This window comes from Sphaerodactylus townsendi, linkage group LG16, assembly GCF_021028975.2.
Source record: "Sphaerodactylus townsendi isolate TG3544 linkage group LG16, MPM_Stown_v2.3, whole genome shotgun sequence".
Classification (NCBI taxonomy): Eukaryota; Metazoa; Chordata; class Lepidosauria; order Squamata; family Sphaerodactylidae; genus Sphaerodactylus; species Sphaerodactylus townsendi.
Window position 1 is genome coordinate 26,792,968 of NC_059440.1, and position 141,438 is coordinate 26,934,405.

General features: G+C 46.8%; 5 protein-coding genes across 8 annotated transcripts; 3 read left to right on the top strand and 2 right to left on the bottom strand.

Moving 5' to 3' along the window:
• Positions 1-10,198: 10,198 nt before the first annotated feature.
• NADK (NAD kinase) lies at positions 10,199-58,308 on the top strand. 2 transcript variants are annotated; one of them, XM_048519227.1, is made up of 12 exons: positions 10,199-10,377; positions 21,487-21,688; positions 30,994-31,077; positions 44,091-44,220; positions 46,290-46,398; positions 47,222-47,307; positions 48,562-48,664; positions 48,922-49,076; positions 50,256-50,355; positions 51,719-51,876; positions 53,485-53,567; positions 54,279-58,308. In XM_048519227.1, exons 2-12 carry the CDS (start codon positions 21,513-21,515, stop codon positions 54,427-54,429), a joined length of 1,335 nt encoding a protein of 444 aa, XP_048375184.1. In that variant the 5' UTR covers positions 10,199-10,377; positions 21,487-21,512; the 3' UTR covers positions 54,430-58,308. The 2 variants fall into 2 exon arrangements, with proteins under 2 accessions (XP_048375184.1, XP_048375185.1); XM_048519228.1 differs by lacking the exons at positions 10,199-10,377; positions 21,487-21,688; positions 30,994-31,077 and adding an exon at positions 39,735-40,409.
• Positions 58,309-60,384: 2,076 nt separating this feature from the next.
• On the bottom strand, positions 60,385-72,882 carry LOC125445435. 3 transcript variants are annotated; one of them, XM_048518447.1, is made up of 9 exons: positions 72,746-72,882; positions 70,627-70,747; positions 70,152-70,305; positions 67,752-67,897; positions 67,086-67,262; positions 66,453-66,569; positions 66,073-66,159; positions 64,292-64,439; positions 60,385-62,220 (listed from the first exon to the last, which is right to left on the bottom strand). In XM_048518447.1, exons 1-9 carry the CDS (start codon positions 72,763-72,765, stop codon positions 62,189-62,191), a joined length of 1,002 nt encoding a protein of 333 aa, XP_048374404.1. In that variant the 5' UTR covers positions 72,766-72,882; the 3' UTR covers positions 60,385-62,188. The 3 variants fall into 3 exon arrangements, with proteins under 3 accessions (XP_048374404.1, XP_048374403.1, XP_048374406.1); XM_048518446.1 differs by having other exon boundaries at positions 66,453-66,599; XM_048518449.1 differs by lacking the exon at positions 66,453-66,569.
• Positions 72,883-73,880: 998 nt separating this feature from the next.
• Positions 73,881-89,021, top strand: SLC35E2B (solute carrier family 35 member E2B). The gene is made up of 9 exons (XM_048519307.1): positions 73,881-74,017; positions 78,883-79,352; positions 79,770-79,905; positions 80,860-80,987; positions 81,403-81,523; positions 82,009-82,062; positions 82,671-82,743; positions 84,013-84,158; positions 85,474-89,021. The coding sequence occupies exons 2-9, from the start codon at positions 79,031-79,033 to the stop codon at positions 85,715-85,717; spliced, it is 1,224 nt and encodes a 407-aa protein (XP_048375264.1). The 5' UTR covers positions 73,881-74,017; positions 78,883-79,030; the 3' UTR covers positions 85,718-89,021.
• A 1,916-nt stretch (positions 89,022-90,937) lies between these two features.
• Positions 90,938-111,074, top strand: LOC125445685 (cyclin-dependent kinase 11B-like). The gene is given in 21 exon segments (XM_048518915.1): positions 90,938-91,010; positions 92,679-92,806; positions 94,249-94,364; positions 94,984-95,108; positions 97,607-97,745; positions 99,330-99,505; positions 100,555-100,671; positions 101,951-102,046; positions 102,133-102,288; positions 102,454-102,519; positions 103,221-103,299; positions 103,301-103,400; positions 104,414-104,504; positions 104,714-104,835; positions 105,357-105,462; positions 106,357-106,478; positions 107,266-107,373; positions 107,910-108,026; positions 108,205-108,353; positions 110,009-110,198; positions 110,764-111,074. Coding segments are annotated over 20 exon segments (2,379 nt in total). The 5' UTR covers positions 90,938-91,010; positions 92,679-92,695; the 3' UTR covers positions 110,857-111,074.
• A 3,641-nt stretch (positions 111,075-114,715) lies between these two features.
• MMP23B (matrix metallopeptidase 23B) lies at positions 114,716-138,077 on the bottom strand. The gene is made up of 8 exons (XM_048518507.1): positions 137,678-138,077; positions 134,109-134,254; positions 130,605-130,744; positions 128,621-128,788; positions 123,040-123,204; positions 121,575-121,685; positions 116,345-116,471; positions 114,716-115,209 (listed from the first exon to the last, which is right to left on the bottom strand). Exons 1-8 carry the CDS (start codon positions 137,846-137,848, stop codon positions 115,035-115,037), a joined length of 1,203 nt encoding a protein of 400 aa, XP_048374464.1. The 5' UTR covers positions 137,849-138,077; the 3' UTR covers positions 114,716-115,034.
• Between the last annotated feature and the right edge of the window lie 3,361 nt (positions 138,078-141,438).

Sequence of the window (141,438 nt, forward strand, 5' to 3'; positions counted from 1 at the left end):
TTGCAAATTCTTTTTTAAAATACTTTATTTAAATGATTACATTAAATATGATCATAATAATAGTGCATCATATAGAACCAGGTACAAAGTAGAGAAATCAGGAGGAGTTGCCACCTTCTGCTAAGTTATTAACATTTAGAATAGATACAAATGAGAAAAAAAGTTCTGAATTTTGCCTTGAACCTTCCAAATATATATGTTTTTAAAGTTTCTAATAGTTTGACACAGGAGTTCTCATCCTGCATCATTCTTCTCTTAACATCTCTGAGAAGAAAAGAAAAAGAGTTGTTTTTTATATCCTGCTTTTCCCTACCAAAAGAAGACTCAAGAGGGCCCTACAAACTCATTTTCCCTTCCCCTCCCCACAACAGACACCTTGTGAAGGAGAGTTCCGAGAGAACTGTGACTGGCCCAAGATCACCCACCAGGCTTCATGTGAAGGGGTGGGGAATCAAACCCGTTTCCCCAGATTATAGAGCTGTCTGATTTTAACCACTGTGACATGCTACAAGAATGATACAGAACTTCCATATACAGCAGCAGTATCAGCTTCACCTCGATACGCAGTAATTCAACAGGAAATATCATGCTTAAGTGAGCCGCCTTTGGAGGGTTAGTCATTAGCCTGGCTAGCTGCCAAGAAAAGGATGCGACATTCACTGAGTTTTTTCAGTCTAGCTCTTTCAAAAGACGGTTTTGGCTAAAATTTGCCCACTCAGCTGAACTCACCACCTGTCCCCTCTTGCAAACGGTACCCTGTTCCACTACTTGATGTCACCGGCAAAGGCGCTGGGCCTGATAGATTAGCCTCTATCAGGGATGTCGAACTCATTTATTACCAGGGCCAGATATGACATAAATGTGACTTGGTGGGGCCGGGGCCGTGGAGGGGGCTTTGCCCTCAGCTGTCAAGCCTCGGGTGAATGGCTCACCACCCCAGGAATCGGCATCTGGGGGGAGGTGGTCAGCACTGGGGGGCGGGTGGCAGGCTCAGCTGCTGAGCCTGCAGTGACCTTGCTAGCCCAGATTGGCAGCTCGCCAGGACAGTTCTAGCCCCCAGGTGGCATGTTTGACACCTCTGCTCTATCAGAATCTTGGCTTGGAGAGCCAGTGTTCGTGGACTCTCCCCTGTATGCAGCAAGGAGGTCTGCCCTGCGTAGGAGAACTCTAAATTGTGCTGCAGGGGTCCAGCTTGAGCAAAGTGTATGCTGACATCTACTGTAAATAGCAAAACTGCAGAATTCATGTCAGTCTCTCAGTACCCTTTGATGGATGGAGATCAAAGGCAAACTGACCGCCTTTTCTGCCACCTGCTGCCCAGATGGGGTATGGCGGCCACAGGCCTACACGAACCCAATAAAGTGGGCTTGAGCGCTTGGAATCTGAAGTCACAAAAAATCCCACTTTTTAAGAGGCCACACGACTCTCGGGGTTTTTTTGACGCAGCAGATTTACTTGGCTGCCCTTCTTGGATCTATATGAGCAAAAACTTAAAGGGCAGCTATCATATGTTCTGTTTTTGGATAAAGTGCTGATCAAGAGAGAGGAAGAGTTTGGATTTATGTCCTGCCTTTCTCTCCTGTAAGGAGACTCAAGGTGGCTTACAAGCTCCTTTCCCTTCCTCTCCCCACAACAGACACCTTTTGAGGGAGGTAGGGCTGAGAGAGTTCTAAGAGAACTGTGACTAGCCCAAGATCACCCAGCAGTGGAGGAATGGGGAAAACAAATCCAAATTCAACAGATAAGAATCCGCCACTCAAGCGGAGGAGAGGGGAATCAATCTCGGTTCTCCAGACTAGAATCCACCTGCTCCTAACCACTACACCCTGCTCCCCCTCTCTCCCTCTCAATATCAATAGTTGCAAAAATTTTAAAACAAAAATACTTAAGAGTCTTATTTGGGGCTTCAGAGGGTTCACTCCAAAGCATTTTGTACACACATTTTGGTAATTCTTACAAGTAAACTGAAAGGTCAGTGGTATTCCATTATACCCTTATGAAATCTTTGTGGGGCTCAGGGGGAGGAGCTGTTATTCAAGGAAGAGGCACTAAATTTTCAGGGCTGCTATGTAATTTTGGTATTGGTGTCAGTCTGTGGGAGCCTTCCAGACTGTTATGGACTACAGCCTTATCATCCCCTGCCAGCATGATGCTGGCAGGGGATGGTGGGAACTATAGTCCATAACACATGATTCTGAGGGCCGCAAGTTTGAAACCTGTGGTAAGGCATCATGTTAAGACTTATGCTTTGCTTCAAGCCTGTTTGCAGATTTCTGGCTGGACAACCTTAGTACTATTGTATTGTTTATTGAATATCCTACCCCGTGGATTGCATTGACTCATTCTTTGTAATCCAGTGGAGAAAGGTGGACTATAAGTGATGTAAATAGAATAATAAAAATAAATAATGCTTGTTCTCAGAGGCACCTAATGTAGTTGATGGACAACGGAGTGAGGATAAACCAAAAGGTGTGCTTCTTCACACAAGTGCGCTCTCTCTCTCCCCCCCCCTCTCTCTCACACTCACACACCAGTTATAGCACATCTGTGAAGCTGAGCTCTCTTTGGCCCCTTCCGCACATGCAGAATAATCCACTTTCAATCCACTTTGCAGCTGTGTGGAATATCAAAATCCAATTGCAAACAGTTGTGAAGGTGGATTAAAAGCACATTATTCTGCATGTGTGGAAGGGGCCTTTCTTTCTTTAAAAAACTCTTTGTTGCTAAAAGCTCAAGGGCAACAGATCATGCCTGGAACTATAACCAGTTAAAAGGATTTCAGAAGCAAAGCAGATAGATGTTGCATGAGATAAATCATTTTTGTGCACTAGAGGGCGCCATAGCAACAGCATTTCTCTGTGTTGGTCCAGGTATAGTTTTGGGTCTTTGCTGGACTGCAAATGTCAAAACTGACAAAGACTTCAGCAGCACAAGAAGAGAAGAAAAGGAGTTTGGATTTATACCCCACCTTTCCTCCTGTCAGGAGTCTCAAGGTGGTTTACAAACTCCAATATCTCACCAATCCTCCGAGCGTGTCAAGAGGCGCAGGCGCTGAGGCACCCTAGTTCTCTCTACATGAGCACAAGCAGCATGCCCCCTACCCAAAGAGCAGCAAAACAAAATGGCACCCCTCTAGGGCCTCAGGATCTCCACCGGGTAGGGATTCTTTGTGGAAGACCATTGATCTACTCTGACTAGCAGCAGCCGGAAGAGAGCTTCAAAATGAAACCCTGAGGCTTTGAAGGCACTAGAGCCGCTGGAGGTGCATCCTTATAATTTCCAGATGCTAGGACTGCATCCCATCAGCCCCTGCCAGCATGGCAAATTGTAGGGGCTGATGGGAATTGTAGTCCATAACATCTGGAGTGCCAAAGGTTCGCCACCACTGCACTAGAGCAGTGATGGTGAACCTTTTCGAGACCGAGTGCCCAAATTGCAACCCAAAACCAACTTATTTATTGCAAAGTGCCATCACGGCAGTTTAACCTGAATACTGAGGTTTTAGTTTTTAAAAAACGGTTGGCACCGAGGCGTGCGTTACTCAGAAGTAAGCTTGGTGGTAGTCAGTGGCTTTGCTTTGAAGCAACCGTGCAACTCTTCCACAGGGTGAATCACGACCCTAGAAGGGTTTACTCAGAAGCAAGCCCATTGCCAGCAACTGAGCTTACTCTCAGGTAAAGGATCGCACTTTAGTTCTTCCTATCAAAATCAGTGAGGTTTAACAGTGCTTCCCCCCCCCCCCCACGATGCACTCTGTGTGCAGGTGCCCACAGAGAGGGCTCTGCGTGCCACCTCTGGCACCCGTGCCATAAGTTCGCCACCACTGCACTAGAGACCCCCGCCCATCCACTAAATGAAGGGGATATAATGGGGTCAATTAACAATAAACAAAAAACACCCCCACTCCTGCTGCTTAAGAACACAAACGCACCAACGTCAATACTTACTACTAATTTACTAAGTGAATTGAAAAGTGAAAATAAGCACACTATTGTCTAAAACAGCTATGAACATACATAAATACAAAGAGTTACAAAAATTACAAACCACTAACAGTACACATGTACAGAAAATACAATTGTATACATAGGAACAATCATGATCTATGAATCCTTTTTGTTTTGCTGTGTAATGAAACACAGACAATCCTTTGCTGTCAGCATACGTGAAGGACTTCGTTAGTGGTTACAGTAGCTGTACACCTTCTTTAGGAGTGCAAAAATATCCAGAATAAGGCATTCTAGGCTCCATGCTCAAAATCAAGAAGACCACCTATTGCCAACATTGGTTGGAGAAGGTTAACTAATCTTATACTGACATGAGCATTACACAGCAGTGGAGGTTTTGGCAAAGTCAGGGGGGTATGAAAGAAACAAAAATGTTTATGCAGAAACATGAGGACTAGTCACCCGGGGTGGTAATTTTACCCCGAGGATTCTAAATGGATGGGCTACGTCACAGCGCCTAATCATTTCTTGTGAGACTTACCGTACTTAACAAGAGGGATTAATCCAATGAACTGGACGAAGCCGGTTTGCTTCTTTTAGAAACCAGGCGGCTGGCGTTTTGACAAGATAAGGCTTAAACCTTATATGTGTTTGAGGAGTTTCTTTCCGATGTTTTTCAGAGCTCCTTCAAACCAGAGAAAAGCTGTTTTCTATTGGGTAGGATTTCAAATGCATCTGTTATCTTGACCATCTGGGGCCGACAGGTATAAAAATAGGTCTCAATGAAAAGAATATGAATGGGTTGGGAAGAGAAAGCGAGGCTGTCCATGTTTGATGTTGCGTTCATTTGCACCCTTTCAATTGTCTGGTGGAGAAGAAGGGCGGTCCTTAGCGTAAACACAGAGTTGGACTCTCATGGGTCTTTCACACTCAGCTGCAGACAGCACCTGAAATCCTGTCTAAAGCATTTGTTTCTAGTCTGTATTTATTGTGATCATAGAATCATAGAGTTGGAACAAAGGGTCATCAAGTCCAACCTCCTGCAATGCAGGAACACACAATCAAAGCACTCCTGACATACGTTCATCCAGCTTCTCTTTAAAAACCTCCAAAGGAGACTCCACCACACTCCGAGGTAGTACATTCCACTGTCGAACAGCCCTCACTGTCCGGAAGTTTTTCCTCATGTTTAGGTGGAATCTCTCTTCACCTTGAACCCATCACTCCTGGTCCCAGTCTCTGGAGCCACAGAAAACAAGCTTGCTTCCTCACCAACAGGACATCCAACGATCTCAACAGGGCTATCATGTCACCTCTTAACCTTCTCTTCACCAAAGTAAACATCCCCAGCTCCCTAAGTCTCTCCTCGTAGGGCATGGACTCCAGTTGGAATGATGTCGGCATGGATTCGATAAATTTTTTGTTACTGTTTGTTGTAGTTTGCAATAAAAATTTTCTGACACTCCAAAAAAAATTTAATGGCTTATAAACTCCTTTCCCTTCCTCTCCTCACAACAGACCCCTTGTGAGGTAGTTGGGACTGAGAGAGTTCTGAGAAAATCTGAGAAAACAAGGGCTCAGGCTTGATTTGATCTACAACCCACTGATTTGTATTTTTGGTGGTCCATAGTGTTGGTTAGACTCTCTTCCAACACCATACTTCAAAGGAATCTACTTTCTTCCTGTCGGCTTTCTTCATTATCCACCTTTCACACTCATACATAGTAATGGGGAATACTAGCGCATGGATTCACTTAATTAACTGACTTCAAACTCTTATACAGCTTCCTGGGTCACTCCAAAGCTTACTTAGAGTGGGACTCCCCCACCTAGCTTCTGCACTCTAACACCAAGGGCGAAATTATACCTTACATATGGTTTTGTGATACTTTTTGCAAGCTTTACCCATGTTGGGGGACAAATCGTGAACAGATCTTGGCATGAGCGAATCGTTAAGACAAAAGATGCTCCCCGGGCTCCTTCCACAACTTTTCCTTCTTGTAGATAATTGCTGGGAACAGACACAAAAAGGATGGCTAGACAATCAAATGATTAATGCCCTTGATTTGCATAATTAGCAAACAATTTGCATTAAATGCAGATTAAGCCTGAACGTAGCAACTGACCCTCGCTTTAGTTTGTCATCTTAATTACTGGCAGGCAGTCAAAACAGCACGTGAATTCCACGGGAGAGTTTGGAGATTTATGGTTCTCCCAGACAGGAGGAACCCGACTATGGCAGAATTGGGCCTATGCTCCTTTTGCCAGCTTGGGGAACTGGATCGGCAGACTTGAGGCAAAAACCCCTTACGCCATGAAGAGGGCGCGATGAGGGATTCTTCATAGATTATAGAACCACAGTGTTGGAAGAAACCTCAAAGGCCATCAAGTCCAACCCCTTCACTGCAGGAATGCACAATCAAAGCACTCCTGACCAGTGGTGGGATCCAAAAATTTTAGTAACAGGTTCCCTCGCCAGCCTCCCCTCAGCAAAGGGGGCAGAGGCGTACCTAGGTAAATCTGAGCCCTGGGCAAAACCTGAGTTGGATGCCCCCCCCCCCCATGGGCAGCCACCCCACCATGACCCCACAAAAATATTTTTGTACCAGGTCATTTCTAAATCATCATCACATTATAGAAAATGCCCCAACTCACAAATCTGAACACAGCAATGGTGAAACACACATGTTCTTTGATAGAGACTGGTGAGATAAAAGGTACAAAAGGCTGAGAATCAATGAATTGCAGGACCTGGAAGGGATTAACCCAGTTCAGGGAGTTACATTATTAGTCGCAATTGCTATATGGAACCTTCACGTTCAAAGGCAGGATTCCTCTCGGGGAGGCGAGGGCGTGGAGATGGGAAAGCGGACCCAATTAGTAACCCCCTCTCGGCACACACAAATAATTAGTAACCCACTCTCGGGAACTGGTGAGAACCTGCTGGATCCCACCTCTGCTCCTGACAGATGGCCATCCAGCCTCTCTTGAAAAACCTCCAAAGAAGGAGACTCCACCACACCCCGAGGTAGTGCGTTCCACTGTCGAGCAGCCCTTCCTGTCAGGAAGTTCTTCCCAATGTTTAGGTAGAATTTTTTTTCCTGCAGTTTTTCCTGATGTTTAGGTGGACTCTCTTTTCCTTCACCTTGAACCCCTTACTCCTGGTCCTAGTCTCTGGAGCCGCAAAAAACAAGCTTGCTCCCTCACCAACATGACATCCCTTCAAATATCTAAACATGGTTTTCCAGATCCTAGTCCTCCTTAGCTCTAACCACTACATATATCATGCAGAATGTTGACTTACTGACATACAAGTTACATTGAATTGTGCATGCATTTGAGGGAGGGGAACAGAAAATATCACAAAGTCTGACATTTTTTATTTGCACCCAGGAGAAGCAAAATGGAAGTGTGAAAGCATCTGGAGTGGCTCTTCTCTGGAGTGGCTAACAGACCAGGTGCTCGGGAGCAACAGCCGCAGAAGGCCATTGCTTTCACATCCTGCATGTGAGCTCCCAAAGGCACCTGGTGGGCCACTGCGAGTAGCAGAGAGCTGGACTAGATGGACTCTGGTCTGATCCAGCTGGCTTGTTCTTATGTTCTTATGTTCTTGCTCCAATCCAGGGGTGGCCCGTCACCATCCCATCCTACAAAACAAGGCTTTCCAAAGTTTATTCCCAAGGTCACCTGACTGGATGGGGCCACCAAAGCTAAAAATAGGAACCCACCGGCAGCTCCAGCTGTTGCACCTAAACGCCATCAATTAATCAGGCCGTGCATTCATGAAGACTAGAGTTCGGGAGTCTTAAGGAGACATCTGGTGGCCCCTCAAGGGTAATAAATGCATTCATTAGAAAAAAACATCTCTCCTGTCCTTAGAAATCAATGAATAGCAGACAGGGAGCAGCTGCTTAAAAGCACTGCCTCTTAGTCTCTTTGATGTCGTCCCTTGCTGGAGAAGGGGAGAGAGAAAGAGACAAAATCTCAATCATTCCTTCAAAGATGGAAATAGGACATTTGGGTAGGGCAGTATGTGAGGGGTGATGGGATGTGAGATGAAAATCATGTTTTGTGCAAAGCTGGAATGAGATAATTTGAAACGCAGATAGTTTTACCCTGGTTAATTCCATGGGTTTGAGTGTGATTGATTATATTTTAATGTCACCCTATTTATATCAGTTCGTTACTTCTTTTAGTATTGGGGACCTATTACTCAGTGATCATCTACCACTAACTCTAACCTTTTCAAATAAGGTTGGGGCTGGCGAGGACCCTTCTTTGACACCCAAGCACTATAAGTTAACATGGTCACCACAGGTAGCAGCCGCCTCAGAGGCTCTGCTTGGCTCTCCTATGATAACCAAACGAGATAATTTCAAGTCTCGAGGAAATCCAAATGACAACATTCCCACATTCACTGGCGAAGATGGGCACAATCCACAAAAGAGTTCTTTTGCACAAGTCTTGGTGGAAGGCATGGGAGAAAAAGGTCTGGAATCCATGCCCGACGAAGAGAGACTTAGGGAGCTGGGGATGTTTAGCCTGGAGAAGCGAAGGTTAAGGGGGGACATGATAGCCATGTTTGGATATTTGAAGGGATGCCATGTTGAGGAGGGAGCAAGCTTGTTTTCTGCTGCCTCAGAGACTAGGACATGGAGTAATGGACTCCAAGTGCAGGAAAAGAGATTCCACCTAAACATTAGGAAGAACTTTGTGTCAGGGCTGTTTGACAGTGGAATTAACTGCCTCGGAGCGTGGTGGAGTCTCCCTCTTTGGAGGTTTGTAAACAGAGGCTGGATGAACATATGCCAGGAGTTCTTTGATTGTTTGTTCCTGCTTGGCAGGAGGTTGGACTTGATGGCCCTTGTGGTCTCTTCCAACTTTATGATTCTATGAGCGCATAGCTTGCATCAGCATTCTTTAAAGAGTGGCAGCTGCCGAGTCTTGAGGTTCCGGCAGGGTCTACTGATGCCAGGATCCCATACTTGATAGTGGTGCACGCCCCCTACCACCCACACTGATTGGTGCCACTGGGCAAAGGTCTGCAGGCAGTTATGAGAATGGGCTATGGGAAAGCTTATCAGCAGAGCACATCTGGCGGCAGGGAGTTCCACAAGTGAATTATGTGTGGCATGAAGACGAACTTGTTTTTGGTCAGTCCTGGATTCAAGTGTTACGGGACAGGGAAAAACGTTTCCCCATGTCTACTTTCTCCACACAATGCTTATTTTGAGAAATTTCTGTCATGCTTTCCCCATTCATTTCCTGCCAAGTTGTAAATATTTTTGCATTGTCAGTCTTTCATGACCAGAATCAACTGGCTGTTGTGGATTCTTTGGTCTGTGTGACCACAGCCTGGTAGTTTTTGCTCCTAATGTTTCACCCACATCTAGGTCTGGCTTCTTCAGAGGCATGTCAGTGAGACAAGAAACAGCAATATTTTTCTTAGGGTTACACAAGCCTCTGAAGGAAATGCAGCACACATTGGTCTTTGGTGCTAAGTGCATATTTGACATTCTGATTGCATCAGAGTGTTTCAATATTTTATTCAGTGGAACTATCCCTGATTTTATCTCCCTATCTCTTCAAACTATTTGCACAGCACATGATAAGAAAAGCTGGATTAGAGTTTGATGAAAGTGGAATGAAAATTGGTGGAAGGAGCATTAGCCATTTGAGATATGCAGATGATACATGTTTGCACACTATCATTTTTATTCTGTACATATTCCATGGCCCAGTCCTACAGGGACAGACAGAACTTGTGAAGATTTGTTCCAAAGTGGTGCAGAGCACAGCTCCTTCTTCACTAATACTCAGTTGCAGCTTAGAAAGTAGGTTCTACGACAAATGTGGAAAGCACAGTGTCTCTGAGGTTGTGCAAAGTGCAGCTATCACACCTGAGCTGCCATAACGGGCGCAAGGAAAAATAAGACGCGTACAATAACGCTCCTGGGCATTTTTATCTCACGTATGCGCAATAGCTCCAACAGCCCCCCCCCCCCCGAACACGTGCATTGGGACGGCGATTTCCAACTATGGGTTCACAGCCCGAGCGCACGCGCACCCACAGCTTGCACATGCGCATTAATACGAGACGAGGCATAGAAACCAGGGAGGCCAGCTTCCCTCAGCGCCGTCCCGTCCGGCTCACCATTCGCCCAGCGCGCATGCGCCCTGCTTGCGAGCCCGCCTTCCTCTCACTCGTGTCTGCCTCGAAGGGTGGAGGAGGGGAAGGAAAAGGCGGAGGGAGGAGGAGGAGGATGGAAGAGGAGGCGGCGCGTAGCGGAGGAAGGCGCCGCTGGCCGCGCTTGCTGGGCCGGAGGAGTCGCCGGGGGGCGGCGGGCCTCTGAGGGAAGCAGCGGGCGGGGAGAGGAAAGAGCTCGCGCCCCTGAGAGGGGAGGAGGGAGAGGCGGCGCGTGGTGCGCAGGTGAGTGACGTGAGGCGGAGGGGCGGGGGCGGGGCCAAAGAGTTTCTCTGAGGGGGAGGGGTCCAGGTACCTGCCTGAGGGCATGTGCAGGGGGGAGGGGGGAGTTGCATGAGGGACTTGGGGAGGGGTGGGGAGAAGGGGTCTGGGGGAGAGAAGAAGAAAAGATGGGAGGGAGAAGACATCTGGGGGGAGGGGTCTGAAACACCTGGCAGGTGAAAAGAGCAAATTTATCTCTCCTTCTCTTGTCCTTGCGATGCAAGGTATTATTATTATTATTATTATTATTATTATTATTATTATTGTTGTTGTTATTGTTATTGTTATTGTTATTGTTATTGTTATTGTTATTGTTATTGTTATTGTTATTATTATTATTTAGTCTCTACAGACCCATTTTTGAACTTTTGCTTTGTATGGGGTATGAGCGAAGGAGAAGGGCATCAACTAGGGATGTCAGCCTCCAGGTGGGGCCTGGAGATCTCCGAGAATTCTCTCTGATCTCCAGACCACAGAGATCAGTTCCCCTGGAGAAAACGGCTGCTTTGGAAGGTGGACTCTATGGGATTGTACACCGCTGAAGTCTCTCCCCAAACTCCACCTCTTCAGGCTTCTCCCCCAAATGTCCAGGAATTTCCCAACATGGATCTGGCAACCCTATGTCCCTCCATCCACCACAGGTGGCCAGGAGGATATGGCAGCCCTGTTTGCAACAGATACATAAGGGGGGTTGAGGTTTTGAATAATGGATGAGAGGTAGGAGGAGAAAAGTGTGGGGATGGATGAGAGGAAGTATGGGGGCAGGAGGTATGAGTTGCATACAATAGTGATCATGCAGTAGGAGACCACGGTTGGACCCCCAAGGCTCTTCCCAGACTCTCAGGATTGGCTTGGGGATTAAAAGTATTAAAGTTCTGCCTACTTGTAACTTTGGTCATAAATGGGCAGATTTCTCCGGCTTACATAAATCAAGGAAAGTGGGGAAAGAGTCATTCAGCTCCACTAGACTTTTGGCTTGTGCCAAAAGAGAGAATGTCTTTAAGAGGAAATGTTCTATTTCTGCCATGGTACATTTACACAAAGCCGGCTCTAACTTTCTGGACTTTCATTAGCTGTAGCCCCTGCCCTGTTCATCCTTGTAAATTTGGGGTAACTCACTTTTAGTGGTAAATACAGTCTTGGTTCCTTGAATTATCTGAATTTGAGGTTTATAGGAAGTCAAAAGCTTTTACTGCACTTTAAAAAGGGTGCCTTAGTGTTACTGAAGTGATAGTTGTACGGACTAACAAAGCTGTCCTGAAGCCTTTTCCTGCCTGCATATTTTGAGGTATATTTCTGACAGTTTGGTAATTTATTTATTTGATTGTTTGTTTATTGGCCTCAATATACCACCCACTCCCGAAGGGCTCTGGACGGTGTACAATATAAGTTACCATAAAATACTATAAATACCAATTTATAAATTAAAACATAACAATCAACACAGCCAATTAAAACAGTAGATAAAACAACAGATGATAACCCGTAACTAGTACAGCCTCTTCCATTCATTCTTGGGAAGGGATTGGGCTATGATGGCAGTAACCAGATGGTAAGCATACAGGTGTCAAAAGCATGCAGGGAATGGCACTGTCAACGGCCAGCCTCCCCAAAAACCCAGCAGAACAACTCTGTTTTGCAGGCCCTGTGGAACAGCTCCAGGTCCCGCAGGACCCTGATAGCTGGAGGCAGAGCGTTCCACCAGGTGGGGGCCAAAGCGGTAAAGGCCTTGGCCTGGGGCGAGGCAATTTTTATTATTTTATTACTCTGTTTTCATTGTGGGGGAAAAATAGAAATTCTTCAAGTCACTTGTATCAGTCTTTAGATAATAAAGCAAGATTTTTTGCCACATTTGCTTCTTGTGTAGATCCTGTTTCTTCTTTGTGTTTCTTTGTGAAGGCATGGGTGTATGTATTCGTAACATTAAATGCATTATATTACATTTGCATTCTACCTTTAAGGAATTCGATGTGGCATTTGTAGGTGTTCTCCATTGTATCCTCAGGGTTATTGCTGTAAGGTAGACTGGAAGAAAACAACTCAGTTCAGACACACAGCCAAACCTAAGGAAAAGTAATGATGGTTTTGACTTCATATCTGAATTGGCAAACCATGCTTTGTAAGAACTCAGTGCAGTGGAATTAGAAGCTGGATTGAGGTGCATTTCCTTACCTGTGTGCTAACAGCCATTATTGCATGATGTCTAAACTGAGAAATCATAGTTACTACTGCTGCGTCTAAGAGACGTAGAATGCTGAGCTGATGGAAAATGGACGGCAGAGATGTAAACCAGGATTTGCTTACAGCTTAACCGTGGTTTGGTGTGATGTCTGAACTGAGCCAGTGACGTGCCTAAAGAACTGAATGGAAATTTGAGTTTAGACCTTCCTATGCAAATCCAGCATTCTGTCCGTTACGCCACTCTAGTGTCTGAAGTTTATAAAGTTTCAGGAGTTTTGCAAACATGGAAGTTTTGTTCTAACAACTTCTCTTTCAGAATAGTTCGAGCGATGTACGTTTTAAAAATAGCTATGCAGGAATGTTGCTCTGGCCTACAAATTAGTAACTTGTCTCATTTGGCGCAAGCAGAGGTTGAAACTTCTCTGTTGTGTATTTTGTGCGGGGTTTTTTCCAACAACACTTCTGCTTTTTCATTTCTCTGTAAATGATGGTAATAATTAAGTAACCTGTAGTGGGAAGAGGAAGCTTCCAGTACTTTTAGCCGACCAACTTCTGCACTTTGTGCAGACCTGAGTGTTGTCCTGCATACAACCGCAACTGAATTTGAAGTTTTGAGGTGGGAGTTCAAGTTCTGCCTTTGTTTTGCTGTTACTAGGTAACCTTGACGAGATCTGTCTGTCAGCTTGAAATCCTTAATGTGAAATGGGGCTAACAGTGATGGGACTGCTGTGAAGATCTTAAAACTAATTTATTTGTAACAGGAACTCATACTGAATTTTTTCTGTCTTTCTCACAATACTAGAACTAGGGGGTATACATTGAAAATGCTGGGGGGAAGAATTAGGACTCATAAAAGGAAACATTTCTTCATGCGACGCGTGATTGGTGTTTGGAATATGCTGCCACAGGAGGTGGTGATGGCCACTAACCTGGATAGCTTTAAAAAGGGCTTGGACAGATTTATGGAGGAGAGGTCGATCTATGGAGGAGATCCTCCTTGATCTGAGACTGCAAATGCCTTAGCAGACCAGGTGCTCAGGAGCAGCAGCAGCAGCAGAAGGCCATTGCTTTCACATCCTGCATGTGAGCTCCCAAAGGCACCTGGTGGGCCACTGCGAGTAGCAGAGTGCTGGACTCGATGGACTCTGGTCTGATCCAGCAGGCTCTTTCTTGTGTTCTTATGAAAAAAGCAAAACTTTGTCTTTTAGCTAAAATTCATGTTGACTTGTGTGTACTGAAGGGAAAAATACGTGGGGCAGGGAGAATGCATGTGTGTGTGACTTCATTATGAAACACTGAATAAGAGAGAGGCTTAAATGTAAATGAGAGGGCAGAATAAGGTCGGGATCAAGTGCTCGCTTGTTCTGGATCCTGAATGTACCACTGTCTTCTTGCATTACCAGTATTACAGTGAGGTCTAATCTGCACATAGTAGGCTGACATCTTACGGGGTCATCTAGCATGTCTGTTCCATTAATGACGATGTGAACAAATACTAGTTGGAAACTGTGCATGTCCCACATGGGTTGCTGCATATTGTATGATGTCGACTGTGAGTTCTCCAGTCCGAGAAACTGCCACATTTAGTAGACAGTGAAAGGCTGGAATTATATATTATGCAGCACCAAGAGATTTGTGTGCATATTTTAACTTGAATATGAGGGGGGCAGGCTAATTGAGGAAGGAGAGCTGCACCCACTTTTTGAAACTTTAATCATGCATGTTTGTATTCTCCTATTTTCTCTTGTTTACTTACTGTTGTAATTTTGGCTTCTGCTACTCAGTGGCCTTTTCGAAATAAGATAGTAAAACTTTATGTAAATAATAGCACACAACAGAATTGTTCACGTTATACAGGAAGGAAGTCTTCTGCCATTGTTGCAACCTTGTGAAGCAGCAAAACTGGCAGATGAATGGAGATAGATCTTCAAAAACTGCAGCCGTCCAAGAATTGTCAGCTCCAAAATATCTAGGATGGGAAGTTTCTTTGTTTTTGCTTAACTTGGTAACTTGTAGCACTCTGCCTCTGCTTTGTTAGCGGTGTGCCATATAACATGGGTGACAGGGACATTTCTGAGCATGGCAAGACTGTGTTGTGTTGGAGCTGTGCCCACGTTTAAGTAACATGCAGCCGAACTGAAATATTTGTGTAATCCTTCCTTTGAACTTGTCACTCCATTTTAAGTAGCGGAGCATGCTGGATTTTTGAGGCTGCAACTTGCAAGCCGCTTGCAAATAAATCCTGATGGACATGCTCTTGGACAGGGGTAGGGAACCTTTAACACTCAAAGAGCCATTTGGACCCGTTTTCCACGGGAAAAGAAAACACTTGGAGCCGCAAATAATTTTTGACATTTGAAATAAAGATACTATATATATGAGGGTTTTTTTTACCTTCTATTCCACTCATTCTGAGAAGCGCATGGATGCGCCTGCCTGCCTTCCAGCAGGCAGGCAAGTGATAGCTCGCGTGGTTTCGGCCTTGCCGTCACCGAAAGCCCAGTCACTGCGGTGGCAGTTGAGCGCCTGCCCTGCTGCCCGTAGGGCGGCGTGCGATGGCCGCTGCCCGCCTCGTGGAGCCACAGTTCATGGGCAGATGCGATGCTGCCTCGAGTCAGCATGTCTACTCTTGAGACGGGGTAGGGGAACCTTTAACACTCAAAGAGCCATTTGGACCCGTTTTCCACGGGAAAAGAAAACACTTGGAGCCGCAAATAATTTTTGACATTTGAAATAAAGATACTATATATATGAGGTTTTTTTTACCTTCTATTCACTCATTCTGAGAAGCATGGATCTTTCCCTGTGCCTGCAGGACGGGCAAGAGATGAAAGCAGTGGCTCGACGCGCGGCCATGGCCCAGTGGAGCTGTAGGTTGGTGGCACATACTGCTGCAGGGATGAGCAGCCCGGCTCGGCTCGTGGAGCCACAGTTCAAGGGCAGAAGAGCCGCATGCGGCTCTCGAGCCGCAGGTTCCCTACCCCCGCTCTTGGAGAACAAATGCATAAGTTCGCAGTTGGGTAGAATTTGGCAAGGAGAGTTGTGAGACTGCCTGTTTTAGTGTGAAGTCACTTTTATTAAATCGCCATGAAAAAAAATTACTATCACGCTGTTCTCATGACTGGCACGTATCTCTTATGTGTTTGATGTACATTTCTTTGTCATGCAAGCTGCTTGCATTAAAAAAAAAACACCAAGTCCTTTTCTTTTACCCTCTCCCGATGTATTAACTCCTTATTGGTTGTGGTGGGTTTTCCGGGCTGTGTGGCGGTGGTCTGGTGGATCTAGTTCCTAATGTTTCACCTGCATCTTCAGAAGTGTATCACAGAAGGAAGATGCCAGCCACAGATGCAGGCGAAATGTTAGGAACAAGATCCACCAGACCATGGCCACACAGCCTGGAAAACCCACCATAGCCAGTTGAATCCGGCCGTGAAAGCCTTCAACAACTCCTTATTGCTCTACCAGAGAGGTACTTGGTTGATGATTGGGGATGTGCTGTCTTGCTTGCTCAGGTGTACAGCGTACCACACCAATTTACCTGGCATGATAGCCAGCTCTAAGGGGACTGAAGTTAGCCCCTGAGGTGCTGGTGGCATTGCTGCGTCTTCAACTTCCTCCTAGCATGTCTGATGGAGCTTTCTCTCTCTCTCTCCTCCTTCCTTTTCACCTACATTTGTTTGCTTGCCAGTAAACAGGTAGATGTTTTGGAGGGGTTGGCATTCAGCTCAAAAAGACTGCCTCTCCAATGGACTGGATGCTATGCAGAGGTGCTGTTTTAATAAACGATAGAGCAAGCGTATGGTTTGGCTAACCCCCGCAAAGAGTCTTAACCTATAGAAGTAGCTTAACATTATTTGGATTTGCACTCAGAGCATTTAAATTGAGTAATTTTGCTTTTTCCACTGAAATGGTTTTATTTAAACGATGTCCGATAACTTCAGTTTCCGTGGAAGGTCTGCTTATCATTTGAACGAACCCGTAATAATTCTTTTGCATGTGAATTCATGTGGGGTGAAATGGTAAATTACAGAATTGCTGCCATAAACTGGAAGGAAATGGTATTACTTAATGTTTGCGCCTTGTTTGGGATGGGGGAAGGAAACATTGCGAGAGTATTTTTCTTCCACTTCTGACGTGATTTGGTATATTCCTCCCACTTCAGAAGCAATATGGAGGGCACTTCTTCTTTATAGCATTGCTTGTTTGAAGTATTCATAAAGCCATGCCTCTCATTCTGTACTGGAGAGGGGTTTATGTAGAAATGCAGTTTTTCTGCTGTCAAATCACAACCATTCAGAGGTGGTAAACATTTGCCTACCTTGCGTAGAAACCCTTGGTTTGCTTGTGGTCTTCCATCCAAATACTGAACTTCTGATATCTCACCAGATTTTCTAGCCTGGTCTATCCAGGGTAGAACAGAAAAACCATCAGATAGTCAAAATTGCCACCAGAAACAAGAGATCCTTTAAAACTTAACTTGGCTCCAACTGGAACGCATTCATTTGCTGTCAGGCGCTTTCCAAGTGCTGGTAGCGAAGGCCCAAATCTACAAACTGCTGTTGTGAAATTTTGCAAGTCCGGCGTGCCCTGCCTCTGAGAATGAAAACCCAAAATGTGGCAACTTGTCCCAAGTGTGCGTATGAGGCGGGGAGGGAGGTTATTCAGTTAGTTGTTTCAGAGAAGTATTGCAGGGTACTAGCAAGAGTCTTGAGCACTTTCCAAAATCTTGTTTATAAAAGTTAATGTTTGCCTTCTGGGCTGCGTCAGCCAGGCATGGAAACAGGCTCCCTTTTCTCCTTGATTACAGGAGTATAGGATGGAACCTGGAACGACTGTCTTAGCAGACCTTAAGAACATCAGAAGACACATAATATTGGGTCGCTACAAAAGCTAATCAGGCATTGGAGATTGATTGGGAAATACAAGTAAAACCGTTTAAAGCTTATCAGAGGAAGGGGCAGGTATAGCTATCATCAGGTTGTCCTAAGTATGCTGGAATATGCTGCCACAGGAGGTGGTGATGGCCACTAACCTGGGTAGCTTTAAAAGGGGCTTGGACAGATTTATGGAAGAGAAGTCGCTCTCTGGCTACCAATCTTGATCCTCCTTGATCTGAGATTGCAAATGCCTTAGCAGACCAGGTGCTCAGGAGCAGCTGCAGCAACAGAAGGCCATTGCTTTCACACCCTGCATGTGAGCTCCCAAAGGCCACTGCGAGTAGCAGAGTGCTGGACTAGATCAGGGGTAGGGAACCTGCGGCTCTCCAGATGTTCAGGAACTACAATTCCCATCAGCCTCTGTCAGCATGGCCAATTGGTTCCTGGAGAGCCGCAGGTTCCCTACCCCTGGACTAGATGGACTCTAGTCTGATCCAGCAGGCTCGTTCTTATGTTCTTACTATTCCTAGCTGGATGAATGTAGTCTTCTGCTTTCTTGTATCTCTTTTGGAAACAACTGAGGAATTCATAAGGGATTTTTTTTTTCTCCTCTGAAAGGGCCAAAACTAAATGTCATGAAATAGGCATGTTTGTTGCCTTTTTGTGGTTTCTGTGCTGTGGATTTTTACTGGTTTTTAAAATGTTATTGTTGGTCACAGTGTCAATTTAGAGTGAAAGGTTGGATTAGAACACTGTTATTTGCTTCCTGTTACTGAAGGAAGCAATCCAGTGGGGCAGTTGTGTTAGTCTAGTGCAGGGGTAGGGAACCTGCGGCTCTCCAGATGTTCAGGAACTACAATTCCCATCAGCCCCTACCAGCATGGCCAATTGGCCATGCTGACAGAGGCTGATGGGAATTGTAGTTCCTGAACATCTGGAGAGCCGCAGGTTCCCTACCCCTGGTCTAGTGCAAAAACAAAAGTCTTGTGATGTCTTTGGATTTCATAGCCTTGAGTGCACTTTGTCAGTTGAAGAGTCGTAAAGGGAGAAGCTTATAAACACTTGGCTGTTGTGAGTTTTCTGGGCTGCTTGATCACCATTTGGTAGTTTTTTACTCGCGACACTTCGACTGCATGTATTGCTGGCATCTTCAGAGGTATGTCATGGTTCCGTGACGTACCACTGAAGATGCTAGCCATAGATGCAGGCAAAACATTGGAAGCAAAAATTACCAGACTACGCCCATTCAACCCGGGAAAGACACAACAACCCATTGATTCTGTCCATGAAAGCCTTCAACAATACATCTACAAACATCTTTCAGCAATTTACAGTCATCTCCTAGCAACCAGAGAGGGAAATGGGCTCTAAATTTAATTATTAAATGTTGACTCTCTGTTTTCCTTGGCTGCGGTCAGCGTATCATGGATGATTTAATACCAGTCTGTATAGACTGGCAAGCTAGCATAATTTGTGGACTTAATTTGCCGGGCTTCATTTCCTCCTTGTTCCTAATCTTCTTTTTCGGTTGATGATGCCTGCTTGTCTCCTGCGTATCCTGATGCAGCCTACCTAGAGTGAAGAAGCCAGAAATCTTAAAATACTTTCATGTTCTCTGTTTTTTTCATCTTCAAAGAGCCTGGGTGAGCAGTTTACAAGCCACTAGAACACCTTGTACCTTTCTAATAAACTGTTTAAAAACAACAGTCTGAGCCTGGTACAAACAAGGGATGAAATGGATATGTATTTCTAATTAAATCAGGGGTGTCCAACTCTGGTGCTTCATATGTTCATGGACTACAATTCCCATCAGCCCCTTCTGGCATGGCCAATTGGATTTCAATTGGCGCTCCGAAGAACTGTGACTAGCCCAAGGTCATCCAGCTGGCATGTGTTGGAGTGCACAAGCTAATCTGGTTCACCAGATACGCCTCCCCAGCTCAAGTGACAGAAGCGGGGAATCACACCTGGTTCTCCAGATTAGAGTGCACCTGCTCTTAACCACTTCACCACGCTGTCTGAAATGGGTTGGGTTGTAGAATCAACCAGTGAGATTGAAGCAAAGCATAAGCATTAATGTGACACATTAAATGATGCAAGATTACATAGTAGGGTCCATCTTCCAGCAAATAACACACAAAGTATAGACCATAGTCCTTAATTACTGAGACCAAGTAACTTTGTGAATCATTTTTACAGAGCTACCCTGTTGCCCATGTTGAAAAGAACTCTGTGATCATTACGTTTTGCATAGTTTGCAGAAAGCTGAGAGAGTGGGACCCTTCCTGACCTCCTCGGGCGGACCATTCCACAAGGCGGGGGCTGCGTGTATGGGCAGTTGTGCATGAAAATTATATGTTATTACACACCAAACATTTAGGTCCCTGTGTGAGTTAAAGGTAAAGTGTACTTTAGAAGAGGGCCCGATGTGAAAAGGACTTTAGAATCACTGTATTAATACCAATAAACAAATTTTAAAATGTGTTTGCCTAGTCATAATAATTAGCATGCAAACTTAGGCCCTGTGGAATCTTTGAGAGACATACCTTTCTTGGAAATGTGAGTTTTCTCAGGGCAGGTCTCAGGCAGGTACTGTGATTGCATTGATTTTAATTGATTTTTTTAAACATTCTGATGGTGTGGCACAGTGACTACGAGAATGAAGAGAAATTTCTGCATTCCAAGCACATTATGATCCATTCATGATAAGAATAAGCCAGGAATTCCTCCGCCTCAAGAGGCTTGTTAGAATCCTGGTTTGTAAGCAGCAAACAAGTAGCAGACTGTTTAAATACTGGATTCATTTGCTGCACTAGATCTTGGTTCACAACGGGAATGAATGCCTGTGTCTGTGGAATCGCTGTCTTGTTCTTGTCAGTTTAATAGCAACAACTGAATATAGCCTTAATTCTGTACCAGCGCCATTAGTTTTAATCTAGCCTTTGCCATGGTCCCGTTTTGGCAAGTCACAGTTGTTGTGAGGATAAAACGAGGGAGGTAAGGAAATCCGCCTTCCAGGTCAAGCTCCTGAGAGGAGGGCACAGGTAGACAGATTCTTTATTTGATCACTTCACCATAATAAACAAATTTAAAAAGGGCTAACAACAGACAGTTGTAATTGACGAACAATTCCATTGGAGACCCTAAAACAGTGCTTCCCAAACTTTTTTCACTCGCATACCCCTTGGCAACCCATTTCCCTAAAATTGTACCCCAGTATCAGCATTACATAATTTTTTTTGTGTACCCCCAAACACTCTGGTGCATACCTCAGGTTGCCCCCCCCCCGAACATTATATTCTTCTTACAGTGTGAAGGAATTTTGCCACTGACTGTGAAATATTAGAAAATTTATCATAAAATCATAGAGTTGGAAGAGACCCCAAGGGCCATCAAGTCCATCCCCCTGCAATGCAGGAACACATTATCAAAGCATTCCTGACAGATGGCCATCCAGACTCTGTTTAAAAATCTCCGAAGAAGGAGACTCCACCACACTCTAGCACATTCCACTAGAACAGCCCTTACTGTCAGGAAGTTTTTCCTGATGTTTAGTGGAATCTCTTTTCCTTTACCTTGAACCCATCACTCCTGGTCCTAGTTTCTGGAGCAGCAGAAAGCAAGCTTGCTCCCTCACCAACATGACATCCCTTCAAATATCTAAACGTGGCTATCATGTCACCTGACCTTCCCTTCACCAAACTAAACATCCCCAGCTCCCTAAGCCTCTCCTCGTAGGGCATGGACTCCAGACCTTTTACCATTTTGGTTGCCCTCCTCTGGATCCATTCCAGCTTGTCAATGACCTTCTTGAATTGCAGTGTCCAGAACTACACAATATTCCGGGTGAGGTCTAACCTCAAGCAGAAAATTAACTCATGAGTTATTAAGGCAACAAAGGCAACAAAATGCCAGAACAACAGAGGCAATAGTAGACATTGCCTGACAACTCCATAACATTGACAATGCAGTAGATTATGTGAAATCAACTCTTATCTTGTTTGTATTACAGGGGTGATTTTTTTTTCCTGACTGGCGATGGATCCCGAGCAATTTGGCCCCTCTGAGGAGGAAATGAGCTCAGAATCAGCCTGCTACCAGTGCTCCACATGTCATGCTGATGAAGAATGGAACTGCACCAACTCCATGCGGGGTCGGGCAAAGACACGCAGCCTGTCGGCTTCCCCGGCCTTAGGCAGCACCAAAGAATTCAGGTACGAAATCAGCCGCTGCTTGAATGTCTGAGCTTGATGAAGGCTGTTGGTTCTGTTAATACTTCATTTATGCAAAGGCCCAAGAAGAAGTCTCTGATCTGGATACCTGTGGCGAGCCTGCGCTCATCAGACCTTGGAAGCTAAGCAAGGTTGGCTTTGGTTAGTATTTGGATAGGAAACCATCAAGGACTGCCAGGGTTGCTACGCAGAGGCAGGCAATGGCAAACCACCTCCCTCTGTTTGTCTCTTGCCTTGAAAACCAGACGAGGTTGCCCATAAATCGGCTATGACTTGAAGCCACTTTCTACCTCCCACTTGTATGAGAATCTGTCATGGGTTCACATTAACTGGCTGGCAGTAGGAAAAGTGACCCCCGTGGAGGTCTCTCTAGAAATAATTGAGAAGCAGTTTTTGTTTTAAGAAGAAGAACAGTTTGGATTTATATCCCCCTTTCTCTCCTGAAGGAGACTCAAAGGGGCTTACAATCTCCTCCCCCCCAACAAACACCCTGTAAGGTGGGTGGAGCTGAGAGAGCTCTGAAGAACTGTGACTAGCCCAAGGTCACCCAGCTGACATGTGTTGGAGTTCACAAGGTAATCAGGTTCCCCAGATAAGCCCCCACAGCTCAAGCAGCAGAGCAGGGAATCGAACCTGGTTGTTCAGATTAGAGTGCACCTGCTCTCAACCACTACACCACGCTGGCTGTCTTAAAGCAACCTGGTTTGCTGCTGACAGTTTGCCTTACCCTTTTCTGGTACAAAAGAACTGGTTTCCTTGTGGTTTTGTGCCAGCGCCCACAGTGTGGAACAGCAACGGACTTAACTTGTTTTCAGCTTTTTATTGTCCTTTTTAAAAAACAAACAACCCCATTTTGTAGAATTTGTGGTTCAAATGATATATTTGCAACCACTGGAACTTCTGTGATCTGTTCAGTTCTTTGTCCTTTCACTGGATGGTTCATTTTATTTTTTTTATTTTGCCCCTTATTCCACAGAGCTCAGAGTGGAGTATTCCCCACCACCATCAGTTCTGATGTGAAGTAGGTTATGCTGAGAATGGGAAAAGAATGGAAAAGAGAATGCCGCTCTGAGTTCTTTAGAGAAAATGAGTTTAGAATATACCACATGGGCTGTGGTGCAGGAAACTGCAGATCAGATAAAATTAAGAGAAATAGTGCAAAGTTCCTTAATAGTCATTTATAGACTGTATTGTCGAAGGCTTTCATGGCCGGAATCACTACATTGTTGTGGGTTTTCCGGGTTGTATGGCCGTGTTCCAGTAGCACTTTCTCCTGATGTTTCACCTGCATCTGTGGCTGGCATCCTCAGAAGAAGAGGCATCCTCAGAAGATTCCACACGGCCATGCAACCTGGAAAACCCACAACAATGTAGTCATTTATACAGTTGGCAGAATTTGGAAGGTTTCTTATTTTACACGTTCTGTATTTTGCAGTAAGGTTCCAAAAAAAAATACGAAAAAGGCTGCTTAGATCTGACTTGAGTCAGTTAAAAGAAGACCTGTGCTACTTACACGGCAGCAGGGCAGTCTTTCATGCACAGCTCTTTGCCTCGCCCCCGTAAACAAAACGAGGTGCGGTTTTTCGTAACAGTAGCTCTGTGGTGACTCAACGAGGTCTGTGCAAAGGTCGCCCTTTCATCAAAAGATGGCTTTGGAACACGCGGACTGGTGCGTGCCCACACCTGTGTGTGTTGGATTTGTTGCTTTTACTCTTCAGTAAGGAAAGAAGACCTTTCATTGTCGAGCCTGTCTTTGCACAGCTTGAGCTCATGGAACTATCTGACAGGTAGAGAACTCTCTCTGTCTCTTTTCTCCCCCCCCCCCCCCCTCTATCTCTGTGTCCCTCCCTCCCTCTCTCTCTCTCTCACAACCGGTGCTGCTAAACTGTAGCTGATGGCTCCTGTGTAGGACTTGGAAGCCAGGAGTATAAAGAGAATCAGCCTTCCACACTGAGACTCTGTATTCAGCCCAACCTGCAAAATATTCTGTACATTTTTTAACCTTTCCCTTCCTCCCTGTTGCCCTTCTCTTTGTTTTCTGTCACTCCTATTTTTCCTTTGGCCTCCTTTCCTTAAATATGCTTAAGAATGAAGAGGTGGTTAACAGGTAGAGAACAGGAGAACAGGTTGAGTATATTGACGAGTCCAAAAGAAGGTTTGGTCACGTGACTGATCAAATATTGACAAACTGTGGCCAAGTATTTTCATTGTATCGTCAAAGGCCGCCACAGCCTGAATCATGTGGGTGTTCCGGGTTGTGTGGCTGGGGTTAGGGTTAGTTCTGGTGATCTTTGCTCCTAACTTTGCGCTCCTGATAGTTTTTGCTCCTTACATTTCGCCCGCATCTATGGCTGGCATCTTCAGAGGCATATTATGGTAAGAGGTTTTCCTTGGAGAGAAACACATCTTTCCATGACCTACCTCTTGAGGTTCCAGCCATAGATGCAAGAGAAACATTAGGAGCAAAAACTACCAGACCACGGCCACACAGCCCAGAAAACCCACAACAGCCAGTATTTTTTAAGGCTTTCACGGCCGGATTCAACAGGTTGTGGTGGGTTTTCCAGGCTGTGTGGCCGTGGTCTGGTGGAACTTGTGCCTAACGTTTCGCCTGCATCTGTGGCTGACATCTTCAGAGGTGTATCACAGAGGGAAGTCTGTTACACACTGGGTCCAGTGAGAAGGGAATGTTTTAGTGGGGTATATATTGTACATGTCCCATGTTCCACCCAAACACTTACTGATTGGTTCCCCACACGGGGACATGACAATTTATACCCACTAAAACATTCCCTTCTCACTGAACACAGAATGTAACACCTCTGAAGATGCCAGCCACAGATGCAGGCGAAATGTTCGGAACAAGATCCACCAGACCACGGCCCCACAGCCCACCACAACCAGTCTGTATTTTCATTACATTATCTTTATTAAAACAGCAAACCACGAGGAGGTCTGAAATATATCGCAAAATTAATTTTAACTGTTATTGTGGAGCAAGGATCGTCCTCTTAACTCGCATGGCAGTGAATTTACTGCGGACAGGCCTATTCGGTGAGCTTTGCAGCTTGTGTAGAGACACTCGCCTCTATAGAGGACAACCGGCAGAGAGAAGCTTTGCTTCTTTGCTGGAACTTCTTTGCTGGGCCAGAGGGCAAGCAGCCCTTGCTGACTACATCGTGAATTATAGCGGGTGAGCTGTCTCCTGCCTTGGCATATTTGTGGCTTTGGAGAATGTTTTGACTACCGTCAAATACTGGACAGTCAGACGATAATATTTCAGTCGACTGAGGGACTGTCAGTCGAAAACCAGGGTGTGGGTGTGTTTTTATCCCTGGTCTGGGCAGCCTGTTTGGGATATCTTGTTGCACCTTGTTTAATTGGGTTGTCTAATGTCAAGATTTTTATCTGCCGCCTTCAATCTAAATCTAAATCCTGCCCATTCCACACTTGCTAGCTATCTTTTCCTCTCCCCCTCTCTCTGTGTGCTTCATGAAACTGACTGAAAGGGGGAAAGAGAGGATTGAGTGGTTGGGGGGATTTGGGGGGGGGTTGAATAGGTGAGAGGGGGTACTGAAACAGTTGACAGGAGCCAGGTTTTAGGAGAACAATAGACAGGGGAGCGTCATAATGGCCTCATGGAAACATGCTATGGAATGGCTGGGAGAGATAAGAGCCTCTCTTCATTCTCACATGATCTTCATTCTCACATGATCATTATAGACCCTCACTCTTTTTGTGATCTCCCTTGTCAAAGTGTAGTGGCAGGCCTTCCTACTTGGCAATTGATGTGTTTGATGCTGAAGGGAGAATTAGTGGGGAAATTTCGTATCAAAATGAAGAAGGAGAAGAGTTTGGATTTATACCCCACCTTTCTCTCCTGCAAGGAGACTCAAGGGGGTTTACAATCTCCTTTCTGCCCACAAGACACACCTTGTGAGGTACGTGGGGCTGAGAGAGTTCTCAAGAATTGTGACTAGCCCAAGGTCACCCAGCAGGAATGCAGGAGTGCGGAAATACATCTGGTTCACCAGATAATCGTCAACCACTCAGGTGGAGGAGTGGGGAATCAATCCCGGCTCTCCAGATTAGAATCCACCTGCTCTTAACCACTATACCACGCTGGCTCTCTAGTATCTCATATCTTTCCATCAACCACCCCACAGCATCTGGGATAGTTAAATATTGACGAACTCTTGCTAGTTGGCACTTGGCAAGTCCATGCCGCAGGTTCTTGTGAAGGGTAAACTCCCGTGACTCCTAGCCCAAATGGCAAGTTGCCTGAGTGTCCCATAGTTTTGGCATGAGTAAGCCCCCTTTTTCTTTGCAGTTCTTATCGGATCCCTTGGGGCAGGGATGTAGTTATACAGTCGCTTCTAGAGGCATGTGTTGACTTCTTAAGGCATGATGTGCTGCCTCGTGCCCATTTTTTTTTGCCAGAGGATGCATCTAAGGCTGGAAGTAACATCTTGTGGTGTCAACTTGTGTTTCCCCATCCCCACTGCTGATCAATGTGTGGTGTAGTGGTTCAGAGCAGGTAGAATCTAATCTGGAGAACCGGGTTTGATTCCCCACTCCTCCAGCTGAGTGGCAAAGGCTTGTCTGGTGAACCAGATGTGTTTCCACACTCCTATGTTCCTGCTGGGTGACCTTGGGCTAGTCATGGTTCTCTCAGAACTCAGATCTCGAACTGTACAAACTACCAGTTACTACAGTCTCTGTCCACAGTTAGAGCACATATTCTGGCTTTATTTGTGCACTTATTATTCCAGGCTTACAGATACATATGATGTGACAGAATTGCTTGGAAGCAGCCAGACTGGGAATTAAAAAGAGCAGCTTTCTTTTTCCTTTGAGGCAGTTCGTAAGCTGCCACCATGTGGAGTATTAAAAAAAGAGTTGGACAGAAAAGAGTTTATGGATTAGTAACTTGTGAGAACTTTAAGGCTAACTTGGTCATATGTGTGACCGCTTCCCGCATCTCTGCTGTATTTTGTTTTTATGAGGCCGCACAGCTTGCCTTAAAACAAGAGGACACCTCATGAGTGTTTCAATCTTTGGATGTTGCCTGCTTGCTTGACTGCTAAGCATTTGCCGAAGTGTGTATGGACATGAGTGTGTCCATCGGGTTCTTGGAATGAGTTTTGTCACCATGATCGCTGAAAGAATTCTTTATAGCTCAGGATCTTAGAACAATCTCAGGGCTGGCAGAGCCTGTGACTGTTGCCCAGATTTGAAGCCCCACGAATGTATATTCTTCCTTACCTCCATCTGGTTTGGCTGACTTGTTTGGCTCAGATTTTCAGCCATAAGTATCTTAAGGGGCCTCCCTTCTTGTCCTCTGTAAAATGCCATGGTCTTGGATGGTGTAGTGGTTGAGAGCAGGTGCACTCTAATCTGGAGAACCGGGTTTGATTCCCCGCTCTGCCACTTGAGCTGTGGAGGCTTATCTGGCGAACTAGATTAGCTTGTGCACTCCAACACATGCCAGCTGGGTGACCTTGGGCTAGTCACGGTTCTTTGGAGCTCTCTCAGCCCCACCCATCTCACAGGGTGTTTGTTGTGGTGGGGGGAGGAGGAGAGGGAAAGAAAGTTGTGAACCCCTTTGAGTCTCCTTACAGGAGAGAAGGGGGGGGGTACAAATCCAAACTCCTACTCCTACTCTTTTTCTTTCTTCTTCTTCTTTCCTCATAGACATCACCAGATGACATGATTCCGTCACATTGTGGAAATCATGCTGGAGGCAGAGAAATTCCACTATGTGATCGCATCAGGTCACATGTTTGCAGGCAGAGGGCAGGAAGAGAGAGACTATTGTTGATGGTAGCCATGCAGTTCTTCTACTGCCTACTTCTGTCTTGAGGCACTATCTTCCCAGCGCAGTCTGCCAGATCCGTGCAGCCCCTAGCGCTTTAGTGTATATTTTCTGCATTGCTTCTGTTCTCGTGCTTCGGTAAAAGGATGTTCGTGGTCTGAACAACCCACACAGTTTCCACCTAACATCCTACCAAAGAGGGTGTGTATTCTAAGATTCTGTGAGACTACAAAGAGTCCAGGTGCCTTTTCTGGCATCTCCAGTTAAAGGAGCTCAAGTATCATCTGTTGGAAAACACCCTGAATAAGACTTGTGAGAGTTTCTCCCAGACAGACTAGTCAATACTAGATGGGCCAATTCTCTGACTTTGTATAAGCAGCTGTAGAAGGGAGGGGACGAAGGACATATCTTGCATGCAGAAAGTTCCAGATTCAATTTCCAGCAATTACTTTTTTAGATCAGGTAACAGCATGAGACAGCTTCCTATGTAGTACCGGTAATTTAAATAGTCGTTGAATGCAGAACTCAGCTTTTTGAAATTTCCATTAAAAAAAAGAAAGTTTCTAGTCCTCATGAGACAGGGTGAGGGAAAACACGTCCTCTAACCTAGGAGCAGTAGTGGCGTAGTGGTTAAGAGCAGATGTACTCTAATCTGGAGGAACTGGGTTTGATTCCCTGCCCTGCCGCCTGAGCTGTGGAGGCTTATCTGAGGAATTCAGATTAGCCTGTACATTCCAACACACACCAGCTGGGTGACCTTGGGCTAGTCACAGTTCTTCTGAGCCCTTTCAGCCCCACCTACTTCACAGGGTGTTTGTTGTGAGGCAGGAAGGATAAGGCGTTTGTAAGCCCCTTTGAGTCTCCTACAGGAGAGAAAGGGGGGATATAAATCCAACTCTTCTACTTCTACTATTACTATTACTATTACTACTACTACTACTACTACTACTACTACTACTACTACTACTACTGCAGTGGTTCTCAACCTTCCTAATGCCGCAACCCCTTAATACAGTTCCTCATGTTGTGGTGACCCCCAACCATAAAATTATTCTTGTTGCTACTTCATAATTGTAATGAATATGTGTTTTCCGATGGTCTTCATAATTGTAATGAATATGTGTTTTCCGATGGTCTTCCGATGGACCCAAAGGGGTCGCGACCCATAGGTTGAGAGCCGCTGTTCTCAGGCATGGACTAGGAGTCCTTGTCAGGTTTTGCCTGATAGTTAGGGTTCAGGCGACAATTTATGACTGAATAAATTCTTTTTAAAAACCAAATTAGGGTTAGGGTTAAGCCAACAGCAGGGAATCGGATTCGGGTTAGGGTTGCATTGTGTTCTAGGGCATGGACTAGGAGTAGGCCTAGAGTCCGTGTCAGGTTTTGCCTGATAGTTAGGGTTTGGGGTGACAATTTATCACTAAATAAATTCTTTTTAAAAACCAGGTTAGGGTTAAGCCAACAGCAGGGAATTGCATTCGGGTTAGGGTTGCATTGTGTTCTAGGGCAGTGGTTCTCAACCTTCCTAATGCCGCAACCCCTTAATACAGTTCCTCATGTTGTGGTGACCCCCAACCATAAAATTATTTTCGTTGCTACTTCATTACTGTAATAAATATGTGTTTTCTGATGGTCTTAGGCAACCCCTGTGAAAGGGTTGTTCCACCCCCAAAGGGGTCGCGACCCACAGGTTGAGAACTGCTGTTCTAGTGGAACAGAAATGGGATAGACTGATGCAAAGACTTGGCAGTGCCTGCTGATAATCTTGGAAACCCGGTGGTTCGCCAAATAAGATTTCCAGAGGGAGGAGACTAAAGCTTCGGTGACTTATGGATCACCCTGCGATGAGTGAAACCTGAATTGTCATACCTTTTGCAAGTTTCAGAATTCAGTTTGCTATTGGCTTGGAGGTGGAGCTTGCGTGTGGTGTCGTGTTCACATATCAGAGTTGCCTGACATTCTGGTGAATTTCTAATGACATAATTGCTCTCTCAGCTGACCTCAGTACTTACTGTCGAGCGTTCCACTCACAAGCAATGTTTATTTCTTAATCATTAAAAATATGACTTGTGTGACATAACTCTTGTTTTCTTTCTGGCTGAATCACTTCTGAGGCTGTGTTATGGCCTATTCAACAGTACAGCAGGAGCTCCAAACCTCTTACTATTAATTAACTAGTCTGATCCTACGTACAATTGTTTTTGTGGTTTATTGTGGTGATTGTTAATAATACCGTTCTTGTTATTTGTTTCTGTATCGCATGGGCTCTTGACAGCACTCAAAGGTAAAAAGAGCACACATTCATTTCAGTTGTGTGTGGTATGTTCATGAGTGTGTGTGTGAAGGGTCAAGTCACAGCCGACTTATGGGAATCGCATTGGCTTTTAAGGCAAGAATCATTCAGAGGTGGTTTGCTTCTTGCCACTACATAGCGGGACTTCCTTGATGGTCTTCTATCCACCAGTCAAGGCTGACTCTACTTAGTTTCTGGGGAGAGTTGGGCTAGCCTATGGCATCCTGGTCAGAGCAGAGGTGGTTTGCCATTGTCTTCCTCTGCATAGCAACCCTGGACTTGGGGTGCTGAGTGGTTTCCGGGCTGTGTGGCTGTGTTCTAGCAGCATTCTCTCCTGACGTTTCACCTGCATCTGTGGCTGGCACCTTCAGAGGATCTGATAGTAGGAAAGCACCTCTGAAGATGCCAGCCACAGATGCAGGCGAAACGTCAGGAGAGAATGCTGCTAGAACACGGCCACACAGCCCAGAAACCAGACAGCACCCCAGTGATTCCGACTGTGAAAGCCTTCGACAATACATTAAACCCTGGACTTCCTTGGTGGTCTCCCATCCAACCAAGCCCAGTCTGACTCAGCTTCTGAGACCTGACAAGATTGGGCTAGCCTGGCATCTACTTCATTTCGGTAGGAAGGAGGATTGAAGCTTTAGGCCTAATACTCGATGGGAAACATGGACCTTGAGCGGGGAGGTGTAAAGGAAGTGAGAAATGCTATCCACCAGTGTTCTGAGAGAGGCAGTTCCAGTCATGAGCAGCAGCAAGGGAGAATGGGCGGAGTAATCTGAAGAGCCAGGCAACCCGTGGTCGGCAGCGCTCAGGAGTGAAGGGCACGTGCAGGGATGTTCTGGAATACGAGGTGTGTGGAGGAGACACAACCATGAAGATCAGGCCAGAGTTTTGCAGGGTTCAGGAGTATGTAGCAACCGAGTTAAGGACGTTGACCACATAGAATAGTGAGGCAGAGGCCTGGTTTTTGGCAGCAAAAAGCTAGACTGCCTTAAAGGGAATGCAGCTTTCTTGAGGAAAGGTGGGACCGGAAGGTATTTGATTTCTACCGTCTGAGCAGCTAATCTCATCGGTTCTTTTCATGTCAGAACGCTTTTCCACAAGCACTTCCAAGAAGCAAAGTGCTAAGACAGCAAAGAACTGAAAACTCTGTGTTTTTTTTCTCTCTTTCAGGAGGACACGCTCTTTGCATGGACCATGCCCAGTAACGACGTTTGGACCAAAAGCCTGCATGCTGCAGAATCCCAAAACCATCATGTGAGTGCCTCCGCATTCAGGAAAACTCCCGATTCTATTCATGTGGTTAATGAAAACGTCGTCTCGTTAAGCGTAATTGTTCACTTCCATCCGTATCCGTTTCCACGCTTCAACCAATTCAGTAATCCATCCGGGTGCCTTTGCCAGCTTTCTCTTGTCTGAACTGAAATGGATGCATTTTAAATGAGGAAAAAATAACGTCATGGTGTTTGAAGAACCCGTGACTTTGTTCATTAGAAAGTCAAGCTCTTATTCTGCCCGTATGTAGTTTTCGGTTATTTGCTTCTGACGTGTTCATTTGCTGCCTGTTGCCATCAGCAGGATATGGGTGTGAAGGAGAAGCGAGGAGGGTATTGCCCACTGTTAAAACCATTTGTACTGTCAAACCACAAAGCCAATTTAGTGAGAGAGTTTTAAAAGATGCGATATCAAAGCAGCTGGTTTCGTCTTCCAGAACTTTTCCTTGCAGGCCACAATTTAGGTTTCTCATAAGGGGTGCTTTTTTCTCTCCTTGTCTCTTTAAGCCAGGGGTGCAAACTGCAGCCTTCCCAATATTCATGGACTACGATTCCCATGGCAGTCGTAGTCCATGAACATATGGAAGGCCAAAGTTTGACATGCCACTTTTCAGCCACTTGAATATATTTGCTTAATTTTTAAATTAAATTTCTATACCCCCCCCCCTTTAGAGTTCGCCACCTTTGAAAAAGCTGAACGATGTCAAAATTCAGAGCCACAGTTCGACAATGAAATGAGCCCATTTGCAAGCCCGTAACTGCATAACCAAACATTATGGATAATTAACATGTGGATTATTAAGCTGTAAAGTTCCCACAGCCTGAACACAGCTTGTTGTGAGTCTTTGACTGAACATGGCGCCCAGGAGTTCTTGCAATAAATGATAAATAATGCACAGGAACATCTTGCAAGATCTTTGCACTGCACTGGTGTAAATTGATACAAGACTTGTCCTTGGTTTCCTGGCCACTGTTCACCTCTGTCGTTCCTTTTCTATGTAGCGTTTTTAAGCAAGGTCTTCAATCTCCTAGCGCCGTGGTTGCGAACCTTTGTCACTCCAGATGTTATGGACTACAATTCCCATCAGCCTCTGCCAGCATGGCCAATTGGCCATGCTGGCAGAGGCTGATGGGAATTGTAGTCCATAACATCTGGAGTGACAAAGGTTCGCCACCACTGCCCTAGCAGCCCTTGCCTATTATTGTCCTTCCATAACTGGTTACTCTAACATCTGCCTCTCCAATATGTCTTAAAAGATTCGGTTTTCTTTTCTAGAGCACCATTTGGCTCCTAGAGCCATATCTTGCAGTCCACTGCCCCTATATTTATTACCTTCACAAGGAGGGGATGCTAACATAGGTTATTTCCCCCTGTCCCTGAAGAAGCATTTCATTGTATTTCACAGAAAGGTTTCATGACATCATTTCCACTTGGATAGCTTTGTGATTAATACGTTGTGGGAGCCATCTCCTTTATCTTGGTGTTCCCAGACAATTGCAACCCGTTCCGCTGTGTGCCGTTTTGCCCCTGTACTAATGAAATAATCATTCCACAGAAATGGCTTGAAAGTAGAGATGAGCGAATATTGGCTTCTCTCCCTCCGCCCTTTTTATTAGTTTCTGCTTTTGTCAATTATTCTGGCTCTCCTCTTCTCACTGTTGGTTTTGTCGTTTTGTTCGGACACTGGATAGCCTTTGTATGCTGTTTTTTATGGAAATGATAAGTATAGTGCGAGCACTTCGAAGGTAAACTGTACAGTGCGTTGATGCACACCAGTAGTGTTAACATTATGTGTACATTTTGCATGGAAATATTTGGTGGTAGGAAACAACATGATGTGAAAATCGTCTCGGATCCGTTTTCCCAAGAGGGGCCTTTTGAGATGCAACAGCAGGGATGAAAACTTATTTATGTATTTATTTATTTTCTTACATTTATTTATTTACATTTATTGCCTGCCCCTTGCCTAGGCAGAAGATCAGTTTGGGCTTCCACAAGGAGCCTGCGAATGTGTTACTTACCATAGATATGTTGGAGGTGTGGAAAGAAAGCCAACTAGTTCTCTTGTTCATCAACAAAACTCCACTTGTGTTCCCCCAAGTGCAGCTTAAGAAACCTTTGAAAACCTGGACTCGTCCAGATGACATCCCAGCCCCACAGATTACTCTGATACCTGATCTTCTGGGAAGTCCTCTGAAATAATCTGTATTGAAGTGAACTAGAGCAATGCCAGATCACTATTGTGTTTTTGTCTTGTTTTGTTTGTATTGGCATGGCTTACCCAGAGGATCTTGGAGGACTGTGTCCTTATCATAGAATAGAATCATAGAGTTGGAAGAGACCCCAAGGGCCGTCAAGTCCAACCCCTGCAATGCAGGAACACACAATCAAAGCACTTTTACCATTTTGGCCGCCCTCCTCTGGACCCATTCCAGCTTGTTGATACCTTATGAATTATTTCAGTTCATCTCCTGTGCCCTCCTTTTCTGATGCCCGTGCTTAGCTTCTGTTCCCATCGGGAGCAATGGACTGCAAAAGGAAGAATTCCTCTGCCCAAAGACAGCCTGACGTTTCCGCCACATTCAGTGGCCATCCCTCTGCTGGTTCTCTAACTATAAAACAGACAACAGAATCAGTATAACACAAAAGTCAATTTTCAACCACCCAAAGACACCTATTTCCTAAATAGTTTGGTAGGACACACCTTGAACTCAAGGGCAAGTGGTTCCTTCCCAGGACAGCAAATAAAGGCCGCATTTGGGTTGTTTCCCCAGAGTACTTTGCAAGGATCCGCAGAGGTTCTGCTCATCACCAGGGCATAAACGCAGCCATGACCTGTTCATGAAGATGCAGCGTGCTTCCTTTTAAGAGACGGCTAGCTGCCTTCCCATTGGTTCAGAGCCCTGCAATATCCCAAGTCTTCCCTTTTGAGTGTCCAACTATGGCCGTGTTCTGAAATGTTTGAATTGTGTTTTAATTGTTTCGTAAAATTTCCTGATTGCTCAGAAATGTCAGGTTTGTTTTGCAGCTTCCTTATTGCTTTCTAAACACTATGGATATGTCAAGGGTGGACGGCCATTCCAATATAGCATGATTGCCTTAAATGGGCAAGCCAGTTGCAAGCTCTTGGGTGCTGTGGGGTTCTGAACCAATGGAGGGTGACTAACTTTTAAAAGGTTGGAGGGTGTGGCCTTTGGTGATCAGAGGAAGCGTGGCTGATAACCTAGCCCAAAGAGTTCTGGTTGGAGTTCTAACCCAGTGCATTCCCATCATTGGACAGTCACACACAGCTACCTTTGGACATCATGGGGTTTGTATCCAGTGGCAGCCAGCTGTCTCTCAAAAGGTGACGGGGTGTGGTCACATGAGTAGGTGCTTGCTGGCTATTTATAGTTTCTATCAGAGCCAGCTGAGTTGGTTTGGAAAGTGTTGAGGACATGTTACTCCAGCTGTGGCCTTCTCTTGCTGTCCAAGACAGGTAAGGCTGTGGTTTTTGGTCTTCGGTACAGGCTGTTTGATACATTTGATGTTGGGGATATCCTACGTACGCCATCTGCTCTACAGTTTCAGTTGGGTAGAAGAAGAAGCAGAAGAAGAATTTGGGTTTATACCCCACCTTTCTATCCTGGAAGGAGACTCAAGGTGGCTTATAAGCTCCTTTCCCCTCCTCTCCCCACAACAGACATCTTGGGGCCGAGAGAGTTCTGAGAGAACTGTGACTAGCTCAAGGTCACCCAGCAGGAATGTAGGAGTGCGGAAATGCATCTGGTTCACCAGATAAGCCTCCTCTCAGGTGGAGGAGAGGAGAATCCTCTCCACCTTGATTCTTCCTCTGAGGTGAAAGAGAGGGGAATCAAACCTGGTTCTCCAGATCCACCTGCTCTTAACCACTATACCATGCTGGCTCTCAAAATGTGGTGGTCTGCAGTAGAAAAGCAAAATTTGAATGCAGGAGCACCTTAAAGATCAACAAAGGACCAAAAAGGCATTTTGGGTGTTTGCACACATTTGGTCTCTTTAGGTCAAGCAGATGTTACCTTTGAGCCAGATTTTCAATTGCACACATCCTTTCAGAACTTACCATGCTGCAGATCAGATAAGCCCCGTTGTTTCCAGGAATTGGGAAATCACGATCTTTTCCCTGCCTACGCAGGGAAAGTGGGGCATGTCAGTGTATATTTTGCTCTGCTCGGCTTTTCCACTCTGACACGCCTTCCCCTGCCATGCAGGAGAAGTTCCCCCAGCATTTCCCAGGGATCGGTGGGGCCTCCTTTTTTCAATTTTAATGATTTGGTGCCCCTGCAATAGATCACTGAAATAGCACCTTTTTAAAAAGAGAGAGGCAATGAACAGTTTCCTGAATTGGAAACAGGAGTCAGGGTAAATGACAGTTTGGCTTGGAAGAAGCAGGGGGAACCTCCTCCCATGTAAACAAGGAAATGCAGGGAGACCCCACTGTGAAGGAGAGAACTGCGTGACAGAGGGTGAGTGCACAAAGAGCAAATTTATACCCCAGAAATCTTGGTCTCTAAGGTGCTTTGGGAGTCAAATCTATATTTCCTTGTACTTCTGGCTAGAAGTCCTTGATCGCATTTTAAGAATGTGACAAATAAACCGTAATGGCTGCCCATGCCAAGAAACCCCTTCTAGCTGTGGCTAGAATTGGCTACCCTTTTTTCCCTCATTTGTTTTGGCAGCGGGTGGCTTTGCCCAGTCTAGGGAAATGAATTGCTGCTGAATGAAACAAGGAACTGGTGCTTTCAGTTTGAGGCTCCACAGAGGCTGTGATGGATAGACTGATGTACAGTCACATTGGTGGCTCCAGTTCCTTTTATGTTCCTGGGTTGTCAAGGAGGTAGGGGTAAGCCCAATAGTCATGCTGCCACCATTTTAAATGGAGCTTTGAAGAAGTTGGGTATGTTTAGTTTGGTGAAGAGAAGGTTAAAGAGGTGACATGATAGCCATGTTTAGATATTTGAAGGGACGTCATGTTGATGAGGGAGCAAGCTTGTTTTCTGCTGCTCCAGAGACTAGGACCAGGAATAATGGGCTCAAGGTGAAGGAAAAGAGATTCACCTAAACATCAGTAAGGGCTGTTCGACAGTAGAATGCACTACCTCGGAGTGTGGTGAAATTTCCTTCTTTGGAGGTTTTTAAAGAGAGGCTCGATGGCCATCTGTCAAGACTGCTTTGATTATGTGTTCCTGCATTGCTGGGGGTTGGACTTGATGGCCCTTGAACATAAGAACATAAGAACGAGCCTGCTGGGTCAGACTAGAGTCCATCTAGTCCAGCACTCTGCTACTCGCAGTGGCCCACCAGGTGCCTTCGGGAGCTCACGTCCAGGATGTGAAAGCAATGGCCTGCTGCTGCTGCTGCTGCTCCTGAGCACCTGGTCTGCTAAGGCATTTGCAATCTGAGATCAGGGAGGATCAAGATTGGATCAAGAGATCCCTTGGGGTCTCTTTCAACTCTATGATTCTAAATCTTGGTTGTCATCAAGTGCGGCAGCGTGTTACCGCATAGCAAGCTTCATACCAAAAATAATTCGTCAAAATTGTATGTCTGAGTTGTTGGTAAGGATATTCAGTCTTGCTTTTCATTGGTCTTGGCTTACAACCTGGTGTTAACCTTTAAGGCCCTTCCACAGCTGACTTGGGACCCTCATACCTTCGGGACCGTCTCACCCCATATGTCCCTGGTAGGCCTCTGTGTTCTGCTGAGGCCAACTTGCTGATGATCCCTGGCCCCTCTGTGTGATGCGACTAGCAGCCTCTACCAGACCCAGGAGGCTTTTGTGGCTCCTGGCCCCTGCCTGGATGGAACACACACTTCCATCAGCCGGTGCAGGCCCTGCTGGGGATCTTAGTGAATTTCCACAGGAGCCTGTAAGGACCAGAATTGTTCCACCGGGCTTTTGGGGGAGGCCAGCCGCATGAATTGGATGTCCCTGTGTTGCGTGCATGTGTACCATCATTGGCACTACCGGTGTGACATCTTTTTGTATTGTCTGTCCCCTCCCGGCCTTGGGACTGGGAGCCATCATTAGTATTATTAATATTGTTTACTGGGTTTTAGAATGCTGCTTATTCTGAGTTATGTATTTTAACTATTTATCACTTATTTATTGTGCACATTGTTTTAGTTGTGATTTTGTTGTACACCGCCCAGAGCCCTTCAGGGGTGGGCGGTTTATCAAATTTAAATAATAATAATAATAATAATAATAATAATAATAATAATAATAATAATAATAATAATATCATCATCATCATCATCATCATCATCCTAGGTCCTTGGGAAGGACTCAATATTCAGAGATGAATTCCAGATGCTTGTGCTGTGTTGTTATGTGTATAATAATCATAATCATAATAATCATAATAATAAACCTCCATAAGCCAAGAGAGCCAGCATGGCGTAATGGTTAAGAACAGTGGATTCTAATCTGGAGAACTGGGTTTAATTTTGACAGTGCTATACACAAGTGTACAGATGGAGAGGAGAAAATTTTAAAAATACATTGGGGGAGAGCGGTGAGAAAGAAAATAAGACCAACATAGCCGCCAAAACAATGTTAATTTGCCCAGCCAATCAGAAGCTTTGCTGGCAGGAGTCCAACCTGGCCCCGCCTACTTCCTAAAACATTCTGAAAGTTACAGAATATTCAGAAATGGCGAAGCTGACCACACTATTAAGAGACAGTAGTTTGAATAATTTTTTTAAGAACTGGAAGTCTTTCATGAAATATCTTTTGAAAACCTATTCAGATAGAGAACTGGGTTTGAAATCTGAAGAAAACAGTAGACTGTAACCACTTAAGAAATAACTACTGAGTTAATGCCTTAATTATATATGCATGAACCTGGAGATAACTTTTAATCAAAGATGAGATAGCTGGAAGTCGAGATAAGACGGGTAATGGTTACAAGTTAAAATAATGTGCAGAAATCGCTCCCAGTTTTTCATTTAGGTGGCCAGGACCTGTGGGATAAGTTTGGGGAGGCACCACTTTCGTGTGGGCTGGAGGACCGGGAGCTCATATTTTGGGTTCAACTTGGACCTGTGCCCACCAGATGCCTTTGAAAACTAAACTTTAAATTTGTCTTGGAGCTGAGGCAGGGAAGGGGCTTGTAAGGATATGGATTAAGGGATTTGACTTCTGCTGCCTCAAATGTCTGGCTGAGAGGTTTTGTTAATGTTTGATTAACAAAGCACTCGCTGGACCGAGTGGGCTGTATTCTCAGCCTTCCTGGCCCAGTGGAATCTGCCACCACCCTCTTTTCTTTTCTTTGGCGTGGTTCAGCTTTCAAAAGGTGTGTGTGGGTGGAGGGGATGTAGAGAAGTGACTGGGCTGCTGCACTCTCTCTGAGCCTCTTTTTGCTGGTCCTTTCCCGTGTGGCGAAGGCAGTGCTTCTCAAACTTCCTCCAACCCTCCTTTTCCAAACCTTGTTTACCTTCTACTCCCCTCCCAGACATGTGCCAGCTCTCTGTTGTGTAGCTGACCGCAAAGTCAGTAGGCAGTAATACATTTGCAGCTGCGTGCAAAGATCTGTGGATTACCATGAGGGGATTTTAACATATTTTTTTTAAGCAGGGGTGTGCAGACACACCCTTCCTCCTCCGTTTCATCACCCCCTCTGTGTTGCCTGCCTCCAGTACTGCCAGTACGAGTTTGAATGAAATTAAGAGTAAAGCTGTCTCTTCCTGGAGAAGATTACAGGTGATCGGGTAGACCGAGTTGCCCTATCTGAACATCTGAGCTTCTGTGCGCCTTGTCAGGCCCGCTGACTCACTTGGAACAAACGGCAGGAACTGAGAAGCCTCCCATTTCCTGCTTGCCGAGATCTTGCTTATGGCGTCCTTCAAGCAGTCTCCCAACCCCCGAATAACAACAACAGAAGAGCACATCTGGATGAGACCATGAACATCCATCTTCCGCATCCTGTTTCCCAACCAGATGTAGGGATGCCAGCCCCTTCGGGGGGCGGGGGGGGGGGACCTGGGAATCCCCTGGAATTACAGCTCATCTTCACACTGTAGAGACCAGTTCCCTTTGAGCAGAGGTGTCCAACTCCGGTGCTTCAGATGTTCATGGATTACAATTCCCATCAGCCCCTGCCCATGCCAGCAGGGACTGGTGGGAATTGTAATCCATGAACATCTGAAGGGCCAGAGTTGGACACCCCTGCCTTTGAGGAAAAGGAAGCTTTGGATGGTGGGCTCTGTTTTCTTCCCCTCTTCAGCTTCCTCCCCTCCCCAGACTCCGCCTCCAGATCTCCAGGAGTATCCCAACCTGGATATGACAGTGCTGTCCCCGCCTCCCTCCCGCTGGCCAGGTGGGGATCTTGCAACCTAACCTGTGAGCTCAGACAGAGGGCCCCGCTCTGGCAACCTTTCAATCCCACGTTTTCTGCCTCTGGGTGTGGAAGTTCCATTTTTGCCCCGGCTGGCGTTCTGCAGCTTGGAAGCCCAGGGGTTAAGGGATGGTTGCAGCTTGATCAACTTTGGACTTACCTCATGTGTTTCATCACCCGGCTCCTCCAGCTGAGCGGCTGCCGCCACCGCTCCTCCCCCTTGGGTTGTACAATCTAATGACAGCGTGCCAGGCATTTGAGGAGACACTTGCGGCTTGCCCGTTGCTCAAAAAGACAGCCAGCCAGCCAGCCACCCAGGGTCCAGAGCAGCCAGCCGGAGGATGGGGAACTTCTGGACTGGGAAGGGAAGGAGGTTGCAGGTTTAAATTTCGTCGGGGAGCTGCAGCTTCTCTAAAAAAAACCGGCCGTGGTTTCGTTTTTAAACGCCTGTAGCTTTAAGAGTCTTTTTTTAATTAACAAGAAGATTTTAAGGAAGTCCCAGATTACTCTTGGAACACCAAGAGTACGTCTGGGGCTGATTTGAACGCTTGTATAAGCTGCTGTTATGCAAAACTGACCCAAGGGAGGAAAAAAAGGAATATTTAACAAATATGCTGCACGCACACTTTTTCCTAGGAGTTTCTGGATCGTTTTGTTAGAAACTTTTGACCTCTTTTTTTTTTTTTGCTTTGTTCGTTGAATGAGTGGATTTTTCCAGCGGAATGGCACAAGTCCCTTAATCAAGTCCCCTTAATCAAGACTGTTTGAAACAGCGACTGACTGATTCGGGGGCATGATGTTCCGTTTAAGGTAGCAGCCGCCTTGAAACGTGATTTCCCCCCCCCAAAAAAAACCTTTTCATGCCGTTCACTGTTTGTGAGCCGAAAAGAAGGGAGTCATGAAGATCACTCAGGATATTATGAGCAATCGCTCATTCGGTGGGGCAACTTGGAAGTGGTAAGTAGTCTGCGAGAAAAGAGGATTCACTCATGGGGCAACTTTTAAAAAGAAACTCACAGTGTGTTTTGAGTTTCTTAAAGAAACATCGCTGTGGTTGCACGCTCTCCAGTGCTTAAATCTGACAAGCTCGGGCTGCTGTTCTTCGAACTGTCTTTCCTGGCTCCATGTGTGAAGAAATGGTTTTCGCTTTTTAAACGTGCTTCACGGCAATGCCATAACTGCTTTGCTGGGCATGTTAATTTCTGAAGTTGGAATCTCCTTCTCCCTTGGCTGGTTTTCTTCCCCACCCGAGTGCTTAAAAAGTTAATCTCCAAAGGAATGTCTTCTTTTTTTTTAACTTTCTCTCTACTCCTCACATTTGAATTTTGGAAGGGTGTGTTTTTAAGGTGCTGGCATTTTTGGCAAAATCTGAAGCCCTTCCAATATGCTTGCACCTGTTGACTGCTCTGAGGATAGAGCTATTTAGCATTCTGTATGGATGTATACCTCGAACCTTGCAGGTATTTATATGGGAGACATCCAAGGAATACCAAGATCTGAGGCAGAGGCAGCCAACAGCAAACCACTTCCGAATGTCTCTTGCCTTGAAAACTCTACAGCACAGGTGTCAAACTCGCGGCCCTCCAGATGTTATGGACTACAGTTCCCATCATCCCCTGCCATCATCATGCTGACAGGGGATGATGGGAGCTGTAGTCCATAACATCTGGAGGGCCGCGAGTTTGACACCTAGGCTCTACAGGGTTACCCTAAGTCATCTGTTCCCCACAGTATAGAAAGGATGTTCCCCACAGTATAAAAACTAACATGTATGGAGAGAGAGAGAGAGAGAGAGAGAGAGAGAGAGAGAGAGAATTTGAGGAGAGGAAGAAGTCATTTATAGATAAGTGTTTAAAAAGAAAAATCAAGCCATCTATTCTCTGTGCTGTGCTAAGGTTTCAGGACAAGCCATTGAGTTTTATTTTCCGTATCTGCAAAATTTTTTGTATCCCTTGCTCTTCTGAGGGAGCCTGCATAAAAATGGCAAAATGTCTGGCCAAAATCCCCAGTCTGTGTATGTTTGGGGTGCGTGTGTGTGATAACATTGACCTACGTTACTCAGCTGTCATATGATCAGAATGGCATTCCCGAGGCCCACCTTATAAGATTCAAATTAGAAAGGGAGATATCTAGAGATTGGTCTGTCCTTCCATCCCCCCGCCCCTCCCTCGACTCAACTCATTCAGCAGAACTAAATTTCTCCCGTGTCTCAGCCCCAGATCTCTTTCCAGCATCAGAATCTCAGCCTCGCAAACTGTATGAGAAAGATGTGATCAAAGACACCCCCCCCTCAAAAAGTGTATGCCTTAACCACTGAGTAATTTCAAGGAGTCACTAAATATTAATGTTTAGTGAGAGCAATGCACTTGCAGAGCAAGCTGGTTTCCCAAACATAAGTCCTGGGAAAGAAACCTTGCAAAGTTTCAGATGTCCGCAACCCAGAGTTTGTTTTCTTCCCCTCTCTAATGACCTTGGCATTTTCCTCCTACCTTTCTGGGAGCAGGGATGATGGTGAGGTCTTCCAGAACTCAGTTGCTGGTTGGTGTGGAGGTTTAAGTTGTACCCTTCCCCGTTCCTAAATTGCACGAGCCAATTTCAGTCCGTGAAACAGAACCCAAAGTTGTGTCATCGTGAAAGGTAAAGAGAAAAGCAAAGAAGTGGCCGGTGAAACTTGGAAAGAACTCTTGTGCCAAATGCCCTTGTGAATTGAGTATCGTGCGGGAGGACAAAAACCATCTCAGCCATTGACTAGAGCCGCTAAATCCTGGTTGCAGTGAGAGAACCACCTGCTACCGTGTTTCCCCGAAAATAAGACAGGATCTTATATTAATTTTTGCTCCAAAAATGGAGCTGTAGTCCATAACATCTGGAGGGGCGCGAGTTTGACACCTGTGCACTATACCATGCTGGCTCTCTACGCTGGCTCTCTAGATAGAAGTAGACAAGACGATGGCAGAACCGACATGGAAGTATTGGGGGGGGGGGGCCCTTAAAGGGCAGGATGGGAGAAGGAGAAGAGGATTTGACCCCCCTTCATTTTAAGGCCTTTTTCACCCATCAGTTGCTTTGGGGAGGGAGCACGGAAGGTGGTTCTGCTCCTTCATCTCTACCATGTGTGTGTTCTGCACTTCAAATCCCCTCCCCAAAAAAAGAAAAAAGTAATTCCTGCCGGCATCCCACCTATTTTGGTCTTTGGAGTTTAGAAACTATCATGACGAGGTCAAAAATCTTGGGTTTCCCAGTTTAAAGATTTCCTGCTATTACTGAGTTTTCTCCCTCTTGCAACACACAGTCAAGAGAATAGTTGAGGCACCACCTAGACCTTGACCACATGTCCTAGTGTTTTTTTAAATTCCCACTTCATGTTGCTTGTGAATATGGGAAACTATGGTTGAGGATACAAATGGCCCAGATAATTCTAAACAAACAAGGCTGCAACCCCACCCACCCCCCTTTCATGTGAGTAATACGATAAATTTAGCTTGGTGCTTTTGGAACAGGTGGGTTGCCAACATAACGGAAGAGGAAATATAAAATAAGGCCTGGAACTTCCCACATTGCAACAAGACGAAGAAAGTTATAGACTTTATTGCATAATATTTGAAAGTTTCAGTGTATGCAGTAAGTCATATTTCTTAGGGCAAATAATTAACTTTCTGGGGTTAGCCTTCTGGCTTTTGAGCAGTGTCAGGTAGCTGAAGTTATTGCTGCAGGTGGACAACCACACTTTGAATGCTTCCTCCTGGACCAAACTCCTTGTGTATAGAAAATCAGCATGTCATGGGAAAAGAGGACAGATTGACTTTTCCCCCCCTAGTGAATAAATTCTCTATGTGCAGGGCAGGCATACAGTGAGCTACATGATAATGAACATAATACTAAGAATTTATACTGTGCTTTCATTCACAGCTATTTGGCATTATTTGAGGAGCTGAAACTAAATTGATGCAGTTCATGAGAACATTATTAATACTGCTGAATGTTTACACTGGCCCACGCACCTTTTTGAGAGGTGTTAGTGTTCATACTGGCACATGCATTTGCAGCAGTGAGCTTGCTGCAGAAGCACACCTGGTTCATTTGCGGCATATTTAAGATTTTCTCGGCAGGTCAGCTTGCTGGCAGGAGTGGAAGAGACACCTGTTTAGCGCACGGAAAAGAAGTCTGCTTCGCAAAGTGCTGATTGGTTTGTCTTTGAGTCAGTCACATCGCTACCTTCTCCCCTGCTTGTGGGAGCAGATTTCAAAGTGTAAAGGGAGGACTAGACTTTTAAAAAGTATAATGATGAGACAGTGTCAGGGAGGGTACAGGTTTGATCAGGATAACTTGATCACTTCAATTCCGTCCCTGGGTAAGAAAATTCAGATGACTTTGGAGTTTGCTCACAACGAGTCTGTGACTAGCCCAAGGTCACCCAGCTGGCATGTGTTGGAGTGTACAAGCTAATCTGGTTCCCCAGATAAGCCTCCACAGCTCAAGTGGCAGAGCGGGGAATCGCACCTGGTTCTCCAGATTAGAGCGCACCTGCTCTTAACAACTACGCCACGCAGGCTCTCAAAGCGACATACACGTACCTCCAATAATTACTCTTCTTTCTTTCCATGACTTAGTCCAGTCTTTTCTGATTGTTATTTGCAGGCACATACAAGACCCAGCAAGCCAGCGGTTGACATGGAACAAACCTCCCAAGAGCGTCCTCGTTATCAAAAAAATCCGCGATGCCAGCCTCCTGCAGCCCTTCAAAGATCTCTGCATATATCTCTCAGAGGTGGGTTAAGCTCCTTTGCCTTGACAAGCTAAAACCCCTTAGCTTTCTTTTGAAGTAATAACAACCAGGTTTGTGGCCTTATGAATGCAAAGCTGTCCTCAAATCTTGAAATCTCCGTCCCGTTCTGGTCCCGTTCTCCTTTGATGGCAACCAGGACAAGGTTTGGTGTTCTCTCTGTCTTTTCACCCGGACGAAATCTCTGTGAGATGGCGAAGGGGAAGACTGATGGGGATGATTAGAATTTCCCACTGTTGAAGCAAAATGAAAACCAACCTAATTAACAAGGGTGTTGTGGGTTTTCCGGGTTGCATGACCATATTCCAGTAGCATTTTCTCTTGACATTTCGCCTGCATCTGTGGCTGGCATCCTCTGAAGATGCCAGCCACAAATGCAGGCGAAACATTAGGAGAAAATACTACTGGAACACGACTATACAACCCGGAAAACCCGCAACCCCTAGTGATTCCGGCCGTGAAAGCCTTCGACAGTACATTAACCTAATTAACAGCTTGAAAATTGCGGAGGCGGCACATATCTATAGGCAGGTGTTTTTTTTTACTCTTCTAAGCCTTTCCATGCTGGCTATAGAGAGGAGGTGGAAGATGGATATTATATCTCCGCTCGTCTCCCTGTCCCAGTTTATTCTAGCTTCAAGGAGCTCAGTTAATTTGAATTGGAAAAATGCCAAGGGAAGAAAGGGTTAACAACACTCCCCCCTCCCCCCCCCCACACTTCCTTATTCTTTAAAGCAGCCATGTGCAGCTGCTAATTAGTTTTGTTTATTTATTTTTTAATCACTGCAGGAGATTCTGATCTGGGGTTTCATGTGCGCTGTCTCACTGAGTTCTCGGAAAACCCAGTTTATTGCTCCACATAGAACCACGCGGGGCTGGTTGAGCTGGTTTTACCTTTGCAGCTGGTCCTATGCTTCAGTGCCCTGGGAGAGCCAGGCAGATGGCCTGTTCTCCAGGAAGCTCTCTTTGTGGAACTCACTCTATTTTTTGATGCATGTATCTTGTCTTTTCTCCCCCACGGCATCATTCAGAAAATTCCCACCCAGACTGCCATCTAGGCCAGGGGTCTGCGACCTGCGGCTCTCCAGATGTGCATGGACTACAAATCCCATCAGCCCTTGCCAGCATGGCCAAATCCCATCAGCCCTTGCCAGCATGGCTGATGGGATTTGTAGTCCGTGAACATCTGGAAAGCCTCAGGTTGCAGACCCCAATCTAGGCACTCACCTGCTTCGTTTCAGAAAGCTTGCCCTACCAAACCATACCCAGAAGCCCCGTTTATTCCCCGTGGGGAGAGGCGATCTATTTTCTGGCACCCCTCCCTGTTTACGCCCTTTGGAGATGCCTTGTGAATGGACTGTTTGAGCAAGCACAAGATCTGTTGCCGCTTCCCCACGAGTCTTTAGAAATAACCCGCTCTATCCAAATGGCTGGGCACCTGGACATGGCGCTGCAGCCGCCCCGCCATTCCCAGAAGGACTTTCCAGTGGCCGGGGAGTGAATAAAGCAAAATAACCCCCACTCACACACCAGAAAGCCCTCCTTAGGACTCCCATGGACTTACACCACCAAAAAGCTGGCATAACTCCAGGAGCCAGAGTTTCCGACAGCAAAGCTATGGTGGACTAACGTTGACTCCGCCCTTGGCCATGCTTCTGGAACACCCGTGCAACACTGCCAGAGGCTTGGAGCAGTGACTTGACACGTGCAGCTGCATCTAGCCGTTTCTCCACCGGTGGATCCACCCTCCCTCTGGTTCAAGTGCCACAGAGAGGGCAAATCCACCAGTGTTTGATTTAATTTCAACCCAGTTTTGGGCCAGCCATGTCTGACCTTTTGGGGCAATAGATAACAACTCCCCACCAACCCACCTGTTGAGCAGTATCCATACCACGTCTTGATTAAAATTTGGGGAGGGGGTAGAAAGAGAAGGAAGGGCAGACCAAGTCCGGTTGTTCTGGGGAGGATGCATCAACGCTAGTTACGTTGCTGTGCCGTTTCTCATACGCTGAAGGATTTTTAACTAGTTCCTTCCCTGTTCGTCTCCTCCTTAGGTGAACAACATGATTGTTTACGTCGAGAAAAAAGTGCTGGAGGATCCGGCCATCACGAATGACGACAGTTTTGGACCAGTGAAGAAAAAGTTTTGCACTTTCAGAGAAGGTAGTGATCACCGTATTTGTCAGTAGAGCCTCGGGTCGGGACCCTAAGCCACGTGTGTTGGGATAGCACCTTCTTCCATAATTCTGGATATACAGGGACTGGTTGCTCAGTAGCGAGGGGACTGTGTTCTGTACATGCTTGCAAGCATCTGTCACAGCTAGTTGCTTAAGGGAAGTGCTTCCTTTCCTACAGCGCTAGAATTTGGGGACTCCCAGGGAAGTTGATGGGGAGTAGATTCAGGACAGGCCAAAAAAAAGGGGGGTTTCTCTACACCAGCAGTTCTCAACCTGTGGGTCGCGACCCCTTTGGGGGTCGAACAACCCTTTCACAGGGGTCGCCTAAGACTCTCTGCATCAGTGTTCTCCATTTGTAAAATGGATAAATGTTAGGGTTGGGGGTCATCACAACATGAGGAACTATATTAAAGGGTCACGGTATTAGGAAGGTTGAGAACCACTGCTCTACACTGTACGTGTTATTGGTGGAATCCCCCATCACAAGCTATAGCAGTGTGCATTAGCTTAGCTTCGAACCACATCTACATCTTCCATGCTATCACCATGGGGACTTCCAGTATTAAATTCTGTCTAGGAACTCAATTTAGAAGTGCCCCAGGGATCCAGTGCCAATTGGGACTGGGGGTGGGGTGGGGGGGGGTTCCCATTTATTCCACAAATGAGAGGAATGCCGTTGATTTTGCATGGCTTTCTGATAAGGTTAGACTGAAAGCTCACTCGTAGCTGAAAAGCGTCCCATTCTCCCGCCCGCAGTGCCGCATTTCTATCGGTGAGTGAAATAGTTTTTGTCAACATTCTTGTTCTAGATTACGATGATATCTCCAATCAGATAGATTTCATCATTTGCCTGGGAGGCGACGGGACCCTTCTGTACGCTTCTTCGCTCTTTCCGGTGAGAGCAGTCGCCCTTCCCTCTCCTGGGCTTGTTCCATTTGAGAAGAAGAGTTGGATTTATATCCCCCCCTTTCTCTCCTGTAAGGAGACTCAAAGGGGCTTACAAACTCCTTTCCCTTCCCTCCTCACAACAAACACCCTGCTGCGCCTTTCTATCTACTTGTGAACACCTCCCACTTTCTCTTCTGTTCTGTGCTTCGTATTGCTACAAAAAAGCCCCTGAAACGTACAAAAACATGATAAAATGACACCGTTATCGCCGCTTTGGCAGAGTCCGAACACCAGAGCAGGACAAAGACAATAGCTCATGCTCTGCTGTCCTCGGATACCCTCCCCTATAGCGGATCCGCCTGCCAAGTTTCAGCCTCCTGGGGAGCTTGCAGCAGATATCTGGAAACAATTTGTCTTGATAAAGTAGAACAGGATTAAAACAAGAACTTCTGGCAACCAATAAAAATCCAGGCAAAGGAAATCGTAGCCAGTAATCAGATCCAGATAGGGAAGTGAAAAACGTTTAATTAACACCTAGAAGGTAGCAGTGTAGGTGTCTGCATATGCTGGGGTAAGTGGGGTGGGGAGCTGTGTTGAGAGAAGGGTGTTACACAATTATGTTGCCACCATGAAGGAACACCCTGCTTCAAGTCGCCACCCACCTCCTCTCTGGAGGCAGGAACAATTACGTTCTATTATATGTGGAGTCAGCCTGTCAGGTTCTGGTAGCCGTTCTGTAGGCCTTCTGGCAAAAGGAGGGCTTTTGGCTGTTGAGAAGAAGTAGGAGTAGGAGTTTGGATTTATATCCCACCTTTCTCTTTTGAAAGGAGATTCAAGGTGGCTTACAAGCTCCTTTCCCTTCCTCTCCCCACAACAGACACCTTGGGAGGTAGGTGGGGCTGAGAGAGCTCCAAAGAACTGTGGCTAGCCAGCAGGAATGTAGGAGTGCAGAAACACATCTGGTTCACCAGATAAACCTCTGCCATTTGGGTGGGGGAGTGGGGAATCAAATCCAGTTCTCCAGATTAGAATCCACCTGCTCTTAACCACTGCACCGCGTTGGGTTTTTTGGGCTGGGTGGCTGTGGTCTAGTAATTTTTGTTCCTAACTTTTCACCTGCATTTTTTGGCTGATGCCTTCAGAGGCAAGTCACAGTGAAATGCGTTTCTTTCTGTGGCACTTTTTTTCTCTCCTTGCCACAAGCTACTTGTGTGGCATTTCTAGCATTTCTGACCTCTGTTTTCGTCTTCTTGCGGAACAGGGCAGCGTGCCTCCAGTTATGGCTTTCCACCTGGGGTCGCTTGGATTTCTTACCCCGTTCAATTTTGAGAACTTTCAATCTCAAGTCACTCAGGTTATAGAAGGTAAGAGCCTCGGTTGATCTCGCAGTGCCATCAGTTCATGTTGGCCCTTGATTTAAGGGGGCAGGGGTTGTTGCCAGGTGAATTCCACTCCTGATACTGTAATATCCTGAGCTGCAAAAGCAAAATTCAGCGTATCCACCTTGTCAGACCTGACAGAATCCTGCTGTCCTGGACAATCCAAGTCAGGGCAGGTTATTCTCAGGTTCCTTTTGCTTAAAAAGATGCCATTTCAGTAAATATCCTCTCTCCATTTCTAGGCAATGCAGCTCTTGTTCTCCGAAGCAGGCTTAAAGTGAAAGTTGTCAAGGAACACAGAGAGAAGAAAATGATGATCCAGAATGGGATCGAAGAAAACGGAGTCATGTCTCCAGGCCTAGAGAAGGAGATGTTCAAGGACATCATGCAATATCAGGTTAGTGGCTTGGATAAAGGAGGGCCAGGCTTCAGTTTGCTTCCTCTTTGAATAATGAAATGTAAAGCTAAATATGTGTGGGTTGGGGGAAGGGAACAGGGTGTTTTCAGTTTCAAAACTGAGAGCTGGTGGTATGGTTGGAATTCGGGATTTGGGGGGGAGATCCAGCTAGGGCTGATCAGTTGGTCTGTGTCACTGGTTATCTCTCGCATTTTTATCCTGTTGTTCCTCTCAGGAATTCAAAACAGAATGCATTTTATTCTCACAACAACCCTGGGAGTCAGCTTAGGCTGAGAGAGTGGGAAAAGGGCTAGCCTAAGGTTAAAAAATGAGCGGGGATGTGAACAAGGAATCTAACCTTCTTTCCACCGCACCTCCTGGGCTCCCTGGTGCTCTGCTCAGCTGCTAAACTTACTGGCTGACCTTTGACCTGTGACTCTAAGCTGAACCTACTCCACTGGGTTGTTGGGAAGCTAAAATGGCAGGGAAGGGTTCTGCCCCAAACTGGACAAAGGGTGGGGTGAAACTGAAATTAAAAATTAAACATTGGTTCTGTTCATCAGATTATATTCTCTTTGAGCTGCGTTTTGATTATTCTTTAGGAATGTGTATCATACCAATAACCTGTTTTCCTGTGGTGTTTTTCACTGATTTGGGCCTTTAAAAAAATCAGTCTATAGGTACAAAATGAAAAGAGAAAATTAGTATTAATTTAAAAGATGTTATTGGGATCAGCAGTGTCGTAGTGGTTAAGAGCAGGTACATTCTAATCTGGAGGAACTGGGTTTGATTCCCCGCTCTGCCGCTTGAGCTGTGGAGGTTTATGTGGGGAATTCAGATTAGCATGGGCACTCCAAACACATGCCAGCTGGGTACCCTTGGGCTAGTCACAGTTCTTCTGAGCCCCACCTACCTCACAGGGTGTTTGTTGTGAGGGGGGAAGGGAAAGGAGATTGTAAACCCCTTTGAGTCTCCTTACAGGACAGAAGGGGGATATAAATTCAACTCTTCTTCTTTTTCGTTACAAGCCATCTTGAGTGCTGACCATAAAAGAGCAATATTTTTTTGAAACCTGGCAATGCTGAAAGGCGTGTACAAATGAAGTCGACACCCAAAGCTCCAGGCAAAATGTTTTGCTCTTGTGTAAATTATCAACTGGAATATATTTGCTGTTGGCAGGTCCTGAATGAAGTTGTAGTGGATCGGGGCCCTTCGTCATATCTTTCCAATGTGGATGTCTTTCTAGATGGGCATCTTATCACCACAGTTCAAGGAGACGGTGAGTCTGTTTCTACTTGCCAAAGGAGTGGAGTGTTTAGATTATGAATGGATACCAAATACAAAGGGGAAGGTACAGTGAAGAACCGTTCCCAGCAATGCCCACCTGAGAAGCAGTGACTGGAGATGTCAGAGAATGAACTCGGCAGGTAGACCACCATGTTTTGGCTCAGCCCTCCTTGAATAACGCCTTTGAAGCTCACGTGTTCATTTCTGATTAGCAGATCCACCCAAATAAGGTTTCCCTCTCTCAGGCTTAGCACCACTGAAAATCAGGTCCTCAAAGGAGCAGCAGTGGCGCAGGAGGTTAAGAGCTCGTGTATCTAATCTGGAGGAACCGGGTTTGATTCCCAGCTCTGTCGCCTGAGCTGTGGAGGCTTATCTGGGGAATTCAGATTAGCCTGCACACTCCCACACACGCCAGCTGGGTGACCTTGGGCTAGTCACAGCTTCTCGGAGCTCTCTCAGCCCCACCTACCTCACAGGGTGTTTGTTGTGAGGGGGAAGGGCAAGGAGATTGTAAGCCCCTTTGAGTCTCCTGCAGGAGAGAAAGGGGGGATATAAATCCAAACTCTTCCTCCTCCTCCTCTTCCTCTTCCTCTTCTCCTTCTCCTTCTCCTTCTCCTTCTCCTTCTCCTTCTTCTTCTTCTTCTTCTCCTTCTCCTTCTCCTTCTCCTTCTTCTTCTTCTTCTTCTTCTTCTTCAATGCACACATCTGTATAATGGGCATAACAAGATCCCCACCTTACATCTGTGTAATGGGCGTAACAAGATCCCCACCTATTGTCAGGCAGGCCTGCATGGTACATTAAGAGCAATCTGGAGAATCAGATTTGATTCCCTGTCCCTCCCCATGAGTGGTGAACACTAGTCCAAAGAACCGGGTTTGATTCTCCGCTTCACCACACGGTGGACTCTAATCTGGTGTGTTTCCTTACTCCTACGCATGAAGCCTGCTGGGCGACCTTGGGCCAGTCACAGTTCTATTGTGGGAGAGAGGAAGGGAAGGAGTTTGTAAGCCACTTTGAGACTCCTTGCAGGAGAAAAAGGCGGGGTATGAATCCAGACTCTTCTTCAACCCACTAAACCAAATTGAACCCATCAAGTGTGAAGGGTGGGTTTGGCAGACACACAACTGGTTTCGTTGATCCTGGCAACAGCAGAAAAAAGGGATGGGGGCGGTCTGATTCGAAAGATGGCATATGAACATTTTAAATAAGTAAGCATACGATTCAGCGGGTGGGCTGCATTGGCTGGGTGGCATCGCCAGACCTATGGGAAAGCGAACGGCTGTATCTGCCCTGATCACGAAGAGGCTGCAAACTCAAACTGCTCTTTGTTTATTCCTCCTTTCCTTGGCATCAGGAGTCATCGTCTCCACCCCAACGGGTAGCACGGCATACGCAGCCGCCGCAGGAGCCTCGATGATCCACCCAAACGTTCCAGCGATCATGATCACTCCCATCTGCCCACATTCGCTCTCCTTCCGGCCCATCGTGGTTCCAGCCGGAGTTGAACTGAAGGTTTGTTCTTTCATTCTCATCCCTTGGTATAAAAAGGTACGCCCGTGCAAACCTCAGCTGTGCGTTACATAATCCAACAAAAGCACGTTACGTATTGTGCCCAAACATGTTTAAATCCCACACAAAGATTATGTTCTGTCAGCTCCGTCTGAAAAGGAGCAATTCAAGGCTTCTGGTTGCCCGGCCGGTTTTCTTGGAGATCTGTTTTGAAAACCCCTGGGGCTGGCAAGCTCTGCCATTGCTTTCCTCAGGCGGCATTTGCCTTCTAGGTTGGCAAGTGAGTTGCCAGGCGGCAGCTGCAGCTCCACCCCCATCCCTGAGGCCAGGTGTGAGTCTCAAAAGCTTCCAGGTGCTGATTATTAATTCTGATAGTTGCCATAGTCTCCATAGAACAGTGAGATTCAAATCCATTTGCCCCTTAAGAGACCAGCAAGCAGGGGTGTACCACCCAGGGGGACATATGGGGTCAAATGTGTCCGGGCTGCGGCCATTTAGTCACGTGGGGGCCGGAAAATCGCCCCTCACACCTCTCCTCCTTCTCTCGGGTCCATACACTGACTTCAAGACCTGGTGCAAAAAAACATTGTTTGGTCATGGTGGGGGAGCGTGATTTAATTAGAGCAGAGAGGAATTCTGTCCCTGAGCATTTCTGGCTGGAATAAAAAAGACTCAGATTCCCATTTCTACTGATGTCTGACCAAGGAGAGCTTTGACTCTTCATAGTTTATACCCTGGAACTCTGGTTGGTCTCTAAGCTGCTCCTGAACTCAAATCTTAATTTCTGGACTCTCGCCTTGTGGGTTTTGCCTGTCTAAGAAAGGGCTGGGGCAGAGCAAACCCTGGTTATCTTTATAGTTCACCTCATTATTTGAGTCTTGTATATTGCTTGCCAGCTCCAGGAGAGCCAGCGTGGTATAGTGCTTAAGAGCAGGTGATTCCCCAATCTTCCACCTGAGTGGCAGAGGCTTATCTGGTGAACCAGATGTATTTCCGCAATCCTACATTCTTGCTGGGTGACTTTGGGCTAGTCACAGTTCTCTCTGAACTCTCTCAGCCCCACCTACCTCACAAGGTGTCTGTTGCGGGGAGAGGAAGGGAAAAGAGCTTGTAAGCCACCTTGAGTCTCCTTACAGGAGAGAAAGGTGGGGTATAAATCCAAACTCTTCTTCGTCTTCTTCTTTGTACACCAGAGACAGTTTCTATTAAAACGCAAACTGCCTGAGTAGTTCCTCTCTTCACCATTCCGCAATACCCACCTTTTATATGCTAGGAGCCGCAGTGGTGTAGGAGGTTAAGAGCTTGTGTATCTAATCTGGAGGAACCGGGTTTGATTCCCAGCTCTGCCACCTGAGCTGTGGAGGCTTATCTGGGGAATTCAGGTTAGCCTGTACACTCCCACACAAGCCAGCTGGGTGACCTTGGGCTAGTCACAGCTTCTTGGAGCTCTCTCAGCCCCACCTACCTCACAGGGTGTTTGTTGTGAGGGGGGATGGGCAAGGAGATTGTAAGCCCCTTTGAGTCTCCTGCAGGAGAGACTCAAAAAATCCAAATGCTTCTTCTTCTTCTAAAAGTTTTCATAACGTGCCATTCATTTTTATCTTGCCTTAGATCATGCTGTCTCCTGATGCTAGGAACACTGCGTGGGTTTCGTTCGACGGGCGAAAGAGACAGGAAATCTGCCACGGTGACAGGTAAGGCCATGATTCTTCTCAGTTCTGGAAAGCATCTGGTTTTGACTGTCAATCCATTCATCCCTCATTCAGCAAAGACCCACAACAGCCAGTTCCTAATGTTCTGTCTTGCTCCACCAATGTTATGTCATGCTTTAGCACATGATGCTCAGTGGCTGAGGAGCCACACATTACCCTTGACGTGCCACTTGTGGCTCTTCTGGACACCATTCCTCCACGTGGCGCCTGCCACACGTTTGGGAAGAGCAGGCAAGGTGTTTGGAGTTGGCAATTGATTCCCACCTTAAAACAGCCACTCCCAGAGGAACAGGAAAGCTGTGCTGTCTCTGAGGTACAGGACTCATGCTAAGGCTCTCATGCTGAGAGCCAGCATGGTGTGGTGGTTAAGAGCAGGTGCAGGTGTAATCTGGAGAACCAGGTTTGATTCCCTGCTCTGCCGCTTGAGCTGTGGAGGCTTATCTGGTGAACTACATTAGCTTGTGCACTTCTCCACATAAAGCCTGCTGGGTGACCTCGGGCCAGTCACAGTTCTTTCAGAACTCTCTCAGCCCCACCTGCCTCACAAGGTACCTGTTGTGGGGAGAGGAAGGGAAGGAGATTGTAAGCCGCTTCGAGACTCCTTCAAGGTAGAGAAAAGCAGGGTATAAAAACGGACTCTTCTTCTCAGCCTGCATTGGAGACATGCTAACGGACGCCTTCTGTTTCTTTCAGCATCAACATCACTACCTCTTGCTACCCCCTTCCCTCGATCTGTTTCCAAGACCCCGTGAGTGACTGGTTTGAAAGCCTAGCAGAATGTTTGCACTGGAATGTCCGAAAGAAGCAAAATAACTTTGCCGTCGATGAGGAAGAAGAATTTTGAGCCTCAGCACTGGGGGGAAACTCACAGGGGAGCCATCTAATGGCTATCCTCCTCTCTGTACAAAGTGTATTTTTACGCTCGTAGCTACTTGGGAGTAGACCAATATATATACACATATATATATATATTTTCTAAGACAGCGATGTACCTCATATCAGTCTGTTCTGCTGATGACCAGATATCCTGTTTCTTGTCTATTGCGAGGGTGTGCTGCAAGAGTGAAAGGCAGGTAGAGCTCTTTGTTCGTAGACGTGCGGCGTGTGTTCCGAATAATGTGTTTTCTAAGCGAGGTCCTCGGAGGAAGCCTCGTTACAAACGAAAGGAAGTTCCTTAGGTGTTTATTTGCAAATCCACACATTTCTACGACGATGACAACTTTGCGGGTCGAGAAGATGTGCGACGAGGACGAAGTGGCACTTAAAAGAAAGTATTTCCTTTGGTTTGTCAAAACTGTCTTTTCTGTGTTCTTACTAGAAAACATCCCTATAGCAAAATGAGGAGGCTGGATAGCAATATGTTGTCTGCTTGGCGTTTTTTGTTTCCTTTCTTCGACTTAAATGTATTTTTACCGCTGCTTAGGAATGGTGCTTTTGGTTTGTTTTTGTGGCCGCTGTGATTCCCTGCTCGTTGTCTTCATAGTAATTCTCTCCTAGTTGTTAACACTACCTGTAGTTCATACCAGTTACCTCCTCAGTGATGATCAAAACAGGCAGGTCCATTAAAATTTTTGGCTTCACGGAGAGAACTATTGCGGTGAAAATTCCAGGGTTTGCCCTAGAAGTCACGGCACCATTCAAAGACTGTTCTCTGGAGTTTTTCCCATTACATTTGAAAGACACAAGGCCCTGTTGGGAGAGGCAGGCTGTACCCTGAAAGTGAGCATGAAAAATGCCTCCTGCAAAAGCCTGGGGAAATTTATACAAGAACATTTAAGCACTTTGAGTATGAGATTTGTTTCTGCTGGGCTTGCACAGTGCAAGATGTTCCTGGTGGATTGTGCAAAATACACGAAACTGGAATGGGATGACCTCGCAGGGGGAACAACATGCCTGAGAAATAATTACGATTAAACTTAAAAAAAAAAAATTCTTGTGCACGTGACAGCAAATTTCTGCAGTTTCCTGTTCTGACTGCAGGAGTTTTTGCTTGCAGTGATGGCTTCTCTGACGAGCTGCCCTCAACACGTTTGGAATGGTTTCAGAGGCACCATCCGGGAAGCAGAGGCAGGAGGGGCCCAGAAATGTCACTGTTTGTATAGGCCCTCCCTCTCTAGTCCTTCAGCTTTGAGTCTTGCCCCAGGTACCCCTGCATGAACTGGCACGGGATGGCGAATTCTTTGCCGGCTATTTGGCTTTCTACTTTTCCTCTGCCTCACAGTTATCCTAGAACCAACCTCAAGAGGCGTGGTCCGTGATTGCTGCTGCTGCATAAACAAGACTGCAGGTTTCACCTGTGTGTGTCTGGCAGTTCCAAAGCTTCTGTGTGCTTGGGAAGGGAGAGTTGTGTTGTTAAAACACAATGTGAGAAGCAATTCCGACATGCATCCCCAGTCCCCCAGACCCACAAGTCTCCCGGGATGCTCCTCTAAACTGTGGCGACTTTGTACATTGCCTGTGATGGGACCCCACAAAATGGCCCTCGCCTCTGTAACGAAAATTAAATGGACGCGCTTCCTTCTTTGCTAGAGCGATGGCCTTCAGGGTGACCAAGCATCTTGTACGCTAGCATCTGACAAGAAGAGCAGGGGACATTCCGAGCGGATTTGCTCCGGTGCCTTCAGCACACTTTTTATTTTCAGGTCGTCCTCCATATTTTGTTTGTGATGCACCTGTAGTGTGATGTGCATATTTTGGAAACAGTACATGGCTTTGATGAAGAGATGTAAAATGGGAAAGAATGCCAGAAGTACGTTCTGCAAACAGATTTCCCTCCTCAGCTCCGCATATCCAATCGGTTGCCACTGTGGGCTGGGATGCACATAAAGAGGATCGAACTGGTACATTGCCAAGATGGCAGAGTGGAGTTTCTACTTCAGGTTACTGCAGCAGGGGTGACACTGTTGAGCACCCCAGACACACAGGCACAAACACTTTTAAGGTCCTGCAAATAGAATCTGGCGCATTGGAGAGCAGGGTCAGCACACTGGGGCATCTACCACCAAGCAAATCTTGAGTTATCCACTAGGAAGCTAGGAGGGATGTCTTCCTACAGACACCGAAGGGGCCTCTGGCAAACTCTCCCATTTCATGCTTGGAAAGAGCCCCAGGGCAGAGGAGCTTGGCGCTCTTGTGTTCTTTTTAGCCTGTTGCAGAGGCGTACCAGGGGAAAATGGCACCCAAGGCAACACCTGCTCCGAGCGCCCTGCACTCCATCTACCTTAGCCGGTGGCGGCCCCAGGCAGCCAGGCCGGGCCAAGGGGCAACCTGTGACAGGCTCCCGGCCCTGCTGCTCAGTGGGCACGGGGGGGATGGGTATCCGGGGGGGGCGATTTTGTGCCCCCATGTGACTGACCAGCCTGCGCTCAGGGACATGTGACACCACATGTCCCCATGGCCGGTACGCCCCTGGCCTGTTGAGGTGTCAGTGAGCTTAATGTCAAAGAGGCAAACTCTGCCTCCCCCGAGGGCACATTTGGAGGAACTAATGGAGGGCTTCTGGCCCACTTGCTGCCACCCCCTCCCAATTCGGAGTTGGCCCAGTCAGTGAACAAGGTTGAAGTCCATTTTTCCTTTGCCTCTGGTGTTCATATTTGAAAAGGAGGGATTTTTTTTGTCCCTTTCAAAAACTTCTATCTCCTTCCCACGTTCGGAAGCAGCACAGTCCCACCCTTCCGCCCCAGGACTCTACTCCCGCATCCTGCTATGTTTGCAGAGCAGGCTGTCAAAAGTTTACATTTATGTTTGTGATGCATTCCTCTTGACACTGCCCACCCCCCATCCCTGGTCCAAACCTTAGGACGTGGCTGACCTCTTTGAAGTTCTCGAGAGGAACTAAACTTTGTCAGCGAGCCTCAAGATCCTGGGTGCAGATTGATTTGATCGAAAAGACGGGGGAGAGGAGAAAACAGCGCTGGCATTCCAGGCAGCCAAAAGTTTGCTCCATTTTTCACTCTCTGAACAAGAAGATAACAGGGCGACAAAGCTCACTTTCTTTTCCCCTGTCTAAATTGTTCTGTAAACGTTTCTCCTCGTTGTTTTCCTCTTTGGAGTTGTTTGTGTCAGCTTGACTTTTGCAAAGAACAACTCAGCAATAGCATCGATTGCACCTAAACAGCACTGGGATAGTAAAGCGAGGCTTCTAAATACCTTGAGAACTAGAAGGATGGTTCTGAGTTGTCCCTTGGAGTTGGCCAAGCAAAATGTGTCGAGCCTCCCCGCTTGGAAAGATGTTTGCTTTACTGTTCAGATCTCTTGTTTTCACTTGGATTTTGTGGTATGATTGTGGGCTGTCATCATTTGTGTGTGTGTGTTGTTGTTTTTTTAAGTCACATACGGGTTTCGTAGAGGGCAAAGTATTATCTCGTTTGGGAGAGCAGTCTTATTTCCTGAGCTGTAGAAATGGAGCTTTGCTTGATTAGAAAGACTTCTTTTCTTTTCTTAAATGCAATAATTTAAAAAAAGGAACAGGGTAAAAGCGTTCGAATTTTTAAAAAAATTCTCTGTATTAAGTACGCTGATGTGGAGGGAAGGATTAGTAGGAGAGGCAGAAGGGCAGAGAGAAGTGAAATAAAAATGTGTAGAGGTTTGGGTTGGGGGGGTTAGAAGTGAACAGCAGAAATTCATATTTTAAAAAACTGTAATTAATGGAATTTTTCAGGACGCGTGAAGAAAATACGGATTTTTTTTCCTAAATAAAAATTTTATATATTGCCTTCCCTAAGAGACCTTCCTTTATTGCTATTTTGCCAGATGAAGTCACTTTAATTGCAGGCATACCGATCGCACCGAACTTCCTTGCTGACCAAAACTTCAGTTCGTTTTTGTTTTGATCTGATCGCCAGATGCTGCAAGTGGAGTCCCGCTTGAAAAACAAATCTTTTCCAGTGTGTAACACAGTGTGTAACAGACTTCCCTCTGTGATACACCTCTGAAGATGGCAGCCACAGATGCAGGTGAAATGTTAGGAACAAGATACACCAGACCATAGCCACACAGCCCGGAAAACCCACCAGAACCAGTTGAATCTGATCATGAAGCCTTCGACAATACATTGAATCTTTTCCACCTCTCCTTTACTGCTAGAGCCCTGCGTGCCCCTCTGAAACTTGTGGGAAGGGAACAGCATGAGATGTGGTTATGGGGCAGCCTCCAGAAATCACAGCACTCCACACCAGGGTTTGGATTCAGGCCTACAAGGTTCCAAATCCTCAATTTTCTATATGAGAGCCAACGTGGTGTAGTGGTTAAGAGCAGGTGCAGTCTTTCAGCCCTACCTACCTCACAAGGTGTCTGTTGTGGGGAGAGGAAGGGAATAGAGTTTGTAAGCCACCTTGAAGAAAGGGGGGATATAAATCCAAACTCTTCTTCTTCTGCATAGGCGTTCAGGAGCCCAAGTGTGTTACACTGCCTGATCAGGCCTTTTTGGTTCTACAGGCAACAATTCCTGTAAAGCTGAGGCAATTGCTCAGATGAGGGTGTTGTAATTTTGGTAGCCAAATCCCTTACAAACCCAATCCTAAAACCATAAAACATTATAAAAATTCCTACCCCTAAAAATGGGAGGATAACCTGAAGGGGCCCCTCATCCCAGCTATGGAGTGGGGGTATTTACCAGGCACCAAAAGGAGGGTAGGCACCTGTTGAGAAGGCCCGGAGTGGGAGGGAGGGGCGGAAGCCAGGTAGGCCTCCCCCTCCGATCTCCGTGCCTGGGCAGAGATATATGGGTGGATGCGGTTTCTCAAGTACCCAAGACTGAAGCTGTTATTAATCAATATGTACACTGCTGGAGAAAGGCAATGATTAAGGTAACCAATACCTCAGAGTATTTTTTCCCTCAGTCGTGGAAATGGAAGCTGTGGAGTCACTTTTTACTACACCTGCATTAGAATTTGATAGAGGAGCAGATTTGATGTGGAGTGGGGGAAGGATGGATCCAGAACATGGATTGCATATTGGCCACCCTGCTTTAAAAAATTAAAAGTAAAATCCTATTCAGTTGCTCTAGTCTAAACTCATTGAAATCAATGGGTTTAGAATGGCAAAACTCGCCTTAGGGTTGCACCAGCGTTGTATAGTGGTTAAGAGCAGGTGGACTCTAATCTGGGGAACCGGATTTGATTCCCCACTCCTTCACATCAGCAGCAGACTCTTATCTGGTGAACTGGATTTGTTTCCCCTCTCTTGCACATGAACCTTGCTGGGTGACCTTGGGCTGGTCACAGTTCTGTTGTGGGGAGAGGAAGGGAAAGGAGTTTGTAAGCCCGTTTGAGACTCCTTACAGGAGAGGAAGGCAGGATATATACTGTTGATGAGGATGGAAATATTGCTGCCTGTAAAGGAGATCATTTCCCCCGGCTTAAATGTAAGAAATTAACATTCCTGGAAGCATAATATGATCGATCACAACACCACACTCTTGTTTGCTCTTCAGGATTTATAGTTCTGCAGAACTCGAGCAGTTCATTTCTGAGATATAATGTGGGTGGGGAGACCAGTCACGTTGACTAAGGTGAGGTCTAGAAAGATGGATATCGCTTCAAAATTAAATAGAGTATTTTTTTCAGCAGATCTAACGAGTACGTCTTGTTCTACGATTCAGCAATGATTTGTGAAAGGGAAGAGTATAAATTCCACTTCCCGCACATCACATCAGAGACTTTGGCAAAACGTTTGTGGCTGCAATCATCCTTTGGCGCTGCTTCTTTTGTACAATACCGCGTAGACCTTATTGGGAAAATCCCCTCTTGTCAATGTGAATTTCTTCACAGCCGTTGCAATCCAAAACCCAACAGCCACCTGTTGTTATTGACACTTTATTGAAAAAATACAAGGCTGGTAACAAACCCTTTTGATAAAATAACAAAGCTTTAAAATTTTAGTACTCAACACATTGGGTGGAAAAGAAAACTGTAAAATAGCATGTTGGTTGAGCGTGTGAGAAGGTGAGTCAGTCATTTTGCAAGAGCAGGAGAAAACTGCGGAGTGGGGGGGGAGAAGAAGGGTTAAAAGTCAGTTATTTAGATTCTGCAAGACGTAAGCCATGCTAACAAAGACACGAGCTCATTGCCGTTTCTGGAGGGAGCTGGAGAATTTTCTTATCTGGCCTGTGGTGAATTTGTATGAGCCATTCCGGGGCCAAAGCTGAAATGCACGGCTGCTGCGAGACTCCATAAAGAACACGCCGCTCCTAAGAGGTAAAATGTGGGCCGATTGTGCAGCGGCAGCTGTAAATATGCAGTGTGCGATCACACTGTGAGCACTACGGAGCGACGCAAACCTGGACTGTCAGGCAGCGTGTGAAACTTAGGAGTGGGGAATCAAGGCCACAGGGTCTGGAGAGCCCTGGAGCTGAGCCATCAGGAAGAGAAGAGCAGCTGTGTCTATCTTGCACTTCGAAGGAGCTCACTAGGAAGTTCCAGCCCTTGACCTTTTTGTCCCTGGATGAGTATGAGGAGGGGAATGATTAATGTGGCGTGCACACGTTCCATCTGCTGTTCAAGGTACCTTGCCAGTACGTCTTGCTCCCAACCTAGAGATGGCCCCAGCAGGCAACGTTCTCTGATTGTAATCACTATGTTGGTAAGTCAGCCACCTCTGGGGCGAGCGTATCACAGGACCAATTAAAAAAAATTGAACTTTGCCTCTTGAGTGTCTCTCTGAGGCCACCTGATGGAAGGGAATAAAAACAGGTGCAGAAATCCTGCAAGGTTTCAAGGTATGTCAAAGCAGTGAATTGCCTCCTTGTCAAATTTGCGTCCCACCTTCACTGAGGGAGCCCTGTAAGAATTCAGGTGTGCCAGGAAGGGCTGGGAAATGGCTGTTTTCTTTAGGTCGGGCCAGAGAGGTCTCAATCTCAGAGCAGCAGGGTTGCTGTTTGTGGTTGCAACCAGGTCGCAGTTCCTGCCAAGCAAACACCGCTTGCCTCATAATGATGTGGGGGAGTTTAAAAAAGGACGGTCCTTCTTTGTGTTCATGGTCCGCCTTCCCGCCCCCCCACGCTGGCAGTTGGGTACCTGAAGAGTGGGGCTGTGTGTCGGCTTGTAAATCTGGGGAGAAGCATCCGGCAGGGTCTCCAGATGATTGGGCCAGGTGAAGAAGGGGAAGAGAGGATTTCAGCTCCGGTTTGCAAGGAGTTTTGAAACGGTAGACGGGGAGCAAAAAGAGGGTGCGCTCCCCCAGCCATAACTGTGCCAAATCCCAATGCCCGCACCTACTTAAAAGGGTAGGCAAGGATGACAGGGAAGGAAGAATGCCCATGTTGGCTCTGAGCGACGCCAGGACCTTGCAGCAAGCCACACCGAACGGGTTATCACCGTGACTGGTTTGAAGCTGAGCATAGCAGCAAAGATGGAGCAGTGTGGAGAGATGGAGAGAGTGAACCACTTGGCTTGTGACCCCGAGGGATGGGTCAAGAGTCCCAGCTGTAAGGCAAGAGACGCCAGATGCCGCATGCTGCTAGGAAGCCCTTTCTTCTGCGATCTGCTCTGTGGGAGGGGTCTCACCTTTACAGGTCACTGGTGGGGGAGTACAGGGAATTTCCTGGGTGCAACGTTGCTCTATAAGAGCTCTGCGTCAAACCTCGTGAAGGTTGCCGCTCCTTCTCAGGAATCTATCCTTCCATAGGAAGAAAACACTGCGAGGGAGAGAGAGAGAGAGAGAAGAAAGTCAACTGTGTTTGAATGTGCTGATTGGCGGCCATGATTGTTTCGTGCACCTAAGAACACACAGTGGGATTTTACTTTGAAAAGAAGAAGAGTTTGGATTTATATTCCAGCTTTCTCTCCCATATGGAGACTTAAGGTGGCTTACAAGCTCCTTTCCTTTCCTTTCCCCACAACAGACACCTTGTGAGGAAGGTGGGGCTGAGAGAGTTCAGAGGGAACTGTGACTAGTCCAAGCCAATGTTGGAACTGATAGTGAACTGCATATTTTCAATCAGATCCACGAAAGACTGAGGGATCTGGAACATCATCGTTTCTATCCAACAAAGGCGGCTGTATGCTCTCCCCGCTCCCTCGGAATACAACCAAGTTACAGAGCAAGAGCTAAATATCTCTCATCTCTGTTATCCATTAACCAACGTCGTGCATTCATGCTAGCACGCCTCAATATTTTCCCATCAGCGTAACCTCAGGGAGATACCTCCAGATCCCTAAACATCAGAGACTATGCCGTTGCGGATGTGGATCTATAGAAACCATAACTCATATTCTTCTGGAATGCTGTCTTCACAGTAACCTGCGCATGATTTTAATTCACCCTCTGCTGCTTCCAAGACTTGAGCACTCCAAGTTCCAGACCACTCGCTTTCTGCTAAGTGACTGTAATCCATTGATCACCTTGGCAGTGGCTAAATTCTTGGAAAGCATTTTAAACACCCGTATTTAAATGTTTTTAAAGTTTTCTCTTTTAAATGGAAATATGCTAATAATTTATATGCCATTAAAGGTTAAAATGAAATGAAAATGAAATGACTAGTCCAAGGTCACCCAACAGGAATGTAGCAGTGTGGAAACACATCTGGTTCACCAGATAAGCCTCTGCCACTCAGGTGGAGGAGTGGGGAATCAAACCCAGTTCTCCAGATTAGAATCCACCTGCTCTTAACCACTACACCTCGCTGGCTGTCACACCAGAAGAGTTTAGAGGCCTATTGAAGAAAAGATGGCATGTATAATATCTAACTGTATTTTCATTGGGAGCTACTATTTAAAATAGATGCATACACGTACCTCCTGGCCTGAATAAGACATTTTAGTTTACGAATTTTGAAAGATACTTGTTTACTTAGGAGCAGCAGTGGCATAGGAGGTTAAGAGCTCGTGTATCTAATCTGGAGGAACTGGGTTTGATTCCCAGCTCTGCCGCCTGAGCTGTGGAGGCTTATCTGGGGAACTCAGATTAGCCTGTACACTCCCACACATGCCAGCTGGGTGACCTTGGGCTAGTCACAGGTTCTCGGAGCTCTCTCAGCCCCACCTACCTCACAGGGTGTTTGTTGTGAGGGGGGAAGGGCAAGGAGATTGTAAGCCCCTTTGAGTCTCCTGCAGGAGAGAGAGGGGGGATATAAATCCAAACTCCTCTTCTCTACATATGTGTATTTTACTGACCTCTGAAGAAGTCACTTTTTGGATCAAAACACATCTGGTCTTTTGTGGCAACTAGTGTTATACCCTGGAAGTGTATTGAGATAACACCTCATGAGGGTTTTGGTGTGGCTTGTTTTTAATTTTAGTCATTAGGCACTGTGCAGTGAAAGTTTTGTTATATTTTTAATTCCCCGCCCCCCACCCCCTATTCTCTCAGTCTTTTGGTTCCTTGCTGGCTGGTGGCCTCTCCGCCAATCCAGTCACCCTCTTCATCATTTGAGGCAACTGCCATACAATTCAGTGAATGCACCAGAAAAATCCACCAGCGTGGATCTGTCCCAAACGTGCAATGACTGGCTGAAGAACCTGGCTGTCGTTTTGGGCGGTACCTTCCTTTTGCATGGCAACTGCTGTCTTAATTCTAGCAAATGGAGATTTGCTAATAATAGGGCTGTAATCATATGTCTATGTTGCATTTATGTAGTGTTTGCTTCTGGGGGTCGGGGGGAAGCAAACTTTGAGGCTTTAGTTTTGGATCGGTTACAGAGGAAGATCATAAGTAGCGGCCCTGATCCAATATGAGTAGGATTGCAGAGTCAGTCAGCAAATACTTACTCCTTTCCCTCAACCCTTGCCCGAAGCTGTGGTAGACATGGAACAGCGCCCAAAACAGAACACTTTTAATTGCCACGGAGATGCAAGAGCAGGTGACGACGGCTGCTTCTAGAGCATAGGAAGTCCCTTGGCCCCACTCTCGGATAACCTGAAAAGACAACAGGGAGAGCAGGCATTGGCAATGGGGACCAGTTCATTTCCAAGGATGCTTCAGAATGAGAAGGTCACAAGAAGCGGTCCTCAATGCAGCTCCCACACATTCCATGCTGCCTGCTAATGCATTTTCTGGCACCTACCAAATTATCTTAGAAAGAAGAAGAGGAGGAGGAGGAATTTGGATTTATATCCCCCCTTTCTCTCCTGTAAGGAGACTCAAAGGGGCTTACAATCTCCTTTCCCTCCCCCCACTACAACAAACCCCCTGTGAGGTGGGTGGGGCTGAGAGAACTCCAAAGAACTGTGACTAGCCCAAGGTCATCCAGCTGGACTGTGTTGGGAGTGTACAAGCTAATCTAGTTCCCCAGATAAGCCTCCACAGCTCAAGTGGCAAAGCGGGGAATCAAACCTGGTTCTCCAGAATAGAGTGCAGCTGCTCTTAACCACTACACCAAGTCTAGCGTTCTGTTCCCTACAGCGGCTGACCAGCTGCCTCTAAGAAGCCCACAAGCAGGTTGAACTGCACCGGCGTCCCCTCCGCCACGCTTCCCACCCTCTGATACAAAGAGGTATACTGCCTCTGTTACTGGAAGTACTGTTTGCCTCTGGGTGGTGGGCTGGCCCTGCTCCCTTTGGACGGGTCAACGTTCTCTTAATATGTTCTGATTGCAAGATGTGAATTTTGGGAACATAAGAACAAGCCAGCTGGATCAGACCAGAGTCCATCTAGTCCAGCTCTCTGCTACTCGCAGTGGCCCACCAGGTGCCATTGGGAGCTCACATGCAGGATGTGAAAGCAATGGCCTTCTGCGGCTGTTGCTCCCGAGCACCTGGACTGTTAAGGCATTTGCAATCTCAGATCAAAGAGGATCAAGATTGGTAGCCATAAATCGACTTCTCCTCCATAAATCTGTCCAAGCCCCTTTTAAAGTTATCCAGGTTATGTGGGGGGAAGAATCCTTGCCTTCTTTTAAAGGATAGGGATTGTAAAGGGCTAAAAGCAAACAAGCAAGAGCCAGTTGGGACTGGGTTTGGGAGGTCTGGAAGGGGCCTAGAAGATCTTGGCATTCACAGACAGTATTTGTGGGAGAGAATATTCGTGTTTGTCTTTTCTGCTGGCAAGGGAACGAGCATCCCTGTCACGGCTCTCCGGCTCCCCTCCTGCCAACAGCTGCCTTAGAAAACATCTCTGCAAAGCTGTTAAAAGATGGGCTGTTGTGTCTGAATCCTGTTTGCCTTGACCAGCAGATAAAAACTCTGGGACTCTCTGACACTGTTCTGGGACACCATCTGGGATACATGATCCTTCCCTGCCAATCTACAGTATATAGCAGGACCATGATCTTGGAACAGTTCAAGACTGCTTTTAAAATGCTGCTCTTGAGACTGAACTCAAAGATAAAGAGCAAACCTCTGCTGTTGACAGCCATCTGTTAACATAAGTGAGTCTGTATGAAGACACCCTTGAGCATCTGTCGGCCTTCTTTCTGAGGTCTACCAAATGCCAGGCCCTGTCCAAAAACCCCCGCAAATGCAATTCCAGCAGAAGGTTGTGGACTATAGAAAGCCAAGGGGTTTTCTGGAGCCCTCCTTGTTAAATCAACAAATTGCCTGGCACGACTTACTGTATAAAGCAGGTAGGTGAGATAAGCCACTTCAGGTAAATTCTGACTCAGGAAAACCCAGGCTAAAGGTTTTAACTCTTTTAATATCTGTGGAAGGAAAAAGAAAATGCAGTTAGCGCCGAGTAACTGTATGCTGATGATCAGTGTGTTCTAGATGAAAAGGCATCTTGGATGTGTTTCAGCTCTATACATCTGGCTGTCTCTGTGTAAAGAAGTACAGCCCCACACAAGCACTCCTGTATCTGCGCTACAAAACATCACCTGGATTTTCCACCCCCCACATAACCCCAATAGCTTCTGCCCTGGGTGTCTGTCCCCACCCTGCTCCATGGTAGCTACGCCACTGGCTGTCGGAGTTGGTTTCTTAGGCAGATGCTCACAGCAATGATGCCGCAGGTGACTTTCAGGCAAGCCCAGAGAATCCCGACTGCCAGGAAGATGATGTGGAGAAGGGAGAGTTCCTGGAGGGTCGTGAGCAGCAGGACACACAAGCAGAGCTGGAAAGGAGAGGACAGAGATCCAAGAAGCTGCCGGCAGAGAAAGAGAGAGAGGCAGGCGCAAAGTTTGCCGCCCCTTAGCGGTACCACCATAGTTCATTTTCACTTTTGTTTTAAGCAAGTGGGTTTTCCCATTAATTATTCCAGGTCTTAAAATGAAGCAATCTGGGAAAGGCAATATCCAAAAGGGGAAATGAAATATGCCCAGTTTCAGGAAAGCTAAGCAAAAGCTGAAAGTTTTCCCACAGCCCAGCACTCGGCACTGCACCAGACATACACATTCATTAAAAATACATCATTTCAGGGGTATACTGCCTTCATACATGGAGGCTCCATTCCGCCAGCCTGACTAATATCCATTGATAGATGAACAGTGAGCCCTGTGCAGTCTCTCTACAGGCCTGCTTCCCTGTATTCACTCTAGAAATGCTGTTGCTGTTTGTTGCCCAGAGATGGACTGATACGCGCCAAGCGGCTGTACAGTCCGGGGAGCAAGGCTTTGAGAGCTGTGCTTACCTGAGCCTGGAGGTCAAAGGTCAGCATGGAAAAGCAGAGGTTCAGCATGAAGTACTGGGCTTGCAGACTCTCCAAAGCCCCGCCCACCCGGAAGGCCATCATGCTGTCGCTCTGAATGAGGACGACGGCGCAGATGATGTCAAAAGCCCCAACCAGGAGGATCAACACAAAACGAGCCTGGCAGTGAAGCGAAAGCAGACAGTTAAGCACAGTCCATCGGTCCTCCCCACGGCTGGCCTCCCCCACAATCAGTCCCTGGGGCACCTTGAATGACCTGAACTGGTCAACAGAGTCACACTGGCAGCCAGCAGGAAGCTGGAAGAGGTGGGTTCTTACTGCAGGGGCGGCAATCTTTGTTGGCATGTGATGATGTAACTTCCAGTGTAATCCAAAAATTGCACTGGGGCGATGCTCCAGCATTTGCCCCCAAACCTCTATGGCTTACACAGTGTTTCTGGGCGAGTACTAGAATGTCATCCCGGCGCAATGCGGATGCTTCCAGGTTGCAACAGAAGTAATGTCATCATGCAGCAACAATGATTGCCACTTCCATTTTGCTGGCCGGCTTCTGACCGCCAACCAGGTCAGCATTGGCAGACAGTGGAAAGAATGACCCACCTGGGATTTGGGTTCAGGGGAGGGCAACGGAGGACTCGCGACACTCACGATCAACTGTGGCTTTTGCTCCGAGGAGAGAACCATGAAGTTGATAACGGAACGCAGCATGACCAAGAAAATGGAGAGGATGAAGACAATCAGCTCTTGGCGGTTCTCCTGTAGGATTCCCCGGCTCATGTAGTAGATGCAGAAGACTGTCGAAAGAAGAAAATCATCCATCAGTGAGCAGCAGAGATGCAGGTGGGGTAAGAATCCTCCCCCAGAGCTGTGGGAGGTTTGCCACTCATGTCAGCTCTCCCCCAGAGCTGCGGGAAGTTTGCCATTTTCAGGATGCTTACGTTCATCTGGATTTATAGCATTTCTTTATCTTAAGGGCATGGGGAGTAGGTAACAGCTCTTCCTCAGACTTGGATGAGTCCGTGGAGGGAAGTGCTACTCTTGATCTAAAGCTAGGGAATGGAGTTTTTGGGGTCCCCAAATATTGGCTGTCTAGACCAGGGGTCCTCAACCTTTCTAAGCCTGTGGACACATTTGGAATTCTGATCAGCCCTGGATTAACCATAAAGCACGGAAACAAAAAGAGCAAGACTGACCAAGAAAAGGGATATTTTTAAAAGAGCAGCTCATGGGGGGGTGGGGGCGTGGAGAGAAGGACAAGGAATTTGATCTCTTCACTTGACTCCCACAAGCTCTTGGCCCTGGCTCAAGGAGCTCTGAAGAGTTACAGCCTGTTTATCAAGCCGATCTGCTCTTTCTCCTGTTCTGGACAACGGTTGTCCATCATCCAGAAAAACGACTCCTTGCTTCGGTGATGATAAGAACAAGAAATGTTTTTCTTCCAAGGCTGCTGCCAAAATCAAATTTGCGTCCAGATCTAATCGCTGTTGGCCTGATGAGAAGTAATTAATATTTAGCCTGGGTCATGTTGAAGAGGCAAGATGAGGGTCTCTGCGTTTTTTCTCACTGCAGTGATAGCAACTGCTCTTATGTAAGATCAGAACGGCCCTGTGTGTTTGGTGCTGATGTTTGTATTTCTGGTTAATTTCTGGGCTGTCTTTTGCTGTGGCCAGAGGCCATGTTCATCTCTAGCAATGCTGTGGAAGATCAGAAACATAAAGGAGAGAAAATGGCTGGGAGCGTTCACCTATCTGTGACTCCTGGCTTTCCGTTTAAGAAAGCAAAAGCAAGCGGCTAGTCCAGTGATGGCGAACCTTTTCGAGACCGAGTGCCCAAATTGCAACCCAAAACCCACTTATTTATCACAAAGTGCCAACATGGCAATTTAACCTGAATACGTAGGTTTTAGTTTAGAAAAAAACGGTTGGCTCCAAGGCGTGCGTTACTCGGAAGAAAGCTTGGTGGTAGTTGGTGGCTTTGCTTTGAAGCAACCGTGCAACTCTTCCAACGGGTGAATCACAACCCTAGGAGGGTTTACTCAGAAGCAAGCCCCATTGCCAGCAGCCAAGCTTACTCCCAGGTAAAGGATCGCACTGTAGTTCTTTGCATGAAAATCAGCGGGGTTTAACAGCACTTAACAGAGTTACCTACACTGCTTGCCCAAAACTAGGTCTTAGGTTTAATGCTAGTAATCGAGCTCAGCGGCCCAGGCCAGCCTAGATGAGTGGGGGGGGGGGCACTCTGTTTGCGTGTGCCCACAGAGAGGGCTCTGAGTGCCACCTCTGGCACCCCTGCCATAGGTTCGCCACCACTGGGCTAGTCCCTGTGGCCAGTTCCTTGGCACTGAGTGGCCCCAAACAGGCCTGCCAGGTAACTGCACCTTAAAAACAATTGTCATTGCCAGCTGAATCAGTGAGGCCGGAGGGAGAAGAGGCAGCTTCCTGAGCCCCTCCTCCATCATGAGAGGTAGTTGGGAGAAGTGGTTAGAGTATTAAACAAGGTTCTGGGAGGTCTAGGTTCAAATCCCCAGTTCGCCACGAAACTAGGTCAGTGACACCCTAACACACCTTGCAGGGTTGTTGTGAGGATAAGATGGAGGAAGAGAGAGCCAGGTGCCATTGGTAAAGCCCAAAGCAGCTGCCAGAAGCCCTTCTAGCAGGTCTGGATCCAGGTCTGTTGAAGAAGCCTCTACAAAACTGGAGCTGCCGTTGGCCCTATTTATTTGAATGTAACTATTTACAGTCCACCGATCTTACTGGGACTCAAGGTGAACTGCGCAGAAAAAAATCAATACAATCAGCAGAATGGGACACCCAGTAGACAATACAACAGGATTTGAATCGCCCTAACCTGGAACCAACTAGGGATCAGAAACAGGGGTGAAACAAAGCAAGTATTGACACTGCACATTAAACAAATGCAAAAACAAATGCAAATATTACATTGTATGTAGGAGCTTCCTTAAAAGCAAAGCAGAACAAACTATACACAGTGATATAATCTATGGCCCCTAACCCTTTACCCCCAGCTTCTGCCTGGACCGTTTCTTACCAACACCAATGAGCTGAATGAGAGAGATGGTGAAGTCTTCGTGAGTCTGCTGGACGAGGTTCTCCACAGTTAAGCCGATGACGCTCAGCAGAGAGAGGATGGTGACGCAGAAGTAGATCTTGACGGGAGAGGACAGCTCTGACCACGGCTTGATCTGCAACAGAAGGGCATAAGCACTCTTGAGGGCCAAACTTGCCTTGAATACACCACCAGAGGTCGCCATAGATCAGGTGTGACTTGATGGCAAAACCACAAAACAAAATATTTTGTTTTGGTCAACTGGAACAAGATCATCCTATTTGTTTCCAAGTTTTAGTAACAATCAAGGGCTCTTGGGCTAAACACACCCTCAATGCCAGATTTCCACCTGCTGGAGAAGTAACATAAAGACTTTGATGTGAATGGGCAAAGCCTACATATTCCTAACACAATGAATACAGCCGGCTTATAGCTAGCCAGAGACTTAAGTACTTACAGGACCACATGGCGTAGGGATAAGATCTTGATGTCTTGGCGTTAAGTTTGGCAAGGGAGGGTCTACAGTCTCATTTAGAAGTGAAGGAGCCAGAGTTTCTTCAGGTGGGGAAAGGAGAACTCTGAAAAGGGAAAAAAAGAATGGCTGGGGTTAAAAGACAATAAGATGTACACATATGGCTAGCGTGTCTATTTCTCCCTTATACTTTTTTAATGCATCATTACAGGTCAGGCAACAAGACTTTCTTGATGATACCACCTGTTCACCAAGAACAGATTAGAAATGCTCTTTTTCATCAAAGGGCATTTCACTGAAAATGTCAGTGCTTCTCTCTTAGGCTGCTTTGTTGTATATGGAGTGCACTTTTTCTATAAATCGAACTGCGAATGGCTTTGGGCCACTGGGAGAAATGAGATATAATTCTTTGAAATAAATGCTGCGCAGACAGACCCAGAAAACATGGATCATCAGCCTTGAAGTTTACTGGGTTGCCATGGGCAAAAAGAATCTTACTCTGTCCAAATTTACTGGTTTCACTTGTGTTTGATCCTCTGTTTCAGTGGCCCGCGTGGGAGGATGCAAAGCCAGGCAAAAAAAATCCAGTTGAGTCAGCTTTGCTATTAGTGAACAATTTAAGAGACATCGCAGGTGCTGTGTGATGTCCATTTCTACTTGTAGCTTTGGTTCTACCGGGAAGCCTTGTTTGATGCGACGGAAAAATATTTAGAATAAAATAATTCCCACTCACATACTGTGAATAAATCATCCTGCAGAGCTCTGATGACTGAGGGACGGGTTGGAGTTATTTTGCACGATTGAGATTGTGTTTAGTAAGACTCTATGTGTGTATGTAGGGGTGAACATACGTGGAGTACTCTTCCCGTTGGTATGCAAACAAATTGCCTGTACAATTAAACATCTGAAGTAGAATGGACCAGGAAAATCTGTTGACTTTAACCCTCTGCCACGAAAGTGAGAGCATATCAAAGTTCAGTAAACAAATACTGACTCATTGCAGATACCATTCTTGAGATCCTTTTACAAATGCAGCCAATACAGAATTGGGGCTTTGAGTTAGTGAAGCAAAGTATGTAACAACTGCATGCAGTATTGAGAAGATATCATGGGAGATGTTGGGGGGAAAGCATGTTCAACCTGATAACTTTGATGGTATCGTCCACTGAAAGAAACCTTAATCAGGTGTTTTACTATTCATATGAGCAAAGTGAATGTTTTGAGGAAGACAGTATGCGTTTTTAAAAAATCATACACCATGTGTTGTGTAAGTCCTGCTTCAGAAAAGCATTTTCTTCCAGTGAACATAAGAGAAAGCGGGAATATTTATTCTGAGCATTTTAACCTTGTAGTTCCCGAATGCTTTGTAGATTTATTGTGGCGCAAACATTCGTGGGTTATTGACGGCCCCCAATTAGTTTCCTGATGTGTGCCCACCATTGACAGGTTATTAGTAATATATATACACATACGCTTCAGGCAACTCATGAAGAGCACTATGGTGCATTGTGCGTGTGTGCACGCGCTGTAAACAGTGGTTTTCAAAGCCAACTCAGAGCGTACTGTCTTGACATTTGCATATAAAGTCCAAATTATAGAGGGCGGAAACAAGGATCCTCCACAAAAGCAGGCAGACATAATATCCCCTTGTTCTCTTAATGTCACACCTCCCATGTGAAAGGAAACCACAGTCATAGTCGATTCCTAACTGGACAATATCAACGTTCCTTTCGGATTCAGTAGTTTTGAACAATGACATCAGACTGCTGCACCTTGTAATATTGAATTTCTTTTTAAAAAAATTCTGGGGTGCATCTTAGGGTTTTTAAAAACTCGATTACAATCTTTTAAACGGATTAGACAACTCAAAAAAATTCAAATAATGATGCCATTTAATTCAAAACGATGCGGGCAAGAGGGGGAAAAAAGACTGAGCAATGACGTCACGACAAAGGGCGTGACGCCATCGTAACTTTGCACGCAGCCCAAAGCCGCCCGCGGACCTTTCGATGCGGACCAGAGGGAGAACTCGCCCTCCCAGACAACCAGATCCGCCCTCCACCCCCTGGCTACGGGTCCCCGCGAGGCCCAAGGCGGCGGCTACCTAGTATCAGGCGGCTCCATTGTGAAGAAAAGCGGTTACATGGCACAGTAGCTAGGTAAGCGGGCATCAGCTGCACTTCCGGGATGTGCCAACCACAGAGAACAGACCAGAGCGGCAAGTCCACGCCTGGCTTGAGAAAGCCGCCATTTTCATGGCTTTTCTGTGGGCGCTCTAGACGGCAGCATCTCTAGCATGGCACAGAATTGTAAAGCGGAAGCGAACGTTGCACAGGAAAATTTCGACGTTCAGGAAGTGTAGGCCGCGGGTGCCGCTCTAGCCATACTTCATTGGTGCTTCATTTCCTGATAGAGTGGGTTTGATTTTGTCCAGGGGTTTGGTCATCTCCTTTCGCCCCCGGACAGCCCAGGCAGGAAAGAGGGGATCCAAGTTCCCTTCTTGCCACAGTTCCAGTCATCCCTAGTGTGTGTGTGTGTGTGTGTGTATATATATATATAGCTTCCTGAAATACTATAGATATAATATATATAATTATTAATTAATAATTATTGCTATATTAATCCTATGGCTGGAGGAAGAAACGGGGAGGAATATTCTCCCTTCCTCTGGACTAGAAACTTGTTTCCTCCCCCCCTTAAATGGAGCTTGAATCCATCTCTTGGGGCCCTTCTGCACATGCAGAATAATGCACTTTCAATGCACTTTGCAGAAGTGCGGAATAGCAAAACTCACTTGCAAACAATTGTGAAAGTGGACTGAAAGTGCAGTATTCTGCATGTGCGGAAGTGGGCTTGGGCTACCCTATAATGTCTTCCTCTCTGCTTTTGTATTGCTTTACATGGGTGTGCCTCTCCCCATGTTTGGTTTCTTATTTGATTATGGGAGTTCTTTACTTACGAAGTAAACTTCCATAAAAACTCCCATAATCAAATAAGCCAAACAGGTCCTTTTCCCAGAAGCAGAGAAACGGCCCATCTAGTCCAGCATCCTCTTTCCCACGGTGTCCCCTAAATGCTCCTAAACACGGAGGTCCCATTGAGGCCTCCAAACTCATAGCCTCCAAGCGCGGGGGGAAGGGGGAGGTCTGTCGCTGAGAATGCGTCTCAAGCCAGCGGTCATCGGGCCGTCCAGTAGCGGGGAGTTCCGCAAGCGACCCGACCAGCGCACAGGGCGAAGAGGAGCTCAGCTGCGATCTCTCCTCCCCCTCCGTCGCGTTCCTGCTTTCGCTCCGCCCGGGCGAAGGAGGAGCCATGGGGTCCACGGTGGCCGCCGTCATGGCTGGGGAAGGAGAGACCCGCGCGGGGGATGAGGCAGGTGGGTGTGTCGGGGGCACCTGCAGGGGCTGGGGGGCATCCCGGGGCATTGCAAAGCAGTTGCAACAGCGGATGTTAACAAGAAATCGTGCATGCATTGCTGGGGGGGGGGGGGGGGGGGGATTCCTATAGAAACATTTGCAAGGCTCAGACTCGGCATCTGTTTCCAGCCGACCGCGAATATTTGCATTTGCAGGTTAGGATTTTGCAAGAGCCCGGGGGATCCATCGCCCCCGGACCCTATTTCCAGGGCAGCAAAGGAAGCCTTCCCGAACCGGGTGTGTAGCTTCGTTGTTGCAGGATCCGACCTTTGCGGGGGGTGGGGGGTGAGGGTGGAGGGTTATCCCAGAATTAACTGAAAACAGATGGGAGTTGTTAACCCGACGAGTTGGTCTCCTTCCCAGGATTTATCGTGCAATCTTACGCGGAGTCACTCCAGTCTGTAGAAATGAACGAGCTTAGACAGGAGTCGCTCTTTTCGGGATCACACTGTTATGGATGGCCCCAGGTATCCGCAGCCTCCCAAACCTGTTTTCCTCTAGCCCTGACAGGGATGCAGCTTTGCTTTCCTTCCTTTCCAAACGAATATCCCCTCTTCTGCCATAATCAAAGTGGCTGGCACAGCCTGTGGCCCCTTCCGCACATGCTGAATAATGTGCTTTCAATCCACTTTCAATGCACTTTGCAGCTGAATTTTAGTGTGCAGGGTAACAAAATCCACTTTCAAACAAATGGGAAAGTGGATTGAAAGTGCATTATTTTGCATGTGCGGGCCTATGATTTTTTAAAGAGTGCATTTGAGAAATCACCTGGACCTAGGAAAGTGGTTGTTAATGCTGTGATAGAGTTCTGGATATTTGGCATCAGACTAAGGAAAGAGACTTTTTTTGCTGTGGAAACTTTTTTTGCTGTGGAAATTGCTTTGCCGGATCCAAGTAAGGTCCCTCCAGGGCCACCATAACACATGGGCACGCTAGGCAGTGGCCTGGGGCCCCATGCTAATCTATGTATGTTGTGACTTGCTGTCAATAAATAAATACTATACTAAACTATAAATATTTGTGACTGGAACATGCATATTTCATATGTGTTTCACTAAAAATAATGAACAGCGTTAATTTTTACAACAAGCGACATTGACATTTGCCTCTGATTTAGTGTCACTGTCACCCCTGAAACCATGAGCATGTGTCTGTGTGTGTGAGCCCCAGTGCGCTGCTTTGCCCAGGGGCCAATGAGGTTCACTGCCTCCGAACATGGAAGATCTCTTCTTAACTGTTCTGGTTGCTAGATCTGCCCCATCACACACGTACCTGGTTGTTTACCTGTACGATAATTGCCTCTTTGTCTCTGATCTGGGGCAGCCAAATACTTCTGTAGAGGCCATAACAAGGCTTTGTGAGCAACTGCTTCTTCCCCTGTCTCCACCAGCCTAGTCCTGCATTTATAGATGAAGGTTCAGTTTAGCAATCTTAACTAATCGCAGCTGTACACCTTGAATTTCTCTTATTCGTGCACTATACCTGCTTTTGGGGGGGCTAAAATTAGCTACCAAACCAGCTTGCAGGCCTTACAGTGGACGCTAAAATTCAAGACCTGTGTTTCTTGGGAAGGATATTCTTAGCTGCCTGGGACTCAAGCCCAGTGGAAATGCATCTTTATTTCTTTAAAAGTCACGCAGTCTCGTGTACAAAGTATATACCTGAGAGACAGTATCGTGTAGCGGTCAGAGTTCATTGCCCGTCCCTGATGTTGTTGATAGATTCATCAGGTCAAACTTTTACTCCAAATGTATGCCTGAGAACTTTCTGATCTCTGCAACTGGAATTGTAGGCTGTATGTGTAGGACTCTAGATGCCAGTAAAAGAATGTTGATATTTGTCTTTGAGTCATCTGCTCTGGTTTTTGACTGAGATTGTTTACATGCTTTATGAGCTTGGGCTGGGCACCTATATGGCTTCAGAAGGGGCAGGATCCAATTTGGTGGCAGGAGAGACTCCTATGTGTCTGTTTGTGTCTGTTTCACGTGGCTTCTGGGATTCTCAGCGTAGCAATGGACTTCACACTGAGATTGCTGTCATATTTTTTTAGGAGACCAGTCTCTTGATTTGCAGTTGCAAATCTGTTGTTTGGTTAACCGGGGCAGGGTCAAGAGTGCTGTTCTGTCATAACTGCTTGGATCAGACTACTGGTATGGCTATGCCAGTTTCAATCTCTCTCTCTCTCTCTCTCTCTCTCTCTCTCTCTCTCTCTCTCTCTCTCTGTCCTTTGTGGTCTCCTATGTGCTGTTACTATATTTTATTTTCACAACAACCCTGTGAGGTAGGCAAGACTGAGAAAGAGCAGGAGAGCTCCTGGCCTCTCACATGACCCAGCCACAAGAATCCTGTTTGGGTCCTTTCCGAATGATTTTCCTCAGCAATTTCTTGCATCAAAGTAAACCCCGCCCTGAATACAGATATCACCAAACCCTCTTCTTCTTTGCTGTCTCTGAAATGATCCCATTTCCCCTTCTCACAATGCCCCTGCAAGATGGGTGCATGGTCCAAGTTTGCCCATTTAGCTTCACATCTCGAATGGGGAGTCACACCCATGTTTTCTTGCCACAGTGCTGAGGCTGGTTGACAGAGAACGAAGTCTGCTGGACTCAAAAACTATTTAGGCATCTGCTCTGTGCCCAAGGGATTTTTGCACTTGGGGAGACAAGTAAACCGTGTCTGTTGCTCAGCTCGGGCACCTGAGGCAGTTTTCAGGCTATGGTGGATTGGATCTGCTCTGTTATTTTGTGATCTCTTTCTCTCTCTGACTGTTTTTCCCCATCGCAATTATTTGGGGAAGCTCGGAGGGTGGGGTGAGAGCATGCTCTTTTAATTATCTGACTTCAGTTCTCCTCCATAGTAGACGCAAATGAGAATGCAGCCTTTTTCTCTCTCTGTGGTGAGACGAATCTTCTCCCAGCCCAGCGATCACACAATGTCCTTTTCATTGTTTTTTTTCCAAAACAGACGTAAACATATGATAGATATTTATTATTACGGCCTTTTGGCCAGCCAATAGTTTAAAATCAGAGTACATGTGAATACATAGCACTCCACTTATACAAAAATATAATATAAATTAAAATCCATTATAAAATCTATTAATAAACGTAAACATATGTGCATTCTGGCAGAGAGAGAGTGTTCCTAAGACGTGGCATAGAGACACTGGCTTGCATTCCGTGCTCTGTTTCAAGCCAGTTGAAAAGGTCAACAAAACTGATTAAAGCGTTTTAAGGCAGCGGGTGTAAAGCAGCCGATGTTAGGCATGAATATTTCATAACTTCATCACTTAATTCATTTGTCTGGAGGCTCCATTTTGAGCCGGCATGTTCTAGCCCGCCAGTGAGGAAGCTTATGTTCTGAATCGCCCTCATTTCATTCACGCATTTCACCCACTCAAGGAGGTTCGTGAATGAACAGGGGTTGGAACTCGGGTCTCCCAGACTGGTTGCTGTCTGGTATGGGTGTATGCATTTTGCAACTGGTAAACTTTATGTTTACCCTCTTTTATTGTTGAATGATGTTGCTAGTCCCGTTTGTTTGACAATATGCCATTTCTATGAAAGTGCCGTCTGATTTTACTGTCCCTTTGCTGTTCTAAATATTTCTGCTTTTTTTTTTTAAGTTTGGGTATTAAGCTTGAATTTTCATCGTTTTACCTGCTGGTTGTATTTATTGCAGCCTTTGGGAACCAGTTTGGCTGAGAGTTGCAGGATAGAATTGCCTGAAATAAAAGCGCCACAATAGCGGTGCAGAGGTGGTTAATAAGATCTAGTGTTTATAGAACTTGATTTTTGTTCAGTCTGTACAACAGGACTGTAAGGTAGGCCAGTCTTGGTGTTCCCATGTTACAAATCTCAGGAGGTGAGGCTAAGAAAATAGCTTGCCTGAGGGTCAGAGAAGAAGAAGAGGAGGAGGAGATTGGATTTGTACCCCGTCTTTCTTTCTTGTGTGGAGACTCAAAGTGGCTTATAAATTTCTTCTGTTCCTGTCCCCACAAAAGACACCTTGTGAGATAGGTGGGGCTGAGCCTCAGTTACCTCACAGATGTCTGCTGTGGGGAGAAGAAGAAGAAGAAGAAGAAGAAGAAGAAGAAGAAGAAGAAGAAGAAGAAGAAGAAGAAGAAGAAGAAGAAGAAGAAGAAGAAGAAGAAGAAGAAGAAGAAGAAGAAGAAGAAGAAGAAGAAGAAGAAGAGAGAGAAGGAGAGAAGAGAGAAGAAGAGGAAAGAAGAAGAGAGAAGAAGAAGAGAAGAGTTTGGTTATATCCCCCCTTTCTCTCCTGCAGGGGAGACTCCAAGGGGCTTACAAGAGTTCCTTTCCCTTCCCCCTCCACAACAAAGCACCAGCCAGAGGTGGAATTTGGGGCTTTAGAGAGAGCTCCGAGAAGCTGTGACTAGCCCAAGGTCACCCAGCTGATGTGTGTGGGAGAGTACAGGCTAATCTGAATTCCCCAGATAAGCCTCCACAGCTCAGGCGGCAGAGCTGGGAATCAAACCCGGTTCCTCCAGATTAGATACACGAGCTCTTAACTTCTTACGTCACTGCTGCTCCTGAGAAGAAAGGAAAGAAGTGTGTAAGCCAGTGGCGTAGCGCCAAGGGGGGGGGGTGTGATACACCAGGCGCACAGCAGTGTGGGAGCATGGCAGGGATGCAGGCCGCACACTTGCCCCGGGCACCGTTCCCCCTCACTCCGGCCCTGGTGTAAGCTGCTTTGAGACTCCTTACAGGAGAGAGAGATGGGGTATAAATCTAAATTCTTTGTCTTCTACTGTTTAACTTTCATTGCTTTCTTTCTCTGATTTTGCGGAATACCATTTTTTATATAGGAAATGAAACTCCTTTCTGGGATGAGGACCTACAGTTACCGGTGAGCCAGGGCACCCTCCAGGGGTCACCCTGCCAGAGCTGAAGAATTGTGCCCACGTCGCCTTTGGCCCATGGTCATTGCGTCAAGACTGATTTCCAGGCCTCAAGATGGCTGGTCAGACCCTGGAGGACGCTGCTGTTTCCATCTCCCCTCTTCTTGAGGAGAAACCCAAAAGCAAAGGTCTTTTCCAGCTGGGCTCCCTTTTCCACAACCGGAGCGAAAAGTTTGTCATCTCCAGGAGCGACAGCGTGCCGGACGAGAACGTGTTGAAGATCACCATTACGGAAACCACTGTCATCGAGTCGGACCTGGGCATCTGGAACTCCCACGCGCTCATCTACCTCACCTTGTGGTTCTTCTTCAGCTTTTGCACTCTTTTTCTTAACAAATATATTCTTTCGCTGCTGGAGGGTGAGCCGAGCATGCTGGGTAAGTATTGTTCTTCTGACGAAATTGTGGGCAACGTTTCAGGGCTGGGGTAGAATGGGGGTGGACCACGTCGGCCATTAAAAGAAATACCTGAACTCTGCCCTTCTTTGTATTGTCGAAGACTTTCACAGCTGGAATCGCTAGGGTGTTGTGGGTTTTCTGGGTTGTATGGCTGTGTTTCAGTAGCATTTTCTCCTGACATTTTGCCTGCATCTGTGGCTGGCATCTTCAGAGGATCCTCTGAAGATTCCTGCAGGCGAAATGTCAGGAGAAGATGCTACTGGAACACAGCCATACAACCCAGAAAACCCACAACACCCCAGTTATAAACACTGTGTACTGATGGGATTGCTGGCCAGTCGAGGCCCAGTTGAGGTCCTTTTCTAATGTAGCTGCTTTTTCAAAAACCTCTTTCAGGTGCTGTCCAAATGCTCTCCACCACCTTCATCGGCTGCGTGAAGATTTTCGTCCCCTGTTGTCTGTACCAGCACAAAACCCGGCTCACGTACCCTCCCAACTTTATAATGATCATGCTGTTTGTCGGGCTCATGAGGTAAGGGTTTGGATGCCTTTGTGGTGTAGTACTTAAGAGCAAGTGGCGATGCCAAGAATTGAACCAGGGACCTTTTGCACTGGAATGGGTGCTCTGCCACTGAACTACAGCCTTTCCTCATCTTCCACTTGAAGCAGAGGCGTAGCTAGAGGAAATGGAGCCAGGGACAAAATCTGAGTTTTGCGCCCTCCACCCCATATGGGCGGACACCCTCCCCCACCACGACTAGGGCTCTGGTCAGTTTTAGGTTTCGAGTTTTTGTTACAATTTTGGGAACAATTTTTGACTAAATAAATTAAATAAAACAAAAAGTTAGGGTTAGGGTTAACGCAAGGGCAGGGGCTCGGGCTTGCGTTACTGTTACGTTGAGTTCTAGGGCGCAGTCCAAGAATAGGGCTATGGTCAGTTTCAGGTTTCGGGTTTTTATAACAATTTTGGGAACAATTTATGACTGGATAAATTAAATAGAAATAATAAATTAGGGTTAGGGTTAAGGCAAGGGCAGGAGCTCAGGCTTGCCTTGGTGTTACATTGAGTTCTAGGGCGCAGTCCGAGAATAGGGCTATGGTCAGTTTTAGGTTTTGGGTTTTGATGACAGTTTTGGGAACAATTTATGGCCGAATAAATTAAATAAAAATAATAAATTAGGGTTAAGGCAAGGGCAGGGGCTCAGGCTTGCCTTAGTGTTACGTGGAGTTCTAGGGCGCAGTCCGAGAATAGGGCTATGGTCCGTTTTAGGTTTCGGGTTTTTGTTACAAATTTAGGAACAATTTATAACTGAATAAATTAAATAAAAATAAAAAGTTAGGGTTGTGGTTCAAGCAAGGGCAAGGGTTAAGGCAAAACTTGAGGTCCTTGAACTAGAGGGGCTGGGCATCCAGACAGGGACCAAGTAAGAAGATACTGTGTGTTGATCATTTGGCATTAATCTTTCTCCCCCTTGTCTCTCTTCAGGTTCGCAACTGTGGTTTTAGGCCTCGTCAGCCTGAAGAACGTTGCTATTTCTTTTGCCGAGACAGTGAAGAGCTCCGCCCCCATTTTTACTGTCATCATGTCCCGCATGATTTTAGGAGAATACACTGGTAAGTGCTGCGGACAGCAGCTGGCGTTTTTGCTCGGCAGCGTGAATAAAGCGGGGAGTCACAGCATGGTTGGCATATTGGACTTGTGTACAGGTCCCCTCTGGGTTTGTTTGGGTGACTTTGGGTTAGTCATTGTTGCTCGGCCTAGCCTACCTCACAGGATCGTTGTTGGGGGTGTAAAACAGGGAAGGGGAGAACCCTGCTCTTTGAAGGGAGACTGGGATATAAAATTGATAAGTTGGGGCTCGGTCTGGCCCAAGGTCACCCAGCAGGCTTTGTGTGTAGGAGCAGGGAAACAAGTTCAGTTCACCAGATTTGAATCGGCCACTCGTGTGGAGGAGCAGAAAATCAAACCGAGTTCTCCAGATGTGCCCTGGTTTTGAAAGGTCTCGCTTCTGTTCCTTTCTCCTCCCAGGATTACTAGTGAATCTTTCTCTCATTCCTGTAATGGGAGGACTCGCTTTGTGTACGGCCACTGAACTGAGTTTCAATATCCTTGGATTCTCCGCTGCTTTGTCCACAAACATTATGGACTGGTGAGTATCCCAAAGACTGGGGAGACAGACAAATGTATCACTCAGTTCCCGCATAACCCAAGGCTAAAAGGTGTCCTGATCAAAAGTTTCTGCTCGAAATGTTTTATTTTTATTTATTTATCTTTATTTTGTGGTTGCGCCCACCACACCTCCCCACCCCCATTTTCAGAATCCCAAATGTGCCCTCAGTCTCAAGACCCCTGAGTTGCACCCTGTCAGGACTGAGCCTTTTGAGTGCAATATTTTTTTAAAGTCAGCAAGTGTTCAGATGTCAGTTTGCTCTACAGAAGCAGCTGTCAATCACGGTAGGCGATTCAGAGCTAGGTGGCCCAATGGTCTGTCTCCGCGTAAGTCATGTACATTGCTAGGCTGGTGGGAAGAGGCAGCTAAAAATTGAACACTGGGAACTCAGCCAAGGGAAGCTTGCGATTTCCCCCGATTCTCAGCCGTTCTAAGAAATAAACTCTGATTTCCTTCCCTTGCAGCTTGCAAAATGTTTTCTCAAAAAAACTACTAAGTGGAGACAAATACCGATTCTCGTAAGTATTTGTGGCGCTGTCAATTGACTAGGTTGATAGCTATGAGGGACCAGCTAAGATGAGGGTTTTCACGTGGGTTTTCTGCGTGTAACTTGGGGATGAAACACGTCCCCCAGGGTCTATTTGTGGTCACATCTCTCAAGGTCTTTAACTTCGAAGCAGCCACCAGAGGTTAAAAAAATGGCTAAAAATTTCACCTGCCAGGGCTAACTTTCCTGTTTAATCCACTGAGCTTGGTGTGTGATCATACATACCTTCAGAATTCCAAATATCCTCCTCTCAGTTGTGCTTTCCGCCTTCTGCCTAAACAGTCGTTCAGTGGTAAAAGATTCCCTTATGACAGGCTTCTGGCTGATAGCAAACTTCTTTTAGGAAGAAAGAGAGTTGGCCATCTGGCATTAAGCACCGGGGAGTTCAATTCTGACTTTAACCAGTTGGCCAAACTAGTTGCTGAACCCTTTACCAGAATGTTGTAAACCTTTATCCACAACCCCTTTCGACAGCCCAGCTTTTAATTCCAGCAGTGCCTCAAAAACCAGTTATTTCTTTGACTTACCTTTGTAACCATGATTTTTAGCCTAATTTCCAAATGCTTTTTTTAAAAACAGAGCACCGGAACTTCAGTTCTACACCAGCACGGCTGCTGTGATCATGCTTATTCCGGCATGGATATTTTTTATGGTGAGATTTGTTCCCACCCTTCTCCCCCACACCTCCCTGTGGCTTACCAGTTACCCAGCAAGGCCGTTCATGTGTATTTACACATAAATGGAGCTTCCATGTGAAGAGGCAGTATACCTCCAAATATCAGAGGGGTCTTGGCTGCATGCTGTTCTTGTGGAACCACTGGGAGGTTGGCCACTGTGAAAAAGGAAACTGGACTAGAAGGGCATTTGGCAAGGCAGTTATTGTATGCTTAGGTCAGTGATGGCAAACCTTTTTGAGACCGAGTGCCCAAATTGCAAGCCAAACCCCACTTATTTATCGCAAAGTGCCAACCCGGCAATTTAACCTGAATGCTGAGGTTTTAGTTTAGAAAAAACCAGTTGGCTCCCTCTTCCTCCACCCCACCCGCTCGAGAAGGGGCCAGCCTGCTCTAGCCTCCAGCAAGTCCTGCGCGCACCGCTCTGTGCCTCTCAAGCATCTCTGCCTCCTCTGCACCACCCGCCCCCCTCAGGCAGCAACCACCCGGAGCACAGGCACCAGGCCCGCCAACCAAGTCCTCCCTGCTCACCGCAGTGCATGCACGTCATGCTCAGTTGCCCAGGCCAGCCTAGATATGTGTGTGTGTGGAGGGGTGATTTTCCACCCCCACATAACGAACTCTGTGTGCGCGTGCCCACAGAGAGGGCTCCAAGTGCCACCTCTGGCACCCGTGCCATAGGTTCGCCATCACTGCCTTAGGTAAATGGAGCTTCCATTTACCTACCTTCCGTTTCCATTGTCTACCTTTACATTTACTTACTTCCATTGTGAATACCGGAGGACTCTTGGCTGCCTTTGGTCCTTATGGAACTCCTTGAGGGTATCTGGTTGGTCACAGGATTTTGGACCATGAGAACTTTTGGTCTAATCCAGAAAGGCGTATACTGATGAATAAATGGAACCTTCGTGAACAGAAGCAGTATTCCTCTGAATACTAGATTCTGGGGACAAAAGAACAGGGAAGGGGTTTTTCTCCACATGCTGATTCAAGGACTTCTTAGCAGGGGCTAGTTGGCTACTTTGCGAAACAGGATGTTGGAATAGCTGGACCCTGGGAGTGATCTAGTAAAGGTGTGCTTTTCTTGATAAAGAGCCCATCGTAAGTCACCTGTCCTGTGGCAGCTGGAGGGAGAGACCCTTTTGGTTGGCCTGTGTATCTTCTTAAGTTCTTATGATATTTTCCCATACTGCAGACGCACTCCCCCTTTGCCACGAGCTTCTGTATGGATTTCCGTTTCTTTTTAGGATGTGCCCGTCATTGGGAAAAGCGGACAGAGCTTCCAATACAATCAAGATATCATCGTGCTGCTCCTGATAGACGGAGCCCTCTTTCACCTTCAGAGTGTTACGGCTTATGCCTTGATGGGCAAGATCTCCCCAGTGACTTTTAGGTAATATATATATATATATATATATATATAGAGAGAGAGAGAGAGAGAGAGAGAGAGAAAGTTGGTGTTATCATGAGATCTGGCTGGGCCATTGGCTGAGAAACCTCCCTTGAACAGTAAGAAACAATAAACCCTCCCTGATTTCTGAACTTACAAAAGAACCTCCCAAATAGTAAACGCAGATGTTGACCAGATGTTGGATTCCTTTCAGATTGACAGTTCTGTGATCACAGCAAGAAATAGATGCTCCCAATGATTCCCATTGTCCAATTTGATTACAGAAACTACGTTGAGTCTTTTGTTGTTGTTGTTGTTGAAGGAGGGAGTGAATTTTAGGAACTGGATGCTCCATTGAAGCTGACTTGTTGGCTCAGTCTGAGGTGGCCGACCTATGGTGCTCCAGATGTTCATGGACTACAATTCCCACCAGCCCCTGCCAGCATGGCCAGTTTCTGCCCTTCTTGCCTGGCGTCATGCCCTCCAGCCCACCACTGGGTGCCTCCTCCATCGCCAGCTCCTCCACGCCAGGAGGGGTCTGGCAGGGACTAATGGCCATGCTGGCAGGGACTAATGGGAATTGTAGTCCACGAACACCTGGAGCACCATAGGTCGGCCACCCCAACATGACCCAAATAAATAGGCCAACAGGTGTTTGTTTGTTTTTAATTTACCAAAAAATAACCCCTCAGATTTTTTAATTTACCAAAAAAATGCAGTCCACAGATTCCATCTTAGAAAATGTTCTCCCCTCAGGTAGGAAGAAATTCCTCTCCTAATACAAATCTAAATCCAAAAGCTTTCTCCAGAGAGAAAGGAATGCCTTTTCTGAGATGATTCTGTCACCTGCCTGCAGGCAACTTCTAGAAACACTTGTATGTACATTTAAATCCCTTTCAGAGAGGCATTCCTTCTTCCCCTTGTATTACACGCAAGGAGGAGTGGGGCTTCTTATAAGATGCGTCAAGTTGGTACACGTATGCCTGACCTATTTTTATTCGTATGAAAATGTGTGCAGATTTAAGTTCTTAAACTTGCATCTCCAATCTTACAGAGCAATCCAGAGCCCTTGGTGGCTGGGGCCAGTGCCGCCCCCTGGCGTGCCAAGGGCTTTTGGGGGGCCCAGAGAGGCAAGATCCACTGGCAAATTTGTCCATTTCCCCTGGCATAGGGCCAGGCCACCTCCCAACAACAATTCATCCCTCCCCTCCAGATTGGGCTGTTAAATTTGCACCTATAAGCGACTCCGGTTGTGCTGGTTGGGTGATAGTTGTCTTTAAAGCGAATGATTTGTATGAACCATTCTCTCGTTCTTCAGTGTCGCCAGCACAGTGAAGCACGCGCTGTCCATCTGGCTAAGTATTATTGTATTCGGCAACAGAATCACCAGCCTGTCAGCCATCGGGATGGTTCTGGTAACGGTTGGGGTTCTGCTCTACAACAAAGCCAAGCAATACCAGCAAGAAACTCTCCAGGGCCTCGCAGCTGCATCGACCCTCCAGGCTCCACAGGGCAAGAACGAAGACACCGAGCCCTTGATTGCTAAGGACTTACAGCCATAGGATTTAGATGGCCCTTGATTCACCTCGGTGGAACTCAAGCTTTGGAAAACCACTATCCCAGCAATTGGCTGTGCCTGGGGCCTGTTGTACTTGCCGCCCAGAAGTGTGATGGGGTCAGGGAAGGACATCTTGCATTCGAGTATAATGGAGGACAATCTAGGCAGGAGTTGTTTGACAAATGGACACAGAGCAGAAGAATTGTGGAGAAGCGAGCTTGACTCTTGCCTCTCTGACAGCAAAATGCAAACAGGTGGAGGTCTCTTGGTTTGCACCCTCCACCAGTGGTGTGAAATGCAGATTTCTCAGTCACACTGCGGGCCCATTGCAAGACAAGGGAGCAATCGGACTTTCTCCATTAAGTACGTGACCCAAAGTGGCAGCGTTTTGGAAGCACTAAGGCAGCGGTCAGCTGTGGTTTGCATGCTGGCCAGCGTCGACTGTTACTGAGGGTGCAAAATTCCAAGTTGATGTCCAGAGCACCTTCTGAAGTCAAACCAGCGAAAGGAATCCATTTGTGTGTGTGGGGAGGGGCAGGACACATTAACCACTAGCTCATTATGTGTCACATCTGCACCCCCTAACCCTGCCCCCCCCCGCACCCAAATACCCACTTTGATGGGCCAAAAATTCACTTTGATGGAACTGAGACCACTAATTCTCTGAGCAACGCCCACTGAAGACCTTTAACCCTACACAAGGGAACATCAGCAATTTTAATAGCAGATTCCCCCGCATTCCCTAGTTGACTTCAGTGGCCCCTTGAACTGAGGTTTATAATGTATTTTTTAATATGATTAGGCTGTGAGGTACATCAGAGAACGGGAGGGTGAATAACTTGAATTTTTAAAAAATATATAGCTATAATGTGTAGGTATTGCAATAAATAACTGACTCTTGGAGAGATGGGTTATGACACAGTGGCAGCAAAGTCTTTTCAGTGCTAAGTTTTTCAGTGCTTCCTGTCGTGACGTGAGCAACTGAGGCATTCTTCCGGGAGAAGATATTGCAAAGAGGACTGTGCGGGGCAGAGGTGTTGGTTTAGTTTGTTTTTTAAAATGGCAGCGGTGTCCTCGCTACCGCTTGGTTTTCAGTTAGCATGCAAGATTTTTTAAAGCACGGGAGATTACAGGTCTGATCTGGTGGGCCAAGATCTCTCTCTCATCCCTGTCTCTTCACCCTGCCCGCAAGGCTAATTCCCTGACAAATGGTAAAGCGTCTTAGGTCCCCAATTAAAAAAAGGTTCTTTTGGCAGTTTGCAGCGCTTGGGGGCTGTAATTTGCCCACTGCTGAGCTGCTGTGTCTTCAGGTGTTTTGGAGATCCCACTGAACTTTGCCCAGTTCTCCTTTAGGTGCTGATGCAAACTGCCAGGCGAGCGGATCAAGGTATGTAGAACTGATGTATTGAGGTGGAAAGGGGGGGTGGGATTTGAAGACAGCCCAGACTGGTCCAGTCCTCTGATTCTGTGGGCTGCTTTAGACACTGCTAGTTTCAATTTCTTTTTGTCCTTTGACATTCCATGAGTCTTTGCCTGATATTCCCTCTTCATGAAGACCAGGAGGCAGGGCTGTGCATTTGCTGGGTTGAAAATGAAATCAAAATTCTGGGCTGCAAAAAAAAAATGACTTTTGCAACTCCTGTAAACTGTCTGAATTGAGGTAATTTGCATGATTGTGCATATTAGGCTTTCAGTTCTCATTGTTTTTCTGTTCTATTTATACTCCTTTTGGAGAACAGCAAAGCTCTTTGTCAGACAAGGCGATCTGCCCTCTAATTTCAGCCTGGTGATTCTCCTCTGGCTCCTAAGCATTCCGCCAGGCTCTCAAACACCTGGGTGCAACCATAGGACTAGAAAACTAACTTTGTTTAGTTTAAGATAAAAGCTAATCTTCTCTGGAAGCTGGATTTTGCGACCCAGCTCAGATTCTTGTCACTTTTCTGCAGAATTGCAATCTTGCTTGTATGTCATTTTATTCGTTTGCTTTACTTATTTTGAGCAGTACACTATTTCACACTCTGACCATTCTGAAAACGTCCACTTGTGATCTCATGTTGTGTAAAGAAAGGGGGTTTCTGTGTCTGAGCTGGAGTACACAATACTGAGCTGCAGTCCGACTCAATCTGACTTCATATATTTTAGCAAGCTCTTCTTGCGTTGCATATCAAAGCACAAACTAATGCCATAGAATGTATATGTAGATCACATGATATATTTCAAGGTTGTAGAAGAGGCATTCCCTCCTTTGCGTGCCTCTTCCAAGATGGGAGTGCCTCTTCTCAGATGGCAATTTTTGGCAGGGGAAACTGTCTGGCTAAAGATCTGGGGGCAGCTATCTTCATAATTAATTAAAAGGGATTTTTAATATTGGGTAATCTGACTGACAGACTGATGAAAGGCGGCCGCTGTCTTGATCACAGGGACTCCTGTGGATGTGGTGACACACGCCTTCTGTAATAATTGCAGGCTTTGGTTGGCTGTAGCGATCGATAGTGATGTAACATTTGACTTGTTCAAAGAATCGCCTCCTCTGGTGTGACCTGTTACAGTCTTGGGAAATCCACTGGGATGTTCTTTTGCCAAGGTGGAAGGCAATGTAGCATTAGTCTTTCAGTTATTCCTTCTTTTCAGCGAATCCAGGCATCTAAGTTTGAGAGGCCATCCAAGGGACATCTCAGTATCTTCCTTTACCACTATTCTTTCAAGAGGAGAGGAGACCCTGCTAATTCAAACTGTAAATGACAATTAAATGTCAGCAGTAGCCACGCCATGGCCGTCTTTAATCAAAGGTCTCAAACTCACAACTGATTTCCCAGTGTAGGGAGAGCTCCTTAGCTTGGGAATGCCTCTTGCCCATTTTTCAATAATAACAAACCTTTATCTCTTTCTGAGGATACTTGAAGATATGCGAAACAGTTTTGCCAGTGGTTCTGTGACGGGGCCAAAACCATAAATGTATTAGGTGCCAATTTGAGACTGAGAATGATCATACCAATTTGTCACTCTTGTCTGTTCGTTATTCCAGTATTGACTAAACCTCAAATCTCTGTGAACTTTTGAAACTTATTTCCATTTTAATTGGCTCAATGCTACTGTGACATCTTGTTTCAAATTTCCATTTGAATGATCTTGTGGAGAATGGATTGTGTCCTACGTGTAATGAAAACACCTGAACTACAAACATACTCAATGCAATTTTTTTAATAAGGAGGGGGATCTATTGAGTAATCCTGTTTTTTTGTGTACTGTATCTTCTGAGAATCCTGTTTTGTTAAGAGCCAATAAATCAGGTTGAATGTGTACAGAAATAGTTCTCTAGGTGGTTATTTGGATGCTCTGAGTTTTGCCTTACTGGCAGAAAACGTCTCATCTTGCATTTCATGGGTTCTTCTCTAACCCCCCAGCCCCCCCACCCCACCCCCCGGCCTGTTCCCTTCTTGTTTTCATGCGACTATCAATGGAGGACAAATTTCATGCTTCTGGTCACATGCGCTCTAGTCCACGAACACGTATTTTATTTTTAAAGGATTTAAGTTGCCTTTTCAGACTAATATTTATATATTTTTCACTGTTCAAAACACTTCATGCATCTTATAGCCCTAGCATAATCCCTCCTCAGGTAGACATTAGTGTCCTATGGTGATGCAAACTCGGGGCCTTGGGAGTTCTCCCTACTAGCCGTAAACAGAAAACTGCGCATGCGCAACCGCCCTCGCCCTTATTGTTACACGACTGCTACCGCGGTCCCCCTTCGAAGTCATTGGAGGAGAGACAGCAGATATGAGGTGTGTCTGAAAATGTATTTAATTCCTGTCTGGTGACAAAACAATAAAGTTAAATGTATTGCCGAAGGTATTATTAAAAGTTAAATGTATTGTTGAAGGCAGTGTGTAACAGACTTCCCTCTGTGATACACCTCTGAAGATGCCAGCCACGGATGCAGGCGAAATGTTAGGAACAAGATCCACCAGACCATGGCCACACAGCCCGGAAAACCCACCAGAACCAATAAAGTTAAACATTTCATTTATTTTCCTCTTTTTTAAAAAAGAAAAAGCTTGTATTACAGGCACCAGTAGCCTTGAGGCAGGGGGAGAGAGAACAGATCCATCTTCATGTCTCCTTTGCATAATATTTTAGGACCTTTAACTAAGAAATGGACGTGTTCTAGCAACACAGTTTTGGTGGAAACAGTAGCTCTCTCATTTTATAACAAAAATCAAATAAATAAAAGTTAAGTTATGGGCAAGTAATGAACTAAAGGCCCTTACACCCTTTAAAATCCTGCTGCTTTGACTTTAAGAGTTCTGTAGGTCCTTTAGTAAAATGAGACCTCTCTCACTACTGGCTGAGCTCTTGAGCCCCTACAGAATATTCACAAACATTTCAACTACGCGGAACGGCTTTCTCTCAATGTAAACTTGCTTGCTTCCACCAATAAAACTATAAGACCCAGTCTCTTGCACGCCACAACATCTTCCTCTGGATCTCCACTGACAGGCAGCAGGTTGGTGCTTAGATAGGCAAGTGGTTTGTGTGTGTCGGCAGGGTGAGCCAACCAGCATGACTTTTTCTCTGCCACAACATTGTCGTGCAGCTAGCGGGCACAACGCAGCCTCCAGAGGCAAGTGAGCTGGGCGGGTAGCTAAGAGTCATCCTTGCTGTTGTGTGGTCCATCAAAAAAGCCCAAGCACCACCAAGGATCTTCCAGCTGGAGGGCATCTTTGAGGTCATTTAGTCTGACCCGCTCTTCCACGCAGGAAATCCAGCACCTGAGCGTGCACAGATGCCTGTGCAGCCTCTGCCTTGAAGACCTCTGGCAGCAATGTAACCTCTGGAGTTCCCACTGCAGTTTCTCTACCTGCCCTGTGTCTGTGGAAGACAGTTCCTGCCAATGTCCTCCCTGCAGTGTTGACCTGCAGCTTCTTTCTGGTGGTGGACTGTTACGATGGCCGTTACAACGATCAATATAATGATGGCAATGGCCGTTATAACGAGGGCAGGCCAAAATCAAAATGGCTGCTCTCCATTTTTTCTCCCCTATAGCGGACGTGTAGAAAATATGGGTCACCCCAGTTTCCTTTTTTTTTTCTTTCAAAAATCAACTTGACTTGACACGCGCTGTTAACGTACCGCCATCATGAAGCTCTTGTGCTTTCTTCTCCTCCCTTTCTTGTATGGTCAAACCGTGCGCGCCCTCCAGCGGAAGTGACGCGTCAAGTGGGCGCCGCGGTTCCGGGCGTTCAATTTCCACCCGTGGGGTTGTGGAGGCGGCGACGCGAGTGGCCGGGGGAACGGTGAGAGGCGCGAAGGCGGCCGGTCTGGTGTCCCCCTTGCCGCTCTGGGGGGCCTGTAGGGCGTGGGAAAGGGGTAGGAAATGGGGGGCGTTTGGGGGACCGGGGAGGCTCCTCGCGGGGAGGCAGGCAGTGGCCAGGCCGCCTGTGGGATGGTGAAGCGGTCAAGCCCCTTCTTATAGTTTTGTGGCGGGGTCCCATTGGGCAGGGGGTGGGGAGTGTGTGAAGTCACTTCCGTCTCATGGATGTATAATCTCCAAAACTACTTCTTCTTAGCAACCTTGCAAACTGAATCAGTTTATACTGATATTTGATTGCTGAGTGGTGTGCGTGTGTGTGTAAGTGCCCCTACGTCGCTTCCATCTCGTGGCAACCCTGTGATTATATCAGTGATGGCGAATCTTTTCGAGACCGAGTGCCCAAACTGCAACCCAAAACCCACTTATTTATCGCAAAGTGCCAACACGGCAATTTAACCTGAATACTGAGGTTTTAGTTTAGAAAAAACGGTTGGCTCCAAGGTGCGCGTTACTTGGGAGTAAGCTTGGTGGTAGTCGGTGGCTTTGCTTTGAAGCAACTGTGCAACACTTCCAACAGGTGAATCACTACCCTAGGAGGGTTGACTCAGAAGCAAGCCCCATTGCCAGCAACTAAGCTTACTCCCAGGTAAAGGATCGCGCTTTAGTTCTTTGCATGAAAATCAGTGGGGTTTAACAGCGCATAACAGGGTTACCTACACTGCTTCCTCAAAACTAGATCTTAGGTTTAATGCTAATAATCGAGCCTAGCGGCCCAGGCTAGATGTGTGTGGGGGGGGGGCGACTCTGTTTGCGCGTGCCCACAGAGAAGGCTCTGAGTGCCGCCTCTGGCACCCGTGCCATAGGTTCGCCACCACTGGATTATATAATCTCTTAGCCGCCTTGCAAACTGCATGGCATAACTGATAGCACTGTTGTGATTATAAAATCGAGAAGAGCAGAATGAGTCTCCACTTTGGGGAGAAAAGGGTACAAATGGAGTCAACACAAGAAATAATTTTATTGGAAGCTGATGGTTTTTCTGGGCACCGCAATTTAAGAAGGATATTGGCAAGCTGGAATGTGTCCAGAGGAGGGCAACCAAAATGGTAAAAATTCTGGAATCCATGCCCTACAAAGAGAGACTGAGGGAGCTGGGGATGTGTAGTCTTGAGAAGCGAAGGTTAAGGGACGACATGATAGCCATGTCTAAATATTTGAAGGGATGCCATGTTGAAGAGGTAGCAAGCTTGTTTTCTGTTGCCTCAGAGACTAGGACAGGGAATAGTGGATTCAAGGTGCAGGAAAAGAGATTCCACCTAAACATTAGGAAGAACTTTCTGTCAGGACTGTTCAACAGTGGAACGCTTCCTCGGAGTGTGGTGGAGTCTCCCTCTTTGGAGGTTTTTAAAGAGAGTCTCGATGGCCATCTCAGGAGTGCTTTGATTGTGTGTTCCTGAATTGCAGGGAGTTGGACTTGATGGCCCTTGGGGTCTCTTCCAACTCTATGATTCTATGTGATCTATGTGATGTAAAAGCAGTGTACAGGGGTAGGGCAGAAGGTGAACCAGAGCCATCAGATGGACCACTGAAAAGAGCGGAGACGTGGGATGACGCAATAGCAGCCTCACTGGGTGGTTGTGTTCCCTTCTAGTGCCTTGTCTGACGCAAATGGGTGATGAAAAGGAATCTTGGAAAGTGAAAACGTTAGATGAGATTCTACAAGAGAAGAAACGCCGAAAGGAGCAAGAGGAGAAAGCAGACATAAAGCGCCTAAAAAATGTAAGCTGGCCCCTGGTGGTTCGGAGTAACAACAGAAAGATTAATTTCTTTGCTTTTGCACCAGCCAGGGCTGCTTCTGGGATTCTCAGCAATGGTCTTTAGAGCTTCTGTGTACTAAGAGAGGAACAACTCCTGTTAAGGTTGCTGTTTTAGTATTGGGTTCACTGATTATCAGTTGCTACTACAGCACTTGTGATTCGTGTATGGCCTGATTTGCACACCTGCTGTATCTTATCCGTTTAAGCCCATCAACCCCCAACTTGTTTGCTTACTAGTCTCTTCATTTAGGCATTGTTTGCTCCTCTCCAGTTAGCTTGTATGTTAAATCAGTATGTGTAGTAATGACAGCCAGCAAGGTGTAGTGGTTAAGAGTGGCAGACCCTAAACTGGAGATCCGGGATTAATTCCTCATTCCTCCACATGAGCTGCAGATTCTTATGTGGTGAACCAGATTTGTTTCCCTACTCCTTCACATGAAGCCTACTGGGTGACCTTGGACTAGTCCCAGTTCTCTCAGAACTCTCTCAACCTCACCTACTGCACAAGGTATCTATAATGGAAAGAAGAAGGGAAGGAGTGTGTAAATCGCTTTGAATCTCCTTATAGGAGTGAAAGGCAGGGCATAAATCCAAGCTTTTCTTCTAATTTTCCGGCTCCAGAAGGTCAGTCATGTAGGCTTGAACATAAGAGAGCGTGTGACATAAAAGTCTAGTCAAGAAACAATACTCGGTTGGAAATCCAACCCATCACATTACTGTAGTCTGGTTGTTCGCCCCCAAGATAAGTATGTTTGAGGAGCAGAGCACACAGATGACATCTTGTTCCTCTCCTCCTTTTGCTTTGTCCAACCTGCCTCTTTTCCCAAAATAGTGCTCTTTAATAAAAGTGCCATCCTAAACTAGCATAAGCTGTGTTTTTCTGTTAAATGATTATAATTCTGCAGCTGAAGAGGTTTGTCCAGCTTACATTTCGCATGCGTCCTGTACAAGAAGAAGAAGAATTTAGGTTTATATCCTCCCTTTCTCTCCTGTAGGAGACTCAAAGGGGCTTACAATCTCCTTGCCCTTCCCCCCTCACAACAAACACCCTGTGAGGTGGGCGGGGCTGAGAGAGCTCAGAACTGTAACTAGCCCCAAGGTCACCCATCTGGCATGTGTGGGAGTTCACAGGCTAATCTGAATTCCCCAGATAAGCCTCCACAGCTCAAGCGGCAGAGCGGAAGTCGAACCCGGTTCCTCCAGATTAGAATGCACCTGTTCTGAACCACAACACCACTGCTGCTCCTCTGTCCTTGCTAACCTCTGTCCTACAATGGTGTAGTGAAAGAAAAATTGTGGCTGATATTCTTATTCCAGAACAAGATGGGAAAATAGCTGAACAATTTGGAAATGGTGAAGCAAGCACGTTTCTTTTTTTCCCCCTCCCCCTTCACCCCAATGTAGTCTGATGATCGGGATTCAAAGCGCGATTCCCTTGAAGAAGGAGAGCTGAGAGATCACCGCATGGAAATAACGATCAGGAATTCCCCCTATAGGAGGGAGGATTCTATGGAAGACCGGTAAGAAACCCACAGCAAGAATAGTCTAAATAGGTCTCAGGGAAAATAACTTAATGAGATGCCCACCTCTGATCTAACTCATGAGCTCCACCCCTGTTTTTACTGTCATCATGCCCTGCATGATTTTAGAATACACTGGTAAGTGTTGCAGACAGCAGCCGGTGTTTTTGCTTGGTGGCGTGAATAAAGCGAGGAGTCACAGGTCCCAAAGGTATTGGACTTGTGTCTGGAAGACATGAGTATAGACCCCATCTGCGCTTGCTTGGGTGCCCTTGGATAAGTCACTGTCACTCTGCCCAGGCTACCTCTTGGGATTGTTGTGAGGATAGAATGGGGGAGAGGAGAACCCTGTACATTTATCTTTGAAGGGAGGCTGGGATATAAAAGTGATAAGTTGGAGATCGAAAGAATTTTGACATCATTTGGATAATTTCTCGCTCGCTCCTTCCTGGTAGGGAAGTGCAGGTAAAGCAGCTGATGAAACTTATCGTGCCAGTTGAAAATAACACCAACAGCGGAACGTAGCTGGGGAAGGCCAGCTTGTTCTGCCAGATCTAAGATATAAGCAATAATTTTGTCCTGTTTCTTCTGTGTTTGGCTCTGCCCATGCGTACCACAGGGGAGAGGAAGACGACTCCCTCGCTATCAAACCACCCCAGCAAATGTCGCGGAAGGAGAAAGCCCACCACAGGAAAGACGAGAAGAGGAAAGAGAAGCGAAGGCATCGCAGCCACTCAGCAGAAGGTGCTTCAGTCATTTCTTAGCTTTCTCTTGTTCGTGTTTTAGAACTGCTCGGCTAGCACTTGGGAAGCGATGGATCTTTGCAAGTGGGGCAATCCCTATATCAGTGGTGGTGAACCTTTGGCACTCCAGATGTTATGGACTACAATTCCCATCAGCCCCTTTCAGCATGGCCAATTGGCCATGTTGGAAGGGGCTGATGGGAATTGTAGTCCATAACATCTGGAGTGCCAAAGGTTCACCACCACGGCCCTATATCCTGCTGTGCAAGATGGTGATTGGTTTGTGCTTGTCTACAACACCCTTGTGCTGTGGGTGGTGTTCTTATGTTGGGGGGGGGGGCATGGCACTGGTTTGCTGACGAGCTGCTCTCTCTTTGTGTTCCCTTCCACAAGGTGTCAGGCACCCACAGAGCACTTTCTCTGTTTATTTATCTGTTTCAGTCCTCACTGTAAATAAGATAAGGACAGCCATATTAGAAGAAGAAGAAGAGTTTGGATTTATATCCCCCCTTTCTCTCCTGCAGGAGACTCAAAGGGGCTGACAATCTCCTTGCCCTTCCCCCCTCACAACAAACACCCTGTGTGAGAGAGCAAGGTGGGAGCTGAGAGAGCTCCAGAAAAAAGCAGGTGACTAGCCCAAGGTCACCCAGCGCTGGTATGTGTGGGAGTGTACTTGGGTTAATCTGAATTCCCCAAGATAGAAGCCTCCAGCCAGCTCAAGCGGCAGGAGCTGGGAATCAAACCTGGTTCCTCCAGATCAGAGTGCACCTGCTCTTAGCCACTGCTCTTAGCCACTACGCCACTGCTGCTCCTATTAGACCATCAAGCTTAGTCCTGTGTACGAGGATGTCGTCCAGCTTGCCAGAATTTGAGGGCAGGGTTAGTAGAAAAAAATGTGTGCCATGTTGAATGTGGCACGTGAATTTGTGGGCTCCTCTGCAGAGGGCAATGGCTGGATTCTTACCAGTTGGCACATCAGGTTTTGATGCATCCAATGGGAGAGGCTCTCCCAAATGACAGGATAACCAGCTGGTATGAAAAACGAGTGAGTTAGGGCAGCTGAGTGACAAGAAACAAATCTCAGCCATGCTGCCTCTTTTGGAAGAGGGCTTTTGCCACATGGTAGGCGTTTGCAGTCTTGTTCCTTTGCCCAAATAGAAATTGACGAATGCCAAAAGCACAATGACGTTAAATCTTACAAGCATAGCTGGAGCAGAGTAATTTTCCCTGTGGCAGAACCGAATGCCTGAAGGTGAACAGAGGTGTGTGTGTGTGTGTGTGTGTGTGTGTGTGTGTGTGTGTGTGTGTGTGTGTGTGTGTGTGTAATCTTGTAAGCAGAATAACGAGCAGAATGTAGCTTGTGTGTTACAATTTGGTTGCCAATAACAAGCACAGTTTACAGTATTAAACTTTACTCGGAGACTTTTACATAGCTTTAGTTAACAGAACACTGAACAGCATCTTTCCTCAGCAGAGTCAGAGCGCTACAGTTTCCAACTGTCGCTTTTAGAATGTTCACTGAGCTCTCCCAGAATTCCATGCCTGCTGCGTGCAAGGCTGTCAAATCCAGCAATGGCCAGGATTGCTGTGAATCGTTATGCAAAGCCTCTACAAAATCCCATGCTTAACAGAAGTACAATGATGTAATCTCAGGAAATCTGCCAGGTATATCATGGCACAGGAGAGAAATTCTTCAAACTCATTCTGTTCAAACAGTCAGTTTTTCTAAGGGCAGAATGCAGAATGTCAATGCCTTTGGCTCCTGAGCTGGTTACCATGCTGTTAAATCCCCCATAGATTTCTAAAGGAGAAAGGTGGGTGGTTTGATATTCTGTTTCATTTGCTGCTACACCAGAATAAAAACCTAAAAATGTTTGTGGGCTTCTTGGCATCTGCCAGAGCCTATTCTATTTTAGAACTGACTCCTCATACCTTGTGGAATTAGGTCTGTGAATAGGCAAGGGGTCATAATCCTTGGAGGTTTTTAGGAAGCACACTGTATGTTTTATTCGCCATGGGTTTCGACGGCAGTTTGAGCTGCGGGCAGTTTTTTCCACATTGGGCGTGTTGATGAAGGTTTTATTTTTACTATGGATGGCTGTAATTTAGAATTAGAATCGTAGAGTTGGAAGAGACCACAAAGGTCTAAGGTACCAAACTGAGTTTGGTATTCTGTTTCAACAGTGGCCAGCTGGGTGCCTCTGGAAGTTGCCAAGCAGGGTACGCAAGCGGTGGCCGCTTCCTTTTGTTTCTTCCAACACCAGCCAGTAAGGTATACTTCCTCTGTACATTGAGGCTCTATTTAGCAGTGTTGGTTACTGACTGTACTCAGATACAGAGGCCGAGTCTCGTTCATTTTGAAAGTCTTAAGTAGCTAATCTCAGCCCTGGTGGTTGATTTTTCTTGCCTACCTGGGGAAATAAGTTTCTTCACATCTTCATTCTTTCTTTGTGGAGGGGTACAGGTAACAGTTTGGCCTTTTCTTTGTATCTTCATTAGGGAAGCATGCTAGGGTGAAAGAGAAGGAACGTGAGCACGAACGTAGGAAAAGGCATCGAGAGGAGCAGGATAAGGCCCGCCGTGAATGGGAAAGGCAGAAAAGGAGGGAGCTGGCTAGGGAACATTCCAGGAGAGAGAGGTAAACCCCTTTGCCAAATATATCCTTTCAGCAAACCATGGTTTATAAACTGATTTGATCAAACCCCGGTTAGCTATGACATCTGAATGCAGACTGTCCAACAAACCAAGGGGGAGTTTGCTTAGCACTGAACTGGGATTTCAAACTAGGGTTTGCCGCTGGCTTGCTGTCCATGGTTTTGTGCTAATTTCAGTTTGTTTGCATTGTCCAGACTCACAAACACCAGTCCTTTGATTTCAGAGTCAGCAGAACAGGGAAGTTTCCCTCCATGCTGAAAGTCTGGAAAGGGACCAAAATCAGACAAACCAGGGTTTACACACAAATGGGCTTGTTACTTAAAATTTGACTGGCCAGAGTTTGTTACAAATCATGGTTTGGCATGACATCTGAACCCAGCCTAGCTGTCTGGCAGCAGTAAAAATGCTCCTGAGATCTGCTGATGTGTGATAATTACCTAACAATGTAAACTAGCACTCCTCTGGGTTTTTTTAAACAATGTAAACAAAAGTTCAAGTATCATTTGAGCTGCATGGGCATTGTAATTCCCTGAAATGTTGGGGAAACTGCTGAATCGCTGTTGGCTGCAGAGGTCGGTTTGCTCAGAATTTTGGCTTTCAAAAAAGTTTCTAGTCCTGTATGCCTGGCGAACTCTCAGGCAGATAAGTTGCTGAATGAGGTTTACAGCGGCTGATGCGTTGAGCTTCAGTGATCAGGAGTAAATAGACTGAGGTCCTAGTAAGAAAAGTTTCATTCGGGTGTCACCTGTGCCATGAACTTCGAGTGTAGCCTGTCTCTCTCAGCCCCTGAGAGACCATCTGCTGTTACAACTTGGCAGAGTTCTACCTTGCCCACTATTGCTATAGGAATAAATTCATTACAGTTTTTTTAAGCAGTTAAACTCAATGGGGGTTAGCAGTTCCCTTCTGAGCCACTCTGCTGCTCCTGTGGGTGGAAGGAGGCTTTTAGATCCATTATCTCAAACTCAAATTAAATCTGGCTGTTTTTTACAAATAAAGATATTATACATATATTCTTCTATTTAAGATAACTTGGGTTCATTTGTAACCCCCCATGGACAACAAAAAAAGTTGAGAACGAGTGTTATATATGGGGTTGAAGCAAATATAATGTAAATAGAATGGTGTATGTACACATATATAAAAAATATCACAAATAGAAGAATATATGTATAATATCTTTATTTGTAAAAAACAGCCAGAGTGCAACAGATGTTATTGGAGTTTGAGATACCGGTAGTTTATGCACTCCTGCACTCATTATCATTATTTTGGATTTGGGCCTTTAGATCCAGCCATGAAGGTTTCAGTCCAGCTCCATTCTTAACACATCTGTTTTTGTAGTTGGCATAAATATGAAGCCTGTGGATGATTGAAGTATTTTTGTTGTCAGGATAAAGAAGATACCTTAAAAATATCCACTTATCCAGTTTAGTTTGTTTTCTCTTTGGCTGATCAAATGCCCAGCCCTCACTATTTCTCGCCATGAAAAGTTTTCTTTTTTTAAAAAAAGTTGCTGATGGTTTTCTGAATGAGCGAAAAACCAAACCTTTCCGTTTGGATTAAGTGCTAACGAAAATAACACAGGTCCGCGCAACCTTCGTAGGGACCGCCTGGAGCAGCTTGAGCGAAAACGGGAACGAGAGAGGAAAATGAGAGAGCAGCAGAAAGAGCAGCGGGAAATGAAAGAACGGGAAAGGCGAGCGGAAGAGAGGCGGAAAGAACGGGAAGCCAGGCGAGATAGTAAGTGCCCTGTTTCTCCGAAAATAAGACAGTGTCTTATATTAATTTTTGCTCCCAAAGATGCGCTATGTCTTATTTCCAGGGGATGTCGTATTTTTCCATGAAGAAGAATTCACATTTGTTGTTGAACAAAAAAAATGAACATTTATTATATACTGTACAGTAGTTGTCATCACAAACCAGTCTGTTGAGGTGGGGCCAGGCGAAGCAGGAAGGGGGAGGGGTTCGGGGTGCACATGTTTCCAAACAAAAACTTTGCTACCGCTACACCTTACTTTCGGGGGATGCCTTATGTTTAGCACTTCAGCAAAACCTCTGGTATGTTTTATTTTCAGGGGATGTCTCATTTTTGGAGAAACAGAGTAGCTCAGAGGGCCCGTTACTGCAGGAATCTGCTGCTCCTTCATGGCATGTTGGCTTGGGGCAAATGCATTCTGTAGAATACTGTCCGGGTGGCATCTTAGTCACCAGAAGTGCAGTAAAACCTGGTGCATCGTTTTGACTGTTCAAGTCATCTGTTTAGGAGTCTTTGCTTCCATTTGAAACTAAGGCTGATTCCGCATGGGCCAAAAACAGCGGTGTGAAAACAGTGTGAAAACGGTAAAAACCCTTTTACACCATTTTAAACCCTTTTACACCATTTTCACACCGTTTTCACACTGCTGTTTTTGGCCCATGCGGAATCAGCCTTAGAAAAGCAAATCAGTGGTGATACGCCGGGCAATTGGTAGTTCCTGTTCCAATGCATCATCTAACTGCTTTCCTTTAACACTCTGACTTTCTGGGCGTTCTTTCTGATAGCTAGAGGGCATTCCGTAAGCGTGGGAGGTTTTTGACTCTTTCCTTTAAAATATTTATATGCTGCTTTTCCCAGAATGGCTCAGGGCAGTGGAGAATCTGGTTCTGTAATGGGACTTGTTACAGCTCTGCGGAGTGGTCTGCAGATTGATCTTGACAGTGGGACAGTTTAGTGTGTGTTACAGGGAGCCCGGAAGAGGGGGCAGTGTTTCAGATCCATCCCAGTAAGCTGTCTGCCTTGTCTCTGCCAGTTTCAGCACATCACAGAACAGTGAGAGAGGAATACAGCGAGAAAGGCAGAGTCTGGAGCCGCAGCCCCCTCCGGCAGCAGCGGGAGAAACTAGAACAAGGGGAGATCCGAAAGCCAGGTAACAGTGAAATCTCAAGAAACGTGCCCTGACAGGGTGGCATGGCGTTCGATTACCTTCAAAACGGGTCTTGGCAAAAGTTCCTAAGCAGATCAGTCAATCCTGACATCCAGATTGCAAAATGTCAGTCCTGCTGTATACGACATTGGTCAGGTCACACCTGGAGTTCTTTGCGGAGTTCTGGAGACCTCACTTCAAAAAAGATGTGGGCCGATTGGCACAGGTGCAGAGGAGAGTGATGGGGATAATTGGGGCCTGGAGACTAAGCCCGATGTGGAAAGGCTGAGGGGACTTGGGAATGTTTAGACTGGAGAAGAGGAGATTGAAGGGAGACATGGTCGCTCTCTATATTTATTTGAAGGGCTGTCATTTAGAAGAGGGCAGGGAGCTGATCCTGGTGGCAGCAGAGGATAGAGCTCTCAAAACAGAGGCCTGGAGAGGGGGTGGGGCAGAAATGACGCCTGGGGCAACACCTTCTCTGGCCACCCCCCTTCCCCCTGTGCCCCACCTACCTTAGCTGGCGGGAGCCTGCTGCGGTCCGCCCCTCAGCCCGGCCCCACCAGACTGCTTCTTCGGCCGACAGAGGGCCCAATTTTCCGTCCCCCCCACATAAACAGCTGGCATGTGCCCGGGGACACGTGACCCCACCTGTTCCCGTGAGTGCTCTGCCTCTGTCTTGAGTCATAGATTCAAATTATGTGTGGAAAGAATATTAGACTGGATATTAGAAATTGTTTTCAGTAAGAGTTGTTCGCCAGTGGAATTGGCTGTCTAGGAAGGTGGTGAACTTCCCCTCCCTGGGAGTCTTCAAGCAGTGGCTGGACAAACACTCATCAGGGACACATTAGACTGAACCTGCATTGAGCAGGAGATTTAGACCAGATGGCCCGTGTGGCCCGTTCCAACTGTATGATTCTGTGAAATCACAGGTAATCAGAATTTGGGCTAATAATAATTACATTCCTAATAATAGTGAGAGAAGTATTGGAACTGGCCGTCCTGAATTTGGATAACCTTTGTGCAGAAATCCAGTGTTTTGAATATAAGAGTTCACACAGGCCTGCTTGTGGTTCCCTTAGTTCACAGGTGTCAAACTCGCGGCCCTCCAGATGTTATGGACTACAGTTCCCATCATCCCCTGCCAGCATCATGCTGGCAGGGGATGATGGGAACTGTAGTCTCTGGAGAACTCTTAATTATTACCTATAAATAGATAGTACATCTGGGAGGAAGCATTTCCCAAAGCCCATTCACCCACTGCTGGTCTTTTTCAAAACAGTCAAAGAGGAAAAGCCAGAAGAGAGAGACCCCCTTTCAGATCTGCAGGATATCAGCGACAGCGAGCGGAAAACTAGCTCAGCAGAGACGTCATCAGGTACGCTGCTTATGCCCACTGAAGTCACAGAGTTCTGACCAAGTGTTCGGCTCTACACTGCTGATTCTCCTTTCCACTTGCTGCAGGGGAAACGGGCTCCGGTTCAGAGGAGGAGGAAGAGGAAGAAGAGGAGGAAGAGGAAGAGTCCAGCAGCGAGGAATCGGAAGAGGAGGAGGAAGAGGAAGAAGAGGAGGAAGAAGAGACGGGGAGCAATTCTGAAGAAGTCTCCGAACAGTCTGCTGGTAAATGGCAGAATCACCCAAAGGGCACACTGAGGCACTCTTTGACTTTACGGATGAAGTAATCAAAATCCAAATCATTCCGCCATGTAAAAATTGCTGCTCTGTTTCCTTATTTTTACAAGGTATGTCAACGAAGCCCATTTTTCCCCCCATTTTGTCTTACAGAAGAGGTGAGCGAAGAAGAAATCAGCGAAGAGGAAGAACGGGAGAATAGCGACCACATCCCATTTGGTAAGAGGCACATCCTAAATTCAATTCAGATCTCTCTGCCCCTTGCTTTTAAGCAGTGCCTTTCGAAAAGCTCATTTTGGGAAGATCTCCCCGGAGTTCGTACATTAAGATCAGAGGTTTCTTTCAGCAGCTGTTCATTGTTGTGGCAGATGGATTAGCCTCCCTTCTACGTCTTCCTCCTGTTCTTTCCACAAGGAGCTTTGGGAGGGGTTTTTCTCCCCTTTCTCACAACAACCCTGTGGGGAGGGTTAGGGAAAGGGGCTAGGTTAGAGCAATCAGTGAAATTCACCGCTGAATGGGGATTTACACCTGGGTCTCTCAGATCCTGCTCTGACCTAACAGCTAAACCAGAGTTCTACAACCTGCAGCTCTCCAGGTGTTCATGAACTACAAATCCCATCAGCCTGGCAGGGGCTGATGGGAATTGTAGTCCATGAACATCTGGAGAAAACTTGAGTCTGAACCTGAGCTAAACCATTCTTGCTCGAAGGTAGCTAAGCTGCCAAGTTTGTCAGCTTCGTGATTTGTTTCCTTCAACCCAGACCTTAACCCATCTGGATTAGCCCCCTTAATTCTTTTGGATAGCTGCCGCTTAAGTTGGGGGGGGGGGTGTAGTGCTCAGAAACGGGCTTTCTCTCCAAAGGCGTCGAGAGATCCTAACCTGCCGCCTGTTTCCATGAGGTTGATTCTAACCTTTGAAGTTGCAGAGTCGAGGTTCGATCGAGACTCGGTGGGAAGCAGCGAGGAGGAGGAGAAGAGGAGGTAAGCTGAGGGCCAGCTGATCCAACGCCATGACAGAGGGAGACTACATCCCCTATTCCCCCGTATCGTCGCCCGTGGAGCTGAAGCAGGAGCTGCCCAAGTACCTGCCTGCCCTTCAGGTGAGGGGAAGGTCTTTTGCTTGCCTCCGTCCTCTGCCAGCGGTGCCATCGCTGAAGGAACAAGCCAGCATGACGTAGTGGTTAAGAGCAGGTGGACTCTAATTTGGAGAATTGGGTTTGATTCCCTTCTCCTCCACATGAACAGCAGCAGACTCTTATCAGGTGAACTGGGTTTGCTTCAGTGCTCCTACTTAGGAATCAAACCTGGCTCTCCAGAGTAGAGTCTACCTCACTTGTGACGGAGTGGGGAATCAAACCTGGTTTCCCAGATTAGGGTCCACTGCTCTTAAGCACTACACCATGCTGGCTGTCGTAATGTTTGTGATGGTATCCTTGATAAGTATACCAGACAATCAGCACCAAATGAAATCTTAGGAAATTAAGTTGCTGAATGAGGCGAGTTTTCAGATCCTTGGCGATGCATGATGTGTTCCTTCTTTAATCAAAGGGCAAGGTGGGATGCGGGGATTCAAACCTGCCTGTCTTCACCTTCTGATATGTTAATGGACCCTTTTCCTTCATTTTCCTTTGATGCTTGTAATTGTAGCAAACTAGGAGCAACCCCGGCTTCTTCCCAGCGGGAGGATATGGCAGGTGACTGAGATGCTCAACTCCCAAGCATCTCTCTTTCTGTTGTATTATTCTCACATTCCGTGGGAAACAGGGAGGGGGGATTCATGGCGGGAACTCTGGGAAAATAAAGGCAACTGTATTTTCATGGTCTGGCAGAACTGGCTTTCTGAACGCCATGTACTTGCTGTTATCAATAAAGACTCCTGATCTGGCTGCCAGAGTGCGCTTATTGACTAGTCTCAAGACCTGACAACCTGATCCTTTCAACGGGAGCTGCCAGGAATTGAACTTGGAATTTCTGAAAGCAAAGCCAGTTTTCTGAGCCACCATCCCAGGCTCAGACACCCTACATATTACATTGTCGGGAGTCCGTAAAGGTTGCATAATAGTGCAGAATTGATTCCCTCCTGCCCATTGATATTTCTCCCCTTTTTCTCCAGGGCTGTCGTAGTGTGGAGGAGTTCCAGTGTTTGAACCGAATAGAAGAAGGAACGTACGGCGTGGTGTACAGAGCCAAAGACAAAAAGACAGGTCGGTCTCCCTTTGGCAATACCACATGGGGGGGGGGGGTTGAAATTTCAACCGATCTGGAATTTTTTTTGGCAGCCTTAACGCCTGTTGGTTCTCTGTTACCTCCATCTGAAAAACGGGAGTCGTTTTGGCCCACCTTGCAGGAGTGTTGAGGAGGCTGACCGCAACAAAGGCTAGAGAAATAACGCCGCTGCCTCTTTTTTTTCCAGATGAGATTGTAGCCTTGAAGCGGCTGAAAATGGAAAAGGAGAAAGAAGGTTTCCCCATCACATCGCTCAGGGAAATCAACACCATCCTGAAAGCACAGCACCCAAACATCGTCACTGTCAGGGTAAGGCCACTGGCCCTTGGTTTTGGGGGGTTTGCCTCTATCTGTCTTTTTCTTTGCAAATGGCATTTTTGCAGCGACATGGCGAGAAGTCAGGTCCTTGCCCTCGAAGAACCTATGCAACTTGGAAGGCAGAGGCTGGAGGCGAGAGTACAATTCTTGAGTCCTGTTGATTGGGTCGAAGGCAGTATGGAAAGGCTGACAGGACCTTCTTCTGCGATTACCCTCCCCACCTTCCTGGCTGTACCTGTCTAGTCACCACCTTGCTATCTTTTCAGACACCGAGTTCAAATGATATTTCCCCAGACTTTTGCTCTTCGTTGATTGACTGGATTCCATTACCCTGATGCAGTTTTCTCTGCTGCGCGGCGTCCCGTTAATCTTAACTGAATTCGATCGCAGGTGTTTTCCTCCTGACGGCTTCAATTGAGTTGTCGGCCGTCTCCTGGGACCGCGGCGGGTCCCAGAGCAGGCGAGAGCGTTGCAAATAAACAATCACAATCGCATCTTGTTTTGGATTTCAGGAAATTGTCGTCGGCAGCAACATGGACAAAATCTATATTGTCATGAATTATGTAGAGCACGACCTCAAGAGTCTGATGGAAACGATGAAGCAGCCGTTCTTGCCAGGTGAGCTGGTTTCTCCGCTTCGGAACGCTCAGTAAACTCCCCCTGCCAGGATGGGAAACTCAGCCTCTGCGTAGCCCACTGGACTTGCTCAGTATCCCCCCCCCCCCCAATCTAGGTTGGCCTGGGCTGCTGGGCTCAATTATTAGCATTAAACCTAAGACCTGGTTTGGGGTAAGCAGTGTAGGTAACCCTGTTCAGTGCTGTTAAACCCCACTGATTTTCATGCGAATAATTAAAGCGTGATTCTTTACCTGGGAATAAGCTCGGTTGCGGGCAATGGGGCTCGTTTCTGAGTAAACCCTCCTAGGGTCATGATTCACCCGTTGGAAGAGTTGCACGGTTTTGCCAGTCACAATCCCTCAAGGGAGGAGCGGGAGGGGGCCCGGCATCTGGACATGACACACCCACCCTAGAGGAGGGAGAGGGGAGGGAGGGAGGGAGGGAGGGAGGGAGGGAGGGAGGGAGGGAGGGAGGGAGGGGGAGGGGTGGCATGCAAGGGAGGGGAGGAGGCCCGGCATCTGGACATGACACACCCACCCTAGGAGGGGAGGGAATGGAGGGAGGGGTGGCATGCAAAAGAGGGAAGGAGAGGGGGCCGGCATCTGGACATGACACACCCACCCTAGGAGGGGAGGGAATGGAGGGAGGGGTGGCATGCAAGAGCGGGGGAGGAGGGCCGGCATCTGGACCTGACAAAGTACACCCACCCTAGCAGGGGAGGGAATGGAGGGAGGGGTGGCATGCAAGAGAGGGGAGGGGGCCGGCATCTGGACCACTGCCAGCCCTTCTTAGCTTCTGAAATCCGATGAGATCCAGATTTTATGGCATTGTCAGGTCTAGTGGAACTCTTCTTTTATGCCCATCCCGCTGTGATCCTTTGCTGGTTTGTTTCAGGTGAAGTGAAAACATTGATGATCCAGCTACTACGGGGAGTCAAACACCTTCATGACAACTGGATTCTGCACCGAGACTTGAAGACTTCTAACCTGCTGTTGAGCCATGCTGGCATCTTAAAAGTGAGGGCCTGAATATATCTTTCTCTGAGCGGGGTGCAGACAAAGTTCACGGACTCTTCCATATGAACTCATTCCGATACAGTTTGCAAGAGGACCTACACTGAATCCTCACTGCGAACACTCTCTCATCACTGCTTGTTCAGTGCATAACTGAATTGTGGAACTCACTACCACAAGTATTGTCGAAGGCTTTCACGGCCGGAGTCAACTGGTTGTTGTGGGTTTTCTGGGCTGTGTGGCCATGGTCTGGTAGATCTTGTTCCTAACGTTTTGCCTGCATCTGTGGCTGGCATCTTCAGAGGTGTATCACAGGGGGAGGTCTATTACACACTGTGTCCAGTGTGTCACACCCGGAAAACCCACAACAATCACTACCTCTAGGTTTACTGGCATTAAGGAAAATGTCAAAGTATCTACGATGGCTAAAGGGAGCTTCTGTATTCAAGGAAGCATATCTGAGTCCCAGGTGCCTAGAGCTAGACAGTAGGGGATGCCAGTGGAGAGGCATACTTGATTGGCCCCCCTGTTGGAAACAGGATGCTGGGCTCGGTAGAATCTCGATTGAATCCAACAAAGCAGTTGTCCTGTTCCTGAGCCTTACGTTGCAAAAGCTTGCTTATAAACACAAAGAGCAAGAAGTGGGATGTCATTTGATTTTTCTTGCTCTGTTTGTAGGATGTCGTTTGATTTTTGCCCCAAGGCCAGTGACTGTGAAAATAGGTAAAGAATGGGATGGACATTGGGGCCGATCCAGTGGAGTAATTTCTCTGTTCTCCTCTTGCTTAAGGTTGGAGACTTTGGGCTGGCCCGCGAATATGGGTCACCTTTGAAACCGTATACACCCGTCGTCGTGACGTTGTGGTACAGGGCTCCAGAGCTCCTGCTGGGAGCCAAGGTATGTAACTTACATTCCTACCTGTCTGGGAGCTTAAAAGGTCACTTGTTCATTATTCCTTTCTTAAGGAAAAAAATACTTTGGGGGCTAAGTGCGCTAAGCACTTCTCTCTGAAGTCTCTGCCCCACCCACCTCCAGGTGTCTGCTGTGGGGAGAGGAAGGGAATCTGTAAGCCTCTTTGAGACTCCTTAAAGGTTGAGAAAAGCGGGGTCTAAATCCCAACTACTACTACTCTTCCCCTTCCTCCTCCTCTTCCTCTTCTTCCTTTTCCTGTTCCCCTATAAACACAGATTCCCTTAAATCCAAAGGCTCGTGTGATTTAATCTAGAGCCCACTGCTTTCCCTTACGGCATCCATAATTCTCTCCTCCAGTGCCAAACAAATAAATCAACCTTCTTCCTGTCGAGCTCATGGAAATGTTGCCTCTCCTTAGCTGTTCCATCCCGCAGTTTATTGCCTTTTCCCTCTTCTTCTCCCTAAGGGACAGTAACCAAATCTTTGCTCTCTCTCCCCCCACTCCCGATCTTTTTTTCCAGGAATATTCCACAGCCATCGACATGTGGTCCGTGGGTTGTATATTTGGAGAGCTCCTAACTCAGAAGCCACTTTTTCCGGGGAAGTCAGAAATCGACCAAATTAACAAAGTTTTCAAGGTAAAGAAGGTTCCTTATTCCTTTGCTCATGAATTCACCCAACCGAATTCCCCTCTCCTCTTTTCCTGTCTGTTTTTTCCAAAAGCACTAACCATGGTTCTTTTTAAGAATAAAAACACCAGCGTTTGAAGCTGGGAGGAGGCTCCTCGTCGTTAAAGCTTTGTCGTTTCCTCTGAAGGACTTGGGAACCCCGAGTGAGAAGATCTGGCCTGGGTATAACGAGCTGCCAGCAGTGAAGAAGATGACCTTCACGGAGTACCCGTACAATAACCTCCGCAAGAGGTTTGGGGCTCTGCTGTCCGACCAGGGATTTGATCTCATGAACAAGTGAGTAGTCCTGTGTCCAACAGTGGGGGGGTGAGGTGGGGGGAGCAGAGGTAGAATTGTCATTTGGCGAATTGAGAGCCTGTGTGATGTGTTGCATTCAAGCTCAAGCCCCACCCCTAGATGCCCTTCGGCCAATCCCACTCTCTGTAGAGCCAGTTTGGTGTAGTGGTTAAGAGCCGCGTACTCTAATCTGGAAAACTGGGTTTGATTCCCCACTCCTCCACCTGAACGGCAGATTCCGATCTGGATAATCATTTGATTCCCCATTCCTCCAGGTTGCAGGGGACTTTAATTTGGAGAACGAGGTTTGAGTCCCCACACTTCCTCATGAGTCGCAGACTCTAATCCAGAGAGCCAGGTTGGATTCCCCACTCCTCCATGTGAGCAATACACTCCAATCTGGAGAATTTATATGCAGGATTTCAAATTCCCTACGTTTAAGCCAGAGATGCGCACATTTCCTTATTTATAATCCAGGGAATTTCGCCCTGCACCAGTAGCAGCAGGTTATCAGTAATCTCTCCCAAAGCATGTACCCATGTAGTGTCTCTTGGATCAGTAGGGCTACTCCTGAGCATTCAGATAGCTCTTAAGCCATCTTGGAAGAATATTTTCCATTGATTGACCCCAGATGTCATCACTCGAGAATCTGTCGCCCGGGCGTGAAAGCAGCGTATGAAATCGTGCTAAGTGAACACTTTGCAAAATCGTCCGGGGCGGTGTCTGACTCAGATCTCGCTCAGCCTTCTTCCCCCCTGAGGTCCCTGCCGCTGTTCAGTCCAATGAGCAAATCTGGGTTGAATGAGAATTGTTTATGGCAGTACAGCCCTGCGTAGATAAGCCTGTGCGGTTTGCAATCCTCCATAAGAAGAACATAAGAACATAAGAACTAGCCTGCTGGATCAGACCAGAGTCCATCTAGTCCAGCATTCTGCTACTCGCAGTGGCCCACCAGGTGCCTTTGGGAGCTCACGTGCAGGATGTGAAAGCAAGGGCCTTCTGCTGCTGCTCCTGCTCCTGAGCACCTGGTCTGCTAAGGCATTTGCAATCTGATTTGCAATCAAGGAGGATCAAGATTGGTAGCCATAGATTGACTTCTCCTCCATAAATCTGTCCAAGCCCTTTTTAAAGCTATCCAGGTTAGTGGCCATCACCACCACCTGTGGCAGCATATTCCAAACACCGATCACACGTTGCGTGAAGAAGTGTTTCCTTTTATTAGTCCTAATTCTCTCCCCCCAGCATTTTCAATGAATGCCCCCTGGTTCTAGTATTGTGAGAAAGAGAGAAAAACTTCTCTCTGTCAACATTTTCTACCCCATGCATAATTTTATAGACTTCAATCATATCCCCCCTCAGACGTCTCCTCTCCAAACTAAAGAGTCCCAAACGCTGCAGCCTCTCCTCATAAGGAAGGTGCTCCAATCTGTCAATCATCCTCGTTGCCCTTCTCTGCACTTTTTCTATCTCTTCAATATCCTTTTTGAAGGATATCCTTTTTTATCCTCCATAAGGCTTCATCCTGATAGAGCAGGGGGGACGAATGGTCTGAGACCCGCTGTCTGGCTGGAGACTTCTCGTATTCACATCTCTTGAGGGGTATCTTCTGTGGGGTTCCTATCAACCTTTCTGCCCTCTTACGGCTCATTTCCCAGGTTCCTGACATACTACCCAGGCAAAAGAATCAATGCGGAAGACGGCTTGAAGCACGAGTATTTCCGAGAGACCCCTTTACCTATCGACCCATCCATGTTTCCAACGTGGCCAGCCAAAAGCGAGCAGCAACGGGTGAAACGTGGGACGAGTCCACGGCCTCCCGAGGGGGGTTTAGGGTACAGCCAGCTGGTACGTGTTTTTCTCACGGTTGCGTAAGTCCAGTAGTTGAATGTCCTGATTATTTCAGCTTTCCAAACAACAGCTTGTAAATTGTATGGATGTTGAACCAGCAGGGCATATAGGTTAGAGCAGTGGTGGCAAACCTTTGGCACTCCAGATGTTATGGACTACAATTCCCATCAGCCCCTGCCAGCATGGCCAATTGACCATGCTGGCAGGGGCTGAAATGAAATTATCCATCTGGGCTCTGGGATTCACCACGAGGAATAGAGCGTCAGAGTTGGCCCAGGGAGACTTGAACTGAAGTACTTGGACCGGCTTGAAAAATCTCCCTGCCCTTGATTGCCAGCAGGTGGCGCTGTTGTTTCATGGAATGCTTTAGTTCACAATGACCCAGGTTTCTCTGCTGAGGGGCTCATGACTTCAGTGAAATTCACCTCTGAACTCAAAACCTCATTCACATTTATGGGCAATAGTGGGATGGATTTGAAAACCTCTTCAAGAGGCCAACTCCTGCATCTGTAACTCCTGCTGCCCAAACATTCCAACTGTTGACGTGTGTTTTCCTTTTTAGGGTGACGACGATCTGAAGGACACGGGTTTCCACTTGACAACCACAAACCAAGGGGCATCAGCTGCCGGCCCAGGTTTCAGTTTGAAGTTCTAAGCGGACGGCAAAACGGGTCGAGAAACAGACAGTGGGAAGCCAAAGCGGTGAACGTTTCACCCTTTGCCGGCACAGTTGGCAAGAACTCCTGTTTTGTTCCTCCTGTTTTGGAACCTGCTGCTTTATTGCCTGCGGAACATTGCCTGTGAGCGGAAAGGCTTCCCCCCCTGTCCGGAATGCAATACGGTGTTCCGTTTGGAGGATCGGAATTAATCCCCCAAAAAAGCCAAGGACTCTTCTAAAGCAAAACAAACAAACTTGAATTCAGTTTTAGAACTGTTTTTTTTTTCCTCCTTTATTTTTGAAACTCTTTGTTTTGGTTGGTGTCTTTTCGTTTGTAAATTTGTAGAATAAAAAAAAATCCCTTTTAAATTGTTTAAATTTTATGTAAAGGATGTTCCTTTTTTCACAAGCATCAGGTTTAGGGAAGGACCACTATTTTTGCACAAAGCTTTACATTTTTTTCCCCTCCACCCCTCTCATATTCAGTAATGTACCATATTGTATTGTCGAAGGCTTTCACGGCCGGAATCACTTGGGTGCTGTGTGGTTTCCGGGCTGTATGGCCGTGTTCTAGCAGCATTCTCTCCTGACGTTTCGCCTGCATCTGTGGCTGGCATCTTCAGAAGATGCCAGCCACAGATGCAATAGATCTTGCCAATGCCAAACCCTTGAAAACCCGAAAACCAACTAAACCTGTCTATATTCCTCTGTACCAAGGTGGCCTTTCTCAGTTTCATCACTGAAAATTGAAATACAATATCCATTAGGAGTTTCTTCTTATGAGAGGAAATGTGGTTTCCAGCCACGGGTTTTTATTATTCAAAGAGAACTGGTCTGAAAAAAAGCCGCTTTAGTGAGAGTGGACTGAATTAAACTCTTGCCTGTAGTTATTTATAACGGATTGAGGCAAAAATCGCTCAACTGTATCATGTTCTAAAAGGTTATATGATCTAAACCAAAAAATGACGGTGACTTTTTTTTAACGTGTATCTTTCTGGGAAAAGATTTTGATAAGTCTGTGGGAAGAGCTGAATGTATGCCTCTGCAGAAGATAATTGTTTTTTTTCAAGGCCTTTAGGTGGGGTGGCCGGGCAAGAAAATTGAGGCACATAATTTCCAGAAGGCTGTTTGTTTCTAGTCCTCTGGGCTGCTTAGATGTTCTTGAAACGGCGTGTGACGTCCTTAGCTGGAAAAGGTCCAGTTTCAGGAATTGGAGACGGGGCTTTTGAGGCTCCACATAGCTTTTGTTCTTTTTCATTAATAGCAAAAAATAAAATCACCCAGTGCATAATAGGTGCAGGTCCCTGATCTCATGTTTTAATTTATTTATACGCACAGCACTAACACACACACACACACACACACACACACACACACCCCACACACAGAGATAATCTAAGCAGCCATGAAGACTATGAGCAATCCTGGTTGTTGTTTGTTTGTTTTTTAAGCGTGCACTGGGCATTTTGCATATCCTTCTACAACGGGCACCTGGTTCAAATTTGCTGTGATCCTTTGTATGAAACCGCCCGCTCTTTCATATCCTGAACGTTTGGTGAGGAACCCGTTACTGCTCCGACTGGGGAAACTCTGGGCGTCTGTCAGAGCCCTGCTCGACGGCTGCGTTTGCATTACAGGATGGCCGAAGGCTGACGATGGAGCTGTCCTGGAATGACAGCATCAGCCGACGTCCGAGTACCCCGGACAGTTCCCCGAATTTGTGCAGCCTTTAAGTCAGCGGTCAAAAAGAATATATTTTTTTCTCATAAGTGGAAAGGTGCTTCCAAAAAATATATATTTTGTAGAAGAAAAGGGTGGTATGTCTTTGTACAGTTGTATATTTGAGAAGAAACCAGACATGTGACTTTTGTATATGAAATATTTTCCTTTGAAATGATTTTTTGCCGCAATGGTGGCAGACCCTGCAGCGAGATTATACTTGTTCACTGCTGAGATGTTGGACTGAGCAACATTTCCTCTATTTGTGTTTTTTTTAAAAGATGCGTCGGTTTTTTTTGTCCTGTTTACGACACTGGGTGATTTGTCAGATTAAAAAAAATAATTTTGGGGTCAAACTTCGGCTTGAAACATTGCCTATTGTGGCTTTCCTTATTGAGAGGTGAGTAGGCTCAGTAGACCAGGGGTCTGCAACCTGTGGCTCTCCAGATGTTCATGGACTACAATTCCCATCAGCCCCTGCCAGCATGGCCAATTGGCCACGAACATCTGGAGAGCCACAGGTTGCAGACCCCTGCAGTAGACCATCCATGGATGTGAGCCTGAGTCAACGCCTGTGTTTGGCTAGCAATAGATATGTGTGGCTGGAAACTTCAGTTTCTAAAAAAGACAAATTACATTGAACTAGTGCTATGCTAACGATAAATGTTGTTTTTACCCATTTCCAAATAAACACAAGATACAAACAAGCAGGCTTCTCTTTGTCACCCTGTCTGACTCATCTGCCTCCGAAGGCAGCTGCAACTAAGTCTAGCATGTTTTTACTTTAAAACAGCTGGACTTTCTTGGCTTTAATATTCCCTGAACAGCCACTTCTTGAGAAATTTTACGTAGCCTGGAAGCTTGCGAATAATGTCTGTTCTGGGGTGACTTCTGCTTCGTTGCCTTTTTTAATATCTGGTACCCCTTCACCCACACCAGCAAACTTATTTGCAAAATCTGTTTGATGGAGTCAGACAAACCAACCAAAATGTGATTTAAATACAGCCTTCTAAAAGATATGCCTGGGTAATTCAAAGCCAGGGCGGATGTTAACTCCAAACATGCAGTTATATGTTCTCTCTCCTTCTGTCTGCATCATTATCGCAAGCCTTTTTTTGGACTCGTCCGATTTCATTTCAAACTCCACGTAGGCACCATGATTCTAGATTATCACGGAGAAGAAATTCAAAATCCAAGTGCGGGAAGCGCTTTATTATACCAGAAGAGAGATCATTTATTGGCAGAACTCCCAAGCAGTCACACAGCTTTCCAGAAGCTGCAAATAAGAGGGTTTTTAATAATGGAAAGAACTTTTGTGGTCAGTATTTAGCCAAGAGGGGAAAAAAACACATCTCCGCATAACCAAGGTGCTAAACCAGGGGTCTGCAACCTGCGGCTCTCCAGAGGTTCATGGACTGCAATTCCCATCAGCCCCTGGCCATCCAATACAATTCCCATCCAATTGGCCCTGCTGGCAGGGGCTGATGGGATTTGTAGTCCATGAACATCTGGAGAGCCACAGGTTGCAGACCCCTGTGCTAAACAGAAGAACTGACCTCCAGAGCTTAGCTGTGTGAATTACAGTTTTAAAATGTGATGGCTCAGAACCGACGTTCTCATGAACATCGTTACTTAGCACCGTAAAGCGGTTCAGAGCCCTTCGCCTTTAAGGCGATCCCTTAAGGCATTTGGCAGTTTTAGCAGCTGTTGAATGTTGAAGGCCACTAAAAGCAAAGGCTAGGATATTTGACCCGAGCTCCCGTCGACAAAAACCATCCCAACTTCACAGTTCTATGCCATTGTAATAAATATCCCAGCACTTCAACCCGGATCTTTGAGGGAGTTCGCTTTTAGGAATATCCTTGCATTCTGTCATCGGTAACACCACAGTGTTAAACCAACAAATAAAATCAGCCTCACTAGCTGATTGTGCAACTTCATTGTTACTTACATATGCTAAAATGGGTGGATTCCACTCAACACATGCAAATCACATTTGCTAACTGCACCCTTTACACTTGTTAACCAATGCAAATGGTTCTTTCTCCCACCCTGGACATTCCACAGGTATATATACTCCACTTGCTTTACTACCACCAGATCCTCTGAAGATGCCAGCCGCAGGCAAAACGTCAGGAGAAAATGCTACTGGAACACGGCCATACAGCGGAAACCCCACAACGCTCCAGCGATTCCGGCCATGAAAGCCTTCAACAGTACAAAATCAGCCCCGCTCTTCCCATCTATACGATCAGGAGGACTGCTAAAAGGTAAACTTTTCTAATTGTCCATACACACTTTTCATTTTTTTAAAAGAAGCTATTGTCTCTGGTTGAAGAAGACCCAGCATCCCAACAAAGCAGCCAAGGGATGGATGCAGGAGAGGAGAAAATGGGCTTTGCAGACCCGCTATTGAGTTGCGGAGAGTCCAAAGCTCTGGCAACGTCCTGCCTCCCTTACTGCTTCACCCTGACTCTCCAGGAGTACGTGGTGAGGATCTTGGACTTCTTCTTGACGATGCAAGTGTAGGTGCCTTCGTTGATCGCGTTGGCTATGATGCTCATGTGGTCGTCATTCAGCGAGAGATACCCCGGATAGGAATATTCTAGAAGCTCTTTATCTTTGTACCAACTATACGGGGGGTGGGGGGAAGCAAAGAGGAAGAAGGGAGCGACAAACATACGTGAGTTGATCTATTCGTTTTTTTAAAAGGAAACTCTGTACATTTTTTCGTTTGCAAGCCGTAAAGGCTAACATGAGATCGGCACCGGCAAAGGATTTCCAGAAAGAGCAGGGAGAAGATATTGATATTCCCCTTCTGTTTAGAAAGCAGATGGCTGAGGGGGCAGGGAGGTTTAGAAAAATGATGAAATAACCTGCTCTGCTTCCCACCATGATGCTAGAATTCAGGTTTGTCAAATGCAGACAGTTGCCAATCTCCAGGCAGGTACTGGCATTCTCCTAAAAATACAGCTGGTCTACAGACTATAACGGCCCCTTCCGCACATGCAGAATAATGCACTTTCAATCCACTTTCCCAACTGTTTGCAAGTGGATTTTGCTCTTCTGCTCAGTAAAATCCAACTTCAAAGTGCATTGAAAGTGGATTGAAAGAGCTTTATTCTGCATGTGCGGAAGGGGCCAATGATTAGTCCCTCTGGAGCAAATGGCATATTCGGAGGATGGACTCTAACCCGGCTGAGCCCCTCCCCAAACTCCACCCACTCCCGGCTCCTCCCCCAAATCTCCAGGAATGTCCTAACTCAGAGTCGGTACCCCCACTTAGTGCAATTGACAGGAAGAAGATTCAGGGTAGACAAAGGGAAGCAGCTTTTTAATATTTTGCACGAAGTTAACTGATGGAATTTGCCGCTACGAGATGCAGCGAGGGCCGCTGGCTTAGGTGGCTTTGAAACAAAAATCAAGACAAACGAATTAAGAAATCCACAGCAGGCTGTGCGTGTTTTCTGCGATCTGGTAGTCTTAGCTACCAGACTGTAACAGCCAGTTGATTCTGGCTGTGAAAGCCTTCGACAATACAAATCAACAGCCACCAGCCAAGACTGCTATTTGGAACCCCTCATGGTCAAAGGCAGTATATCTTGGAATGCTGGTTGCTGTGTGAGAAACAACCAACAGGGAAGAGCTCTTATCTTCCTGCTCCATTTCTAGGCTTTCCAGAGATTATTCTTGGAAACAGGATGCCAGGCGGGGTGGGTGGGGGTGAGAGCAGGGAATATCCTATGAGAAGAAGCTGGATACTTACTAAACTTTGCCCTTTTTATGAATGATCTTCTGCCCACACCGGAGGGTGACGTTCCTGCCCTCTGGAACTGTCCTTGTTTTCATCCTTGGAGGAGGCGGAGTTGGCACCGCTGTTGGGAAGGGGAAATCTGGAAGGGCAAATCCAAAACAGAACCATACATGGGGCTTAGAATCAGACGGGTAAGCTCTGTTGCACAGAGAATGATGCAAAACACAGGATCACACAGGAATCCTGATTTATGAATGTAATTAAAATATGAAGACGCCTTACCCTGGGTCGGATGGCTGACCCTTCTAGATCACTGCTGTCTAATCAGGACTCAGAGACAAGACTTGCGGAGAAATTCATCCATCAGCTTTATTTGGCTGTTACTAAAAATATTTGGCTTAAAACATTTCTTGTTTGTCACCCATGGCTCATTCCGCACATGCAGAATAATGCACTTTCAAACTGCTTTCAGTGCTCTTTGAAACTGTGCGGAATAGCAAAATCCACTTGCAAACAGTTGTGAAAGTGGTTTGAAAACACATTATTTTGCGTGTGCGGAAGGGGCCCATGTCACCCTTCCCTAACTTTAAGCTAGTAAATTTTCTTTATAAAAGCAAACTCAGCATCTCTGCATCTCTTTTGCCACTGCGCAATCTCTGCTACTGAAGTATCTCTCTCAGTGGCATATCTAGGCAAACTGGAGCCTTGGGCAAAACCTGAGTTTGATGCCCCTCCCCATGGGTGGCGGCCACCCTCCCCCACCACGACCAAACAATGATTTTTCCCCACCAGATCATATCAAAGTCACCATCACATTATAGAACATGGCCCAACTCACAAATCTGAACACAGGGATGGCTCATGCCACACAGTGGAACATACATTACATAATCGTCAGTTATGCTGTGTAAACAGTGTGTCTGTTGTGGGGAGAGGAAGGGACATGATCTTCTAAGTCACCTTGAGTGTTCCTACAGGAGAGAAAGGTGGGATATAAACCCAAAATCATCTTCTTCTTCCTCGCAGGGGGCTTGCACTCCGCCCCCTCCTCAGAATCAGGCAGTGGAAAGGGGAAAGTGGGAGCTGGCTGTACGGGACTTGCACTGGGCTGGGCACCACTATTTTACCCGCATGCACAACATGGTCCCACCGGTGGGAGGAAAAGGGTTGCCACGGCAAAATGGGCTTTGGACTACAGGCAGAGGAGCCCAGTTTTGAATATTGCTTTGCTGTTGACAAAACAACACCCTCTGCAAGCAGAAAGCTAGAACGCCAGGGGAGAAAGGCGGCGGCACATGAAAGGAATCCCCTCCCTTTCAGACTGCAGGCTCGCCTCTGGTTGCCCACCTTCCCCATCATGATGCTGGGTTTAATTTGTGTGCCATAGATACAGATGCCATGACAACTATGACACCATTTCCCTGGCCAGGACTGAGAAGCAAAACATGCACAGAGGTTGCATCCAGGTTGACAGTTCCAACCTCAGCTCCGTCATCCCCCCCCCCCCCCGCCTCCCCACTGGCCAGGCTCCCTATGTGTGAACTGGGCCATAATGGAGGGAGGAGATTGGAAAATGTCATTTTCAAAGTTCATTATGATGCCTTTCATCCCTCCCCCCCCCCCTCAATTACAGGTGAGTCATTGTCCCTCTGTGTCTCTTTCTGACTTGCAGTAGGAAAGACGGGATGGAGAGTTTAATTTAATTCATTTACATCCCACGTTTCTCCACAATGGGGACTCAAAACAGTATTTATCATTCCCTTGTCCTGTTTTGCCTTCACGACAATCTTGTGAGGTAGGCTAGGCTGAGCGAATGTGACTGTCATTGGCTCCCGTCATTGGCTTCAACCGCCCTCCCCCTGGCCTGGCTCCCTCTGGACCCCGTCCCCCCCCCACCCCCACCCCACGTCCTGATCGGCAGAATCAGCTCCACAGTGCTCGGGAGAGCCGACCCCCCCCCCGTCCCTCCCCTGGACCACCCCACCCCACCCTGACCACCGCCTTCGCACGAGATTCTGTGGTGATTCTGCTATCTTCCCGAGCCTCTTTAAGCTGGCAGCTGGTTTGGACAATGGAGCCGAGAGCCCCCAGGGCTGCATTTCTCAGGCGCTGCCTTCGCACGAGGCCGCACGTCGAGGTTGTGACGTGTCGGAGTCTCTTTGGGCAGGGGAGTCGCTGCTGCTGCCCTCCGGTGGCCAAAGGCGCGAACTACAAGCGCCGACCCCCCACCACGCGGCATTTCCCAGATTACAGACTATAGTTATAATTCTCATAGTTATAACGGGCTTTCTCAGCGTTATCACGCTCTCTGAGAGCATGCAAAGGCCGTCCTGGGCTCTCGGTTCCATTTTCCAACCGGGCTGCCAGGTCAAAGAGGCTCGGGAAGTCAGCGGAATCCCCCCACCCCACCCCAATAACATCCACCTGCGGTCTCGTCATTCACTATGGGTTATCAGGTCATTCACATCTCTCCTCTTCAAACACGGAGGTTCACATTTGGAGGGAGGGGGTGTGTGGGGGGGGGGGAGAATTGGGAGGTCGAGTCCTGAGCGGAAGAAGCCCAGAAAAGCCACAAACGGGAGTTATTCGCGTCTCCCCTCTGCAAACACCGGGGTAAGCGCTCGTAGTTTACGACTTTGGCCACAGGAGAACACGTTATAACAATAGCAATGGCTGTTATAACGATCGCTATAACGATCGCTACACCAGCCATCGGTACCACGATCGTTATAACAGCCGTCGCGATTGTTATAACGTGTGCTCCGGTAGCTGCTTATGACCGTTATAACGATCGTTATAACGATCGCTATACCAGCCATTGTACAACGATCGTTATAGCAGCCACTATTATTATAACGTGTGCTCCGGTGGCTACATTGCAACGATCGTTATAATGGCCATTGCTATTGTTATAACGTGCTCTGATGGCTGCTCATGGCCGTTGTAACGATCGTTATAGGGATCGCTGTTTCAGCCATCGGTGCAATGATCGTTATAACGATCGTTATAACAGCCGTTGCTATTGTTATAACGTGTGCTCCGGTGGCTGCTTATCCCCGTGATTGCAGAGGGGAGATGTGAATGACTCCCGTTTGTGGCTTTTCTGGGCTTCTTGCCCTCAGGCCTTGACCTCCCAATTCTCCCCACACACACACACCCTCCAAAGGTGAATGTGCTTATCTCCGTGTTTGCAGAGGGGAGGTGTGAATGACCTTATAACCCACATGAGTAGACCAATGACGAGGACCGCAGGTGGATGTTATTTATTAATGAAGGATTCCGCCAGACTTATTCCCCCACCCTCTTTCACCCGAGAGCCTAGGACGGCCTTTTCCAGGCGCCGCCTTCACACGAGGCCGCACGTCGAGGTTGTGGAGTGTCCGAGCCTCTTTGGGCAGGGAGTCGCCTGAGGTTAAAGGTGGCTGCCCTCCGGTGGCCAAAGGCGTGAACTACAAGCGCGTCTCAGACTCTGGGCGCCACTCCGCAAAGGGGCTTTTGCTCCAAAGAGGCTCCGACACTAGGCAACCTCGACGTGCGGCCTCGTGCGAAGGCGGCGCCCTGAGAAGCGTCATCCTGGGCTGCTGGCATCCCTTTTGTACAGAAGCCCCTTGGCCAAAGAGCCTCAGAAAGTTAGTGGGCCCCCCACAACCTGCACATGAGGTCCCGTGCGAAGGCGGCGGTCAGAGTGGCGCTGTCCCAGGCTGTTGGCATCCACTCTGCACAGGGGTCGAACCCCCTCTTCCAGGAGCGCTGGGAAGCACCAGCTCAGGGGCTGGCAGATGTGCAAGACGTCATTTCTGGTCCCTTCTTCCCCATACAGTCTCCCCCACATTTCTGAAAAGCACAAAGGGGGGCTGGCTCCTGGCAACTGCTCTTTCATTGGACTGGCTCCCCCCAAAAAACCCTGCCCCCCTCTTTCAAGAATAGAGGGCACACACAGCTGCTTTCTAGGTATCAAACTCCCAGCCCTCCAAATAGTATGGACTACAGTTCCCATTATCCCCTGCAACCATCATGCTAGCAGGGGATGGAAACTGTAGTCCATAACATCTGGAGGGCCGCGAGTTTGACATCTATGGTCCAGGGAGCCCCATGAGCGAAGCAGCCGGCGGGGAGGAGGGGGCCCTTTCTGTAGGGTTGGCGTCGGCGGCTGCTGCTGCTGGAGGTTCATCGTTGTCACTGGTGGGGGGACTCTGGCCACTCTCCCTCCGTGGTCCTGATGGACGGGGAGGGGCTGTCAGTGGAGCGCTCAGCTGGGAGGTCCTGGGGGGGCAGGAGGAGGGGGCAGCTGTTGAGTGAGGGGAGGCGGGGGGGGGGGAGTTCTGGTCCCGGGAAAGGGAGGCATGTGGGGCTGATCTTGTCCGCCCCTTTACTCATTCCACAGGACCACGAGGAGGAAGACTGGAGGAAGGCTCCTTGCTGCTGCTGCTGCTGCTCCTCCTCTCAGGGAGACCCCTGAGCCCACCTGAGCAGGTGAGTGGAGGCTTCGTGCCCTTTTCTCCCACAGGCAAGGGGGGCTGGAACACCTCAGGACAGTGGTTGTGGGATGCAGCCAAGCAGCGGCAAACGATGTCCTTGGGATGAATGTTGTGCTTGAGGAACCGGAGAAGGACGGCGGAGTGTGTGTGTATGTGAGTATGTTAAAACATATTCATGGCTGCAGCAAGCACAGCTCCACAGAAAATACACGAGAGGGTTCCTTTTTAACTCAGAGCGACGTCATGGGGATGGCATATCTTTGTAGGAATTCAGGCCTTCACAGGGCCTTTTTAATTTCCCCTAATGTCTTCTGAAATCTGAGTTGCTCTTCAATGTTGGCACCAGTCACAACAAATAGCAGTAGCTTTTGCAGTTTAAGCAGGAGATTTGTGGAATAGTGGCAACTGAGTTAGTTAGCTTGTACTCACACTGGGAGGGAAACCGTATACTGATCACATCTTCTTCCCGTGACATGCTTCTGAAGCCATGGATCCGGGCAAAACGTTAGGAGCTAAAGCTACCAGACCACAGCCACAATAGTGCCCAGAAAACCATTCTCTCTGAATATATATTGTTCAGAAAATCACAACACTCTCTCTCCCCCCCACCCCACTGTCTCCCAAGCCCAAACTCTTCTCCTTTTTCTACCAACAGCTGCCTGAGCCAGTCGAAAACAGCTTTCTGGGTCTTTCACAGCGAAGCTTCCTCGGGGCATGGGTTCCGGGCGCCCAACTGCTCCCAAAAAGAGAGAAATCACTCTTACCCAAGCAGAAGTCGCAGCTCTGCGGACAATGCTTCTTCATTAGTTTGGTCCGTTTCTTGCAGAAGCCCTTCCGAGTCCAGGATGGGCAGAGAAAAATTCGGTCTTTACAGCCTGAAATGGAAAGAGCCGGCGGGTCAAAAATTGACTCAAAATCACAACCAACTGTTTTCTTTGACCTGTGCGGAAACAGGCTGGGTAGGAACACACCTGGAGAGGTGGGGTTTGGGGAAGAAAGGGTAAAAGCCATTTTCTCCAGGGAAATGGATCTCTATAGTCTGGAAATCCATTGTAATTCTGGTAGATCTCCAAGACCCACCAGTGGTTCAGATGCCCTAAACTGGGAACAGGCTGTGGGAAGATGGTGGCTGTAACTGGGAAAGAATAGCTCTGAAACAGAGGGGGCCTCAAAAAACCTTTGGCACAAGAAGGAAGTCCTTCAAAGAACCTGCAGTCGGCCCAGACTACAGCTAACTTGTGGGAATTCATGAATGTGTGGATAGGAAGATTGGGGGAAAACAAACCTCCGGAGCTTTGCAGAACCATTGAGTGGGATTCGAACAAATGACCGGGGGAAAGTTTTTTGTTGATTCGCTTATAGAAAAATGTCCCACAACTGCTGGGGCCCCACCCTGCTTTCTAAACCCCTTCCTGGGAGTGCACAGAGAGCTGGGTTGGCAGAGAGATCTAGGGCTGGACTGGGAAGCCAATGCAAACATCATTTTCAAAGATAAAGGGCGTAAAAGCAGGAGTGAGTCCGTTGCAACGGCTCCTTTTTGGTCTGCGGGCACTGATGTTCTCTCTTCCTTCAGGCCGTTTGCTTTTTCCCGAAGCTATAAATTGAATTTCAGTGACAGATTGAAATCCTTTTTCTTTTTCGTTCCACCCTAAAACGCTCTGATTGGAGGAAGCAGTTCAAGCCACTAATCCCCAAATCAAAAGCATCTTGTCTTGTGTAAGATTCTTGGTTTGGCCGTACTGATGGTTTTGGCTTCAGATGCATGGAGAAACAGGGATAAACTAACTCATTTAGTGCTAGTGTTTGCGAGTGTCTGTCACAACTCAGTTACTAAAGGGTTAACTGTATGTAAACAAGTCAGTGAGGTCACTGTTTTATGACCCAGTCTATTGATTAGCCATTGGTCAGCATGACCACCTCTGCATCCCACATAGAGCAAAAGTTATCAAGTTATCAAGAAGAAGAAGAAGAAGAAGAAGAAGAAGAAGAAGAAGATGATGATGATGATGATGATGATGATGATTGTGGATTTATATCCCACTTTCTCTCCTGCAAGGAGACTCAAGGTGGCTTACAAGCTCCTTTTCCCTTCCTCTCCCCACAACAGACACCTTGGGAGGCAGGTGGGGCTGAGAGAGCTGCGAAGAACTGTGAGGTCACCCAACAGGAATGTAGGAGTGTGGCAACATATCTGGTTCACCAGATAAGCCTCCACTCTCACACGCTCACCATAAAGCCTGAAGATCCCCCACATCTCGTCCTGGGAGATGACATTTTTCCCGGTCAGCGTTGCATTGAGATGCATCAGAGCATTGGGATCCAGGGAGTGCATCAGCCCAAGGGCGTGACCAATTTCGTGAGCGGCAATGTGGACCAGGTCAGTCAGCCAAACCCCTGGAGAAAAGGGAACACTTTTTATAAGACCAAACATCACAAATGCGTAGTAGTTTTCTATTACAAATTCACAACAAAGCAAGCAAGAGAACTTTACAGTGCAACAGAATTCTTCATCAACAATCACGCAACAAAGTGAGCGAGCTTTAGAGTTCACCAGGACTCTGTCAACAAACACACAACAAAGCAGCGAGCGAGCTTTAGAGTTCTACAGAATTCTTCGACCACAAACACAACAAAGCAGTGAGCAAGCTTTAGAGTTCTACAGAACTTTTCATCAAGTCAGTTGCTATGGAAAAGCAATTTGGGTGGAGGGGGTAAAAAAAAGAAAGAACATGTTTCAGCCAAATACTTGTAAAATGGCATATTTAAAGAGGGGGGGAGTATCATGGGACAATCTTAAAGTCTACCATTTATTACGACTTCAGGTTCTGTGGATCAAAGTCCGTTTCGTTATACTGAATTGCAGGCAATAGATTTTTATTTATTGTATAAACATATTAGACAAACAGACAGATAGACATAAAAGGAGGGGATTGTGGTTAAAAAGACATGCCACACAAAATGATCTCATTTGGGGCGGCTGTGAAAAGTCAAAAGAATACAAGCGTTGCTTTGCAATTGGCTATAATTCACAACACTTGGAACAGACGTTTAATGACTTCAATATAACGAGGGAGAGACTGCGTTATCTCCTATCACAGCTGGAACAAACTGCATCCAGAAAGCCCTTCTTTGGTGAGTCACCCACATTCAGACTTCACAACTAATTGGGGTTGAATCCAACCACAGTTCGCTGCGTCAAGTGAGCACAGCCAAAATCAAAGATGCTCGGAGATCCTTCAAAGAGCCAACAGGCTTTGCTTCCTTAGAAAACAAACAAGATCACAACACAACAAGATGTCTGACATAAAAAAGACACAAAGAAAGCCATAATTTTTTTCCCCATAGATGCATGAGCAGAAAGTTAAGCACGTTTAGATTCAATAGTACCATCGGAGGACAGATACATGGGCTCTTGAGATCTATTTTAACTGTCTATCACATTCAAATTCCACGTTTGGCGTATGTAGCTCTTGTCTTCACAACAACCCAGTAAGGTAGGCAAAGCTGAGAGAAGTGATGGGCCTCAAGGGCTTTCCATGAGCTTCATGAAGGGTCATGAAATCCCCATGGGGTGTGGGGGAATGCAGTGGGGGGAAGGTTTCCAGATCCAAGTTGGGAAACGCTTGGAAATTTGGGAATGGCACCTGGGGAGGCTAGGGGCCTCAGTGCGGCACGAGACCCCTCCAAGGAAAATGATTTCTGGAGATGAGCTATGATTCCAGCTAATCCCCAGGTTTCAGCTGAAGGCTGGCATCCCTAGTTTCACGGCTGACTTGAACCCAGGTCTCCTCAGTCCTACGCTCCGTCCATTGAACGACACTGTCTTTATCTGCCATGAGTTTGTCTTCCCCCATTTACAAGACCCCTCACATTAGGCGGCAGACAGGCAAGGGAGCATCAGGCCCTGATTTTGCCAAGGGGGGTCGGAATATTTTAAGGCTTTAAAAGTGTTTGTTTTTCATCAAAAAGACACCCTGCGTTCATCTCGGCCCAGCAAGGAGATGTTGTGAAATCTGGGTTTTCTTTTGACAATAAAAGTCTCAAAATGCTCCTCCAAAACTCTGTTTTTCCTTCTTCCTAAATAGGAAAGAGTCATTTGCAAATTTAGCTGATGGCTGTCACGGAAAGATGGCTGGATTTCGAGGGGGTGTGTGTGTCTGTAACTCCCCGCTCACAGTGTCCACATATTTGTGTGTGGAAAGAATCCGCCGCTGAGCCCGAAAAGCCATTTTTCTCCGATGCTTTCACATCATGGCATTTTGTGGCCCGTGTAAGTAACATATCTGGGGAAGGAAACTGCGACCCACATCAGACGCCTGCAATTTATTTTATGGACGAGTCTCATCTCCCAGGGAGAGGGTTGTAACAAAATTATTGGTGAATTTAGATGAGGGGGATTTGGAAAAATGGGAGGCAGATACTACCAGATATTACTAGCTGGTGTAGCAGGGAAACAAAATTAAGCAATTAAAGGTTCAGTGGAGCCTAATTTCTACAGAGGAGGCTGCTACCACATCTCTGTATGATTAACTGCTCTTGATTCATCTCTTCCTAGCCTGGCTCTGCCAAGACAAGGAATTCTGTTGTGACTCCACATGTGGTGTCGTTCAGTAATGTAATCATTTCCAATACAAAGATACAGAATAATCGTCTCCCATCAGAGGCTGCCCGTTGCCACTCTGCATGAATTGGCATGCTGCTTTTAATTTAGCGTTCACTGGCAGCAGAAGATTCTGCTGCAGCTCTGCTAACTGTGAATGCTAACTGTGAATGCAGAGCGACAACCGTTGCATCTTGTATGAGTCGGTGCTTCAGGCGTTCCTCTTTTCAACCTTTTCGATCAGCCTCTACTAGAATAAAATGATTCTGCTGCATCTGGAAGGACTGAACGTGTTTATCACTCCTGATACAGAAACACAACAAATTTGCCTGACCCTGGAGGAGAGTTTCTGTCGCATCTCTGCGTGAATAAGTAGTCTGTGCTTGCTCCTTCCAATTGGCCTGCACTAGGGTCATACAATTCTGCTGCTTTTCCAAACAGAGCCTGATCCGACCACCACCTCCAAAACAGCTGTGCAACAGAATTTTCCACTCTCTCAGGCTCAGAACAATGACTCATGCAGAAACCCAAGCTTCTCTGAGGGTAAGCAGAGGGCAGTCTGCCCCCAATTTAAATCAGAAAAATAGAAGCATGCCTAAATAGAAGAAGACCTCTGGAAAACTACAGGAAGGTTTGACAGTTAAAGCTGTTTGCTCCTATTGTGAGCCTGAGAGATACTACAATCAGTTAATTTCAATCACTTTCAGGGATTTAGTTTCCACCTCAGAACGGATTAATTTATTTTGTTTGTCTCTGCTCGATTTTACCCAACAGATTTCACATGTATTGTCGAAGGCTTTCACGGCCGGAATCACTTGGGTGCTGTGTGGTTTCCGGGCTGTATGGCCGTGTTCTAGCAGCATTCTCTCCTGACGTTTCGCCTGCATCTGTGGCTGGCATCTTCAGAGGATCCTCTGAAGATGCCAGCCACAGATGCAGGCGAAACGTCAGGAGAGAATGCTGCTAGAACACGGCCATACAGCCCGGAAACCACACAGCACCCAAGATTTCACATGGCTCACTCTTATTATTAATTACGCTGCTAATCCTTCTATGACAAAATGTAAGCAAAAGATAATGTCTTCAATGCTTATTACTTTCTTAATTCATTTACTGATTTTAAATACGCTCCCAAACACCGCTGATTGTTTTTGCAAAAGGATGCAACATTTGCTGGGTTATTCTTTTCGTGCTTGAGAGAGATTTTCCCTGGTTTTGTGCCATTGATTATTGCTGCGGTTTTAAAAATAATTTCCGATTGTTATTTTGGATATTTAAACTTTTTACCACTGATGATGTCTCACAGCTTGTGTGCTGCCCCGTGTTCCTGCACTGAGGCATTTCTGACCAGCATTTGAAAAGAGGAATGATTGATCTGAAACGTTTGACGCAGCTTAATTTTCACTGCCTGTCTCTTTCCTGTTGTAAAATCGTCTTACAGCACATATCAAAGTGTTGGCTGTTTTTATAGCTAAGTATATTTTCGCCCTATGGATCTCTTGACGTCTATAATTGTATTGCCCTCAAAGAACCAGTATAGTCGAAAGTTTCAGTGGTCACAAATTTACCATTAAAAAAATCACATCTTACACATTAGGCATTCGAATGCTCGTAAAATATTCTACCCCTGCTGTGATGTGTCTTATCTCTCTTTTTGCTTTCTTGGCGGTGTGGGTTTGTTTCAGTATTCCTTTGTTTTCTTCCTCTGCTCAAGATCCATCTGCTAGCCATTTAAAGTTCATAGAGGACCAGACCCTTTCAAGCCATTATAAGGCGTCCGTCTTTGCCCACAAAATGACCACGTATGCAGAAAAGCTGGTGACAGAAAGGCAGAAAAATGTAAACAGCCTCCTGGCACAGAAATTGAGAGAAAGGTTTCGGGGCCTCTTCCATCGAGAGCTCAAACAGCCGGATTTGAAAGAGGAGAGGGGAGGGGAAAGGGTTATGTAAGTGTGGCTGAAAAGTCCCTAAATTGGGAATATTCTTGGCATAATATTCACATGCTCAAAATGTGTCTGCTGTCTAGTCAAATAAGACAGGAGAAGGAAGAAGACGAGTTTGGGTTTATACCTCCCTTTTCTCTCCTGGAAGGAGACTCAAGGCAGTTCACAAACTCCTTTCCCTACAAACTCCTTTCCCTTCCTCTCCCAACTACAACCTTGTGGGGTTGATGGGGCTGAGAGAGTTCGGAGAGAACTGTGACTGGCCAAAGGTTACCCAGCAGGCTTCATGTGGATGAACGAGGAAACAAATCCAGTTCACCGGATAAGAGTGCTCTGCTCACGTGGAGGAGTAGGGAATCAAACCTGGTTCTCCAGAATAGAGTCCACTATTTTAACCACTATGCCCCATGGGCTGTGCATGCTACCTCTATACCCCATGGGCTGTGCATGCTACCTTTAACCGCTATGCCCCATGGCTGTACATGCTACCTCACAGTGAGGTAGCATGCTACCCTCCAAAGCATCCCTTTTCTCCAGGAAAGTTAATATCTGGAGATGAGCTTTAATTCTAGATCGGGGGTCTGCAACCTGCAGCTCTCCAGATGTTCATGGACTACAATTCCCATCAGCCCCTGCCACCATGGCCAATTGGCCATGTTCTGGTCCTACCTGGAGGTTGGCATCCTTACCAATCACTCAGAAAAGGGCAGTTGAAAATAAAAATGAAGGGGAGAGCATGAATAGGTCTGATTTTCTCAGCCAAGCTGGGTTTCCAGTGTCCACAGGTGACAAAAACAGATATGAACCACACAGATCTTTACTAGCAGGAATACTAAGTTATCAGCAAGAATCTGGCATTTAATAGTCTGTCCCAAGAGAAACTGGATTTCGTGCCCTGAATAAACTTATGGTAAGGGCCTGATTTTTGTCTGGTTTTAATCATTGAGGAACAGCTGAAAAGCATTCACACCTGCCGGCAAATCCACCTGCCCCTAGAGGCTCATCAGAATATGCCGGACACTTTCAAAATGTCATTTTTTTTGTAGCCATGAGGGACTAGAAATTTATTTTTTTTTAACTTGAAAGCTACGGTTCTCAGGAAGGCTGGCTCTGCGTCAGTAACATACTCAGTTACAACCCTTTTTTCACCTCCAGAATTTCAGCACGCTGCACACGCAGCCCTGGTTATTTCACGGCATGGCAGGGAAGATTTACCAAAAGTTGTGCAAGAGAAGCAGTTTCTCCTCCGGCAGGGTGGAAGGTTTACCTTTTTTCCAGCTGAACCTCGTCTCCCCCACGATCCAGTATTCGTGGTCATCGAAATGGATCTCACCAGTCTGCGGGAAAAAGGCATGGGCCAACTCTCCTGTCGTCCCATCGAAACAGTGATGGATGTGGGACTCCAAGCAATCCGTGTGGTTTATGGAATAGAAGCCTGGGTAAGGGAGCATAAAGAAAGAGCACCGAAACACAGGGACTGAATCAATTTTTGCAAACACAACAAAGTCATCTTGAAGATACAGAGGCCCTTGCGTTTTCAATGAGTGGTGGGATCCAAAAATTTTAGTAACAGGTTCCCATGGTGGTGGGATGCAAACTGTGGCGTAGTGCCAAAGGGGCTGGGTGGGGCACGACGGGGACGTGGCCAGCCATTCCAGGGGCGGGGCATTCCTGGGCGGGGCTGTGGCAAGGATGCAGCCGCTGCGCCAGTCCTTGGGCGGGAAACGAATGCACGCAGGCGCAGGCTGCCACGCACGCCGGTGCACCTCCTGCTAGACTGCTTCAAGTTCTGCGTGCTACTGCTGAGAGGAGGGGCGCAACTAAGGCAATAATCACGTGGCAAAATCACCAATTAATAACCCCCTCTCGGCACACACAAATAATTAGTAACCTACTCTCGGGAACCTGTGAGAACCTGCTGGATCCCACCTCTGCTTTCAATCCACTTTCAATGCTCTTTGAAGCTGTGCGGAGTAGCAAAATCCACTTGCCAAACCATTGTGAAACTGGATTGAAAACGCATTATTCTGCATGTGCGGAAGGGGCCAGAGCCAGATTCTACTGGTCCTTTCTTAGGGTCGCCAACTCCAGCTCGAGAAGTTCCTGGGGATCTGGGGGCAGAGTTTGGGGAGGGCAGAGTTTGGGAAGAGGAGGGAGATCCGCTGGGGCGGGATTCCATCAAGTCTACTCCCAAAACTTCTGCTTCCTCCCAGGGAAAATATCTCTGTAATCTGGAGATCAGTTGTAATGTTGGGAGAATCTGGAGAATGGCCACTTTGGTCCCCCTGCTGATCACCGGACGAAACTGAAAACAGGCTGCAAGAGCAGCATGCAACATGCGCGGGGATAACAGCATCATAGGAGCAATTTTGGGCCCCTTCCGCACATGCAGAATAATGCACTTTCAATGCACTTTGTAGCTGGATTTTACTTTACAGCAAAATCCACTTGCGAACAATTGTGACAGTGGATTGGAAGTGCATTATTCTGCACGTGCGGAAGGGGCCTTGGACCTTTTTTGTCATCAAATCACAGGTGACCTATGGTGACCCTGTGGGGTTTTCAAGGCAAGAGACATCTGGGGGTTATTTGCCATTGCCTGCCTCTGCATCCTGGTATTCTTTGGAGGTCTCCCGTCCAACTATTAGTCAGGATCAAGGCTGAGACTGACCCAAGATCTCCCAGTCAAGGCTGATGACTGACCCAAGATCTCCCAGCAAGATTCCCTGGCAGAGTGGGGATTCGAACCTGGTTTTTCCCGATCTTAGTCTGAAATCTTAAGCTCTGCACCGTTTTGTCTCCGGGGATTATTAGATACCCCCTCCGACATTTCACAGAGGAATATAAAGACAAGTTTGCAACACCTCTGTTTTCAAGAAGAGGAGGAGGAGTTTGCATTTATGACCCTGTTTTTCCCAACCGTAAGGAGTCTCAAAGGGGCTTACAACTCAAACTCCTTCCCTTCCTCTCCCCACAACTGATGCCTTGTGATGTAAGTGAGACTGAGAGAGTCCTGAGAGAACTGTGACTGGCCCCCGGTCCCCCAGTGGGCTTCATGTGGAAGAGTAGGGAAAAACCCCGTCCAACAGATGTGGAGGAGTGGGGAATCAAACCTGGTTCTCCAGATTAGAGTCCACCACTCTTCAACACGACCCCACACCAGCTCTCTTAACAGCCCCACCATCATACACCACCAAACACCCACCTTTGCCTTTCCAGAACATTTGAAATGGCGCCAGGTCGGGGCTTACCGATTTTCAGGTCGCTGGCTTCGCTCGGCGACACTTCCCGAAAGCTGAACGGCGAGACATCGCTCCACATGCGGAAAGCGGTCGCCAGTCCCTTCCTCGTCTGGCTCTCGTTGATGAGGTTTCTGGGGAACGACAGAATCCTGCAGGGGAATTAAAAACAGAAGGGAGGACGGGTGGATCCCGGAAGTCATGAGAGACCAAGAGTGGTGACCCTCCTGGAGCTGGACCAGCCCTTGAAGTCTACGTGAACCATCCAGAAGAAAGCAGGAATGCAGTTCTTTAATTCTGAACACATCACCACAGCCAAGAAAACGTGCTCCCCCCTGTATTTTTCTCTCCCATTTGAACGGGGCCACTTGGCACACTACCTGTACTGCTTAATAAACCCTGTTCAAAGGAGAGCCATAATGCTCGCCAGGTTTAATGTTATGCCTTCTGCCTTGTTACATGGCAGATTTAATAAGCAAGAAAAGGCTAAAAGATTGTGCCCATGTAACGATGGCTCAGTTGAATCTCTGGCCCACCAATTACTTCACTGTCTCAGATTCAAGGAAATCAGATCCAAGTATGTGAATCTCACTCCTTTACATTTACCCAATCTCCCCGATTTAATTAGATTACACTACTTGTTGGACAACCCTGATCCTTCTCTCTGTATGACAGTGGCAGACTTTCTCCTGGAAATTACTAAATGCCAGTAGATTTCCTTCGTCCTAACACGTATATCCTGTATTGTATATGCTTTTTAATCTGTTTTTATTATTGTTGTACTGCTGTCTATGCCAATAAAGGCTTGCTTCTCTAATTCTGAACACCCGTGAATATCCACGAAGCTGTCCTACACTGGCTAAGGCCATCAAACCACCCAGTTAGTATTATCTACCCAGGCTTCCATTGGCTTTCCATCGGCTTAACTTCCTGCTTAATTTCTCTGCAAACCAGGAAATTATTTGGAAAGCCCAAGGCAGTCATAAAATGCCTTATTGCAGCTCGTCCTGTTCAGGCTTGGCTCCTCCTGTGACCTTTGTATGAAAACAGTGAGCTGATTTTGATTAAACTACCGTGTGTTTTAAAATGAGCAGTCTCCACCTTCATCTTGAAGTGGTACAGTCCCATCATGATTCATAGGGTGGCCAGCCTCCAGATGGTGGCTTGAGATAGCCCAGTATCACAACTGATCTCCATGTTATAGAGCTGTGGTGGCAAACCTTTGGCACTCCAGATGTTATGGACTACAATTCCCATCAGCCCCTGCCAGCATGGTCAATTGGCCATCCTGGCAGGGGCTGATGGGAATTGTGGTCCATAACATCTGGAGTGCCAAAGGTTCGCCACCACTGTTATAGAGAAACGGCTGCTTTGGATGGCATTGCTGAGGTTTCTCTCCTTTCCAAAGCCTGGCTCCGTCCGTACAATCTCTAGGTATTTTTCAACCCAGAGTTGACAACTTTAGCTTCAGGGTCTTAGGCAGGGATCTTTCACATCAACTACTGCACATCACTACACCTACAGCGTGGTATGGTGGTTAAGAGCAGGTGGATTCTAATCTGGAGAACTGGGTTTGATTTCCCACTCCTCCACCTGAGTGGCAGAGGCTTATCTGGTGAACCAGATGTGTTTCCGCACTCCTGCATTCCTGCTGGGTGACCTTGGGCCAATCACAGTTCTTAAGAACTCTCTCAGCCCCACCTACCTCACAAGGTGTCTGTTGTGGGGAAAGGAAGGGAAAGGAGCTTGTAAGCCACCTTGAGTCTCCTTACAGGAGCGAAAGGTGGGGTATAAACCCAAACTCTTCTCCTCCTCCTTCTTGGTGCTTTTTAACTGGAGATGTCAGGAATCGAACCTGGGACTTTTGGCATTCAAAGCATCAACCATTCCAAGCCACAGCCCCTCCTGTTTTGGATAACAGGTAACACATTCCTGCCTGCTGGTTTCCTTTTGAAGTAATGCTGCTGTTTGTCCATTTTATTACCTGCCGGCTCTATCTCAGCATTGATCGGTAGATTGGGATGTTATTGTTTAGGCTTGCTTTTGTTTATAAGCAAGGTTTTTATGTGCTACGTTGCTATCATAGACGCAGACTAGGCAGCAGTCGTGCCGAGAAACTGTTTCAAGACATTTCAGCCAATTAAATAAATATGTGGTCTCGAGCAACTTGGAAGAGGGATGGGATAGAAATGTAGTTTTTAAGTATACACATGCATGTATAAAACGCGTTCCTCGCCAGTGCTCGGAACAAAGGCCTCTTTCGTTGGCCGTCAGACCCCAGGTCTCTGGCCAAGAGTGAGGTAAAATGTTTCAAACCTCCCAGGCCAGCCGCTTGAGGTTAACCAGGCCAACGTCCTGGCATTTGCCAGCTCTTCATGTGGCACTTCTGGTCCTTGGGGGGCGGGGTGTAGCCTGATCCAAGCCTGTCACCCTCTGCTTTGCACTTCTTCGCGCAGCCATGACTGGTCAAACCTGCGTCTCAGTCTAAGTCTCAGCAAGGTGACAACATTGATGTAGTCATATACCTGGCACAAAGTCCTGCTAGCAAGAAGTGCCAGCTATTCATCCGTTATTGAAGCAAATGGATCTCTCTCTCTCTCTCTCTCTCTCTCTCTCTCTCTCTCTCTCTCTTTTTAACATTGAGAGGCCCAATGAGAATATCGCTGAAAAGTTAAAATTTTGATTAACCAGTGTTGGTATTTTGCAAGAGTCTGTCACAATTCAGTTACTAAGGGGTTAACTATTTGTATGTGAACTCGTTGCTGAGGTCAGTGTTTTATGCCCTAGTCTATTGATTAGCTATTGGTCAGTAAATCGCCATTGCTTACATGTTTGCAAGCATGTATGTCATTGTCAGAGGTTACAAAGTTAACTCTGTTTGTTTATACCACTGTAGTGAGACCCACCAGACTAGATAGTGGATAGAAAACAAGATGTAGTTCTAATACTGTAAATATGTAACAGAGCAGCATAGCATTTGTTGTTTTGATCCTGTGTAGCCCTTCTTTAAGCAAGTAAAGTATTTTTTATACAAAAGCAACTCAAAGGTGGTGATGGCCATTAACCTGGATAGCTTTAAAAGGGGCTTTGACAGATTTATGGAGGAGAAGTCGATCTAGGGCTCCCAATCTTGATCCTCCTTGATCTGAGATTGCAAATGCCTTAGCAGACCAAGTGCTCAGGAGCAGCAGCAGCAGCAGAAGGCCATTGCTTTCACCTCCTGCATGTGAGCTCCCAAAGGCACCTGGTGGTCCACTGCGAGTAGCAGAGTACTGAACTAGATGGACTCTGGTCTGATCCAGCAGGCTCTTTCTTATGTTCTCTAGCTATCTTTCTTTTCCCCCTGGAGGGTGCTTCTGCATCTCTGCTAAATAAGTATCTCTTTGAATATTATCACCAGCCAACTGATGCCCATCTACAAGCTCTTTCCCCCTTCCCAGCTAGTTCAACAGCAAAACAAGCAGCGGTAACAGTTTGCTGAGCTTCCGACCTGCAGCGCACGAGAAACAGCCTCACTTGTATGTCAGGTTGAGGTGGTCCCACTTCAGGTGTCCTGGGGTGAGCGTGTAGCGTTTCTTCCTCAGGTGGGGATGAGGTGGGAAAACAAGGTCTCGGGAAGGTGGGGAGAGGCCATGTGGAACACCTGGCCATGCAGCTGTTTCCTTAAAAGACAGGACAGCAGGTCAGACATTTTGAGCAACTTCTCAGGGCAAATTCACAGACCCTTTCTCAGTGACAAAGGGAGGAGAAACTGCACCTGGGGCATGAGCTGCCTGCGTGCCCCCTCCCACCCTGAAACACCCCTGAACACACCACCCCCGACACCCCCACCCCGACACGTGATGGCAATGGCGAGCCCGGGACAACCTACCATGGATGTCCCTATTGCTGCTCCGTGTCTGGAAGGAGGAGGAGGAGTTTGGATTTATATCCCCCCTTTCCCTCCTGTAAGGAGACTCAAAGGGGCTGACAATCTCCTTTCCCTTCCTCCCCTCCCCTCCGCCACAACAAACACCCTGTGAGGTGGGTGGAACTGAGAGAGCTCCGAAGAACTGCGACTAGCCCAAGGTCACCCAGCTGGCCTGTGTTGGAGTGTGCAAGCTACCCTGGTTCCCCAAATAAGCCTCCACAGCTCAAGTGGCAGAGCGGGGAATCAAACCCGGTTCTCCATATTAGAGTGCACCTGCTCTTAACTACTACACCATGCTGGCTCAACAAAGCATGGAAAGTTTCCCTACTAGTCTGAAATATCTCTTTTCCTCCCAAAGTCCCCTTGCACGAGCTTTTCCTGGTGTCTGCCAGTTACTTTGCGCACATTGACTTGGTTTATCCAATCCAACATCCTGTTTCCAAGATGGGGCAGCTAGGGGCAGGGTTTGCCAGCCTAGATGTCCACCCTCCAAAGCAGCCTGAATTTGACACTCCATAACACACCCGTGGCCAGGAAGGGAGAAGACACCCCCCCCCCCCCGGTTTCCATTAACTGTTGTTGTTTTCCATTCTTTGGGGAAATCGGGGACATCCAAGGTGGGGTGGAGGGAAGGTGAAACCAGGAAAGTTCCACTAGAGTGAGAAGATGCTGTGAACCTTAGAAGGGAAAAAGGGACAGCTCAAAGCGCTCCAGAGACAGTGTCAGATTTCCCTGCTCTTTTTAGGAGGGCATTTCATGGACGCTCTGGGAACGCAAGCCAGGAATTGAACTGGCAAGGATGAAAGCTTGTACTGAAAAGACCTCGCTGCCCTGGGAAGTGCCAACTCAGCCCTCATCAGATGCGCCCCCTCCTGCTGCCACACTGTGCCAGTCTCTCCAACCTTACATTGAAGAAGGTTTTCCAGGAAAGCATGACAAACCAGAGAGCCGGCCAATGCATTAAGTGCAGGGCTGAGATGTTCCAAGCAGAAATGAGCCGTGTTACTTGCTCCCTGCTTCTCGACTCCCGAGACCATGTTGGCCTGTGTGCTGTTACCTACTCCAGGTTGGGAAATTCTTGGAGATTTGATGTGGAGGAATAAGTAAATTTCCCCCCCCCCCCCCCCCCCCGCAGAATGGCTGTAAAGACCCAAAGTAACACGTCAAGAATTCCACACCTATGTGGCTTTTGAAATATGTAATATTTAATAATGATCTGATTTTAGGTTAGCCCTCCCCTGTGTTTTCGTAAGAATCCTTGTCTGGGCACATCTTCTGAATTAAACAAGGCAAAAGAGAAGTGACTCATACAGAGATAGACTAGGCAACCTCCTGCGAGGTCGAATTGTTCTGCTGCCTCTCTGCATTTCGGTGGACTCAGCCTATCCAAACCAAAAACAGTGGTGCAGCAAAGTGACCCAGCCCCGGATTAAACTAATTGGGAGGAATCAGGGCCAGAAACTCCTGCAGAGAAGTACCGGACAACTCCTGTGGAGAAACACCTTGGGTTCATAGCCCATCGCACTTAATTAGTGTGCAGCGAGATGTAAACTAATAGCCCTCTTCTGGCAATTACAGGTCTACTCTATTGCCAGCATCCTCTTGACCTTCTCTCAAAAACCTTGCCGAGCCAGCTAGCAGAAGAAGAAGAGGAGGAGGAGTAGTTTGAATTTATACCCCATCTTTCTCTCCTGTAAGGAGACTCAAGGTGGCTTACAAGCTCCTTTCCCTTCCTCTCCCTACACCTTGTGAGGCAGGTGGGGCTGAGAGAACTTCAAAGAACTGTGACTAGCCCAAGGTCACCCAGCAGGAATGTAGGAGTGCAGAAACACATCTGGTTCACCAGATAAGCCTCTGCCATTCAGGTGGAGGAGTGGGGAATCAAACCTGGTTCTCCAGATCCAGATCCACCTGCTCTTAACCACTACACCACGCTGTTTTGTGAATGGCTTTTGAAAGTTGGGGGCTACAAGCTTCCTGCTTGTTTGAGAGAAACAATTTGGTAGTTTGAATGTAGCCAGAGAGGAGGTCTGAATTTTGAAGTTCACTGACCCAAAGGAATCCACGGTGAGTTCCACAGATATACTTTGGGGAGCTGGCGGCGGGAGGGGGAACCGTACTGCCTTCTGACTGCCAGCCAGCACCCTCGTGCTTATCTGGGATATTTGCAAACAAACCGCTTCTTACGAAACTCTCCAGCTGATCCTGCACAAGGCCGGCGCTTCCTGCCACTCGAGGAAACGACATTCCTATTTGAGGGGAATTAGTCAGCCTTGTAAATGTGCATCCGTGCGCATGCACAGACTCTGCGCCAAAACATCTATTCATAAGTAGGTCATATGGCTGAACTCCCTCCAAATCTGGAGCAAAGCAAGTATGAAATTCATCTGGCCCCAAGGTTTGCATCCATCCGGCTCTTTGTCACTGTATGAACTTTTCCCCATATGGTTGAGCGTCCTCCTCGCAGGCACGTGGTTTTCAAAAGCAAAAACAATGTGTAGAATTACACCCATCAACGATATCAGAACAAAAGTTCAGAAACTGGGAAGATGGAGGGCAGAGGACGAGAACCTGGCAATTTCATTTCCGAGATCCTACAATCTCAGAAAAAGTCCAACCAAGGATGCCCTAACTTTATAACAATGCTTGCATTATGCTGGTCGAAGAGGGAGATACGCTGCCCAAAACCCAAGACAACAGCATGGTGGATTCTGCAGTCTTTCATCTGGGAGATAGCTTCCTCCCCTCTATAATATTCTTTCCCCCGCCCCTGCCCAGAAACAACATCGGAGAACAGGAATCCTTTGCTATACTTTAGAGGTGTCACCAATAATATTTGTCTTCATCGTGCAAGTTCCTACTCTCATCTCAAATCTAACTGCATGTTTTATAACCAACATTCTTCATGGTAAGAAAAGAAGCAACAAGATTGACTTTATTAAGTAGCATTAGATGCAAAGGGTTAAATATGATGTTATAGTTCTGAACAATGCCTAACCTACATACACCCAGTGTAGGGGAATAGAACAGTTACACCAGCACCAACACCAACCATGGCGATGTGCATGCCTAGAAACCAATATATCTTACAGTAAAGAAAAGTACACAAATGATTGCTATTTGAATGAATATGTATATAAGATCTCTGCTCTCAACCACTTTAAAAACTTCTTACCTGAATTTTTGGAACATCTTTTCCAAGCGGGTGTCTGAGAGCAGCCAGTAGAACCAGGAATGTGAAAATGCATGTAAAACCCAGGATACATTGATATTTATGGCTTTTCCGACTATCGCCTGGAAGAAAATTGTGAGCATCGTCCGCCCGGAGCCTTTCCGCATAGTCCATGGCTGTCTTTTATTAAAGGCAGAGAGATAAACGTGCCCCGTTCGCAAGCATCCAGTATCCAGCGTGTTGCAGCCGTGGCGGCGAATGGATGGAGCTTGGTCAGATATCCACAGAACTATTCTCTCTCTCTTTTTTTTAATGGCACTGAAAGAAAAAAAAGCTAGGCTTTACATATAACCTCTGTTTGACAAGCCAAGCATTTTATCAGCCTCTGCCAAGCTGTATCATATTTCTGGGATTCAGTCCTCTTTCAGTGGAGGAGGGGAAAAACCCATGCGCAACAGCTGGGCTCATGGAAGGCGTGCACTTTCTCCAGCTGTGTGTCAGCAGCTGGATAAGTGAGGCTCCAGGTTTATGCAACGAGAAGGGGGAGGGGAAGATGGGAAGGGAACACAGGAGCTGGAGGCAAAACCAGCCCTTGGAATATTTCCTTTAAGATGGCTGGTCCGCGTTAGGAAATTATGTTGCTCACGGCAGTTTTGAGGATGCAAACTGGAAAGCGGGCATGTATTTTATTTCGAGGCCGTTTGGGCAATTATTAAGCAGCCTTTATGGTTCAAAAGAAGCAATTCTCCCCTGTAGGCTGGGAGAACAAACGTTATATTTTGAAGCTTAGTCTGGGGTAACTCCCCTACAATAAAAGCTAACGGCAACTGTAAAATAATGCACGACATTCCAATCTCAAAACTTGCCGGAAGAGTCTTCTGAAAGATCCATCACGCCTCTTCAATATCTTTCTGAAAATGGCCTCCCACGAACCCCATTTTTTTCTCTTGCAATATGAGGCAAAACCCCTGACATTCTCAGATGATAACTTCAGCTTAAAAAAAAAAAATAAGTATCTCAAATAAAGCAAGTTCCTAAAGTAAAATCTCAGGTTAGCACAGGTATACGGGTACAGATGTTTTGGAACCAAGTGAGTTAAAGCATTCAACTAACACTTTTAACTGGACGTGGAAACACACCTGGAGCCAGAGTACTGATTGTACCTGTTCATTGCAGAGGCCTCCTGGTAGACCCCTGTCTGCTGCCTTTTGCACCAGTGTTTTTGAACAGCTTTCAAGACCAGCCCCTTAAAAAGAATTTGTCAGTAGTCTAGTTTGGATGTTATAAAGGAATTTGCAGCCATACACCTCTGTTCATTTTGCAGAGTTTGACTTTGCAGAAGTTGGTCGAGAATAGTTTGCTCAAGAGGAGAATGGAGTTTTTATTAGATAATTACAATAGTAGTTTGTTGAAAAGGCCTTTTCTTTTGATACTGATTTGATGGCTTTTAAAAACAATTTACTATCCTTTCACCTCTCAATTGTTGTGTTAGCAGCTACGATTTTTTCCAAGCTGTTGTTGGTTTGCTTTTTCTAGGGACTGTCTTATAATTGTTTAACAGTGCATGGTTTGTAAATCCTTTGTTTTATTGCCAGACAACTCTTTGAGAGTTATTAAAACAACGGAAGGAAGAGCTGTTTACAATTATAACAAAAGCACTGCATTAAAGGAAGAGTGAACCCAGGGCTTGGGTAAAGGAATGGAGGGGTTATAGCAGTGGAAAAGTTTTAGAATTCCTGCCCCCATTTGTTATGGACAAAACCCATCTCTAGTGGTGTAGTGGTGAGGACCAGTGGTGGGATCCAAAAATTTTAGTAACAGGTTCCCATGGTGGGATTCAAACTGTGGCATAGCGCCAATGGGGCTGGGCGGGGCACGATGGGGCCGTGGCCGGACATTCCGGGGGTGGGGCATTCCTGGGCGGGTCTGTGGCAAGGACGCAGCCGCTGCGCCAGTCCTTGGTGCAGGCTGCCACGCACGCCAGTGCACCTCCTGCTAGACTGCTTCAAGTTCTGCGCGCTACTGCTGAGAGGAGGGGCATAACTAAGGCAAAAATCATGTGGCAAAATCACCAATTAGTAACCCCCTCTCGGCACACACAAATAATTAGTAACCCACTCTCGGGAACCTGTGAGAACCTGCTGGATCCCACCTCTGGTGAGGACTGATACGAACTAGAATCAGAATCCATGCCAGGAAGAAAAAGAAGAGTGAAGAGTTTGGTTTGATACTCTGCCATTCTCTCCTCAAAGGAATCTCACAGTGGCTTACAAACTCCTTTCCCTTCCTCTCCCTAAAACAGACACCTTGTGAGGCAGGTGGGACTGAGAGAGTTCTGAGAGAACTGTGATTGGCCCAAGGTCACCCAGAGGGCATCATGTGTGAGGAAAAAAGCTCACCAGGGAAGAGTCCACCGCTCAGGTGGAGGAGTGGGGAATCAAACCCGGTTCTCCAGATTATTGTCCACCGCTCTTAACCACTGCTCCACACTGGCTCTCAATGGATGCGCTGCTATTCAGGCTTACCAACTGTGTGGGCTGGGACATTCTTTGAGATGGGAGGGGGGAGGTTTGAGGCTGGGGAGGAACCTGTAGGGCATAATACCACATAGACCAGGGGTCTGCAACCTGCGGCTCTCCAGATGTTCATGGACTACAAATCCCATCAGCTCCTGCCAGCATGGCCAATTGGCGATGCTGGCAGGGCTGATGGGAATTGTAGTCCATAAACATCTGGAGAGCTGCAGGTTGCAGCCCCCTGAAATAGACTGTACCCTCCAAAGCAGTTGTTTCTCTCCAGGGGATTAGATCGCTGTGACTTGGAGATCAACAGTAATTCCAGAAGATCTCCAACTTCCACCCCTCCGAATTCCACTCTCTGCACAGGGTTCCCATCCTCCAGGAAGGACCTGAAGATCTCTAGTCAACAAAAATCCACTCCCCTGGAGAAAATGGCTACTTTGGGGGGTGGGCTTTGTGGCATTATACCCCCCGAGGAGGTCCCTCCCTTCCCCCAAACCCTGCACTGCCCAAGTTCCAAATCTCCAGGAAATTCCCAATCTGGAGTTGGTAACCTTATCAGGGAGAGGGTGCGATCGTCGATGGGTGTTGCTAGGGAACAAGAAGGATCCAACTGAAGATGGGCGCAGTGGTCATGGTGTCAAGTGACAAAGGATTTGAGGTTGTATAAGGTCACTCTCTCACACTCGCTGAGGGAAGGGTGGATCACAGAGAGGTTTCTTGGAAAGCTGGCAGGCTGCCCCCCTGGAGCGTCGGGGCGTAGAAAGAAACAGCTGTGGGGTGCTGGGATTTTTTTCCCCCAGAAGAGCCAGAGGTTTGCCAAATAAAACCTCTGTTGCCATTGACTCGACTTTCCACCGCCGACAGGAAAAGGTCTTCTTCAATTGGGCTGGTCTTTTGGTACCATGCTTTTGAGACTGTGATCAATACAACAGTGGACTTGTGTGTATACTTAAAGCTAGGCGCTCCTAGGAGAGGGGAGCCAGCACAATATAGCCAGTCTCATCATATTTTGGAAGCTAAACAGGGTCAGTACTTGGATGGGAGACCACCAAGGAAGACTCTGTGGCAAACTACCTCTCACTTGCCTTGAAAGACACTTGCTGGGGTCGCCATCAGTGCAACTTGGTGGCATTTTACACGCGCACACAGTCTGTTGAATGGTATAGCTCAGTGATGGCGAACCTATGGCACGAGTGCCAGAGGTGGCACTCAGAGCCCTCTCTGTGGGCACGTGCAAACAGA

Coding starts and splice junctions, on each gene's coding strand:
- NADK (XM_048519227.1), top strand. CDS start 21,513: ATGGATCCCGAGCAATTTGGCCCCTCTGAGGAGGAAATGAGCTCAGAA. Junction 47,308..48,561: donor ACGCTTCTTCGCTCTTTCCG/GTGAGAGCAGTC, acceptor CTTGCGGAACAG/GGCAGCGTGCCTCCAGTTAT. Junction 50,356..51,718: donor CACCACAGTTCAAGGAGACG/GTGAGTCTGTTT, acceptor CCTTGGCATCAG/GAGTCATCGTCTCCACCCCA.
- LOC125445435 (XM_048518446.1), bottom strand. CDS start 72,765: ATGGAGCCGCCTGATACTAG. Junction 70,306..70,626: donor TCCCTACGCCATGTGGTCCT/GTAAGTACTTAA, acceptor CTTCTGTTGCAG/ATCAAGCCGTGGTCAGAGCT. Junction 66,160..66,452: donor TCACCTGCGGCATCATTGCT/GTGAGCATCTGC, acceptor TTCCTTCCACAG/ATATTAAAAGAGTTAAAACC.
- SLC35E2B (XM_048519307.1), top strand. CDS start 79,031: ATGGCTGGTCAGACCCTGGAGGACGCTGCTGTTTCCATCTCCCCTCTT. Junction 80,988..81,402: donor GATTTTAGGAGAATACACTG/GTAAGTGCTGCG, acceptor TTCTCCTCCCAG/GATTACTAGTGAATCTTTCT. Junction 81,524..82,008: donor TCCACAAACATTATGGACTG/GTGAGTATCCCA, acceptor CTTCCCTTGCAG/CTTGCAAAATGTTTTCTCAA.
- MMP23B (XM_048518507.1), bottom strand. CDS start 137,848: ATGGACTATGCGGAAAGGCTCCGGGCGGACGATGCTCACAATTTTCTT. Junction 123,205..128,620: donor GAGGTTCAGCTGGAAAAAAG/GTAAACCTTCCA, acceptor CCTTTTCTCCAG/GGGTTTGGCTGACTGACCTG. Junction 116,472..121,574: donor GAGCTGCGACTTCTGCTTGG/GTAAGAGTGATT, acceptor TTGCCCTTCCAG/ATTTCCCCTTCCCAACAGCG.